Below are 144179 nucleotides of genomic sequence, written 5' to 3'. Positions count from 1 at the left end.
ACTTTTTGCTGACAATTCTCTTCTCATCTCCCAGACCCCTATGGGTCTTCAAATCCTTGTTGATATATTTAAATCATTTTGTACAGACTATGGGTTGGAGTTAAATGTCAGTAAAACTAAATTAATGGGGTCTAATCCCGGACCTTGTAGGAGACACACCTCTAATTTGGATGGGATCTCCTTAAGCAAGGTTAGTTCAATAGACTACCTGGGTGTGAGGATATCAAGCAAATTACACTGGGAGGACCAGATCAGCAAAAGCACGGGGCTCCTTCAGCATAGAGTGGCGGTGATCCTGTGCTTTCACAAAAGTTCAGTATCAAAAGGTGTATTTCAAGCTATCAAAATCTATTTGGCAAAGGCGCAAGGAGCGGTCGCCTATGGTGCTTAGATATGAGGGTTCTCTAACAGCAAAAGATTGTGGGTGAAAACAATTTTGCCAGAGCCCTAATTGCGTGCCCTCGTAGCACACCCCTGACCCCAATATTTCTGGACCTAGGGTTCAATCGTATAGTTGATTTGATAGCTTTAAGACCTTTACTCTTTTGGATAAGGATTTGGACTGGTCCCGAACTTGGCATATACAGGGACTCCCTCCTTGATCTATTAAAGAGACCGAATGTGGTTACCATCCCATGGTTTAGACATGTGTTCAATTGGTTTCGCATTTTGGGTCAGGGAAGTTTCTGGGAGAATCCACAAAAGTTGGAAAATCCCCCAAAATTACCCAGAAAACAGCTTATTGGTTCCACGTAAGGAATGATTCCATCTGTTGTAAATCATACGGCCAGCTGACCAATCTATTCATTGATTTTAAGTGGTACCCCCAATATGAACCTTATTTAGACATATTACCAGATTTATTGGGTAAAGGCCTGTACGCTTGTTTTCTTTTTGGGAGCTTACCGCTGATGTCTTTGACAAGTTGTTGGGGATTAAATCCTTTCTCTTATTTATGTCCAGAATGCCGTGGTAGTCCAGAAACTGTTGAACACTTTGGGGGTCATTCCAACCCTGGCGGTCGGTGATAAAGCAGCGGCCAACCCGCCAACAGGCAGGCGGTCAAAAAAATGGAATTCTGACCCTGGCGGGAACCGCCAACACAGGCCGCCACTTTAACACTCCGACCGCCACGGCGGGACAGACAAACAACGCGGCGGTCACCGCCAACAGGCAGGCGGCAGACAATGTACCGCCCACCCTATCACAACTCACCAATCCGCCACCTTTTCCGGGGCGGGAGCCCCGCCGATAAAAACACGGCGGAAACAGACTACGAACGGGAAAAGCGCTCACCTCTACACACTCCACGAGGAAGGAGGACAGCATGGAACTCGAATTAAACATCCTACCAGCTATTGTCTACCTGCTCATCTACCAGGAGTACGAACGCCGGCACAGACGACAACGGTGAGTACTGCACCTACGACACAGGGGAGGGGGGAGGAGGAAAGCTTACGGGCACACACATACGCCATACACCCACCCCCCCACCCCAAATACCTACACCCCAATGCAGAGCAACAAGTCAGAGTGACACCCCCCAAACCCACCGGAATAATGCAAAGACACAATTAAAATGATCTATAAAATATATGTATAAATAGCTCCATTGAAGTTATGGGAAATATGCAATATGAAAGATACAAAATAAGGAATGAACATAGTTAAAAATATATACATAGGCAATAAGTCCTGCCCATTCTGTCAAAGTTCCATAGTCCGTGGGACAATGTGCACAAACACATGGGCAAAGCCCACACAGGAGACCAGATACCATTGGAGAGAACACTGCTGGGGCATCAGATGATAAAACTACAGGCACCTCAGGGGGAAGGGAAGGGGGGGCACCTCATCCACATGAGTCCACGACGCCAGATCCACGAGGGGCCTCCATGCCCACTGTCCCATCCTGGGGAGTGCAAAGCCACAGTCTCACAAGTCTCTTCAGTGGGTGGCTTGCCCACTGTGCCATCCTGGGGAGTGCAAAGCCACAGGCTCTCAAGTCTCTACAGTGGGTGGCTTGCCCACTGTTCCATCCTGGGAAGTGCCAAGCCACAGTCCATCAGATGGATTACCGACTCCACTGTTAATGGAGGAGGCATGGTGCCCAGAGTGCTTCGTGAAGCCCTGCTCGACACAGAACCGGCACTGTCAATGGGCCAGCGGTGCTTTAGACGGCGTTGCCCAGCAGAGCGGTGCTTGAGATGAAGGGCCCAGCGGAGCGGTGCTTGAGACGGCGGTGGCCAGCGGAGCGGTGCCTGAGATGAAGGGCCCAGCGGAGCGGTGCTTGACAGGAAGGGCCCAGCGGAGCGGTGCTTGAGATGAAGGGCCCAGCGGAGCAGTGCTTGAGACGGCGGTGGCCAGCGGAGCGGTGCTTGAGATGAAGGGCCCAGCGGAGCAGTGCTTGACAGGAAGGGCCCAGCGGAGCGGTGCTTGAGATGAAGGGCCCAGCGGAGCGGTGCTTGAGACGGCGGTGGCCAGCGGAGCGGTGCCTGAGATGAAGGGCCCAGCGGAGCGTTGCTTGAGATGAAGGGCCCAGCGGAGCGGTGCTTGACAGGAAGGGCACAGCGGAGCGGTGCTTGACAGGAAGGGCCCAGCGGAGCGGTGCTTGATAGGAAGGGCCCAGTGGAGCGGTGCTTGACAGGAAGGGCCCAGCGGAGCGGTGCTTGACAGGAAGGGCCCAGCGGAGCGGTGCTTGAAACGGCGGTGCCCAGCGGAGCGGTGCTTGAGATGAAGGGCCCAGCGGAGCGGTGCTTGACAGGAAGGGCCCAGCGGAGCGGTGCTTGAGATGAAGGGCCCAGCGGAGCGGTGCTTGACAGGAAGGGCCCAGCGGAGCGGTGCTTGACAGGAAGGGCCCAGCGGAGCAGTGCTTGACAGGAAGGGCCCAGCGGAGCGGTGCTTGAGACGGCGGTGCCCAGCGGAGCGGTGCTTGAGATGAAGGGCCCAGCGGAGCGGTGCTTGAGATGAAGGGCCCAGCGGAGCGGTGCTTGAAAGGAAGGGCCCAGCGGAGCGGTGCTTGAGATGAAGGGCCCAGCGGAGCGGTGCTTGACAGGAAGGGCCCAGCGGAGCGGTGCTTGACAGGAAGGGCCCAGCGGAGCGGTGCTTGACAGGAAGGGCACAGCGGAGCGGTTCTTGTCACGGCGGGCCCTGTTCAGCGGTGCTTCTCACGGCGGGGCCCTGTTCAGCGGTTCTTGTCACGGCGGGGCCCTGTTCAGCGGTGCTTCTCACTGCGGGGCCCTGTTCAGCGGTGCTTCTCACGGCGGGACCCTGTTCAGCGGTTCTTGTCACGGCGGGGCCCTGTTCAGCGGTGCTTCTCACGGCGGGGCCCTGTTCAGCGGTTCTTGTCACGGCGGGGCCCTGTTCAGCGATGCTTCTCACGGCGGGGCCCTGTTCAGCTGTGCTTGTCCTGAGTTTCTAGGGAGCCAGACCTGGCCAAGACTTCCCGCTCAGTCGCCATCTGAACTTGCGGTCGCGGGGCCCTCCTGTGATGGAGTCGTGGGCCCATGGGTGTCGTCTGTCACAACCGGAATGGGGCTGGTGGGGCCCTCCTGGGCAGCTCGCCTGCTGCCTGACTTCTCCGGCCTGCTGCCCTTGCCCTCCTTTGCAGAAGCTCTGTTGCCCTTGCCTCCCTTTGATGATGTGGCAGGTGACGGGGCAAGGCTACTGTCCTTGGTGGCAGCCGTCTCAGGCTTGTCGCGCCGGCCCTTAGTTTTTTTTGTCCTCTTTCCAGGGGGTGGGCTGGCTGTCCCCTTGCTGCTGGCCGATGTTCCTGCCCTAGGAGCTGGTGGACTCCAATAGCCCTGCACTATGGTCATAGTAGATGCAGGGCTGGTGGTGGCTGCGGTGCTTTTTTGACTCTTACCAGATGGAGGGGGTGGGTCAGTGATTGGAACGAGCTCAAGGTTGGAAAGGAAAAGCACTTTGGAAGGACAGGGACGGGTAGGTGTAGTGTGTAAGGGAGTGGAGGAAGAGGATGTGGTTGTAGGAGAGTCAAGTGTGCTGTCTTTGGGTGCAGGTGCTTGTGACGGAGGCTGTCGTGAGGTGGATGGCTGTTGGGTGGGTGGCTGCTTGCGTTTGTGTGGTTTGGAAGAGGGGGTGACAGACACACTGGGAGAGGACACAGGGGACGTGTAAATGACAGTGGGGGTGGTGACTGCACGTGTGCGGACTGTAATGGAGGGTGTGCTGGTGATGGAAGTACTGGCTGATGGTGGTGTGCATGCAGGTGTGAGTGGAGACGTCACAGGGAGGGAGGAGGGAGATGAGGAGGTGGGGGACACAGAGGTGGTAGTGACTGTTGGCATGTCTGCATCTGGATGTTGCTTGGGTGAATGCTTGTGGGATCTGTGGTGCTTATGTCTGGATGAGCTGCCCTTGGGTGTAGAGGTGTGTGCAGGCTGGTCTGATGGTGTGGATGGGATAGGCAGAGGAACAGGAGACTGGGACTGGGTGGAGGGAGTCAGAAGAGGGAGGCTGGAGACAGGGACAATGGCTGCCATCAGTGCTGAGGCCAGAGCGTTGAACGACCGCTGATGGGCAGCCTGACCCGAATGAATGCCCTCCAGGTATGCATTGCTCCGATGCACCTCCCTTTCTACACCCTGGATGGCATTCAAAAGGGTAGACTGCCCAACAATGATGGTCCTGAGGAGGTCAATGACCTCCTCACTGAGGGCAGCAGGGGTAACTGGGGCAGGGCCTGAGGTGCCTGGGGCGAAGGAGATGCCCGCCTTCCTGGGCGAGAGGGCACGGAGCGAAGGCTGAGGGGCTGCTGGGAAGGCGGGGCTGCTGCGCTGGGTGGCGGCTGTACCTGTTGTGGCGGTGGGCACGGATGTTGCCGCCACCGCAAGGGAGCTCCCTTCCAAGGACGTGTCGGTGTCGCTGACGTCTCCACGGGTCCCCGTTTTGGTGCTCCACTTGCCCTCCGTCTCACTGGTGTACTCGGAGTCTGTTGCATGGCCCTCCGGGGCCATGTGAGATGCAGCTCCCTCGTGCGCCGATGCCACTTCTCCTCCGCCTGATGATGCTAATGCACACATGAACAGGAAGACAAAGAAAATGGGGGGGGGGAGAAATGAAGACAGGTTGAGTGCATGCATTGGCAACACCGTTGTCGGAGAGGACAGACACAGAAGCCCCCTGCACTTGGCCGTGCAATCGGGGTACACTACTCAGTTATTGTGACTAGGCCTACAGGTCTATGGACGACAAATGCACACATGGGTGAGGCCGGACCATGGATAGCTGTACTTGGCACCCTACAGAGGTGGGGGGCAGGGGCACAGGGCCATGCCTAACGGAGGGGCCTAGCCTTCAGAATGCGCCCTGGCCTAGAGATAGCCACAGCCCTCCTCCCCCACCCAGACACCTTCACTGCGCGCAAAGATAGCAGAATGTGTTGATACTCACCCCCTTGTGTCTGCTGTGATGTCCTCACGCGCCCATCCAAATCGGCGTAGGCCACCGCCAGGATCCGGGACATCAGGGAGGTCAATTGGCGGCTGGCACTCCTCCTACGTTGGGAGGCCATCCCCAGCAGAGACTCAGCGGTCTTTCTGGTCCCGCGGCGGATGTCCTCCCACCTCTTTCGGCAGTGGGTGCCCCGTCTGTTGTGGACCCCAAGGGCCCGGACGTCCTTGGCGATGGCACGCCAAATGTCGATCTTCTGATGGGCGCTGACCTATGTGACATGTACAGGGTGGGAAAGGAAATCTCATCACTTTTCTGCCTGGTCAATGTGAGTGACCCCCCCCTCCCCAACCTTGCCATGTGGCACATGCTCTCATCTTTCGTGCGTTGCACTCCTCATTCGCTCCCCTCCCCACCATCTTACATACACCCCACTCAACACAGGCATAGCCCATTCAACGTGCACCCTGTGTACTAACCTGTTGGTCTGGAGGACCGTAGAGTAGCGCATACTGGGGGAGGACACCATCAACAAGTTTCTCCAATTCTTCGGAAGTGAAGGCAGGGGCCCTTTCCCCAGTCGCAGCAGGCATTGTATCTCCCAGACTGAGGTCACAGCAGCACTTGCAGTATCGGTCCTCTCCTGTGGATGATCAGGTCTCGAGTGATTCATCAGATAGAAAATGGCGGTCACGCCTGCGGCGGTGCGTACCGCGGCGGTGCGTACCGCGACCGCAGGCGCCCATCCTCATTGGCTACTGAAACCCATAGGCTGCAATGTTAACCAATGCGGCTTAGCACCGCGGTCTTCGACCGCCTACCGCCACGGTGTGCCACACCAGCGCATTGACCTCACATCCCACTGTCACACTTCACAGGTCAGGCAGCCGCCATTTCAAGGGCCCACATGGCATAATTTGTACTGCGTCACACAGGCCTAGGCCTTGCATTGCCACTCATACAAGCCTTTCAATGCATAGCAATTCGTGTGCTGTGCAAGCTGTGTGAATGAACCTGTGGGTTGCTTGACTCTGTGCTCCATGTTTTCCTTCCTAGGCACCGTCCGCTGGGACTTGCGAGGAGAAGGATGAATCCTCCTGTGTACCGACCGCTGGTGGACCTGTCGACAGTGGAAGAACGACATATCATACTTACATACAGGCTTGACAGAGCAACTATACATGAACTGTGTGCCCAGCTGGAGCCAGACCTGATGTCCCCCATCCGCCAACCCACAGGGATTCCCCCTCTGGTGCAGGTTCTGTCAGTACTTCATTTTTTGGCAAGTGGGTCTTTTCAGACAACAGTGGCCATATCATCTGGGATGTCTCAGCCTATGTTTTCTAAGGTTTTGTCCAGAGTGTTGTCTGCCCTGATGAAATACATGCGGCGCTACATTATTTTCCCTGAGGTGGGCGATTTGGCTACAGTGAAGGGTGATTTCTATGCCCTTGGACATATCCCCAACATCATTGGTGCCATTGATGGGACCCATGTGGCTTTGGTTCCACCCAAAGAAAGTGAGCAGGTGTACAGAAACAGAAAAAGTTATCATTCGATGAATGTCCAGGTGGTCTGTTTGGCTGACCAGTACATCTCCCATGTAAATGCCAAGTTCCCTGGGTCAGTGCATGACGCGTATGTCATGCGAAATAGCAGCATCCCTTATGTGATGGAACAGCTACAGAGACACCGTGTGTGGCTAATTGGTGACTCTGGTTACCCCAACCTGTCGTGGCGACTGACCCCAGTGAGGAATCCCCGGACCAGGGCAGAGGAACGGTACAATGAGGCCCATGGGCGAACTAGGAGGATCATAGAAAGGACCTTCGGGGTCCTGAAGGCCAGGTTTAGGTGCCTGCATATGACAGGGGGATCCCTAATGTACTCACCAAAGAAGGTGTGCCATATCATCGTGGCCTGCTGTATGCTTCACAATCTTGCTTTGCGACGCCAGGTGCCTTTTCTGCAGGAGGATGGTCCAGATGGTGGTGTTGTAGCAGCTGTGGAGCCTGTGGAGAGTGAAGAGGAGGAAGACGACGGGGACAACACGGACAACAGGGATACAGTCATACAACAATATTTTCAGTAGCACACAGGTAAGAATCACCCACGCCATTTTACATTTACTTAAGGCCTCATGCGTCTCCACTGTCTGTGTTTCCCCCCAGTTCCTGTTAACTGATTTGTGACTTCCCTTCCCTTTTCAGAGCTGTATGACCCACTGCGTGACTTCTGCTTTGTTTGCCCATGGAGTAAAGCTTATTGAAATTGGTATGTTGTCATCACAAAGTAACTGGACATTATTGCACCATTATTTGTAATACATTTGTTAAGAATACAAGCAGACTCCTGTTATTTTAAGTGCAATAAGTGATTTATAAGTGCTACATATAGGAGGGCCATACAACAGACTCCGAGTACACCAGTGAGATGGAGGGCGAGTGGAGCTCCAAAACGGGGACCCGTGGAGACGTCAGCGACACCGACACGTCCTCGGAGGGAGCTCCCTTGCGGTGGCGGCAACATCCGTGCCCACCGCCACAACAGGTACAGCCGCCACCCAGCGCTATAAGTGCTACATATAGGTACATGATTGTAAAACGGTGATGGGTGGGGTGGAGTAATGTTCATGGCAGAGTCCAGTTCTCAGTCGCACAGGTACATTGTCCATATGCCTGTGGAAGGATGGAGCAGGGGCAGTTAAAGGTTGGACAGGGTGACAATGTGGGACAGTGGGATGACATCAGCGGGTATCTTAGGCTGGCGAGGGTCTTGCAATCCTACTCTGTCTTCTTGTGAGATCTCAGGTTCCGCTTGCGGGGTGGTTCTTCTTCTGCAGGAGGTGGGGTTCTGGTGGCCTGTTGTTGTGTGGGGGCCTCCTGTCCACTTGCGCTGGCGGAGGTGGTAGGCTGTTCCTGGCCTGGGCTAGTGACAGGGGCCCTTTGGGGTGCCACATGGTCCCGCAATGTGGTGACTATCTGGTTGAGGGCCACGACGATGGTCCCCATTGCGGAACCGATGTTCCTCAGTTCCTCTCTGAACCCCATGTACCGTTCCTCCTGCAGTGCCTGGATCTCCTGGAACCTGGCCAGTACCGTCGCCATCGTCTCCTGGGAGTGGTGGTAAGCTCCCATGATGGAGGAGAGGGCCTCTTGTAGAGTCGGTTCCCTGGGCCTGTCTCCCCCTGTCGCACAGCAGCCCTCCCAGTTCCCCTGTGTTCCTGGGCCATTGTCCCCTGGACGGTGTGCCCACTACCACTGCCCCAGGTCCCTGTTGTTGTTGGGGTGGTGGGTCAACCTGGGTGCCCTGTAGTGGTGGACACACCGCTGATTGACGTGTCCTGGAGACAGAGGCATGGGCCCGCTGGGTGGGAGCTGTGCTGGTGTTCCCAGAGGGGGTTGGGTCTGGTGTAGCCTGTGGCTGTCTGTGGGGAACCGACTGTCCAGAGGTCCCCAATGGGCCGGGCTGGTCATCTGGGTCCAGGGAGACAGAGCTGCTGTCATCGCTGGGGGCCTCTTCTGGGGGTGGGATGGACATCTCTGTACCCTCTGTGGCGGTGTGGTGGCGTTCGGGTCCTGCAGGGGTATAAAGGTATGGTTATTGCTTCTGTGTGTGGCAGTTCGTGTGATGGGTGGGTGTCCGTGTACCCAAGTGCAGGCATTCCCTTGTGGGGGCTTTTGTGAGGGTGGCTTGTGGGGGTGATGTGTGTGTGCAGTGGGCATGCTTTGGTGATGGGTGTCCATGCTTTGTGGTCGCATGCAGGGCTTTGTGTTGGGATGGGTGGGTTGTGATGGTGAGCCATTTGCAAGGAGTTGGTGTGATGGGGGTGGGGGTGAGGGTGGGGGTATGATTTTGCATGCAGGTGGGGTGGGGGTGGGAAGCAGTAGTGAAGATTTGACTTACCAGAGTCCATTCCTCCGCCTACTCCTGCGAGGCCCTCAGGATGCAGGATGTGCAAGACTTCCTCCTCCCGTGATGTAAATTCTGGGGGAGTAGGTGGGGGTCCGCCGCCAGTCTTCTGCACCGCAATGTTGTGCCTTGATACCATGGAACGCACCTTCCCCCGTAGGTCGTTCCAGCGCTTCCTTATGTCATCCCGATTGCGTGGATGCTGTCCCACCGCGTTGACCCTGTCCACTATCCTTTGCCATAGCTCCATCTTCCTGGCAATTGTGGTGTGCTGCACCTGTGCCCCGAAGAGCTGGGGCTCTACGCGGACTATTTCCTCCACCATGACCCTGAGTTCTGCGTCAGTGAACCTGGGGTGTCTTTGGGGTGCCATGGGGTGGTGTGGATGAGGTGTGGGGTGGCGTTTGTGGTGATGAGTGTGGTGCGTGTGGTGGTGTGTGGTGTTTGGTGCGTGGATTCTGTGTGGGTGATGGTGTTGTGTGCCTCTGTGTTGTGGGATTGTCTATTCTGTGCTCTCTCTCTAGCCTTCATCAATCATTTCGGGTCGTAGGGGTTTGTGGGTGATGTGGGTGTGTGTTTTATATTGTGTTGGGTGTGCGGAGTGGTGTTAGTATGTGTATCAGGTGTGTGTGTTTCAAACTGACCAATGTGGCTGAGTTTTCTATGTGTGTGTGTATTTGGAGCGCGGCGGTGTGTTCCGCCAATGGAATAACGCGTTTGAAAGACCGCCGTGTGAATTTGTGGGTCGGAATGGTATGGGCGTATTTCTGTTGGCGTGACGGTGGAGGTTTGGTCATCGCCATTTTTTCGCTGACCTTTGGTGTGGCGGACTTTTGTGGATGTCGGGTTTTTGGCGGTTTGCAAGTTGCGGGTCAGAATGACCGAGGTGGTTTACCGTGCCCGCGGCGTTGTTATGGCGGTCTTCTGACCGGCGGTAAGCGCCTTTTACCGCCGAGGTCAGAATGACCCCCTTTATGTTTTTTTGCCCTGCCTATTACACTCCTCAGTCAAAATGGATTCACAGAAATTGTCGAGAGCTGGGCTTGAATCAATGTTGTATAGCTATAAGGGTTTTAAAAAGTGATATCTCTAATTATCTAATCTTCACAGTTGGTAAGTTTCTTGTGGCAGCATGTCATATACGCAGTCGCTTTTTAAATAACTCTTCCTGATGAAATATTAGGTAGATAAGTATTTTAGAGTTAAGAAGTTTAAGGTTGTATTTATTAGTTTTATGTATTTAGATCTTGTACAGGTTTTTAAATTCTTAATTTAAATTGTACTGTGATGCTTTGATGGTTATTTGACCGAATAAAGCTTGTTTGATTGATTGATTGAATTTTTGGTTTTGTTTATTTTTTGTTTTTATGTGTGGGGAGCAAACCCTTAGGCAAGGGTCGCTCCCCAGGTGGGCCATATTATTTTTAGGCCATTTCTGCCCCCCCGGAGGCAGATCGGCCTAATATAATTAGGCCGATCTGCCCCCGGGGGGAAGAAACCACTATGCACCAGGGATTTTTTTTTTTTATCATGCTGACACAGAATGGGAACGGCCCCTTGGGCAAAGGGTCGCTCCCTAGGGGCCCATATTATTTTTAGGCCATTTCTGCCCCCAAAGGGGAAGAAAACCCCTAGACACCAGGGATACATTTTATTTTTATTTTTTTTATATGGGGGGAGCGACCCCTTAGGCAAGGGTCGCTCCCCAGGGAGCCAAATTATTTTAAGGAGGCCATTTCTGCCCGGGGGGGGGGCAGAAAACCCCTGGAAAGTTTTTTTTTGTTTATTTATTTATTTATATGTGGGGAGCGACACCTTAGGCAAGGGTCGTACCCAAGGGCGGCAAATTATTTTTAGGCCATTTCTGCTCCCCTGGGGGCACATCTGCCTAATATGATTAGGCCGATCTGCACTCGGAGGGCAGAAACCACTAGACACCATGGAATTTTCAATGTTTTTATACTTACGCATAAGGGCCGCTCCCCAGGAGGGACAAAAACTTTTTAGACCATTTCAGCCCCCTGGAGCAGATAACCCCTAGACACCAGTTATAATTTTTTTTGTTTTTATTTTTTATTTTTTATATATGGGGAGTGACCCCTTAGGCAAGGGTCGCTCCCCGGGGGGCAAAATTATTTTGAGGCCATTTCTGCCCCGCCCCAGGGGCCTAATACAATGAGGCCGATCTGCCCCCAGGGGGGCAGAAACCTCTAGACACCAGGGATATATATTTGTTTATTTACTTTATGTTTTTATGTATGGGGCGCTCCCCTGGGTGGTTAATTGTATTTAGGCCATTTCTGCCCCCTTGGGGGCAGATCAGCCTATTTTTGTTGGGCAAATCTGTCCCCAAGGGGGGACAGAAACCACTAGACACCAGGGATTGGTTTGTGTGTATGTGTTTGTTTTGTGTGGGGGGCAAGAGTCACTCCCCATGGGGTCACCTTACTGTTGGCCATATCTGCCCCCCTTGGGGGCAGATCGGCCTATGTTTGGAAGACCCACCTCCCCCCAGAGGGGCAGACACCCCACCAGAGATCAGAGAAGATTTATTTTTCAAAATACTAAGGTGGGGGTATGGCCATACACCCATCCCAAATAAATAGGGCCAAAGTTGTTCTGCCGACCAGTGGGCAGATTGGGCAATTACCCCCGATCCACACCCGGGTGGGGGGGTAGAAAGTCTACTAGATACCAGGGAATTTAAAAAAAGAAAAAATAGCACGGTGGTGGTTCCTAACCAGTATTGGCCTGCTTCTGCCTCATCCCAGGTCTCCCCCACGCATTAAAACATTTTATCCCACGGCAAGCAAGAGGACATTTGATTATTTTGGGTTTTGGTTTTACATTTGGGCCTTGAGAGCTTGGTAACTCCCAAAATCGTCCCACTTGGAATGGTGAGGGCTGCACCCACCACCACCACCATTTTCTTACCCACAATGCCCTGCAAACCTCCAACTTTGCTGGAAATCACACATTTTTCTCACCTTTTTGTGATGGAACCTTTCGGAATCTGCAGGAATCCACAAACTTCTTACCACCCCACATTGTCTCATCTATACCAATAAAAATTCTGCTGCACTTGTCGGCCTAAAAATGTTTTTTTTCAAACTGCCCTTTTGGACCCGCTTTGGTTTCCCCTCAATTTCGACAAGTTTTTGGCTCTTCCCTGTCACAGGCACTTGGCACACCTACACAAGTGAGGTATCATTTTTACCGGGAGACTGAGGGGAACGTTGAGTGGTAGGAAATTTGTCCTGGTGCGGTGATCCCAAACAGAAATGTGGGAAAAATGTGATTTATTTTAGCTAAAGTTGAGGTTTGCTGAGGATTCAGGGTAAGAAAACTTTGAGGGATCCACGCAAGTCACACCTCCCTGGACTCCCTTGGGTGTCTAGTTTTCAAAAATGTCTGGGTTTGGTAGGTTTCCCTAGATGGTTGCTAAGCTCAGGACCAAAAACGCAGGTGGCATCCCCCACAATTTATTTGATGATTTTGATATGTTCTGATAGTATTTTGGGGCATTTCCTGTTGCGAGCACTAGGCTTACCCACAGAAGTAAGGTACCATTTTTATCGGGAAACTTGGGTAAATGCTATGTGGAATGAGATTTGTGGCTCACCTCAGATTCCAGAACTTTCTGTCACTGAAATTTGAGGAAAAAGTGTTGTTTTGGCCAAATTTTGAGGTTTGCAAGGGATTCTGGGTAACAGAACCTGGTGAGATCCCCACAAGTCACCCCATCTTGGATTCCCCTAGGTGGCTAGTTTTAAAAAATGTGCAGGTTTGCTAGGTTTCCCTAGGTGCCGGCTGAGCCAGAGGCCAAAATCCACAGCTAGGCACTTTGCAAAAAACACCTCTGTTTTCTTTCTGAAAATGTGATGTGTCCACGTTGTGTTTTGGGGCATTTCCTGTCGTGGGCGCTAAGTCTACCCACACAAGTGAGGTACCATTTTTATCAGGAGACTTGGGGGAATGCTGGGTGGGAGGAAATTTGTGGCTCCTCTCATATTCTAGAACTTTCTGTCACCGAAATGTGAGGACAAATGTGTATTTTGGCCAAATTGTGAGGTTTGGCAAAGGATTCTGGGAAACAGAACTTGGTGAGAGCCCCACAAGTCACCCCATCTTTGATCCCCCTAGGTGTCTAGTTTTCAAAAATGTGCAGGTTTGGTAGGTTTCCCTAGGTGACAGCTGAGCTAGAGGCCAAAATATACAGCTAGGCACATTGCAAAAACACGTCAGATTTCAATGTAAAAATGTGATGTGTCCATGTTGCGTTTTCTGTCGCGAGCATTAAGTCTACCCACACAAGTGAGGTACCATTTTTATTGGTAGTCTTGGGGGAACACAGAATAGCAAAACAAGTGTTATTGCCCCTTGTCTTTCTTTACATTTTTTCCTTCATAATGTAAGACAGTGTGTAAAAAAGATGTCTATTTGAGAAAGACTCTGTAATTCACATGCTAGTATGGGTACCCCGGAATCCAGAGACGTGCAAATAACCACTGCTTCTCAACACATTATCTTGTGCCCATTTTGGAAATACAAAGGTTTTCTTGATACCTCTTTTTTCACTCTTTATATTCCAGCAAATGAAATGCTGTATACCTGGTATAGAATGAAAACCCATTGCAAGGTGCAGCTCATTTATTGGCTCTGGGCCCTAGGGTTCTTGATGAACCTATAAGCCCTAAGTATCTCCGCAACCAAAAGAGTCCAGCAGACAAAATGGTATATTGCTTTTAAAAATCTGACATCATAGGGAAATGTTACAGAGTAAAACGTGGAGAATAATGGCTGTTTTTTTTACCTCAATTTCAATATTTTTTCATTTCAGCTGTTATTTTCTGTAGGAAACACTTGTAGAATCTACACAAATTACCCCTTGCTGAAATCAAAATGTTGTCTACTTTTCAGAAATGTTTAGCCTTGTAGGATCCAGCATTGGTTTCATACCCATTTCTGTCACTAACTGGAAGGAGGCTGAAAGCACAAAAAATAGTATAAATGCGGTATGTCCCAGTAAAATGCCAAAACTGTGTTGAAAAATGGGTTTTCTGATTCAAGTCTGGTGTTCCTGAAAGCTGGTGATTGTAGCACTGAAAACCCTTTGTTAAGGCCACTTACAGGGAAAAAACCTCAAGCCGCCTTCTGGAGCCCTTTTTTCCTTTTTGTTTTAAAGAAATGAAAATTTGCGCTGTATTTTGGCTAATTTCTTGGTCTCCTTCAGGGGAACCCACAAAGTCTGGGTATCTTTAGAATCCCTAGGATGTTGGGAAGAAAGTACACAACTTTGGCATGGGTAGCTCATGTGGGCAAAAGGTTATGAGGGCCTAAGCGCAAACTGCCCCAAATAGCCAAAAAAAGGCCTGCCACCTGAGGGGGAAAAGGCCTTGAAGCGAAGGGGTTAAACAGTAAAGACACACATACTGATGATGAAAATATTGCATAAAAATATCTAAAATACAATATTGCAAACATAATTAAAATAATAAAATTTAGCAATTATCGCCTCCACATTAAGGGGGTCATTCCAACCCCGAAGACCGCGGAGGCCATTCTGACTTTCCCGCTGGGCCGGCGGGCGCCCGCCAAGGGAGCGCCCACCGGCCCAGCGGGAAAGGCCCTGCAACACAGAAGCCAGCTCCGAATGGAGCCGGCGGTGTTGCAGGGGTGCGACGGATGCAGTTGCACCGTCGCGATTTTCACTGTCTCCTATGCAGACAGTGAAAATCATGCTGGGGCCCTGTTAGGGGGCCCCTGCACTGCCCATGCCAGTGGCATGGGCAGTGCAGGGGCCCCCAGGGGCCCCACGACACCCGTTCCCGCCATCCTGTTCCTGGCGGTAAAAACCGCCAGAAACAGGCTGGCGGGAAGGGGGTTGGAATCCCCATGGCGACGCTGCATGCAGCGCCGCCATGGAGGATTCTCCCAGCCGGGGGAAATCCGGCAGGAAACCGCCGGACCCGGCTGGGCGACCGCAGCTTTACAGCCGCGGTCGAAATGCCAAATGAAGCACCGCCAGCCTGTTGGCGGTGCTTCCGACGACATCCACCCTGGCGGTCATAGACCGCCAGGGTTGGAATGAGGTCCTAAATGTAATGAAAACAAAAATATTGAACACCTGATAATTTTAAATAAACACACCGTGTTGCATTGCAAAGAAAACTCCAACAAATAATATATTACATAATAAACAAAAATACATATTTATATTTATGATAAATAGGGTAAAGAATAAGTTCAAACTAGTTTCAAACCTACCAAGTAAATTAAACTTAAAAGCGGGGAACACAAAACATTGCTTCTTCAATTAACAACCAGTATGAAAAGGCAATGAAAAAGCACAACAAATTGCTTCCTAAAAACTAATTATAGCAGGACATCAACGCTCGTCTTGACTGCAAAACTGCAAATGAAGACCGCACCATTTCAACGAACCACTAAAAGCTACAAACAAAGTGAGTTGAACAACCTATGAAAGCTAAGAAAATGAATACATAACTGAAAGAATTTTAAGATAATACATAAAAACAATTTTGCCACAAGTACTTTTCTCCAAGCTACAGGTGCACTCTCAACAAAAAGAAAAAAAAATGAAAAAGGAAAAGATAATAAAGACACAGACACCAAAGCACTTGGAATTAAAAAGGAACAATTCAAAAGTAAGTGTGGAAACCAAAGCAAAAAAGTAACAATATAAAATGTTCTACAGTAACAAACAAAATAAAACAAACTTGCCCCATCTAAATTTCAGCTTAATAAAATAAACCAACACAGCTAATCATTTTCCTCTCCACAGACTGCTGCCAAAGAAAATGGGGTCAAAAACAACACCAAACAGACCTTCAAAGCAAAGTTCTGCAAATAAATTGAAATTTAAAACAACATTCAGAATGTAAGTTAAATTGTGCACCTGCAATGTAAAAAGTTTCTTTTAAATGTATGTGTATTTCAATACAATAGTGTATATGCACTGTGTAAGGAGAACAGCACCAGTAAGAAAACACGTTGAAAAACACCAAATATGAGGCAAACGCACAGTATGGCAGGGCTACTGCTAAGAATGAAAGAAATATTTTAAGGGACTTATAAAAGGTCAGTTTGAGATCACAAGAGCCAATAGAAACAAGACGTAAACATAATATTACACCAAATGCTCCTGAATGAGCAACAGGTCATCTCTCTGGCATAACATATAATTAGAACTTGGGTTACTGGCAGAGAGAATGTAACTCTACTCAAGTGACAACCACAATCCTTGTCAGGATGAGGACACCAGTAAACCCTTTATTAACTTGTACTCAACCTTCAGAAAGCTTAGCACAGAGTAATCAGGCTTAACTCAGAGGCAATGTGTAAAATATTTATGCAGTGCTTCAAACAGTAAAAACGTGGAAACAAAGAACAAGAAAACTCCCATAGCATATTAGAAAAAATAGAATATTTTTTATAAATAAAGCAATACCAAAATTACAATACTCTAATCAGAGGAGCCAAAGTGATGGAATTTTAAATATATTTCAGTGAATATGCTCACCCTCTGGTAACTTGGTACAGAGCAGACAGGCTTAACTTAGAAGGTAATGTGTATAGTACTTGTGCAATAACTCATACAGTAACACAATGAAAACACCACAAAAATTACTCCACATCAGTTTTGAAACATATATATTTATCTGAATAAAATAGGACTAAAATGTGAAATATCCAATGTACAAAATTAAATTTTATGAATTTTGCAAGATTAAATCCTATTATAGCGCTTAGAAACACAATTGCTCCAACTAGTGCTATTACGACGTTGTGACGGAGATACTCCTAACAGTCTGATGCCACTTTCGGGGAAGTGCAGGCCGGTCACGGAGTCGCATGGACTCCAGGAACAGTGCCTTTAGTAAATGAGGAAACAAAGACATAGCATGGAGTCAGAGAGATGAGGCATCGCTGGGGCCGGTGTGGCATTGGTCCCTGGCTGTGGCCAGGGAGGTGAGGCATCAGTTCCTTACTGCTAAACGGGAAAGGTGAGGCATTAGTTCCATCCAGTTGCAGAGGAAGTGATGTGGAGTCGGTGGTGAGGCGTTGGTTTCTTCTGACCCGGTGGGGTCGATGTGTCCAGAAGGGCAAGACGCAATGTGTCGACTTTACAGTGTTGCAGTCACATCGAGGAACTTCAGCAGCATTGCTGCTATGTCGGACTTACGTTGCAGGCCACGGTCTTGGCAATCAGTGAGGAAGACGGAGCTGGAGCAGGCAGTGGAGTGGTGTCAAACGGCATCACCAGTTCTGAAGACGCTGAAGTCACTGGACTAGCTAGACACTAGTTGATGAAGTCTTTGTTGGCCCTGAGACTTCATAACAGAAGGCAAGATCAATCCATGCCCTTGTAGAGTACTTGTGGAGGAAGGCAGAGACCTTCCAGCAGAGTTAGGGTGCAGCAGGCAGCAGGGCAACAAGCAGGATAGCAGTACTTCTACAAAAGCAGTCCAGATGGGTTCTTTGGGCAGCTCAGCAGTCCATGTGACAGAGTCTAGTTGTAGATTAAGAAGTGTCTGATTTAGTGGGGTCCCGGACCCAGTATATATACCCCAAAGTGACTTTGAAGTGGCAGAAATTTCAAAGAGGGGTTTTAAAGTACACAAGTTCCCCTTTAAACCTAGCCCTGTCTGCCAGGAGCCCTGTGAGAGAATATCAGTCCTTTGTGTGAGGGCAGGCCACTGGCCTTTGAAGTGTAAGGGAGAGCCCTTCCACCCTTCCTGCTGTCAGGAGCACTTTCCTCAGGAGCAGTACCCTCCAATGCCCACCTTCTGGCAGCACCGACTCTGCGACTATATTAGTTATCAGAGGTTCAGAGTGACCGGATGAGGGGAAGGGATTTTGAGAAGGGTACTGCCGGGAGAGAGACCTGTGACAATAATAAAGACTATGGAATCAGATGTCATATATTAACTGGCTTGATATACTTTCAAAAGATATGACTGTATGAACCTACTCTCACCTGTTGCATTTAAGATGAATGAACCAGATCTGTAGTTTGATGGATTACTTTCCAAAACCAGGTAATTTAGGATTGTTGAGGGAGTTTGGTTTCTATTCTTATCTTCCCAAGAATATACAGACTTATAGTCATGTAACTTAAAAGTTCAGAAAACTATATTAAACTTTAAACAAATTATGCAGGATTTGTTAAAATAGCACTTAGGGGGTCATTCTGACCCCGGCGGGCGGCAGGAGCCGCCCGCCTGGAGGGAACCGCTAAATGACCGCACAGCGGTCAAAAGACCGCAGCGGCCATTCTGGCTTTCACGCTGGGCCGGCGGGCGACCGCCAGAAGGCCGCCCGCCGGCCCAGCGGGAAACCCCCCTCAACAATGAAGCCGGCTCAGAATGGAGCCGGCGGAGTTGTAGGGGTGCGACGGGTGCAGTGGCACCCGTAGCGATTTTCAGTGTCTGCAAAGCAGACACTGAAAATCTTCATGGGGCCCTGTTAGGGGGCCCCTGCACTGCCCATGCCAGTGGCATGGGCAGTGCAGGGGCCCCCAGGGGCCCCACGACACCCGTTCCCGCCATCCTGTTCCTGGCGGTAAAAACCGCCAGGAACAGGATGGCGGGAAGGGGGTCGGAATCCCCATGGCGGCGCTGCAAGCAGCGCCGCCATGGAGGATTCCCTGGGCCAGGGGTAAACCGGTGGGAAACCGCTGGTTGCCCTTTTCTGACCGCGGCTTTACCGCTGCGATCAGAATGGCCCAGGAAGCACCGCCAGCCTGTTGGCGGTGCTTCTGCGGTCGTTGGCCCTGGCGGTCGGTGAACGCCAGGGTCAGAATGACCCCCTTAGTCTTTTAAAATACCAGAAGACAAAAATCACCGAAAGAAGATTCACCAAAAATGAAAGTACTGGTTGCTTTCAAGCTTGTCCACACCTTGTAATTACACTCTTATTCTCTTTCTCCAAAATACATGAATGTTCTGTGATTCTCTGATTAAAGTCTTTCAGAACGCCTTTTTATCACATCTCAAAAATACTCTGTTTCTATAAATTAACTTTAACTTGATATTCTTTAAAAAATGCTCATTTATCATATCTAAGAAATATTCTGTTTCTATAAATTTACTTCAGCTTGATATTATTTAAAAAAGGCTCCTTCCTAAAAAGAAAATACTTTTATGACCTCTCAGAAATATTCAGTTTCTGTAAATTAACTTCCACTTAACATCCTTTCAAAAAGCTCTGTTATCACATCTCAGAATCTTTCAGTTCTATAAATTAACTTGGACTTGACATTTCTACTAGTTTTCACAAAATAAATTGAGTAAATTGTTCCTTCTGTTTTCACAAAACAATCTCTGTCTATAAGGAAGTACAGAGTTGTAACTCTCTATGCCTCTCACATAAATCACAAAGCTTTCATTGACAATTTCCAAAGAAGGCTTACCTGATTCAGGAGCTTATCAGTCATCACCAGCTGCCAAGGGAGAAGCTGAATCAGGAGCACAAGTCAGGCAGTTATGCTGGTATTTATAGATGGGCCTCACCTGATTACCTAATCACCACTGTATTCTAATTAAGTCAGCACATGGCACTTCTGCCAAGGAGAGGAAATACAGTTGATTACTAGCAGGTCAATGTGTGTGCTTCACAGGATGTCAATACAGGATATTTTTAAATGACTGGTCCTTTCTGGAATACTTACTCCCTCTTGTTTTGTATAGCAACATTTAGAAGTTAAGTTACCACACCCAGATTCTTCCAGTTACCACCACAGGCTGGGCTGATAATCATGACACCTGCCCAGAGAAACCCATCTGTATGCAGATTAATGCAGAACAATCAGAGTGTCTTGTGTTTATGGCTGTCTGGGGGGAATGTACAAGGGAAGCTGACAACCAGCACATACCAGACATGGATTGGGGACAGGTTGTAAGGCACAGGTGGCAGTAAGTGTGGAGAAATGCCTACTTTCTAAAAGTGGCATTCCTAAAATAACACCGCACAATCCAACTTCACAAGTATGTAGGCAAGTACTACCATTTCAACCATACCAAATATGACAAGCCTATTCCTCGCAGATCAGAAATTACCACTTACAAGTATATAAAGGGATCTATAATACTGGCCTATGAGAGGAGCAGGCTTCACTGTGGTGGAAAACGACTTTGGGAGTTTTTCACTATCAGGACATGTAAAACGTATAAGTATGTTTCCTGCCTTTTACTTATATAGCACCCTGCCTTACGTAGAGCTTAATTTAGGTATGACTTATATGGAAGAAGCAGGGAATTTAAGGCTTGGCAAGCAGTTTTAAATGCCAAGTTGAAGTAGCAGTGAAACTGCACACACAGGCCTAGCAATGGTAGACCTGAGACATGGTTAAGGTGCTACTTATGTGGGTAGCACAATCAGTGCTGCAGACACACTAGTAACGTTTAATTTATAGGCACTGGCAAATCTAGTGAACTTTACTAAGGACTTATATGTAAATTAAATATGCCAATTGAGTGAAAGACAATGTTGTCCTGGTTAAGTGAGAGAGCACAAGCACTTTAGTGCTGGTCAGCAGTGGTAAACAGTGCATATTCCTAAAACCAGCAAACATTAGATCAGAAAAATGGAGGGAGGCAGGCAAAACGTTGGGGGAAGACCACCCTAAGGCTGTCAAGTCTAACTCGTGTCCCCCCGAGCTGAAAGTGGGGAGAGTTACCCAACCTATTGGGAGCTCTCTCCACTAAGGTGGAAGAATCTGGAGAGACCATCAGAATTGGCATGGTCAGTCCCCAGGCAGCAATCCACCATAAAATCCATTCCTTGTGGTGAGATGGACCACCTCAAGAGTTTAGGATTTTCACCCCTCATCTGCATGAGCCTTCTAAGGGATCTGTGGTCTGTCTGAACCCGCAAGTGAGTCCCAAACAGGTATGATCTCAGCTTCTTCAGTGCCCAGACCACAGCAAATGCTTCTCTTTCAATGGCCCTCCACCTCTGTTCCCGTGGAAGTAACCTCCTGCTAATGAAGGCTACTGGTTGGTCTAGGCCCTCCTCATTCAGCTGTGCTAAGACTGCCCCATGCCATGCTCTGAACCATCTGTCTGCACAGTGAATTCTTTGGAGTAATCAGGGGCCCCGAGCACAGGTGCTGTGCACATTGCTTCCTTGAGAAAGTCAAGGGCTTTATGGCAAGCCTCTGTCCAGTTCACCAACCTAGGCTTCTTCTTAGACGTCAGCTCAGTTAAGGGTGCAAAATTGTCCCATATCCCTTACAAAATCTTCTGTAATAGCCAGTGAGGCCTAGAAAGGCTCACACTTCTGTTTCGGTCTTAGGTGGTTGCCAGGCCCTGATGGTTTCAATCTTGGTCTGGAGGAGCTGCACCTTGCCACCACCTACAAGGCATCCCAAATACACCACAGAACCCTGCCCAATCTGGCACTTGCAGTCCTTCATTGTCATGCCTGCCTGTTGCAGGGTCTGAAGCACCTCTTGGAGGTCATTTAGGTGTTCCTCCCAGCTGACACTGCAGACAGCAATGCCATCTCAGTATGTGTCACAGAAAGCCTCCTTGTCAACCAGGAGCCTGTTAACCACCGTTGGAAGCACCTCGCCAATAAGCTCATCAGCTCTGGGAATTAGGTGGGCTTCAGCCTTGGTGAAGGAATTGAGTCCTCCTTAGTCCATGCAGAACGGAAGTTCTGGTTTAGGGCTTAGTGGGGCAGCCTTTGGTACCAACAATACAGGGCTGGACCAGGGACGGGTAGAGTTTTCAGTCACACCTAAAGCCAGCATCTTGGAGACTTTTCCCTTGATGCTGGCTCTCACCCAGTCTGGCAATCTGCAATTTGTTTCCTTTACAGTGTCAATATCATGGACACAGAGGTGTGGGAGTCCAGCGGTGAGGGAGAACTGTGAGGTAAATTGTCCCAGCAACTGGCAACAGTCACCTTGCTGCTCTGGGGTCAGGGTGGCAGAGAGGTTGACACCCTCCACTGACCCCTTTACGGGGGGCTGTCTCCCATGTCAATATCATGGACACACAGGTGTGTGGGTCCAGGGGTGAGGGAGAACAGTGAGCTAAATTGTCCCAGGTCCAGGGGTGAGGGTGAACAGTGAGGTAAATTGTCCCAGCAACTGGTAACAGTCACCTTGCTGCTCGGTGGTCAGGTTGGCAGAGAGGTTGACACACTCCACTGACCCATTGTGTTCCATTGCAGTTAGGAGGTAAGGTAGAGGCTCGCACTCCTCCACACCCTCTCTGTCACAAGGAGCAGACTTACTTCAGACCTCTCAAGGTGAGGCTTCAGTCGGTTTATGTGGAGCCCTGTTAGGGGATTCCTATGGGTGTGGAGGTCAACCAGGTGAGTGTCCTCCCCTTATGCCACTTGATCTTGTAGCAGCCAGACCAGCAGTTCTGGAGAGCTATGGGTTCTACTGGCCTAATAACCTAAACTTTGTCACCAGTTTGAAACTCCAGCAGAGTGGCCTTCTGGTCATACCAGCATTTCATTACCTCTTGACTGGCCTCGAGGTTGCTCTTAGCCTTTTTCCAGAAGCAGTGTATCCGGTTTTGGAAGGCCAACATGTAGCTACCCACATTCTGATGGGGTTTCCTGAGAGCTTTCTGCCACTACTCCTTGACAATACTTAGAGGACCCATAACAGGGTAGCAATAGATGAGTTCAAAGGGTCTGAACCCTACCAATTTCTGTAGCACCTATCTGTAGGCAAAGAGAAGTCATGGCAAGAGGATGTCCCACTTATGCCTCATGGCCTCAGGTAGGCCTTCAATCATGCCCTTCAAGGTCTTGTTGAACTTTTCAACTAGACCATTGGATTGAGGTTGATAGGTGGTGCATTTGTAAGTTACACCACACGCATGCCACAAGGACTTCATGTATGCAGTCATGAAGTTAGTTCCTCTGTCGGACACATCCACAAGAGTAAAGATCCTCATCAAAGTTGTGGTCACCACAGGTGCAGTCACCATCCTCAGAGGGATTGCCTCTGGGTAGTGTGTTTCATGGTCCACCAAGACTAGGATGAATGTGTTGCCTAGGACTGTGTTGGGGTCCAATGAACCAATGATGTTGACAACGGTCTTATCTTGCCTAAATGTCCGACCAGGGGTATGTCATGAGCTAGACTCAGTAGGAGGACCCAGTAGTACCGACAGCCTTAGGCTCGCCATGTAGGAGATCATTCTCTCAGTAGATTAGGTGATACCCAGAGGCTTCACCTGCTGCATGGGCTGAGGGCTGTAGCCTCTAGCCGTCAAGAGTGGGACATTCTTTCTGCACTGTGCAGGATTCTTCCCTGGGGGGCCCACCTTCAACTTGCCAGCCAACAAGCTTAGGTAGATCACCTAGGATGGCAATGTCTTCCGTGATTGGCTCAGGGACTTCCTTCTCAGGGACCCTGTCAACCTGTGCCGTGGGAACTTCAAGGACCGGTATCCCACACCCTTTGCCCCTCTCATTGGCAACTGTCTGGGCCGTTCTTCCAGGCTCCAGATGCCCATGTCTTCATTCCACCGCAGCCATGGACCGTAAGGTCATACAGACCCACTCAAGCAATCCCAGCATCTCCAAGTGAGACCTGAGCTCCACCTCCCTGACGGTAGTGTGTTCCAGGTCATTGCCCAACAGAAAATCTACAGGCATGGCAGGCTTAGAGCTACTACCTTCTACCAGAGACCCCCTGGACTCAAAGGGAACCAGAGCCACCAGTAGATGTCTCTCACAATTGTCGGCGACTATGACTTGGCGGAATGTATTTGATGGGACCTGCTCTGCTGACACTAGCTGACACTTGACAATTGTCATGCTGGCTCCTGTGTTACGGTGAGCCTCTAGCCCTTGTCCATTAATAGTGACCCATTCCCTATACTTGGAAGTATTGGCAGGCATGTGTACTTTTGGTACCATATCTACATCCCCCAGGGACACTACAGTTACCTCTGTGTGTTCCTCAAAACTATCTGTGACTCTCTCCTCCCTGAGCACTACACTAGCCAAGCAAGGTGTCTGCCCAGCAGTGGGGGCTGTGCCCTCTTGGGACACTTGGAGTCACCCTTAGAGTGACGTTAGTTGGAGCACTCTGCACATTGGTGTGCAAACCTCCCTGTCATGAGATCAAAGAACCCTTTCTTCTTAGGATTAGACTTGGACTGGTTGTCACTACTCCCTTAGGAATTATTCTGGCAGCCTTTAGAGAATTCCTTATTTTTGATTCTCCCCCTCTTTCTTTCACCCTGCACTCAGCCATTCAGTGCCTTACTGAAGTAATCAATGAAATCTACCCAAGATTGGATGGGGAGCATGTTACTGTCCCTGAATCTTTGGCAATACTTCTCAGGGGTCAGTCCAAATTTGACAAACAAAATGGCTTTCATAGGAGTCTACTTAGTCTGATCCTCAACCTCTAGTTTAAAACGTATGTCCCTTCTAAGGGTTGACATATGTTTCCGCAGCCCCTCCAGTGCTCTTCAGGAATCTCATGTACTCTCAGTGCAACTTCATAAGCAGGAAAACACATATCAATGTAATCTCCCACCCCATAACTGGGCACCAAGTCATTGGGTACACAAACCTTCTTGTCTCCATTAGGTACTGTAGGTATGCTGCCTCCATCACTGCTGAAATCAGACTGCCTGGCCTTGAGTTCCAGCTCTTTTAGACTCAGTTCATGTGGAAATAAAAGTTTCTTCTGAGCTAAGGCTCTTTCAGTCTGAGCCTTTCTCTCCTCAGCCTCTATAGTTAATTTTGCCAACTGCAGCTGTAATTCTCTCCCCTCTCATTTCTCCTCTCTCCTCTAGGGGCAGGCTATAACTTGAGATACTGCTTCCTGGCCTCATATGGAACACAGATCGAGGGGTGTCCCATTCCACTGCTGCAGATAGCTCTCCAGAAGACCCATTTGCAGGCTCCTTCAACTCATCATTCTTTTGAGAGCGGGCCTCTGCCCAGGCCCTCAGCACCATTTGAAACTCCACCTTTTTGCTAGCTCCTCAGACAGGTACCCCAAACCCTTTGCAGAGCTCACAGCAACTGTCAGAGAACCCAAGACCCCCCCCCACTCAGAAACGTTTCAACTGGTTTTCCACTGGTTGACTGTATACTCCTCAAGTTTAGCCAACTCAGAATCCAAGGCTCCACTTGCAGAACCAGCCAGAAGCCTGATGTAGAGGATGTATCAAAATAATAAAGCAGGGCAAAAGTTTGAAAAAAATTGAAATGGTCTGTAAATGTGGTTCTGTCGTTCACACATAGCTACTGTATGGCCCTGCATAAACACAAGTCCTATCTCATCGCTGCTACCAATGATAGAAATTGGGTTTCTAGTTGGGAGAAGGATGCACCCTGTCCAAGTAGGGAACACAATCCTAGTCAGGGTACAACACAATACAACCTAAATTATCCTGTGCTCACCCTCTGGTAGCTTGGCATATTGCAGGCAGGCAATGTGTAAAATATTTGTGCAACAACTCATACAGTAACACAGTGAAAACACCACAAAAAGACTACACTGGGTTAGAAAAAGAGACAATATTTATCTGAGTAAAACAAGAGCAAAACAATAAAAATCCATCCAGTGGAAGTTGATTTATGAAATGTTAAAGATTAACCCCCATATTTATACTTGCTTTGCACCGAATTTGCGTAATTTTTTAATGCAAATCCGGTGCAAAGCTATCTCCAGATTTATACTTTAATGCTAGACCTGTCTAGCGCCAAAGTTTTGGAGTTAATGTCATTTTTTGCTTGCGGGAAACTACCTTGCATCAATGTGATGCAAGGTAGGGGTTCCTGTGTAAAAAATTACGATATGGCCATAGCAAAATATTTATCCTCTCGTGCTAAAATCATGCACGGGGGGAAGAGGGCCTTAAATAGTGCTGCTAAGCTTGCTTAGCATCATTATTTAACTCATGGGTCAAGGCAGGCGTTAGGGGAGCTGTGGGCCTAGTTACATGGTCAGAGACTGTGGAATGGGCCAACGGGGGCCCTTCCCTAGCCCCAGGGACACCTCCACCCACACCAGAGGGATGCCAGAGGATGGGGGGACCCCATCGCAGGTAAGTAAGGTAAGTACTTTTAATTTTTTCCCAAGTGCCATGGGGCGGCCTAACTTGGGCCCCCCTACATGGCACTGGGCCCAGTGGCCATGCCCGTAGGATATGTGTCCCCTGGGCATGGCCATTGGGGTGGTGGGCATGACTCTTGTCTTTACAAAGAAAGGAGTCATGTCCATGAGGGTTTTACATAAAGAAATGATGCTAGTCTGGTTAGAGGCATTTTTTATGCCTCTGCCCATACTAGCGTCATCCTTTGACGTACAACCTCCTGTTCCCCTTACGCCTCCCCCACCCAGCTATTGTCCTTTTTAATGATGCTAGCCTGGCCTTACCACCGGCTACTATCATTCCATAAATATGACTCCCGGCTGGCATCTTGGGATGGCGCTAGCCAGCGGGATACTTTTTCATGCAAAACTGCGCTCGCACAGTTTAGTGTGAAAAAGTATTAATATGCCCCTAAATGTGAAAACAGTATTTAGAATTCCCGAGTAGTCAAAAGGCTACTTGAGGTCATGAGGGACCAGTGCAAATCCAAAATCCAGGCCGACCACAATGGAGGGTAGGCCGACTACAAAACCCAAGCAGAGCTTACTGATACACTACCTTTGGTGGAGCAATGCGACGATGCTGAGGGCACGATGAATCCATATTTTCCACTCAGTCAGGTAACTGCATCATCGCCGGGCTCCATTGAGGTAAATACCATGTCTCGTCTTCGGGCTGCGCAGAGCGTCGTCCATGAGTCTCAAAGGCTGTAACTCCGCTGTAGACGGGCAGCTGCTTCATCATACACCTATTTTTCCTCCACACTAGAGGCAATGTGACAATTTATGTAGAACTCATCTGAGACCCAGAGCTCGGAAGAGGCACCTCGGGAAAGAGTGAGAATCAGAGAGAGCAGAGTCTAGCAGCCTCAGAAGAGTTGTGGGTAGTAGTTGATGTCCCTGAGACTGCAGGACTGCAGGAGAACTGAGGGCCAGCCAGCATGCCCCTGGAGATCACTCTGGTGGGAAGAGAGAGTCCTTCCAGCAGGGTCAGAGAGCAGCAAGCAGCAGGGCAACAAGCAGGAGAGAAGTCCTTTCAGGAAAGCAGGGCATTTGATTTGTTTGAGCCGTACAGCAGTCCATCTGCCAGAGGTTCAGTTCCAGACGTGTCTGATTTGATGGGGTCAGAGACCCAGTACTAAAACCACAAAATGCCTTTGAAGTGGGAGACACTTCAAAGAGTGGTTCTGAAGTGCACCAATTCCCTTTCAGCCAGTCTATCCATGGGGATCATTAGTCCTTTGTATGGGATCAGGTATCTACCCTTTGAAGTGGAAGTGTGAGCCCCTTTACCCTTCCTTCCCAGGAAGACCCATCAGTATGCAGATGAATGCAGATGCAGTTGAGTGTTCTGTGTTTATGGCTGCCTGGATGGAATGCACTAAAGGAGCTGTCACCCAGCACAGACCAGACTTGGACTGGATACAGACACATAGAGGAGTAAGAGCAGAGAAATGGCTACTTTCTAAAAGTGGCATTTCTAAAAATAGGAATGTTAAATCCGACTTTAACAGTAAAGATGATTTGTTATTACCATTCCAAAGATATTAGACATGATATAGCCACTTTCTGATCAGGAATCACAGCTTAAAAGTATATAAAGGAATTCCCAATGCTGGCCTATAAGAGGAGCAGACTTCTCAATAGTGAAAAACAACTTTGGGAGGTTTTCACTACTAGGACATGGAAAACTTAAAAGTGCATGCCGAGCCTTTTAAATATACTGCACCCTACCCTGTAGGTCACATAGGGCCTATCTTAGGGTTGACTTGTATGTAATAAAAAGGAAGTTTAAGGCTTAACAAAGGGTTTTTAAATGCCAAGTCAAGGGTGCAGTAAAACTGCATACACAGGGCTTGCAATGGTTAAGGGACTACTTAAGTGGGCGACACAATCAGTGCTACAGACCCACCAGTATCTGTTCATCTACAGGCACTAGGCACATATAGTTCACTTTAGTAGGGACTAGGTAAATTAAATATGCCAGTTGTGTAGTAGCCAATGTTACTATATTTAGAGGAGAGAGCACAAGCAGTTTTGCACTGGTCAGCAGTGGTAAAGTGCACAGAGTCCTAAAACCAGCAAAACATTAGATCAGAAAAAATGGGAGGAGGCAGGCAAAACATTGGGGAAAGACCACTGTAAGGTTGTCAGGTATAACAGTTATCAAACACAAAGGAGCACTTTCCTACACGACCCTCCCCAGGGGATCAACAACTTACCTACACCTTGGTGGTTCTCAGCATCTAAGTGGAAAAACCTGGAAAGACCCTCTTTATTGTCATGGCCAGTCCCTGATCTGTGTTCCACTGTAAAGTCCATACCATGTCAGGAAATGGACCACCTCAACAGTTTGGGGTTTTCCCCTCTCATCAGAATCAGCTGTCTGAGAGGTCTGTGGTAGATTTGAACATTGAAGTGAGTCCCAAACAAGTATCATCTCATAATCTTCAGGGACCAAACCACAGCAAAGCTTTTCCTGTCAATGGCACTCAAATGTTGCTCTCTAGGGAGAAGTTGCCTGCTGATATAGGCAACTAATTGATCCTGGCCCTCAACATTTGTTTCTGCTAACACTGCCCAAATCCCATGTTCAGAAATATCTGTCTGGACAATGAACTCCTTCTCATAGTCGGGTGCCTTGAGTACAGGTACTCAGCACATAGCCCTTTTCAGGGTATCAAAGGCCTTTTGACATCCTGCAGTCCATATGATCTTTTTAGGCTGCTTTCTATTGTTAATTTCAATTAAGTGGGTCATGATGGCCCCATAATTCTTCACAAACTATCCTTAATACCCAGTCAAGCCAAGGAAGAGCCTAACTTGAGTCTGGGTTTTGGGAAACTGCCCGTCCAGAATGGTCTGAATCTTGGGCTGGAGAAGTTGTACTTGGTCTCCACCTACAAGGTGTCCCAGGTACACAACAGAACCCCTACCTATCTGGCACTAACTAACTGGCCTTGATACCTGCCTGCTGCAGTGCCTGTAACACTTCTTTCAGATGGGCCAGGTGATTCTCAACAGGAGGAGCTAAAGACAGCAATGTCAACCAGGTATGCTGCACTAAAATCTTTCAGGCTTGAGAGAACTTGATATACCAACCTTTGGATGGTGTGGTAGGTGCGTTTTGTAAGCCAAAGGGTATCACAGTAAACTGCTAGTGACCACCTGTGGTGGATAATGCAGACCTCTCTTTTACTCCCTGGGTGAGTCCAATTTACCAGTAACCTAAGGTTAAGCCAAGAGTACTTAGGAATGTGGCTGCACCCAACTTATCAATCAGCTCATCTGCCCTAGTAATAGGATGAGTTTAGGAAAGTGACCCGTTATGTATGCTCACCCCCCATATTTGACCCCAATGCTGATGTGTATGACTCTGTTAGTGCACTGGAAGCCTGCTAACCAGGCCCCAGTGCCTATGCTCTGTCCCTAAATTGTTGTCAACATGGTGAATCACTGATTGGCAAGACATTATTCCCTTACAAGGCCCTAGTAGTTGGTACCCAGAGTACTCAGGGCATAGGTGGTAAATGGGTCCCCAGGGCTACAGCATGAATTTGTGCCACCCTAGGTGACCCTCCCAAATTGCTCATGGCAGGACGGCCATTGTAGACTGCCAGAGTGGTGCAAACTGCTCAAGTTTGACTGTGCCCTCACCAATAGTGGGAGAGTCCCATATATTGCCTTATATATATGTATGTCAGACATAACTAAGGAAGGCCTCTGCTACCCAGGAGGCAGAGTTCATTATATTTAAGGTGTAGGCATATAAGCACAAGCAGCTATGTTTCTATACTGTCCCTTCTATTAAGGTACACTATAAGTGTCCGTCGTTCCATAGGATAACATGGGACTTAAGCCCCGACAGACCAGGGCTGCTAGCTCCAGAATGGTACTGCCTAGATATGCCAGGTTTGGTGTCAAACAACTTGCTTTCTCTCCCCCAACATGAATCTGGTGTCGAGAGACAGTTGGAATGCACCCAGGTGTCACATTAGAGGTTGCCTACCTGTTTGCCATCCTTCTATGTGCTCTAGCTGAGTAGTCCATGCTTTGTTTCATGCTTGCTGCCACCAATATAGCTTTATGACTTCCTGCCAGAGAGCCTGGATGCTGCCAGGAGTCAAGAACAAAGGCTGAGGCAGGACAGAGGTCACACCTTCCACCCGCCAGCTGGGATAGTCAATAGAGTCATCAGGGTGGTGAGCTTCAAATGCTTCACAACCCCCTGATAGCCATCTGTGCTGTCCCCCAGCAAGAAAACAGCCCTCTTTCTGCCCCCATGTACATTTGCTCATGGACAGATGAGACGTTAGGTATGCAGATCTGTGCACACCCCAGTAGGTGGACCACACCTCTAGGGTGAGCAGCCTGGTCTGAACACTAAATTATGATTTCTGTCATCTTAGGAGTGCAAGCAGCGCCGCCATGGAGGATTCCCTGGGCCAGGGGTAAACCGGTGGGAAACCGCTGGTTGCCCTTTTCTGACCGCGGCTTTACCGCTGTGGTCAGAATGGCCCAGGAAGCACCACCAGCCTGTTGGCGGTGCTTCCGCGGTCGTTGGCCCTGGCGGTCGGTGAACGCCAGGGTCAGAATGACCCCCTTAGTCTTTTAAAATACCAGAAGACAAAAATCAGCAAAAGAAGATTCACCAAAAATGAAAGTACTGGTTGCTTTCAAGCTTGTCCACACCTTGTAATTACACTCTTATTCTCCTTCTCCAAAATACATGAATGTTCTGTGATTCTCTGATTAAAGTCTTTCAGAACGCCTTTTTATCACATCTCAAAAATACTCTGTTTCTATAAATTAACTTCAACTTGATATTCTTAAAAAAATGCTCATTTATCATATCTAAGAAATATTCTGTTTCTATGAATTTACTTCAGCTTGATATTATTTAAAAAAGGCTCCTTCCTAAAAAGAAAATACTTTTATGACCTCTCAGAAATATTCAGTTTCTGTAAATTAACTTCCACTTAACATCCTTTCAAAAAGCTCTGTTATCACATCTCAGAATCTTTCAGTTCTATAAATTAACTTCGACTTGACATTTCTACTAGTTTTCACAAAATAAAATGAGTAAATTGTTCCTTCTGTTTTCACAAAACAATCTCTGTCTATAAGGAAGTACAGAGTTGTAACTCTCTATGCCTCTCACATAAATCACAAAGCTTTCATTGACAATTTCCAAAGAAGGCTTACCTGATTCAGGAGCGTATCAGTCATCACCAGCTGCCAAGGGAGAAGCTGAATCAGGAGCTCAAGTCAGGCAGTTATTCTGGTATTTATAGATGGGCCTCACCTGATTACCTAATCACCACTGTATTCTAATTAAGTCAGCACATGGCACTTCTGCCAAGGAGAGGAAATACAGTTGATTACTAGCAGGTCAATGTGTGTGCTTCACAGGATGTCAATACAGGATATTTTTAAATGACTGGTCCTTTCTGGAATACTTACTCCCTCTTGTTTTGTATAGCAACATTTAGAAGTTAAGTTACCACACCCAGATTCTTCCAGTTACCACCACAGGCTGGGCTGATAATCATGACACCTGCCCAGAGAAACCCATCTGTAGGCAGATTAATGCAGAAAAATCTGAGTGTCTTGTGTTTATGGCTGTCTGGGGGGAATGTACAAGGGAAGCTGACAACCAGCACATACCAGACATGGATTGGGGACAGGTTGTAAGGCACAGGTGGCAGTAAGTGTGGAGAAATGCCTACTTTCTAAAAGTGGCATTCCTAAAATAACACCGCACAATCCAACTTCACAAGTATGTAGGCAAGTACTACCATTTCAACCATACCAAATATGACAAGCCTATTCCTCGCAGATCAGAAATTACCACTTACAAGTATATAAAGGGATCTATAATACTGGCCTATGAGAGGAGCAGGCTTCACTGTAGTGGAAAACGACTTTGGGAGTTTTTCACTATCAGGACATGTAAAACGTATAAGTATGTTTCCTGCCTTTTACTTATATAGCACCCTGCCTTACCTAGAGCTTAATTTAGGTATGACTTATATGGAAGAAGCAGGGAATTTAAGGCTTGGCAAGCAGTTTTAAATGCCAAGTAGAAGTAGCAGTGAAACTGCACACACAGGCCTAGCAATGGTAGACCTGAGACATGGTTAAGGTGCTACTTATGTGGGTAGCACAATCAGTGCTGCAGACACACTAGTAACGTTTAATTTATAGGCACTGGCAAATCTAGTGAACTTTACTAAGGACTTATATGTAAATTAAATATGCCAATTGGGTGAAAGACAATGTTGTCCTGGTTAAGTGAGAGAGCACAAGCACTTTAGTGCTGGTCAGCAGTGGTAAACAGTGCATATTCCTAAAACCAGCAAACATTAGATCAGAAAAATGGAGGGAAGCAGGCAAAACGTTGGGGGAAGACCACCCTAAGGCTGTCAAGTCTAACTCGTGTCCCCCCGAGCTGAAAGGGGGGAGAGTTACCCAACCTATTGGGAGCTCTCTCCACTAAGGTGGAAGAATCTGGAGAGACCATCAGAATTGGCATGGTCAGTCCCCAGGCAGCAATCCACCATAAAATCCATTCCTTGTGGTGAGATGGACCACCTCAAGAGTTTAGGATTTTCACCCCTCATCTGCATGAGCCTTCTAAGGGATCTGTGGTCTGTCTGAACCCGCAAGTGAGTCCCAAACAGGTATGATCTCAGCTTCTCCAGTGCCCAGACCACAGCAAATGCTTCTCTTTCAATGGCCCTCCACCTCTGTTCCCGTGGAAGTAACCTCCTGCTAATGAAGGCTACTGGTTGGTCTAGGCCCTCCTCATTCAGCTGTGCTAAGACTGCCCCATGCCATGCTCTGAACCATCTGTCTGCACAGTGAATTCTTTGGAGTAATCAGGGGCTCCGAACACAGGTGCTGTGCACATTGCTTCCTTGAGAAAGTCAAGGGCTTTATGGCAAGCCTCTGTCCAGTTCACCAACCTAGGCTTCTTCTAGACGTCAGCTCAGTTAAGGGTGCAAAATTGTCCCATATACCTTAACAAAGCTTCTGTAATAGCCAGTGAGGCCTAGAAAGGCTCACACTTCTGTTTGGGTCTTAGGTGGTTGCCAGGCCCTGATGGTTTCAATCTTGGTCTGGAGGGGCTGCACCTTGCCACCACCTACAAGGCATCCCAAATACACCACAGAACCCTGCCCAATCTGGCACTTGCAGTCCTTCATTGTCATGCCTGCCTGTTGCAGGGTCTGAAGCACCTCTTGGATGTCATTTAGGTGTTCCTCCCAGCTGACACTGCAGACAGCAATGCCATCTAAGTATGTGGCACAGAAAGCCTCCTTGTCAACCAGGAGCCTGTTAACCACCGTTGGAAGCACCTCGCCAATGAGCTCATCAGCTCTGGGAATTAGGTGGGCTTCAGCCTTGGTGAAGGAATTGAGTCCTCTGTTGTCCATGCAGAACGGAAGTTCTGGTTTAGGGCTTGGTGGGGCAGCCTTTGGTACCAACAATACAGGGCTGGACCAGGGACGGGTAGAGTTTTCAGTCACACCTAAAGCCAGCATCTTGGAGACTTTTCCCTTGATGCTGGCTCTCACCCAGTCTGACAATCTGCAATTTGTTTCCTTTACAGTGTCAATATCATGGACACAGAGGTGTGGGAGTCCAGCGGTGAGGGAGAACAGTGAGCTAAATTGTCCCAGGTCCAGGGGTGAGGGTGAACAGTGAGGTAAATTGTCCCAGCAACTGGTAACAGTCACCTTGCTGCTCTGTGATCAGGTTGGCAGAGAGGTTGACACACTCCACTGACCCATTGTGTTCCATTGCAGTTAGGAGGTCAGGTAGAGGCTCGCACTCCTCCACACCCCATCTGTCACAAGGAGCAGACTTACTTCGGACCTCTCAAGGTGAGGCTTCAGTCGGTTTATGTGGAGCCCTGTTAGGGGATTCCTATGGGTGTGGAGGTCAACCAGGTGAGTGTCCTCCCCTTATGCCACTTGATCTTGTAGCAGCCAGACCAGCAGTTCTGGAGAGCTATGGGTTCTACTGGCCTAATAACCTAAACTTTGTCACCAGTTTGAAACTCCAGCAGAGTGGCCTTCTGGTCATATCAGCATTTCATTACCTCTTGACTGGCCTCGAGGTTGCTCTTAGCCTTTTTCCAGAAGCAGTGTATCCGGTTTTGGAAGGCCAACATGTAGCTACCCACATTCTGATGGGGTTTCCTGAGAGCTTTCTGCCACTACTCCTTGACAATACTTAGAGGACCCATAACAGGGTAGCAATAGATGAGTTCAAAGGGACTGAACCCTACCAATTTCTGTAGCACCTATCTGTAGGCAAAGAGAAGTCATGGCAAGAGGATGTCCCACTTATGCCTCATGGCCTCAGGTAGGCCTTCAATCATGCCCTTCAAGGTCTTGTTGAACTTTTCAACTAGACCATTGGATTGAGGTTGATAGGTGGTGCATTTGTAAGTTACACCACACGCATGCCACAAGGACTTCATGTATGCAGTCATGAAGTTAGTTCCTCTGTCGGACACATCCACAAGAGTAAAGATCCTTATCAAAGTTGTGGTCACCACAGGTGCAGTCACCATCCTCAGAGGGATTGCCTCTGGGTAGTGTGTTTCATGGTCCACCAAGACTAGGATGAATGTGTTGCCTAGGACTGTGTTGGGGTCCAATGAACCAATGATGTTGACAACGGTCTTATCTTGCCTAAATGTCCGACCAGGGGTATGTCATGAGCTAGACCCAGTAGGAGGGCCCAGTAGTACCCACAGCCTTAGGCTCGCCATGTAGGAGATCATTCTCTCAGTAGATTAGGTGATACCCAGAGGCTTCACCTGCTGCATGGGCTGAGGGCTGTAGCCTCTAGCCGTCAAGAGTGGGACATTCTTTCTGCACTGTGCAGGATTCTTCCCTGGGGGGCCCACCTTCAACTTGCCAGCCAACAAGCTTAGGTAGATCACCTAGGATGGCAATGTCTTCCGTGATTGGCTCAGGGACTTCCTTCTCAGGGACCCTGTCAACCTCTGCCGTGGGAACTTCAATGACCGGTATCCCACACCCTTTGCCCCTCTCATTGGCCACTGTCTGGGCCGTTCTTCCAGGCTCCAGATGCCCATGTCTCCATTCCACCGTAGCCATGGACCGTAAGGTCATACAGACCCACTCAAGCAATCCCAGCATCTCCAAGTGAGACCTGAGCTCCACCTCCCTGACGGTAGTGTGTTCCAGGTCATTGCCCAACAGAAAATCTACAGGCATGGCAGGCTTAGAGCTACTACCTTCTACCAGAGACCCCTTGGACTCAAAGGGAACCAGAGCCACCAGTAGATGTCTCTCACAATTGTCGGCGACTATGACTTGGCGGAATGTATTCGATGGGACCTGCTCTGCTGACACTAGCTGACACTTGACAATTGTCATGCTGGCTCCTGTGTTACGGTGAGCCTCTACCCCTTGTCCATTAATAGTGACCCATTCCCTATACTTGGAAGTATTGGCAGGCATGTGTACTTTTGGTACCATATCTACATCCGCCAGGGACACTACAGTTACCTCTGTGTGTTCCTCAAAACTATCTGTCACTCTCTCCTCCCTGAGCACTACACTAGCCAAGCAAGGTGTCTGCCCAGCAGTGGGGGCTGTGCCCTCTTGGGACACTTGGAGTCACCCTTAGAGTGACGATAGTTGGAGCACTCTGCACATTGGAGTGCAAACCTCCCTGTCATGAGATCAAAGAACCCTTTCTTCTTAGGATTAGACTTGGACTGGTTGTCACTACTCCCTTAGTAATTATTCTGGCAGCCTTTAGAGAGTTCCTTATTTTTGATTCTCCCCCTCTTTCTTTCACCCTGCACTCAGCCATTCAGTGCCTTACTGAAGTAATCAATGAAATCTACCCAAGATTGGATGGGGAGCATGTTACTGTCCCTGAATCTTAGGCAATACTTCTCAAGGGTCAGTCCAAATTTGACAAACAAAATGGCTTTCATAGGAGTCTACTTAGTCTGATCCTCAACCTCTAGTTTAAGACGTATGTCCCTTCTAAGGGTTGACATATGTTTCCGCAGCCCCTCCAGTGCTCTTCAGGAATCTCATGTACTCTCAGTGCAACTTCATAAGCAGGAAAACACATATCAATGTAATCTCCCACCCCATAACTGGGCACCAAGTCATTGGGTACACAAACCTTCTTGTCTCCATTAGGTACTGTAGGTATGCTGCCTCCATCACTGCTGAAATCAGACTGCCTGGCCTTGAGTTCCAGCTCTTTTAGACTCAGTTCATGTGGAAATAAAAGTTTCTTCTGAGCTAAGGCTCTTTCAGTCTAAGCCTTTCTCTCCTCAGCCTCTATAGTTAATTTTGCCAACTGCAGCTGTAATTCTCTCCCCTCTCATCTCTCCTCTCTCCTCTAGGGGCAGGCTATAACTTGAGATACTGCTTCCTGGCCTCATATGGAACACAGATCGAGGGGTGTCCCATTCCACTGCTGCAGATAGCTCCCCAGAAGACCCATTTGCAGGCTCCTTCAACTCATCATTCTTTTGAGAGTGGGCCTCTGCCCAGGCCCTCAGCACCATTTGAAACTCCACCTTTTTGCTAGCTCCTCAGACAGGTACCCCAAACCCTTTGCAGAGCTCACAGCAACTGTCAGAGAACCCAAGACACCCCCCCTCTCAGAAACTTTTCAACTGGTTTTCCACTGGTTGACTGTATACTCCTCAAGTTTAGCCAACTCAGAATCCAAGGCTCCACTTGCAGAACCAGCCAGAAGCCTGATGTAGAGGATGTATCAAAATAATAAAGCAGGGCAAAAGTTTGAAAAAAATTGAAATGGTCTGTAAATGTGGTTCTGTAGTTCACACATAGCTACTGTATGGCCCTGCATAAACACAAGTCCTATCTCATCGCTGCTACCAATGATAGAAATTGGGTTTCTAGTTGGGAGAAGGATGCACCCTGTCCAAGTAGGGAACACAGTCCTAGTCAGGGTACAACACAATACAACCTAAGTTATCCTGTGCTCACCCTCTGGTAGCTTGGCATATTGCAGGCAGGCAATGTGTAAAATATTTGTGCAACAACTCATACAGTAACACAGTGAAAACACGACAAAAAGACTACACTGGGTTAGAAAATATTTATCTGAGTAAAACAAGAGCAAAACAATAAAAATCCATCCAGTGGAAGTTGATATATGAAATTTTAAAGATTAACCCCCATATTTATACTTGCTTTGCACCGAATTTGCGTAATTTTTTAATGCAAATCCGGTGCAAAGCTATCTCCAGATTTATACTTTAATGCTAGACCTGTCTAGCGCCAAAGTTTTGGAGTTAATGTCATTTTTTGCTTGCGGGAAACTACCTTGCATCAATGTGATGCAAGGTAGGGGTTCCTGTGTAAAAAATGACGATATGGCCATAGCAAAATATTTATCCTCTCATGCTAAAATCATGCACGGGGGAAGAGGGCCTTAAATAGTGCTGCTAAGCTTGCTTAGCATCATTATTTAACTCATGGGTCAGGGCAGGCGTTAGGGGAGCTGTGAGCCTAGTTACATGGTCAGAGACCGTGGAATGGGCCAACGGGGGCCCTTCCCTAGCCCCAGGGACACCTCCACTCACACCAGAGGGATGCCAGAGGATGGGGGGACCCCATCGCAGGTAAGTAAGGTAAGTACTTTTAATTTTTTCCCAAGTGCCATGGGGCGGCCTAAGTTGGGCCCCCCTACATGGCACTGGGCCCAATGGCCATGCCGGTAGGATATGTGTCCCCTGGGCATGGCCATTGGGGTGGTGGGCATGACTCTTGTCTTTACAAAGAAAGGAGTCATGTCCATGAGGGTTTTACATAAAGAAATGATGCTAGTCTGCTTAGAGGCATTTTTTATGCCTCTGCCCATACTAGCGTCATCCTTTGACGTACAACCTCCTGTTCCCCTTACGCCTCCCCCACCCAGCTAGTGTCCTTTTTTATGATGCTAGCCTGGCCTTACCACCGGCTACTATCATTCCATAAATATGACTCCCGGCTGGCATCTTGCAATGGCGCTAGCCAGCGGGATACTTTTTCATGCAAAACTGCGCTCGCACAGTTTAGTGTAAAAAAGTATTAATATGCCCCTAAATGTGAAAACAGTATTTAGAATTCCCGAGTAGTCAAAAGGTTACTTGAGGTCATGAGGGACCAGTGCAAATCCAAAATCCAGGCCGACCACAATGGAGGGTAGGCCGACTACAAAACCCAAGCAGAGCTTACTGATACACTACCTTTGGTGGAGCGATGCGACGATGCTGAGGGCACGATGAATCCATATTTTCCACTCAGTCAGGTAACTGCATCATCGCCGGGCTCCATTGAGGTAAATACCATGTCTCGTCTTCGGGTTGCGCAGAGCGTCGTCCATGAGTCTCAAAGGCTGTAACTCCGCTGTAGACGGGCAGCTGCTTCATCATACACCTATTTTTCCTCCACACTAGAGGCAATGTGACAATTTATGTAGAACTCATCTGAGGCCCAGAGCTCGGAAGAGGCACCTCGGGAAAGGGTGAGAATCACAGAGAGCAGAGTCTAGCAGCCTCAGAAGAGTTGTGGGTAGTAGTTGATGTCCCTGAGACTGCAGGACTGCAGGAGAACTGAGGGCCAGCCAGCATGCCCCTGGAGATCACTCTGGTGGGAAGAGAGAGTCCTTCCAGCAGGGTCAGAGAGCAGCAAGCAGCAGGGCAACAAGCAGGAGAGAAGTCCTTTCAGGAAAGCAGGGCATTTGATTTGTTTGAGCAGTACAGCAGTCCATCTGCCAGAGGTTCAGTTCCAGACGTGTCTGATTTGATGGGGTCAGAGACCCAGTACTAAAACCACAAAATGCCATTGAAGTGGGAGAAACTTCAAAGAGTGGTTCTGAAGTGCACCAATTCCCTTTCAGCCAGGCTATCCATGGGGATCATTAGTCCTTTGTATGGGATCAGGTATCTACCCTTTGAAGTGGAAGTGTGAGCCCCTTTACCCTTCCTTCCCAGGAAGACCCATCAGTATGCAGATGAATGCAGATGCAGTTGAGTGTTCTGTGTTTATGGCTGCCTGGATGGAATGCACTAAAGGAACTGTCACCCAGCACAGACCAGACTTGGACTGGATACCGACACATAGAGGAGTAAGAGCAGAGAAATGGCTACTTTCTAAAAGTGGCATTTCTAAAAATAGGAATGTTAAATCCGACTTTAACAGTAAAGATGATTTGTTATTACCATTCCAAAGATATTAAACATGATATAGCCACTTTCTGATCAGGAATCACAGCTTAAAAGTATATAAGGGAATTCCCAATGCTGGCCTATAAGAGGAGCAGACTTCTCAATAGTGAAAAACAACTTTGGGAGGTTTTCACTACTAGGACATGGAAAACTTAAAAGTGCATGCCAAGCCTTTTAAATATACTGCACCCTACCCTGTAGGTCACATAGGGCCTATCTTAGAGTTGACTTGTATGTAATAAAAAGGAAGTTTAAGGCTTAACAAAGGGTTTTTAAATGCCAAGTCAAGGGTGCAGTAAAACTGCATACACAGGGCTTGCAATGGTTAAGGGACTACTTAAGTGGGAAACACAATCAGTGCTACAGACCCACCAGTATCTGTTCATCTACAGGCACTAGGCACATATAGTTCACTTTAGTAGGGACTAGGTAAATTAAATATGCCAGTTGTGTAGTAGCCAATGTTACTATATTTAGAGGAGAGAGCACAAGCAGTTTTGCACTGGTCAGCAGTGGTAAAGTGCACAGAGTCCTAAAACCAGCAAAACATTAGATCAGAAAAAATGGGGGGAGGCAGGCAAAACATTGGGGAAAGACCACTGTAAGGTTGTCAGGTATAACAGTTATCAAACACAAAGGAGCACTTTCCTACATGACCCTCCACAGGGGATCAACAACGTACCTACACCTTGGTGGTTCTCAGCATCTAAGTGGAAAAACCTGGAAAGACCCTCTTTATTGTCATGGCCAGTCCCTGATCTGTGTTCCACTGTAAAGTCCATACCATGTCAGGAAATGGACCACCTCAACAGTTTGGGGTTTTCCCCTTTCATCTGAATCAGCTGTCTGAGAGGTCTGTGGTCGATTTGAACATTGAAGTGAGTCCCAAACAAGTATCATCTCATAATCTTCAGGGACCAAACCACAGCAAAGCTTTGCCTGTCAATGGCACTCAAATGTTGCTCTCTAGGGAGAAGTTGCCTGCTGATATAGGCAACTAATTGATCCTGGCGCTCAACATTTGTTTCTGCTAACACTGCCCAAATCCCATGTCCAGAAATATCTGTCTGGACAATGAACTCCTTCTAATAGTCAGGTGCCTTGAGTACAGGTACTCAGCACATAGCCCTTTTCAGGGTATCAAAGGCCTTTTGACATCCTGCAGTCCATATGATCTTTTTAGGCTGCTTTCTATTGTTAATTTCAATTAAGTGGGTCATGATGGCCCCATAATTCTTCACAAACTATCCTTAATACCCAGTCAAGCCAAGGAAGAGCCTAACTTGAGTCTGGGTTTTGGGAAACTGCCCGTCCAGAATGGTCTGAATCTTGGGCTTTAAAAGTTGTACTTGGTCTCCACCTACAAGGTGTCCCAGGTACACAACAGAACCCCTACCTATCTGGCACTAACTAACTGGCCTTGATACCTGCCTGCTGCAGTGCCTGTAACACTTCTTTCAGATGGGCCAGGTGATCCTCCCAGGAGGAGCTAAAGACAGCAATGTCAACCAGGTATGCTGCACTAAAATCTTTCAGGCTTGAGAGAACTTGATATACCAACCTTTGGATGGTGTGGTAGGTGCGTTTTGTAAGCCAAAGGGTATCACAGTAAACTGCTAGTGACCACCTGTGGTGGATAATGCAGACCTCTCTTTTGCTCCCTGGGTGAGTCCAATTTACCAGTAACCTAAGGTTAAACCAAGAGTACTTAGGAATGTGGCTGCACCCAACTTATCAATCAGCTCATCTGCCCTAGTAATAGGATGAGTATAGGAAAGTGACCCATTATGAATGCTCACCCCCCATATTTGACCCCAATGCTGATGTGTATGACTCTGTTAATGCACTGGAAGCCTGCTAACCAGGCCCCAGTGCCTATGCTCTGTCCCTAAATTGTTGTCAACATGGTGAATCACTGATTGGCAAGACATTACTCCCTTACAAGGCCCTAGTAGATGGTACCCAGAGTACTCAGGGCATAGGTGGTAAATGGGTCCCCAGGGCTACAGCATGAATTTGTGCCACCCTAGGTGACCCTCCCAAATTGCTCATGGCAGGACGGCCATTGTAGACTGCCAGAGTGGTGCAAACTGCTCAAGTTTGACTGTGCCCTCACCATGAGTGGGAGAGTCCCATATATTGCCTTATATATATTTATGTCAGACATAACTAAGGAAGGCCTCTGCTACCCAGGAGGCAGAGTTCATTATATTTAAGGTGTAGGCATATAGCACAAGCAGCTATGTTTCTATACTGTCCCTTCTATTAAGGTACACTATAAGTGTCCGTCGTTCCATAGGATAACATGGGACTTAAGCCCCGACAGACCAGGGCTGCTAGCTCCAGAATGGTACTGCCTAGATATGCCAGGTTTGGTGTCAAACAACTTGCTTTCTCTCCCCCAACATGAATCTGGTGTCGAGAGACAGTTGGAATGCACCCAGGTGTCACATTAGAGGTTGCCTACCTGTTTGCCATCCTTCTATGTGCTCTGGCTGAGTAGTCCATGCTTTGTTGCATGCTTGCTGCCACCAATATAGCTTTATGACTTCCTGCCAGAGAGCCTGGATGCTGCCAGGAGTCAAAAACAAAGGCTGAGGCAGGACAGAGGTCACACCTCCCACCCGCCAGCTGGGATAGTCAATAGAGTCATCAGGGTGGTGAGCTTCAAATGCTTCACAACCCCCTGATAGCCATCTGTGCTGTCCCCCAGCAAGAAAACAGCCCTCTTTCTGCCCCCATGTACATTTGCTCATGGACAGATGAGACGTTAGGTATGCAGATCTGTGCACACCCCAGTAGGTGGACCACACCTCTAGGGTGAGCAGCCTGGTCTGAACACTAAATTATGATTTCTGTCATCTTAGGAGTGGCAGAATAGAGGATTCTGGGTAGCTTAAGGTGACTTGTCCCACTGAATGTGGTCACCTTAGGGGTGTATTAGCTGTAGGAGCTAGCTGCCCATTGGCACCTAGTCTCCACACCCCTTAGTCCCCTAAATCCAGGATTTAAGAGACACCCTTGACACCAGAATCCCAGATCTGATTGACCAACTTCAAAGAAGGGCCAAGTGGAGCTGTGCATCACCAAAAACCGGACTCGTTCCACTGCACCAAGGCATAACAGGGATACTCTGTCCCTGAGGCAACAGACTGGGAACTGCAGGATCAACCCTTGTCCTTGGCTGAAACTTAATACTCCCAACCAGATAGACCCTACGAAAGCCAGACACACCTTCAGTCTACATTGTACTAGTAGCACTAGTCCGCTGTAAACTGCTGGTAAACACATCCACAGATTCTGAACCTTCACTGGTTATCGGGCCCGCTGTGGCATCATTGAAAGCTAAGTGGTCCAGTGTCTTCTGGGAGTTGTAGTACAGCCTGCCTTCCAAGTTTCAGGCTGCTACGTTGCTCCCTCTTTATGGACTTCTGCACCCTTGCCACTGCCATGGCTTTTTGGTTGCCAGTCTAGAAACTAAACCCCACACTCGACGCTGCAGGCCACAATGTGCAACCAGCATCTGACATCTGCAACACAGCCCCAGCTGAGATTTTGCATCTTGTCTGCATCGTCATGTAAGCGGTAAAATCAGCACCAGTGTGAGTCCCATTCAGCACTACGGATAGCAAGGAAAATCCTGTACCTTGACACCTGGACCATGAAGAAGTGGACTGATTGCTGAGGCGTAGTTCTAGGACCCAAACAACCTTAAACTTTCAAGAGTTTCCTGCAGCACAACCTCAAAAGTGGTTGTGTATCACCAGTGGCTCCCTGCTACTGACTCCAATGCAAGTCCCATTCAACACCATGGACATCCATGACAACTATGCACCTGAATGCCATGGGCCAGGTAAAACTGCAATTACTGTTGTGATCTGATCCTAAGGGCTGCACAACCTTAACCCCAAAAGGGTTCCAGGCAACTCGCTTTCTACGTGTATTTTTATCAACCAGTGACATTTCACCCATAGACTGCAATGCAATGTTTAATCACCAGTTGTTAGAAATGGGGTCTATGGTTGGCAGTCAATTTGCACTCTCTCCAATCAGGGACCCTCACTCTAATCAGGGTAAGGGAGCTACACTCCTAAGACAAATCCTACTCTCCCTCTTGGTAGCGTTGCACAAGCAGTCAGGCTTATGTGTGAAGTATTTGTACCAACACACACAGTGACGGAAACACTACAAAAGGGACACAACACAAGTTTAGAAAAATGGCCGATATTTATCTAAATCAAACAAGACCAAAACGAAAAAAATCAAACATACACAAGCAAAGTTATGGATTTTTTATTTTAAAAGAGTCTTACTCTATGGAAATTAATGGAAGCCACACGGGCGAGCGTGCATCGAAAAAGTAAGCGATGTGTCAATTCTTGACTCGCTAGTGAGGCTCTGTGTTGTTTCTTCTCCAGTAGGGTAGGCGATGCATCATTTTTCTCTCTCGCAGAAGAGCGATGTGTCGATTTCCGGATGGGCAGCCTCGGACCTGCGAAGGTTCATGGTGATTTTGACTATCAGCCACGATGGGTGCAAAATCCAGGTGAAAAGTGGTGAAGCTGCGTGGGTGTTGTGTCAATTTTGGAAGCCGCAAGCGGTGTTGCATCAATTTTCCAGCCACAATACAGGTGGCGCGTTGATGTTTCAGCAGCGAAGCAGGTACTGCATCAATTTTTCTCCCGCTCAGCTCCTGTGTGTGGATTTCAGTCTTGCTTTCACCAGCTTCTCCTCTCAAGGGCGCTGGGACTGGATTGGGCACCACTTGCAGGGTAGGAGTCTCTGCAAGAGAGTCCAGGTGGTGGAAGAGGATGTCTTTGATGGCCCTGAAACTTCAGAACAGGGAGAAAGCTCAGTCCAAGCCCTTGGAGACATTTCACAAGCAGGAAAACACAACAAAGTCCAGTCTTTGTCCTCTCTAAGGTAAAACCAGAAAATGTAGGCCAAGTCAGCTCTTCTCCTTGGCAGAGGTTCATCTTGATCCAGAAGTAATCTAAATCTCTGGGGATTTGGGTCCACTACTTATACCCATGTAGCCTTTGAAGTAGGCAAACTTCAAAGGAAAGTCTCTGTTGTTGACACGTTCCTGCCTTCCCCAGGCCTGGCCTCAGACACACACCAGGAGGTTGAAGACTGCATTTTGTTAGGACAGACACAGCCCTTTCAGGTGTAAGTGTCAGCTCCTCCCTCTCCACTCTAGCCCCAGAGACTCATCAGGATATGCAGGCTACACCCCATCTCCCTTTGTGTCACTGTATAAAGGGAATTCACAAACAGTCCAATTGTCAGTCTGACCCAGACTTGGATTCCAGAGGCAGGCAGAGGCACAGAATGGTTAAGCAAGAAAATGCCCTCTTTCTAAAAGTGGCATTTTCAAACTGACAATCTAAAACCCTAAGGTGTATTTTTAAATTGTGAGATCAGAGACCCCGAACTCCATATCTCTATCTGCTCCCAATGGGGAACTCCACTTAAAAGATATATAAAGGCAGTCCTCATGTTATCCTACGAGAATGATGGGCCTTGCAACAGAAGAAACTGAATTTGGCAGTATTTCACTGTCAAGACATGTAAAACACATCAGTACATGCCCTACCTTTAACATGCACTGCACCCTGCCCATTGGGCTATCTCGGGCCTACCTTAAGGGTGCCTTACAAAAAGGGAAGGTTTGGGTCTTGTAAGTGGGAACACTTGCCAGGTCGAATTGGCAAGTTGAAACTGCACATGCAGACACTGCAGTGGCAGGTCTGAGCCATGTTTATAGGGCTACTCATGTGGGTGGCACAATCAGTGCTGCAGGCCCACTAGTAGCATTTGATCTACAGGCCCTGGGCACCTCTAGTGCACTTTACTAGAGACTTAATAGTAAATCAAATATGCCAATCAGGGCTAACCAATCATAAGCGCAATTTGCACAGGAAGCACTTGCACTTTATGTAGGAGGCTGGCCTGATTTGTAGTGGGTACTTTGAGTACTTACAACTTATACTAGGTCCAGTTGTCCCTTATTAGTGAAGTAGTAGTGTTCTAGCAGCTTAGGCTGTTAGAGGCAGCTATAGCAGAGCAGCTTAGGTTGAACTAGGAGACACGCAAAGCTCAGGCAATATCACTTATAGTTACACAGTACTTATACACAAGTAAAGACAACACTCAGTGTTACCAAAAATAAAGGTATTTATTTGGGTGACACAGTCCCCAAAACATCTTAGAGGCAATACTCCTTCTGGAGGTAAGTATTAGACACAATATATGCATTAGAGACCAAAATAAGGCAAGTAATCAGACATAGGATAGTGCAAACAATAGGAAATGCTATAGAATGAAATGGGAGAAAATAGATCTAGAGGCAACACAAACCATATACTAAGAAAGTGGAATTTGAATCACAAATTCCCCCTAGATAAGTGTAGTGTGTGCAAAATCGCTGGGAGAGTAAGAATGCAGTAAAGGTAAGTTAATTACCCCACCCCAGAGCCCAGAAAAGCAGAAGTAAAGTACTACAAGTGTTCTTAGGACACACTACACCCCATGATATGGATTATTGCAGTAACCAACCAAGTCTGCAAACAACAACTGCTGGATTCCTGGACCTGAAGACCTGCAACATAAGGGGACGAAGTCCAGAAGTCGACAGAAGTTCCAGGAAGGACAGGAGCCCCTGCCAACCCAGAAAAGGGCGAGAAAGAAGAGTCCCCGGTTGGACGAAGACTACAGGAATGCACCCTAGGAAGATGCCAGCAGGTTCCTGCATGATGCAAAAGATGTCCCACGACGTGAAGATGGATGCAGACATGATTTTGTGTTGGAAGTCGCCAACATGCCTTGGTTACGACAAATGTGCATTTTGCATCAAAATGGCACTGGCTGGACCCACGAGGGACCTGGGGGCCTTAACGCTGTGTGAGGAGGAGGAGGGGACTCTCAGCACTTTAGAGAGCCCTCAGGAGGCCAGGCAGCACTCACAGGAGTCCCAGGACATGGGGCCAAAGGAGGTGCAAAACACGGTCGGTGCAGCACTGCAAAGAAGGGTCCAATGCCGCCAGAGGTCAACTCAGCGAGTTGAGCATCACAGGATAGATTTCTGGGGACCTGGGCCAGGCTGTGCACAAAGGAATTTAGAAAATAGTGCACAGAGGCCTCAGGAGGTGGAGAAGACACTGTACACAGGGGCACTCTCGCTCTCAAAGTAGGCAAGGTCTTACCTCTTCCAAATTGCATCAGCAGGACCTCAGGACAGTCTGTATTGATAGGGTCCACCATCTTTGTTTCTAGGAGCATGCTCGTCGATGTGAGAGGAGTCCAGGCATACCGGTCATCGACTTGGAAGGTGCCTGCGTGAGCAGAGGAGTGGCTCCATCCCCCGCGGGAGATTTCTTCGGTCCTTCTGGTGAGAGATGAAGACAGGGAGTCCTCAGAGCGTGCACACGTTGGAAACTGTTGCAGTTGCTGACTGGAGCTGAAGTTGCAGAAGAAAAGAATCCCTTGTGGATACTTTGTTGCTGTTACAGCGGTTCCTGGAGCAGACTGCGGTTGATCCGAGGTCAGGGGATGAAGTAGTAGTTGCAGAGGATTCCTGCTGGAAACTTGCAAGTAGAGTCTGAAGAGAAACCACAAAAGAGACCTTAAATAGCCCTGAGAGGGGGTGGGCTACCTTATCAGGTAAGGACCTATCAGGAGGGGTCTCTGACGTCACCTGCTGGCACTGGCCACTCAGAGCCCTCCCGAGTGCCCCCACACCTTGCAAAGCAAGATGGCTGAAGTCAGGGACACTCTGGAGGAGCTCTGGGCACCCCCCCTACGGTGGTGATGGACATGGGAGTGGTCACTCCCCTTTCCTTTGTCCAGTTTAGCCCCAGAGCAGAGGACAAGGGGTTCCTGAACTGGTATAGACTGGCTTATGCAAGGAGGGCACCATCTGTGCCCTTCAAGGCATTTCCAGGGGCTGGGAGAGGCTACGCCTCCCCAGCCGGTAACACCTATTTCCAAACGGAGAGGGTGTAACACCCTGCTCTCAGAGCAAATGCTTTGTCCTGCTGCCTTCCTGGGACAGAGCTACTCAGACCCCAGGAGGGCAGACCCCTGTCTGTGAGGTGGCAGCAGCTGTAGTTGCAGTGCAAGCCTCAGAGAGCTGGTTTGGCAGTACTGAGGGTCCATAGGGAAGCCCCAGGGATGCATAGAATTGGCTCCCCAATGCAAGATTTGGAAGGGGGGACAATTCCATGATCTTAGATGACTTACATGGACATATACGGAATTACCATTGTGAAGCTACATATAGATATTGACTTATATGTAGTGCATGCGTGTAATGGTGTCCCCGCACTCACAAAGTCCCGGGAAATGGCCATGAACTATGTGGGGGCACCTTCGCTAGTGCAGGGGTGCCCTCACACTTAGTAACTTTGCACCAAACCTTCAGCATGTGAAGGTTAGACATATAGGTGACTTATAAGTTACTTCAGTGCAGGGAAAATGGCTGTGAAATAACTTGTACCTTATTTCATGCAGGCAAGTGGCAGTCCTGTGAAAGGTAACTCCAATTTCCTGGGTACCTAGGTATAATATACTAGGGACTTATAAGGGGGGTCCAGTGTGCCAATTGAAATTGGTAAATGAGGTCACTAGCCTACAGTGACAAATTTAAAAGCAGAGAGAGCATACGCACTGAGATTCTGACACAGTTAAGAACTATACAGACACACATTAGACCATAAACTATGAGCACTGGGGTCCTGACCAGCAGGATCCAAGTGAGACAGGCAAAATCATACTGACATACAGGTAAAAATGGGGGTAACATGCCAAGAAAGATGGTACTTTCCTACACTTTAGCACATGTCAGCAGTGATAAAGTGCCCGGAGAACCAAAAGCCAGCAAAAACAAAGTCCAGCACACAGTCACAACATAGGAAGCAGAGGCGAAACGAGAGGGAAGACTACGCCAAGGATTATAGGTCTAACACCAGTTCTGCTGTAATTTAATATATTGCTTCTCAAATCTATAACATAACTCTGGTTAAATTTGCCCAATGCTGTTGGTGTCTAAATTTACATAAAAATAATCTCAGTTTTTATGAATTGGTGTCATATTTCTTTTGAGTCATCTCAATTACTTATTGTTCATGTTGGTGCTCTGACTTCTCTTTGCCATACTACTAGGACTGAACTAAGGATTTACTAGTGTGTATCCATGGATGATCTTTGGGGTGTTGTGAGAGTATTACATGGACTAAGCCCTACAACATGTAATACGCAACTCTCCTACTTTTCATCATACATGAATTTTGCATGAGCAATCCACTAAGTTGACTTTAGCATTCGAAAATTATTTTTGTAATTTCTTTTTCAATCTTTCTAATGGGTTTGTAAGGGCTCTGTGCAGACCCTCATTCCACTAGACCTTCATAAGGCTTAGTAAGTTATGAAACGTTTTAAACAGTTTTTCTACATTTTTAATAAATTCCCAATGGCTAAGTGAAAAGACACAGTGGATGCTGATAAAAGTCTTAACCTATCCATCCTTCTAGCCTTGTGCAAAGCAAGAGGCATTTGCTATAGAGCAACAGACAAAATGGAGGATCTTGAGAGGGCTCTCAGCCTCTATGAACATGGTAGAAAAGAGAAGGAGGACACTTGCTCAGAGAATGACCCTGTAGCGGTCGAGGAAAATGCCCTAGCCTGAGCATGAAGGGAAAGAGGTAAAGACGAAGGGGGTTATTATGACCGTGGCGGAAGGCGGAGAAGCGGCGGTAAGACTGCCAACAGGCTGGCGGTCTTTTTTTTAGTATTATGACCTTGGCGGTTACCGCCATGGTCATCCGCAGCTTCGCCGTTCCGCCCGCCGGGCTGGAGGCCTGGGTCTCCAGCCCGGCGGCCGTCACAATACCGCTGCTTGTATTTTGACCAGGCTTACCGCCGTGGATTTCCTGCGGTAGGAACCGCCATAAGCACTGTCAGTGCCAGGGAATTCCTTCCCTGGCACTGATAGGGGTCTCCGCCACCCCCACCCCCACCCCACCCCCACCCCGATTCCCTCACCTACACCCCCCACCACCCCTGCCACCCCCAAAGGTGGCAGGGCCCCCCTCCCCACCCCGACCCCCAACATCACATAACTCACACACACACACGACATGCACGCAGGCACCACCAACACACACACGCACACACACCGACATACATGCTTACATCCACACACTCAGTCTGAAACGCACACCCATATACAAACATACACACACACATCCATACAGACAGACATACACGCACTCATTCCCACAACACGCAACACCCCCGCAAGCATACACGCACTCACACACCCCCTCTACATACACAGACGCCCACCCCCATGCACCCACACAACACACAACACCCCCGTCCCCTAACGGACGATCGACATAACTTTTCCATCGATCCTCCGGGAGGGGACTGGAGCCATGGGGGCTGCTCCGCCGACGCCACACCGCCAACAGAACACCACTGCGCCGAATCACAGGACGTGATTCGCTGGGCGGTGTTTTGTTGGCGTGGCGGTGGAGGTGGAGCAACCTCCACTTCCCCGCCGCCCACCAGTATGGCTGTTGGTGGCACTCCATCCGAAAAAGGACGGAGAGCAGCCAATAGTCATAATACGCCGAGCGGCAAACCGCCACTACTGGCGGTCTTCCGCACGGCAGTCCCTCGGCGGTCTTGTTAAAAGACCGCGGAGGTTGTAATGACCACCCAAGACTCTCCCGCCTTTTCAAGACTGCCTTCACCATTGGGAAGTGACAGAAGTCACTCTAGCACCCCCACCCCATTAATACATTGGTAGGACTCCTAGTGGAAGAGTCGGATTCAATCTCCCTGGAGGAGAAAAAACTTAAGGAGCGGCGAATAGCTCTAGAAGAAATGAAGGCTATGTTGGGTCCTTAGGCCCAAAGGTGGCGACAGCAATCACCATAACTGGGAGAAGGAGGAATCCTTTGGTCCAAAATCCCCAAAGGGATTGTCCCTGAGTACAGGGATAGAGATGATGCTGAAAAATGGGTTGCAGCCTTTGAGGGGGCTTGCAGAATGAGGAAGGTATCATATTAAAACTGGGGCTCTCTACTTTGGAAGTTGTTCTCAGTAAAGGGCAGAGATACTTCTGACCTTTAATGAGGAGGTAGTGTTATCATTATGTGGAGGAGACCTTCACAGAAGGATCTGGACTCACTACAGTAAAATCCAACACTAATTTATAAAAGTAGAGCTTATTTTTATCCCAATTTATACATCAAAATGCACAGAATTGCATCAGTAACATCAAAAGTATACATTTTGGGAAAAGCAAAATTAAATAACAGCAAAAATAGGCATTTAAACGTAACATTAAAGTCAATGTAGAAAAAACGCTAGTGACAAACAACAACTTCATGGTGGAGTTGCATGGAACCCTTTCAGGGTTATGGTGTTGTGGATCCTAGGACCAGGCAACAATAGTCAATTCAGTATTACCGGGCCCATGGCGTCTGAGTGCAGAGTTATCCTGTGTGTCCAGGACTCTGGCTAGTGCAGATATTTCTGCTTACATGACATTGCAGAACAAAAGATGCAGGGACTTGGTTGCCGATGTCAGGTGCAGGCTGCACAGTGTGCTCTGCAGTTGCAGCGTCAAGTGTGGGGGTCAGTTACCGGGCTGACAACCAACAATCCTTGGCAGTGGTAAAGGTGAAGAAAAGCTTTGGGAAATTTGTGGATCCCAGGGAAGTGTCATATCTGCTTGAAATTTCGGGCAGGTGGGACTACAACTCCCTGAAGACACTGGATCACCTGAATTCGGGCAATGCCACAGAGGACCCGATGGGCTGTGAAGCTTCAGAACCTGCAAGTATTTTTACCTGCAGTTTTCTGGGGACTAGTGCCATTAGTCCAGGGGAGACTGAGGGTATTTCTGACCTCCACAGGTGTCCCTCTTGTTGGGAGTGCCAAGTTTAGCCAAGGACATGGGGTCATATGAGCAGTTTCCAGTCTGTTTTCTCAGGGTTAGAGTATTGCTCTTTTCCTTTGTTCCAGTGGGCAACGTTGGGTTGTCAGTGACACAGGGATCCTCTTGGTCCTTATTCAAAGTCTGTTGTTCAGATCTGAGGTTCTGGTGTCAGGGGAGTCCCTTTATCCTTGATTTATCAAAGTTAGGAGTTTAGTGGCCAATGGCAGCTAGCTTCTGAAGCTAATCTGCCTCTGATGTGACAACATCCAGTGGAGTGGGTCACCTTTTACTGCCCCTCTATTCTGCCACTCCAACGATGGCAGAAATCAAAATTTAGTGCACAGCCAAAGCTGCACACCCTAAAGGTATGGTCAGCCTCTCTGTAGCAGTGGAAGGGCTATGTCCTCCTCTGGGTGACAGCACCGATGCCTATCGTGGCAGTGGAGCCTTTGTATCTCACTGCCCGAAGTGCCAATTCACTAGCTGGGCTGATGGGTGGGCGGTGTGACCTTTTTCATACCGCAGCCTTTGTTTCTTACTCCTTGGAGTGTTAATACCAACTGGCAGGAGGTCAGAATCCTGCCTTGGTGGTAGCAGGTACAGGAAAGTGTGTGCTGACCAGCCACAGCACAAAGAGGTTGGGGCAAACAAGTGGGTACCACTAAGGTGCCACCTGGGTACCTGTCATCCTTCTCCTGACACCAGATTCATGTCAGGGGAGAGAAGGCATGTTGTTTGTCACTAAACTCAACATATCTACACAGTACCATAATGAAACTAGAAACCTCTGTCTGCCTAAGTGCAAGTCCAATGTAATCCTATGGGCTGGAAATCACTTATAGTATTCTTTAATGGAAAGGACAATATAGAGATATTAAAGCTCATCATACAAGCCTATACCTTAAATATAATGCATCCTGCCTCATGGTCTGCAGAGGCCTAACTTAGGTGTGTCTGACATATATGAAAGGCAGTGCATGGGACTGTGCCACAGATGGTGAGCACACAATCGAGATCAAGCCGTTTGCACTGCTCCTGCAGTCTGCAATGGCAGACATGCTATCAGTATTTTTGGGTCAATGAGGATGGCACAAACTCATGCTGCAGTCCTGGGGTCCCCTTTACCACATATGCCCTGGTACCATAGGTATCATTTACCTGGGACTCATAAGGGGATAAAGTCTGATCAGTATGAATGGAATTATGAATTTTTAAAGTCTTAGTGAAAAAGCTCAAACCAATTTAGAAAAGCAGAGATATTGAATTTCACATTTTTAGGTAAGTGTAGTCCCTAAAAGCACAACGATATACTTGCAGCCATCTTGTCATGCTAGACCATGGTAATGCCACAAGTTGAGGCCAACCACAATGGAGCATGGACTGAAAACAGGGACCAGGCTAGTCCTGCTGAAAAAATGTTACGTTCTCAAAGTCTGGCACAGAAAATCTAGTTTGCAGTGGAGGAGGCCATGAAGAGCAGGGAGTGTGTTGCAGATGATTGAAGCTGTAGCATGAAGAGCAGGCTGGTTAGTGCAGGCTGCTGTCACTGTAGCACGAAGAGCCGGTTGAGCTTCCTGAACTGTCTTTGCTGCTGCTTCACGTTGGTAGTCACCCCAGGCTGATATTTCTGTAGCACAGAGTAAGGATCTTGTGTGTCTGGTCATCGCTGTCAGTCACTGTAGTGCGAATAGCCAGATTCACTGTAGCTCACACTGGCGTTCGTCATGGGCAGCAGAGCTTTGAAGTATACAAGCCTATTGTAGTTGTGAACAGTTAGAATCTTCAGGATTTCTCTGTTTCTTGCAGAGGAGTGTGCTCTGATGCCAGCAAAGAGACACGTCTTGAAGATCACAGACTCTCTCTAGCAGAGGCCATTTGGGCTCTGGCATATCTAGTTGCAGGGCCAGGCATGTCCAGTTATAGGCCACGGCAGGTCCAGGTGCAGCAGGACAGCTGGACAGTTAAAGGGACCCTCTGGAGCTTGTTGTATCCCTGTAGGTTGTAACAGGAGGCCAGCCAACTGTTCCATGGAGTCTAGCCTGGGGTAGCCTGGGATGAAGAGCGCATGTACAGTCTTTCTTCTCAGAGAGCAGAGCAGGGCTCAAGCAGCAGGGCAGATCTCTGGGGAACAAGGCAGACCTCGACCTCAAGCAGTAGGGCAGTCTTCTGGGAGTAGCAGGGCAGTCCTTTGGGAAAAATGGCAGCCCTCAATCAGCAATGCAATCCTCTAGGGAAATAGGCAGTCCTTCTTCTGGAGCATTGACAGGTCCAGTAGTGTACTGAAGAGAGGTTCAGAGGGTCTGCTACTGATGTGAGCCTTTGAAATGGGGGAATTACCTATACTATTACCACATCTGGTTTGAAAGGTTCTTCCTTTCCCCAGTCAATGTTGCAAGACATCTAGGGTGACATGTTCCCTGGTGTGGGCTGGAGAAAAGCCCTTTGAAGTGTAGTTGGGTCAGGGTCCAGCTCTACTCACAGCCATCCCGGCAGGATGGGCCATCCTGGTCACACTTAAGCCATTTTTATGTCACTGGCCGAATGACACAAACCCCAAAAGCATCACCATTTACAGTCATTTGACCTGAGATACTGGCAGAAAGCTCAAACGGTTAGGATGAAATAAAGCCATCTTTCCATAACTAGCATTTTCAGAATTGTGACTTAAAATCAGACTTTACCACTAAAGAGGCTTTCAAATTACAATTTGTTTGAGTCTAAACAGCATATTTCTATTTGCTCCTAATCCAAAGTTATCACATATTTAATATACAAAATATAATAAGGTAACTTAGAGTTCGGCAATAAAAGAGATAAGCCTTTTAGTAATGAAAATCGACATTAAGAATTCTTAAATACCAGGATATAGAAATACTTTCTAAATACAATGCATCCTGCCTTATGAGCCTTTTGGGCCTAGATTGGGGATGCCTTTTATGTAATAAAAAGATAGGTTTAGGACTGGCAATAGGTTTATTTTGCCAGATCTAAATTGGAGTTGCACTACAGGCAGTCATAGCTGGCCTGAGACAAGGCTACATTAGTAGGTGGTACAATGAGTGCTGTAGGTGCATTAGTAGCATTTCATTTCCAGGCCCTGGGTATGGGGATACCACTTTACTATGGAATTACCAGCAAATTAAATTGACAATTCAGTGTTAGCCAATTCTCCTATATTTGAAGGAGAGAGCACAAATATTTTACAACTGGTTAGCAGTAGCAGAATGCCTAGAGTCTCAATGGCCAACAAAAACTAATTCAGCAAAACAGGAGCTGTGATGGCAAAAAACTTGGGAGAATACCACGCCAAAGATGTTAGGTTTAACAGGACATATTACAACCTAACTATACCCTGCAATTTAGAGGTGCTACTCCCACTTTAACCAGAGTATATGGAGGCACCTCTAACAAAACCACCATAAGCGTGGAATGTGTGACAGACCTACAATTTGCACATGAAGTGTAAAACCTAAAGGCTTTAGCATACCTCCTTGTAACAGACATCACTAAATATTGTGAAATTCAGTTCCCCTATTACCAATAATAGAAAACCAAAATAGCTCCACTAATGGATATTTTTGAGGATACTTGTCTTGCTCGTCAGCACCAATTAGGCCACAGACACCAACCCAAGTACGACATCCCATGAGGGATAGTCTGTGATGAAGCCATGTCCGAAAATGCAAAGATAAATGATACAGTGAAAAGGCGGTAAGCATGGAAGAATCTATAACCTAAGTCAATCCAAGATTTTCCCAAAAAACTAAGCTTCTGCATGAACTCCTAACATACACAGTAAAACTCCACACTAACAGCCATTGCCTACCATATCTGACGTAATATCAAGAACTCTACTTTAACAAAAATACACTACATTACAACACAAACCTGCCTAAAACACAAACACTCAGGGGCATATTTATACTCTGTTTGCACAGAATTTGCGTCGTTTTTTTCGACGCAAATTCGATGCAAAACTAACTCCATATTTATACTTTGGCGTTAGATGCGTCTAGCGCGTCTCGCGCCAAAGTTCATGGAGTTAGCGTCATTTTTTTGCGTGAACACCTTCCTTGCGTTAATGATATGCAAGGTAGGCGTTCCCGTCTTAAAAAATGACTCCGATGCTATTGCGTCGGATTTATACTCCCGGTCAAAAATGACGCCCGGGAGTGGGCGGGTCTAAAAAACCCGCATTTGAGCATGATTTTAGCGCCTGGGTCAGGGCAGGCGTTAAGGGACCTGTGGTCTCAGAATGAGCCCAGAGGTGCCCTCCCCTGCCCCCAGGGACACCCCCTGCCACCCTTGCCCACCACAGGAGGACACCCAAGGATGGAGGGACCCACCCCACAGACATTAAGGTAAGTCCAGGTAAGTATTTTTTTTTTTTTTGTGGCATAGGGGGGCCTGATTTGTGCCCCCCTACATGCCACTATGCCCAATGACCATGCCCAGGGGACAGAAGTCCCCTGGGCATGGCCATTGGGCAAGGGGGCATGACTCCTGTCTTTGCTAAGACAGGAGTCATTTCAATGGGGGATGGGCGTCGTAAAAAAATGGCGCAAATCGGGTTGTGGCGATTTTTTTGCCTCAGCCTGACTTGCACCATTTCTGGACGCCCATACGCCATTTTCCCCCTACGCCGGCGCTGCCTGGTGTAAGTCGTTTTTTTTAACGCACACCAGACAGCGCCGGCGGCTAACGCCGGCTAACGTCATTCAATAAATACGGCGCCCGCATGGCGCTTCAGAATGGCGTTAGCCGGCACTAATTTTTTTGACGCAAAACTGCGTTGGCGCAGTTTTGCGTCAAAAAGTATAAATATGGGCCTCAGTAATTCACAAAGATCCTCTTCGGTCGTGGCAGACTCTCATCAATGACAAACTGCAGTGTAGTGATTCAGCCACAACTACAAAGCCTCTGCCACGACTGTGGAGGCTGCTTGTGAATCGAGCCCTCATACGTTACAAATATTTATATCTAAACATTATTTTGAGATTAAAAAAAACAAAAAAAACTATTAGAATAAAAATTTATTAAAACACAATATCTGAGATTGATAATTACATTTTGCTATACTGGATATACAAAAATATTTAATTACACACCATTTGTGTTAAGAATTTACCTCGGATGTAAAGTTTGCTGTAAAGATTTAACAAGAACAGAGGTAAACAGTCACTTTTTGTTCATGATGCTTGTGTTTAATTGTGATAGCGTGCCTAAAAGTGACTCGAATACATTTTTAATTGAATATAGTGAAAATATTGCTAATTAGCTTTTTTGTAATTACGTATAATTTAATATAATTACTTAAAGTACATCAAATTACACAAATTTCATGCACTTCTAAGAGAGACAATAGATATAGAAACATAACATGTGAAAAAATAACATTTTCCACACAATTACATAAGAAATAAAATAAGATAACATAATATCATGACTAAAGACATGGTCAGTAAAATGACAATCTTAAAAATACAATCCCCTCAAAAAATATGGTAAAAGCTGAAAAACGGTGAAAACAAATCATTTAAAAACAGAGCATTCAGCCAATTTACAATAATTTATAGAAACGATTCAAAAACAAAAAAACATGTCAGGAAAACCAAAAAGTGAAGGAAAAAATAAAGAACCTAAGGCCCAAATTTAAGAAAAGTGGCACTGCATTATATGCAACACCACTTTTCTTGTGCCCATCAGCGCCGCTCTAACGCCACCATATGTGTGCCGTATTAAACATACAGCACACCATGGAGCAGATTAGGGACAATAGTGTCATTGTTTTTGACGCTTCTGCAGTACATTGCATGATTAGCGCCAAAATGTTGGTGCTAATACTGCAAGGAACGCATGCTCTGTGCAGGCGTTAAAAATAGCCTCTAAAAATGACGCAGTGAAACCTCATAGATTCCACTGCACCATTTGTGTGGTGCCCCTAACAGAGGTACGCCCCCCTTGCATACAGTATGCCTGATGCAGGCATAATGTGGCGCAAAGAGCTACAAAGTAGTATGCATTGAGCCACTTTCTAAATCTGGTGCAGCGAATTTGGCCACGTTGAGCCACATTAGCATCATAAAAATTGATGCTAATGCAGCCCAAGAGAGGCGCTAGGGCCTCTTCTATTTGGGCCTAATTTTGTTTAGAAAAATAATCACCTTTTTTCTTGAGTAAAAAAATTAAATATATCCAGGGTAAAAATAAACTCTGATGTTCAAAAAAAGAAAACCAGCAACACAAAAACCACATAAAGACACCCAAAAACACTTGGGCCCAGATTTATACTTTTTGATGCAAAACTGCAAAAATGAAGTTTTGCGTCAAAAAGTATAGCGCCGGCTTGCGCCATTACTGAGCGACAGCTGGGCACCAAATTCATGGAATGGTGCAAGCCGGCACAGAGGGTGGGCTAATGTCATGAAATATGACATTAGCCGGGTTGCAGTGGCGGTATGTTTTGCACCAAAAAATGAAGTCAGGCTGGTTAGAGTAAAAAAAGATTACTCTAACCAGCTTAGCATATTTTCTTGACACAAAGCCATCCATACCACATGACTCCTGTCTTAGAAAAGACAGGAGTCATGCCCATTGCCCCAATGGCCAGCACAGGGGACAAGGGCCCCCTGGGTATGGCCATTGCACCCAGTGCCATGTAGGGAGGGGGGCATTTTAGGGCTCCCACTGGCACTTTACAAATTAAAAAAAATTACTTACCTATACTTACCTGGGTTCCTCCGGTGTGGGTGGGGGTGTTCCTGGGGCTTGTGGAGGGAACCTGTGGGTTCTTTCCATGGTGTTTCACCATGGAAATGGGTCCACAGGTCCCCTGACGCCTGCCTTGACACAGGCGTTAAATAATGGCACTAAGCAGGCTTAGCGCCATTATTTAGGCCTGCCTTCATCCCGTGCACCCTTTTTGCACAGGAGGATAAATAAGACACTATGGCCTTAGAGTCATTTTTTTAACGGGAATGCCTATCTTACACCTCATTGATGCAAGGTAGATTCATGCATCCAAAAAATGACTTTAATTTCAATTTGTTGGTGGTAGACTTGTCTAGTGTCAAAATATAAATATGGAGTGAAGTTTGCGCTGAATTAGCGTGAACAAATTATGCCAATTCAGTGCAAACAGAGAATAAATCTGGGCCTTACTGTGCTAGAACAAACCAAGGCACTTTAAAAAACAGTAAAATCATTTTTAAACACATGGGACACGCATACAACATAAATTGAACATTATACCTCACAAGAAGGACTTCCCAATACCATAATCTAACACATATTACACCAAATTAAAATCATGAAAACATCAAATAACAGGTGTTAGCTTAAGTGTAAAGGCCTCCCAGTACTTCTAAATTCTTATACAATATGATTGAAATAGTTACACCTAACTCGAGATCAGCAATGGGAAACTGTGACTTCAAGCTGCCGAAAAGTCTGTAATGACAAAAACACCTACAAAACCAGAGCTGGAAACAATGGTGGAAAATTGTGAATAAAAAGATAACTTGCATCCCATAGAAATCACGTGGAAAAAAATGCACTTCATTTAATAAGGGTTACGATACATGAAATAACGCAAACATTAAAAACAAGTCCCTCTATTTATAAAATGTACACATTTATTTTATCTAAAAACATATATACAAATTACTGATAAAAATATGTAAAGAATGTTTCAGTATTTTTCAATAAATCAATCTTTAGAAATATAGGGGGTGATTCTAACCCTGGCGGTCGGTGATAAAGCGGCGGCCAACCCGCCAACAGGCCGGCGGTCCAAAAAATGGAATTCTGACCCTGGCGGGAACCGCCAACACAGGCCGCCACATTAACACTCCGACCGCCACGGCGGGACCGACAAACAGCGCGGCAGTCACCGCCAACAGACAGGCGGCAGACAATGTACCGCCCACACTATTATGACTGGCCAATCCGCCACCTTTTCCGGGGCGGGAGCACCGCCGATAAAAACACGGCGGAAACAGACTACGAACGGGAAAACGCGCACCTCTACGCACTCCACGAGGAAGGAGGACAGCATGGAACCCGAATTAAACATCCTACCTGCTCTCGTCTACCTGCTCATCTACCACGAGTACGAACGCCGGCGCAGACGACAACGGTGAGTACTGCACCTACGACACAGGGGAGGGGGGAGGACGAAAGGTTACGTGCACACACATACGCGATACACCCACCCCCCCAAACCATGTACACACCAATGCAGAGCAACAAGTCACAGTGACACCACCCAAACCCCCGTAAAAAAAGCAAGGACATAATTAAATTGTGACTCGAAATTTATGGGAAATAAAAACCACTGATAAGTCACGGTCAAATAGCAATAACAATTCAAAAATAACAATTCAATATCCAGTGCATACGATAAACCGAGGAAATAAGTCCTGCACATCTAACGATATTCCAAGTGTCCGTGGGCCAAAGTGTATCAACACAAGGGCAAAGCCCACACAGGAGACCTGAGTCCTTTGGAGAGAACACTGCAGGGGCATCTGATGAAAAAACTACAGGCACCTCAGGGGGAAGGGGGGGGCACCACAGCCACATGAGTCCACGACGCCAGATCCACGAAGGGGCCACCATGCCCACTGTTCCATCCTGGGGAGTGCAAAGCCACAGTCTCTCAAGTCTCTACAGTGGGTGGCTTGCCCACTCGGCCATCCTGGGGAGTGCAAAGCCACAGTCTCTCAAGTCTCTACAGTGGGTGGCTTGCCCACTCGGCCATCCTGGGGAGTGCAAAGCCACAGTCTCTCAAGTCTCTACAGTGGGTGGCTTGCCCACTCGGCCATCCTGGGGAGTGCAAAGCCACAGTCTCTCAAGTCTCTACAGTGGGTGGCTTGCCCACTCTGCCATCCTGGGGAGTGCAAAGCCACAGTCCATCAGGTGGATAACAGTCTCCACCGGTCAAGGAGGAGGCATGGTGGGCACAGTGAACCGTGAACAGTAGCTCGAGACAGATCCGGCACTGTCATTGCTCCAGTGGTGCTTGAGACGGCGGGGCCCAGCGGAGCGGTGCTTGACAGGAAGGGCCCAGCAGAGCGGTGCTTGAGACGGCGGGGCCCAGCGGAGCGGTGCTTGACAGGAAGGGCCCAGTGGAGCGGTGCTTGAAAGGAAGGGCCCAGCGGAGCGGTGCTTGAGATGAAGGGCCCAGCGGAGCGGTGCTTGAGACGGCGGGGCCCAGCGGAGCGGTGCTTGATATGAAGGGCACAGCGGAGCGGTGCTTGAGACGGCGGGGCCCAGCGGAGCGGTGCTTGACAGGAAGGGCCCAGCGGAGCGGTGCTTGAGATGAAGGGCCCAGCGGAGCGGTGCTTGAGACGGCGGGGCCCAGCGGAGCGGTGCTTGACAGGAAGGGCCCAGCGGAGCGGTGCTTGAGATGAAGGGCCCAGCGGAGCGGTGCTTGAGACGGCGGGGCCCAGCGGAGCGGTGCTTGACAGGAAGGGCCCAGCGGAGCGGTGCTTGAGACGGCGGGGCCCAGCGGAGCGGTGCTTGACAGGAAGGGCCCAGCGGAGCGGTGCTTGAGACGGCGGGGCCCGGCGGGGCCCAGCGGAGCGGTGCTTGACAGGAAGGGCCCAGCGGAGCGGTGCATGAGACGGCGGGGGCCAGCGGAGCGGTGCTTGAGATGAAGGGCCCAGCGGAGCGGTGCTTGAGACGGCGGGGCCCAGCGGAGCGGTGCTTGACAGGAAGGGCCCAGCGGTGCTTGACAGGAAGGGCCCAGCGGAGCAGTTCAGAGATGGCGGTGCCCAGCGAAGTGGTGCTTGAGACGGCGGGGCCCTGTTCAGCGGTGCTCTTCTGCACGGCGGGGCCCTGTTCAGCGGTGCTCTTCTCCACGGCGGGGCCCTGTTCAGCGGTGCTCTTCTCCACGGCAGGGCCCTGTTCAGCGGTGCTCTTCTGCACGGCGGGGCCCTGTTCAGCGGTGGTCTTCTCCACGGCGGGGCCCTGTTCAGCGGTGCTCTTCTGCACGGCGGGGCCCTGTTCAGCGGTGCTCTTCTGCACGGCGGGCCCTGTTCAGCGGTGCTCTTCTCCACGGCGGGGCCCTGTTCAGCGGTGCTCTTCTCCATGGCGGGGCCCTGTTCAGCAGGGCTCTTCTGCACGGCGGGGCCCTGTTCAGCGGTGCTCTTCTCCACGGCGGGCCCTGTTCAGCGGTGCTCTTCTGCACGGTGGGGCCCTGTTCAGCGGTCCTCTTCTCCACGGCGGGGCCCTGTTCAGCAGTGCTCTTCTCCATGGCGGGCCCTGTTCAGCGGTGCTCTTCTCCACGGCGGGGCCCTGTTCAGCGGTGCTCGTCCAGAAGGTCAAGGGAGCCAGACCTGGCCTGGACTCCCTGCTCAGTCGCCCTCCGACCGTGCTGTTGCTGGACCCTTCGGTGATGTAGTCCTGGGCCCTTTGGTGTTCTTCCTAACACCCAGGATGGGGCTTGTGGGCCCCTCCTGCTCCGCGCTCCTGCTGGCTGACTTTTCCGCCCTGCTGCCCTTTCGCTCCTTAGATGGGGCTCTCGGGCCCTTGCCTCCCCTAGATGTTGTGGCTGGTGAAGTGGGCGAACTTTGCTCCTTGGGGGCAGCCGTGTCAGTCCTCTCACGGCGGCCCTTTAGCTTCCTGGTCTTCTTGCCTGGTGGGGGGCTGGCTGTCCCCTTGCTGCTGATTGAAGTGTCACTGCTGGCAAAGGGTGGGCTCCAGAACCCATGCACCACAGTGACACTCGAAGCTGGGCTGGTGGTGGCTGAGGTGCTCTTGGGACTCTTTGCAGATGGAGGGGGTGGGTCAGTGGAGGGAAAGAGGTCAAGATTAGCAAGGAAAACTTTCTTAGGACCAAGGTAAAAGGTAGGAGAAGTGGTGATGGAAGTGGAGGAAGAGGATGTGGTTGTAGGAGAGTCAGGTGTGCTGTCTTTGGGTGCAGGTGCTTGTGCTGGAGGCTGTCGTGAGGTGGATGGCTGTTGGGTGGGTGTCTGCCTGCGTTTGTGTGTCTTGGAAGAGGGGGTGACAGACACAGTGGGAGAGGACACAGGGGACGTGTAAATGGTAGTGGGGGTGGTGACTGCACGTGTGCGGACTGGACTGGAGGGTGTGCTGGTGATGGAAGCACTGGCTGATGGTGGTGTGCATGCAGGTGTGAGTGTAGACGTCACAGGGAGGGAGGAGGGAGACGAGGAGGAGGGGGACACCTAGGTGGTAGTGACTGTTGGAATGTCTGCATCTGGGAGTTGCTTGCGTGAATGCTTGTGGGTTCTGTGGTGCTTGTGTCTGGATGAGCTGCCCTTGGGTGTTGAGGTGTGTGCAGGCTGGTCTGATGGTGTGGATGGGATAGGCTGAGGAACAGGAGACAGAGACAGGCTGGAGGCAGTCAGAAGAGGGAGGCTGGAAACAGGGACAATGGCTGCCGTCAGTGCTGAGGCCAGAGCATTGAACGATCGTTGATGGGCAGCCTGACCCGAATGAATGCCCTCCAGGTAGGCATTGCTCCGATGCACCTCCCTTTCTACCCCCTGGATGGCATTCAAAAGGGTAGTCTGCCCAACAATGATGGTCCTCAGGAGGTCAATGACCTCCTCACTGAGGGCAGCAAGGGTAACAGGGGCAGGGGCTGAGGTGCCTGGGGCGAAGGAGACGCCCGCCTTCCTGGGCGAGCGGGCACGTAGCGTAGGCTGAGGGGCTGCTGGGAGCGCGGGGCTGGTGCGCTGGGTGGCGGCTGTACCTGTAGAGGCGGGGGGCCCGGATGTTGCCGCCACCGCTAGGGAGCTCCCATCCGAGGACGTGTCGCTGTCGCTGGTGTCACCACTGGTCCCCGTTGTGGTGCTCCCCTCGCCCTCCGGATCACTGGTGCCCTCGGTGTCTGTTCCTGGTCCCACCGGGGCCTTGTGACTTGCAGCTCCCTCGTGCTCCGATGCCAATTCTCCTCCGCCTGATGATGCTAATGCACACATACACAAGAAGATGAAGAAGAAGGGTGGGGGGAGAAAAACGAAGACCAGGTTGAGTGCATGCAATGTCAACACCGTTGGCGGAGAGTACAGACACAGGAGCCTCATGCACTAAGCAGCGCATTCGGGGTACACTACTCAGTACTTCTGACTAGGACAACAGGTCTAGAGACGACAAAGGCGCACATGTGTGATGCTGGACCATCGATAGCTGTACTTGTCACCCTACAGAGGTGGGGGCCGGGAGCACAGGGCCATGCCCAAAGGAGAGGACTACACTACAGAAAGCGCCCTGGCCTAATGTCACCCACAACCCTCGTCCCCCACCCAGACGCCTCCACTGCGCAAAGAGATAGCAGAATGTGCTGATACTCACCCCCTTGTGTCTGCTGTGATGTCCTCAAGCGCCCATCCAAATCAGGGTAGGCCACCGCCAGGATCCGGGACATCAGGGTGGTCAGGGTACGACTGGCACCCCTCCTAGGTTGGGTGGCCATCCCCAGCAGTGACTCGGCGGTCTTCCTGGTCCCGCGGCGGATGTCCTCCCACCTCTTGCGGCAGTGGGTGCCCCGTCTGACGTGGACCCCCAGGGCCCGGACTTCCTTGGCGATGGCACGCCAAATGTCCACTTTCTGATGGCCGCTGACCTATTTGACATGTACAGGGTGGGAAGGAAAAATCATCATTTTTCTGCATGTTAGATGCGATTGGCCCCCCCTCCCCAACCTTGCCATATGGCACATGCTCTCGTCTGTCGTGCGTTGCACTCCTCATTCGCACCCCACCCCACCCCACCAACTTACATCCACCCCACTTCACACAGGCATAGCCCATTCAATGTGCACCCAGTGTACTTACCTGTTGGTCTGGAGGACCGTAGAGTAACGCATACTGGGGGAGGACCCCATCCACAAGTTTCTCCAACTCCTCAGACGTGAAGGCAGGGGCCCTTTCCCCAGTCGCAGCAGCCATTGTCACTTCCAGACCGAGGTCACAGCAGCACTTGCAGTATAGGTCCTCTCCTGTGGATGATCAGTGCGTACCGCGACCGCCGGCGCACCTCGTCATTGGCTCCTTAAACCCATAGGCCTCAATGTTAGCCAATGCGGCTTCGTATAGCGGTCTTCGACCGCCTTCCGCCACGTTGCGCCACGCCAGCGCATTGACCTCACATCCCATTGTCCCACTTCACAGGTCAGGCAGCCGCCATTTCAAGGGCCCACATGGCATAATTTGTACTGCGTCACACAGGCCTAGGCCTTGCATTGCCACACATACACGCCTTTCAATACATAATCGTGTGCTATGCATGCAGTGGTGAACGGACCTGTGATTTGCTTGACTCTGTGCGCCATGTTGTCCTTCCTAGGCACCGTCCGCTGGGACTTGCGAGGAGAAGGATGAATCCTCGCGTGTACCGACCGCTGGTGGACCTGTCGACAATGGAAGAACGCCACATCATACTACGATACTACGATACCGACTTGACCGAGCCACTATACATGAACTGTGTGCCCAGCTGGAGCCAGCCCTGATGTCCCCCATCCACCAACCCACAGGAATTCCCCCTCTAGTGCAGGTTCTGTCAGTCCTCCATTTTTTGGCAAGTGGCTCATTCCAGACAACAGTGGCCATGTCATCTGGAATGTCTCAGCCTATGTTTTCAAAAATCTTGTCTAGAGTGTTGTCTGCCCTGACGAAACACATGCGGCGCTACATTGTATTCCCTGAGGAGGTTGATTTGGCCACTGTGAAGGGTGATTTTTATGCCCTTGGACATATCCCCAACATAATTGGTGCCATTGATGGGACCCATGTGGCTTTAGTACCCCCAAAAGACGATGAGCAGGTGTACAGAAACAGGAAAAGTTACCATTCGATGAACGTCCAGGTGGTCTGTTTGGCTGACCAGTACATCTCCCATGTGAATGCCATGTTCCCTGGGTCAGTGCATGACGCGTATGTGATGCGAAATAGCAGCATCCCTTATGTGATGGAACAGCTACAGAGACAACGTGTGTGGCTAATTGGTGACTCTGGTTACCCCAACCTGCCTTGGCTATTGACCCCAGTGAGGAATCCCCGGACCAGGGCAGAGGAACGGTACAATGAGGCCCATGGGCGAACTAGGAGGATCATTGAAAGAACCTTTGGCCTCCTGAAGGCCAGGTTTAGGTGCCTGCATATGACAGGGGGATCCCTGATGTACTCACCAAAGAAGGTGTGCCAGATCATCGTGGCCTGCTGTATGCTTCACAATCTGGCATTGCGACGTCAGGTGCCCTTCCTGCAGGAGGATGGTCCAGATGGTGGTGTTGAAGCAGCTGTGGAGCCTGCGGAGAGTGAAGAGGAGGAAGACGAAGAGGACGACCCAGACAACAGGGACAGAGTTATCCAACAGTATTTTCAGTAGCACACAGGTAGGAATCACCCACGCCATTTAACATTTACTGAAAGCCCCCTGCATCTTTACTTTGTGTATTTCCCCCCAGTTCTTTTAAACTGATGTTTGATTTTCCCTTCCCTTTTCAGCGCTGTATGACCCACTGCGTGACTTCTGCTTGGTTAGCCCATGGACTAATGCTTATTGACATCGGTATGTTGTCCACACATAAATAACAGAACATTATTGATAAGTAATGTGTTATACATTTGTAAATAATACAGGCTGACTCCAGAATGATTTCTGTGCAATGAGTGATTTATTTTTAGTGCTATATATTGGTACATGATATTAAAACGGTGATGGGTGAGGGTGGAGTTATGTCCATGGCAGAGTCCAGTTCTCGGTCGCACAGGTGCATTGTCCATATGCCTGTGGAAGGATGGAGCAGGGGCAGTTCAAGGTTGGACAGGGTGACACTGTGGGACAGTGGAATGACATCCGGGGGGATATTAGGCTGGCGGGGGGCTTGGCATCCTACTCTGTCTTCCTTTGAGATCTCAGGTTCCTCTTGCGGGGTGGTTGTTCTTCAGCAGGAGGTGGGGTTCTGGTGGCCCGTCGTTCTGTGGGGGCCTCCTGACCACTAGCGCCGGCGGAGGTGGTAGGCTGTTCCTGACTAGTGACAGGGGCCCTTTGCGGTGCCACATGGTCCCGCAATGTGGTTTCTATCCGGTTGAGGCCCTGGACTATGGTCCCCATAGCGGTAGCGATGTTCCTGAGTTCATTGCTGAACCCCATGTACCGTTCCTCCTGCTGTGCCTGGATCTCGGTAAACCTGGCCAGTACCATCGCCATCGTCTCCTGGGAGTGATGATATGCTCCCATGATGGTGGTGAGGGCCTCTTGGAGAGTCGGTTGCCTGGGCCTGTCCTCCCCCCCCTGTCGCACAGCAGCCCTCCCAGTTGCCCTGTTTCCCCGGGCCTCTGTCCCCTGGACGGTGTGCCCACTACCACTGCCCCCAGGTCCCTGTTGTTGTTGGGGTGTTGGGTCAGCCTGGGTGCCCTGTAGTGGCGGACACACCGCTGATTGACGCGTCCGCGAGACAGAGGCATGGGCCCGCTGGGTGGGAGCTGTGCTGGTGTTCCCAGAGGGGTTTGGGTCTGCTGTGGCCTGTGTCTGTGTGTGGGGAACCGACTGTCCAGAGGTCCCCGATGGTCCGGGCTGGTCGTCAGGTTCTAGGTCGACAGAGCTGCTGTCCTCGCTGGGGGCCTGTTCTGGGGGTGGGATGGACAAATCTGGACCCTCCGTGGCGGTGTGTTGGCGTTCGGGCCCTGCAGGGGTAAAGGAGTATGGTTATTGTTTCTGTGTGTGCCATGGCGTGCATTTTGAGTGCCCTTGTCCCCCAGTGCTGGCATTCCCTTGTGGGAGGTGTTGTGAGGGTTTTGGGGGGGGGGTGTGTGGGTATGTGCAATGGTCATGCTTTGGTGGTGGCTGTCTATGGTTTGTGTTGGCATTCAGGGGTTGGTGTTGTTTAGGGTGGGTTGTGCTGGTGAGACATTGGCAGGGAGGTTGTGTGCTGGGGGGTTGAGATTGGGGGTGAGGGGGGAGGGTTGGCATGCTGGTCGTTGGGGGGTGAAGTAGTTGAGATTCGACTTACCAGAGTCCATTCCTCTGTGTACTCCAGCGAGGCCATCAGGATGCAGGATGTTTACCACCTCTTGCTCCCATGCTGTGAATTGGGGTGGAGTGGGTGGGGGTCCGCCGCCAGTCTTCTGCACAGCGATGTTGTGCCTGGAGATCATCGAGCGCACCTTCCCCCGTAGGTCGTTCCTTCGCTTTCTGATATCTTCCCGATTTCTGGGATGCTGTCCCACAGCGTTGACCCTGTCTACGATCCTTTGCCATAGCTCAGCCTTCCTTGCTATGGTGGTGTGCTGCACCTGTGTGCCGAAGAGCTGGGGCTCAACCCTCATGATTCCCTCCACCATGACCCGGAGTTCTTGGTCCGAAAACCTTGGGTGTCTTTGGGGTGCCATGGGGTGGTGTGGATGAGGTGTGGGGTGGTGTTTGTGGTGATGTGCGTGGTGATATGTGGTGATGTGTGCGTGGATGTGGTGTGGGTGATGAAGTTGGGTTCCTGTGTGTGTTGGGGTTTTCTATTGCTGTGCTCGCTCTCTCTATCTCTATCTCTCTCGCTCTCGCCTTCGCTCCGATTTCCAACTAGTGGGGGTTTGTGGGTGATGTGGGTGTGTGTTTTATAGTTGATTGGATGTGTGGGAGTGTTGTTTGTATGTGTCTCAGGTGTGCGTATTTCAAAATGTCCAATGTGGCTGTGTTTTGGAGCTGTGTGTGTATTTTGAGCGCGGCGGTGTGTACCACCAATGGAATACCGCGGTTGAAAGACCGCCGCGTGGATTCGTGGGTCAGAATGGCATGGGTGTGTTTGTGTTGGCGTGACGGTGGAGGTTTGGTCATCTCCAGTTTTCCGCGGCCCGCGGATGTGGCGGCCTTCCTTGGATGTCGGATTTTTGGCGGTTTCACAGTTGGTGGTCAGAATGACCGTGGCGGTTTACCGCGGCCGCGGCGGTAGAATGGCGGACTTCTGACCGGCGGTAAGGGCCTTTTACCGCCGAGGTCAGAATGACCCCCATAAATATTGAAAAAGATTGATGTTTGTTAAAAATTACTTTAATACATGTTGAAAAAGTGTATTATTACAAATAAAACTGTACGTACACTATAACTATATCATACATGTAATTACAATTACTTTTGAATCACTAAATAATTACCATATGTTGGGAAGTGGATTATTGGTGAGGGCAGGTAAGAACTTACACTTATCAATAGGCCACTAACTTCCATGTAGGTCCAGTTAGGTCTCAATAAATTAAACCCAGCTCAATCCTTGGTAGTTGGCAACGAGCGACAAGGCGTAACTTAGGAGACTAGTGTGTAAAAAGTATTTAAAAATCACAAAACAGTAAATAAGTAAAACACAAAACACAATAAAAGGGGAACCGGTGATATGAATTTTAAAGAATTAGTATTTTTTAGTGCACAGAAATTAATAGCGCCAAACTCTTCACCTGGTCGCACCTCGACCGGGGCAAAGTCAAAGTTTAAGGGCGACCGCGACTGATCCCTGCTCGGCTACAGCAAGCGGGAGGCCTCGGTCAAAGGTTTAGCTTCGGACTTAGTCGTTTTCTTGAAGATTTTCTTCAGCGGGACAAAGTCACAAGTCTGATAGTCCTCCCTCAACCCTCGGTGAAGATTTCTACACTAGGACCTGGTCGATTTTTAGAGATGAAAATCCTTCGACTGGGCCGAACCTGAATTTTGATCCGACTTCCCTAGAGCCCTCTTCGGATACACTGCTCAGGAGGTCCCAGTCATCTTTCTATGTTTGGACCTAGTCACTTTTTCAGAGATTTTCTTCAGCGGGATGAACCTGCAAGTCAGGCCGGGTTGTGGTTGAGGCAAGCCGGCTAGTGTTGCTATGGTGGGTCGGTCCGTCTATGGAGCTTTTTCCAAAATGTTCTCCAATCTGCTCCAAACTTCTGGATCTTCTTTAAGGTTCTTTTGGAGTCCAAAGCTCACCCCCCGGTTCCAGAAACTCTGAGTTGCTCCTTGAGGGGGCAGACTACAACTCCCAGAGGAAACATAGAGTCCCTCCTTGAACCAGTTGAAGCCAGGCAAAATCCTTCTTGTGGTGAAGCCCAAGTGTGCAGCTGGTGCAGTCCTTCAGAGTGCAGTGTCCAGGTGCAGGTCGGGGGTCCAGCAGGGCAGTCCTTCTTCTCCTGATGTTCTTCCTTGTAGGGATCTGGTAGGGATCTGAGGTGTGGGTGCAGCTCTTCTATATTTATCCTTTCCCCTGGGTGAAAAACAGGGGGATCGTGGTTCTCCAATCAGATGCAGGGTCCTTCCCCCTGTGAGATCACTTCCTGGGAAGTGTGGCAAAAATCAATCCCAGGGAGAAACATTCTTCAGAAATCCACCATCTGATCTTTGGAGATTACATCAGGCTGAGCCTACCCGAGGGTGTGGCTAAAGATCCTAAACACACCTCTCTCCTAATCTAATCAAGAGGGCACCTAATATTCTGGGGTTGGAGGATGTGAGGGAAGTGCTGGGTTGCTCCAAATGTCCTTCCCTGTCTTTGAAGACAAGTTTGGCAGTCCTCTCCCCTTCTTTCTTCACTATCTGCCGAGGTAGTTCTCCTCCCCCAACACATCCTTTGTGTTCAGCCCAGGCCACTTCACACCTCATCAAGTAAGCCTGGCCAGGCTGCAAGAGGCTGGCCAATCAGAGAAGGGCACTGCAGAGCTGAAGTTGGCAACTTTTTAGGTAGAGTTTAAAACTCTTTACCTGAACTAGTTATATGACATCCAACAATTGTAAGTTGTGGGATTTATTATAACAGATAATTTGATACCAAACTCAATGTATCCAACACTTAAGGGGACCTTGTTGATTATATAAAGTCTCCCCATTTTTTAGCCTGTGGATGCCATTCACGACAGTGAGGGAAAAATGAATTTGGCTGTTTTACCTCACCAGGGCTTATAAAACTATTTTTTATCATTTCCCTGCTTATAGTTACATGCAACCAACCCTAGGGACATATAGGGCACACCTTAGGGGTGACGTATTTGTAAAAATAAGGTAGTTTAAGACTTTGGAAGTACTTTTAATTCTAAAGTTGATTTTGCATTTCACTTTTATTCAAAAGCAGCCAGCAAGGCAGGCCTGCTTTTAAAATGACCCTGGGTGCCTCAGCAATGCACCTATGGGTGCACCACCTATGTTGGAGTCCCTAAACCTACATTACCTACCACATACTATGGACTTATATGTAGGTTGACATAGGCAATTTTAATTAGCCTCACTTGCATGCTTATTTTATACAGAGCACAGGCCCTGGTACTGGTTAGCAGTACCCAGGGCACCATCAGAGTCAGGAAAACACAAGCCCTATTTTCTCACACCATATATAACACTGCAAACTTTACCACATTGGGGAAACTGTTGGACTTGAGGGGTTCACATCGATTATTCCCACTCCACACTTCACCACAGTGGTAAATATGTTGTAATCGGAAGGGAGATCATCACTGCTAGTCCTCTTCCAAATGTAACCACATTGATGAAAGGGTAGGACTTTCAGAAGTTCAGATTTACTATTCCCACTTCAAACTTAACAACTTTGAGGAAAGTGCTGGACTATGGGTAGTTCAGATTTACAATGCCCACTACAAACTGAACAAATACCACATTGGATGAATTGTTGTGCATTAGGTAGTTTCATGCTAGGTGTTAGAAAGTCGATTATTAGTAGGGCAGGTAGGTACCTGCACTTGGTAATAGCCACAATCTCAAATAAGGTCCAGTCAAGGTATCAATAAATGAATCCTTGCTGAACCCTTGGTAGCTTGGCCCATGAGCAGTTAGGTTTAATTTAGGAGACAGCTGTGTAAAGCATTTAATATCAATAAACCAGTAAATAGATAAAACACTGCAAACAATAACAATCTAACACCAATATGGAAGCATAAGAAATATTTTTATTTTTTAAAATGACACCAAAACAACAAAAATCCAATACAGGAAACTGGAGATATGAATTTTTATAGATTAATTGTAAAAATGTGATTTCTAGTGCCTAAGAGCAAAAAGCCTCAACTGCGGACATTCAGTTGCGATGACCTTGGCAAAGTGAAACGTTTGAGGCAACCCCTAAGGAGCCCAAGGAACTGATTTGGAGTTTGGCGCAATGGGTTACTCTGTCACAAACATGACGGATATCCCGGCAGCCACATTACAATCCCATAATCGCCTACGGAGAGCGTAATAAAGCTGGTGGGATATTTGCCACATTTGTGACGGAGTAACCCATCCATCAAACTATAATTCAGGACCCTAGTGGGATACACTGAGCAGCAGGCCTCGGTCAAAATGTTACCTTCAGATTTAGGGCCTGATTAAGATCTTGTCAGTAAAGGTCCCGCCATCTATTTTCCATTTGATTTCCCATCTGTCACCTCATCAGAGTGCCTATTCAATTTAGATGTTGACAGTCTCCCATGGACGAATGTAGGCAGATGAACCGCAGTCACCACCATGAATCTTCACCTGTATTAATGGCACCAAAAGTGAAAATGGCTGATTACAGGACCCCCATCTACTGTTACTTCTGAGCCAATCATGGTGTGGCTTCCAGCTGACTTAACTGTGGTGTCCAAACCATCAGACCTGCATTGGCAGATGTGGAAGAATAAAAGGACAAAACTTACCTTTTTCAAGTTTTCTGATCATGCAAGTCCTACCATTGCTTCTGCTCCGGGACCAAGAAAAAAACAACCCTGTTGTTGCTGGAAAAAAGGAAAGTAACTATATTACATATCATCCTCAGAATTGTCGGTGTACATTAGCATAGTATTCTTGAATGTTTAAAAAAATATTTGCAAGCAATAGTACATGCAAGTGTGTGCAATAATTTACCCTAAACTACCATAAGCTTTACATAAACAGGATTCCTAAATTGAGCGACATAAACCCAGTATAAAGTAGCAATTGCACCACACAATGGTACAACTGAGTGTACACAAAATGTACAACCAATGTTAGCTTAAAGCTCCAAATGTGTCAGAGATGTATGAAGGTCACATGTCCCCTAGGTATGCGTAATTTCTGTCAAACGTTAGATGTGTTTTAACTCTAAAGTGCCATTTTCCCTGTATAATGCAAATGTGTATATTTGTAACACAGCATGTTGAAATAAGCACACTTGCTTTCTCCAGGCCAAATACAAACACATGTACAAGTTTGGTGTAAGTGCCAAGCAACATTATGAATGCTTGCACCAAAAGTAACATGTCCATCACAAATGTACAGCAAAAATGTATGCATTATGAAAATTATCTCAAAAAGAAAACCTGTGCTTGTCATTGTCAAAAATGAGGGTATGTTCATGACTCACAGAGAAATACCATTATCAGCAAACAGTTAGTAACAGTTGCAAAGATAATGCTAGGATAAAGGTATTTGAAAGAACATATGTTTTTATAGAAAACTGAGAAAATCTTTTCAAAATACATATTTAATCAAATAAATGTTTTAAATGGTTGCATAATTTTAAATAGTCCCAAACCTGGGTTCCATGCCCAGTGCTTGCTTTCTATTTTCACTGCCAAATACAACTCCGTTAGGAGGGGGCATCTATTGGGAAGAGAGCAGGCACATCAAAGATCTTTTTTGGGGTGGGTTCCTTGGGTTTGAGAGTGGGGGGCTTAGTTTTGGGAGGGGTGGGTTGGGGTTTGGTAGGGTTGGGATCGGGTGTGGGAGTAGTGGGTTTAGGTTTGGGAGGTATGGTTTGGGTTGTGAAAAGGGATCAGGTACAGGACTAATAAAATGACTTCCATTGGAATATAGGCACAGTTGTTGACAGGGAGTTGGGTTTGGGTAGAGGTAGTGGCATTGGGTGATGTGCTTGTGTCTGTTGGTGGTGCTGTTGCCTATGTGTCTGGTGTATGTGGTGTAAGTTTTGGTTTGTATTTCTTTCTGGGTGCATGTTGCTCAGGTGAGTGTGGGCATTTGTGTACAGAGTGTGTAATTTTAATGTATGTGTGTGTGGATGGGTGTGCTGTGGAGTTGCTGTGTATGGTTGTGGTGCCTGCGGGTGTCACATGCATGTGTATGTGGTGGTGGTTGTGCATGCTTGTGTGGCAGTGAGAGTGGTGTCTGTGGGTGTGCTGTCTGCAAGCATTGAGGCGGTGGTTGTGTATGTTTCTATGGTGGTGAGTGTGGTGTCTGTGGATGTGGTGGTTCTGCATGTGAGTGTTGTTTTAGGTGTGGTATCTGTGGGTGTGGTGGTGATGACTGTGCATGTGGGTGTGGTGATAGATGTGATGTCTGTGGGCATGCTTGGGGAAGTGGTGGTGGTGGTGGGTGTGGTGCCTGTATGTTTGTGTGTGTGAGTGTGCTTTAGATAGGGCTTGGAAAAGGCATTTGGGATGGAGAAGGGGTGGGAGTTGGGGCACAAGGTTGAGATAGGTGGCAGGTTGTTGTCCGTGAGGAGGCCAGACCTCTATAGGCCAGACATGGCACTCTGTAAGCTAGCATTTGTGTCATCTGGCCACTAAGCTCCTGGATGGCATTCAATAGTGCAGTCTGGCCTACAGAGATAGTCTTCAAGAATTCAATAGCCTCCTTACTGAGAGCAGCCCAGGAGACAGGGGCAGGTGCCTGCAGCGAAGGTGATGCCACCCTTTTAGGGGGGCAGGTAGGGCCAACTGGGGGGAACAAGTGGGAGGGTAGAGATGGGAACATAGGTGGCGGACAACAATGCAGGTGGTAACGTCAAAGCAGGGTCTGCCATTACTAGGGACTGCTCTTTCCTAGATGATGATATATCGCTGGTGGCTTCCGTGCCAGTCTCATCACCCTTCGTGCCACTGTGCCCCTCGGTATTAGTGGTGTCTGCACAACAACCACAGTGGCCAGCTTCTTCCCTTCCTATTTGGTGAATGTCACCTTTGCCTTGCCCAGATGATGCTTAAAACACAGCTACAACAGTTTGAGTGTATCTGTATAAATAGAACTCAAAATGAACTTTGCTCACAAAACATTTGCTAAGTCTCCACAATTAACCAGCTTCAAGGTTTTCAAACTAGGCTTCTTTATCATCAGTATCTCAGGCATGCAGGGAAGAATTTCACAAACCAACTGCTCATAGTCAAAAAATTCCCCATGGTAGCTCCTATATCATAAATGCCCTTGTCTCTAATCCATTTTTATTTTGCTGCATCAACTGTTTCACACCTCTTATTGCTAGGGTTTTGTTGTTAAAAATGCTGAACTTATATCCCCAAAACTCACAGTAACCAAAATACATCTCTACAGTGTGTCTTTAAGGTCAAATAATCTGCATCATGTACATTTACCAAAAGTTACATAGTTATCAATGTGTGTCCAGAAATAAGTTGTACCAAAATGGCTATGAACTAAAAGCCTGTTTTTGTCGTCTAACCATTTCACAATGGTAACACTTACTTCAGTGAGTAAAATATATTCCAGTTGTACAACATATCATGTAGAATCTCTACTGAACTAGCTTAGAAATGTATTGCACACTATGTACATACCTGTGCTTTTGAAGATATTTTCCAAAATATGTTTGGGGTGAATTGACAAATGGCTTTGACAGCATAAGTACATATATAGGCCTTGATACATTTCTAACCCACCTCAGTACAGACCAAAAACAGGTACACATTTCCCAAATTGTCACATTTTGTTCCTGATATCAAATTGTGTTTCAAGATGGGATACTCCAACATCTATGTGATGTAAGCTTCCATCTACAAATGTCCCTTTAAGTATCACATTTCTCACTGTCATTGATTTCGCATCTGAACATAACTAAGGACACTAAAATGTTGTTAGGGGTACATGTAACTCTGTCACCAATGTGAACACATTTTTGTCTGCTGCAATCAATACAGTTTGGGTTTAAAATCATGTTGGTTGTTATAGACTGGCTAATATATACATTTGTGAAGGACTAAGGCTCCATGCCAATCTGGTACTGTCCACGTAAATTGACTTGAATCTTGCTGTGAAAACATATTGCTAACATGTTACAGATAAGGAATGATGTCATTGTAAACGTTTTCAGTCTTTTGGACCAGTTGTTCATTATTATTTTTTCATCGTACCAACTTACAAATCTAAAGTCTGAAACATCAAATGTATCATAAGTGCTTAGTATGCCATGTCACCAGTAACATGGCCTACATTGCCTGTTCACATTTGTGATAGAGCATCACACCTGACCCAATCCTCAAAAGGAGCATGTTTTGTTCAAATGTCCTTTATAGTATAGAAAAAAGTACTTATTTTTTCACATGAAGCCCTGTGTCTACTCAAAACAGTAATTGGTTTGTGATGGGGTATCTAGTGGCAACCTTTAGCACAAATCAATACACCAAACACAGTCTGAAACACTTTCACCTCCAGAACTCCTTGGGTGTGTTGGATGTGTCAACCGTCTTGTTGATGCCATACAACATTGCTGTAAATAAAACGGTACCGCAACAAGAATAGCTACAAACAATAACTCAACCCCTTGATGCTGCTTCTGGCCCCTCAGCTGCCCATCTAGCTCTGGGTAGGCCACCAAAAGGATGCAGGACATTAGGGGGGTTCAGGGTACGGTGCACACACTTGCCTTGCTGGGAGTGCTGGCTGAGTAGAACTTCGGCTGACTTTCTGGTCCAGCATTGTATGTCTTCCCACCTCTTCCTGTAAAGCAGACTGCTCCGCTTATGGACCCCAGGGTCCACACCTTCATGGCCATGGCCTTCCAGATGTCTCACTTTTGATGGGGCGTTGACCTGTGTGAATGAGAAAAAATAACAACAAAAGAGGCTTTGTGTGATTTTGTGTCTGTAAAAGGATTACAATAAAAAACATTAGCATTCGTTTAATTTCTTCTTCCTCTATTATAGCTGCCATTTTGGAAAAAAGCAAAAGGGTTTCTATGAGGAGTTATCTTCTGTCTCTATAAGACTACTTGACACCAAAGTGAAGCATATAGGTCTCATTGTTCCTTAAATATTCCATCATCACTGCAACACATCCACCATTTTTAAAAATGTCGTCCAGAAAAATTTAGACCAAATCAGCAATGTCTCTCCAATCTAAATTTCTTATCTAATGACCCAAAAACACAAATAAAAAATAAAAATCTCTGGACAATAATTTTTTTCTGGAGGTATATCAGGGGACAAGGATTTAAATGGGCATTCTTTTTGCTTTCCTCATCTGTGTAGTACTTCTGGGAATTCTCTGGCTCAAAGCCTTGCCAGGGCTCAGGAAGTGGCCAAATGTTGCTGCCCTAGCACCATGGGTCACTATATAGGTGAAAGAAGTGGGTTATTTGCCTCCTCCACTGCTGGCCTCGACTGGTCACCTCGATCCAGTTTTCACATGCCTAGTGGTGTGAACCCTGAGCGATATCCTTGACACTCACAGCAGATCTTTATATTGTGGAGTAGTTCACCCTAAGACGTGCAAGCTGAAACCCTTTTAAAATCCTGTTAAGAAACAGAAAACCCTTGCTCTCTGGGATTTATGGGAGTGTAAGGTCAAATTCAACATACGAACAACACATCCTCTTGTGCATAAGGAACAGTGGAGAGAGCTTGAGGGAAGAGACAAGTATAACAGGAACGTATATATCAAGCACAAGCTAGCACTAAAACTAATGAATATTGTTAGAAATGGGGTCTTTGGTTGACAGTCAGGTTACCCCCTGTTCAAGCAAGGACCCTCACACTAGTCAGAGTAAAAGAGAATCACCCTCAGCTAACCCCTGCTTACCCCCTTGGTAGCTTGGCAGAGCAGTAGGCTTAACCTCAGAGTGCTAGGTGTAAAGTATTTGTACCAACACACACAGTAACTTAATGAAAACACTACAAAATGACACAACACCAGTTTGGAAACATAGGAAATATTTATCTAAACAAAACAAGACCAAAACGACAAAAATCCAACATACACAAGTCAAGTTATGAATTTTTAAAGATTAAACTCAAAAATAGCGCTTAGAAACAAAAAAATGCTTCGATGAGATGTTAACACGGCGTCGTGACGGAGTCGTTCCCAACAAGCCGACACCAGCAGCGTGGGACACAGAGTCGTGCAGACCCCCAAGTACAGTACCTTTGGTGAAGAGTGAAAACAAGCCGATGCGGGAAGTCGGGATGGCGGCGTTTTTGCGAAACATTGAGTCCACGCACTTCGAGCGGCGTCGGTCATGACGTGGTGCGGCAACTTCCACGGAGTCGCAGACTTCAGCGGGGCTGCTGCGCCGTCGGTCCTGCGAAGAGCGTGGCGTTGCAGCGAAGATCACGGCGTCGGGTGCAGGCGGCGCTACCGGATTCAGCAGCGTCGTCGGTCCGGAGTCCTCGGAAGTCGATTTCCTTGGATTTCCACCAGCTTTCCTTTCAAGGGCCCAGGGACTGGATGGGCACCACTTGTCGGGCAGGAGTCTCTCCAGAGACTCCAGGTGCTGGCAGAGAGAAGTCTTTGCTGTCTCTGAGACTTCAAACAACAATAGGCAAGCTCTAACTCAAGCCCTTGGAGATTTCTTCACAAGATGGAAGGCACACAAAGTCCAGTCTTTGAAGCAGCACTGCAGGAAAGCTCCACAAAGCACAGTCACAGGCAGAACAGCACTTCTTTCTCAGCTATCAGCTCTTCTCCAGGCAGAGGTTCCTCTTGGTTCCAGAAGAGTTTCTAAAATTCTGTAGATTTGGGTGCCCTTCTTATACCCATTTTAGTCTTTGAAGTCACCTTTCTTCAAAGGGGACTCACACCTACTTGTGAATTCCTGTCTTGCCCAGGCAAGGCCTCAGACACACACCAGAGGGTTGGAGCCTGCATTGTCAGAGGCAGGCACAGTCGTTTCAGATGAGAGTGACCACTCCACCCCTCCCTCCTAGCAGAGATGGCTAACCAGGAAATGCAGGTAACACCCCAGCTCCCTTTGTGTTACTGTCTAGTGCGAGGTGAAAAACAACCCAACTGTCAAACTGACCCAGACAGGGAATCCACAAACAAGGCAGAGCCACAGAATGGTTTAAGCAAGAAAATGCTCACTTTCTAAAAGTGGCATTTTCAAACGCACAATCTTAAAATCAACTTTACTAAAAGATGTATTTTTAAATTGTGAGTTCAGGGACCCCAAACTCCACATGTCCATCTACTCTCTAAGGGAATCTACACTTTAATCATATTTAAAGGTAGCCCCCATGTTATCCTATGAGAGAGACAGGCCTTGCAACAGTGAAAAACGAAGTTGACAGTATTTCACTGTCAGGACATATAAACCACATTACTGTATGTCCTACCTTATCCATACACTGCACCCTGCCCTTGGGGCTACCTAGGGCCTACCTTAGGGGTGCCTTACATGTAAGAAAATGGAAAATGGAAGGTTTAGGCCTGGCAAGTGGGTTCACTTGCCAAGTCGAATTTGCAGTGTAAAAATACACACACAGACACTGCAGTGGCAGGTCTGAGACATGATTACAGGGTTACTTGTGTGGGTGGCACAACCAGTGCTGCAGGCCCACTAGTAACATTTGATTTACAGGCCCTGGGCACCTCTAGTGCACTTTACTAGGGACTTAACAGTAAAACAAAGATGCCAATCATGGAGAACCAATTACGTACATATTTTAAACAGGAGCACTTGCACCTAGTGCATGGTTAAGATAGGACATATAGTAATGTGTTTTATATGTCCTGACAGTGACATAATGCTAAATTCATTTTTCACTGTTGCAAGGCCTGTCCCTCTCATAGATTAACATGGGGGCTACCTTTAAATACGATTAAAGTGTAGATTCCCTTTGGGAGCGGATAGACATGTGGAGTTTGGGGTCTCTGAGCTCTTAATTTAAAAATACATCTTTTAGTGAAGTTGATGTTGAGATTGTGTGTTTGAAAATGCCACTTTTAGAAAGTGAGCATTTTCTTGCTTATACCATTTCTGTGACTCTGCCTGTTTGTGGATTCCCTGTCTGGGTCAGTTGGGCTGGTTGCACCTCACACTAGACAGTGACATAAAGGGAGCTGGGGTGTAGTCTGCATTTCCTGATGAGCCATCTTTGCTAGGAGGGAGAGGAGGAGTAGACACCTGAAAGGGTTGTGCCTGCCCTCACTCAGTGCAGTCTCCAAACCCCTGGTGAGTGTCTGAGGCCTGGCCTGGGCAAGGTAGGATTTCACATCCAAGAGAGACTTTGCTTTGAAGTAGGCCTACTTCAAAGGAGAAATTAGAAATAAGAATGGCACCCAAAAGCACAGACTTTAGAACACTTCTGGAAACCAAGAGGAACCTCTGCCTGGAGAAAAGCTGAAGAGCTGAGGAAGAAGAGCTGCTCTGCCTGTGACTGTGCTTTGTGGCGCTATCCTGCAGTTGTTGCTTCGGCCAGAGTAAGGGCAAACACTGGACTTTGTGTGCCTTCCATCTTGTGAAGATCTCCAAGGGCTTGATTTAGAGCTTGCCTCCTGTTGTATGAAGTCTCAGGGACAGCAAAGACTTTTCTCTGCCAGCACCTGGAGTCTCTGGAGAGACTCCTACTCTGCCCTGTGGTGCCCATCCAGTTCCTGGGACCCTGAAAGGAGAAGTTGGCAGCCTAAGAGGAAGAAATCCACTCACAGAATGCCGTGCGGGGAAAATATCAACGCAACTCTGATCTGCGTCTGGGAAATTGACGCGCCGCCGGCTTTAAGGCTGAAAATCTACGCTCGCCTGTAATGCAGCCAAAGAATCGATGCACAGAGCTGGAGAAACGACGCACAGTATCACTGACGAAGGCTGGTGAGATCGCAACCCGCGCTGCGTGGTTTTCAGATCATCATGCAGCTGGAATTCCGACGCAAGCACCACCGGGTGTATAAAAACAACGCAAGGCCTGCCCGGACCCGAGAGTGCTGACCGGATAGACGCATCGCTCTGCTGTGGAGAGAAGAAACAACAGACCCGACCCGACGAAAGGAGAAATAACGCAAGGTCTCGCTCGTGAGTGAAATCAACGCATCGCAAGCCCTTTTTGACACACACTCGCCTGTGCTGGGTTATTTTTGACACACCCAAGGTACATTTTCACACTAACAGTGTTAGTGTGTGTTTAAAACTACATGAAGTCTCTTTTTGCTTTTTAATTGATAACTTGACTTGTGTATGGTGGATTTTTGTCATTTTGGTCTTGTTTTGTTTAGATAACTATTCTCAATTTTACTGAACCTGTTTTGTGTCATTTTGTAGTGTTTTCATTAAGTTACTGTGTGCGTTGGTACAAATACTTTACACTTAGCACTCTGAAGTTAAGCCTACTGCTCGTGCCAAGGTGGGACCATGGGGGTAAGCAGGGGTTAGCTGAGGGGGATGAACCACATCTGAATCGCCATCACTTCTATTCCCATTCCACTCTCCAGATCATACCAGAGGTTGAACAATATATTTGCCATCATCAGTTAGCAAAATTCTTTGTAAAGGGTGTCGTGAAGGTGCACCTGGTCCAAATGATCTGCTGCAGGCAATCTTCAGAGAAGACACACAGCTAAGTGGTAACACCCTAAAAAGTTTGCGGAATCTATTTTAAATCCAATTTACAAGGCAGGGGATAGGGCAAATACTTTGCATCTCAGCTGCTAGAGGATTTAATGGCAAGGTCCAGCAATAATAATATCATCTCACAGAACCAAACTGGCTTTAGAAAAAGAGTGGGTATGAGTACAAATATACTTATTACTGCCATATGGTCACACCACTGCAAACAGAACAAAACCAAATTACATCTTGGTTTGATTGATTTCAAAGCAGCCTTTGAAAGCTTACATTTGCGATTGTCATGGCACAAATTGGAAAAATGGGGAGTTCCATACACCCTGCTACGGGCAATTCACATACTATATTCAGACAAATAATAAACGGACATAGTACAAGATTGTCCAGAAAGATACCAATGCATCAAGGCATAAAACAGGGTTGCCTGTTGGTGCCCCACCTTTTCAATCACATCATTGTAGATTTACGCCTGTCTTGGACCAGGAAACTAACCTTCTTCCCCAATTGTGTTCCTTCATCTTACCCACTTATCATATGCAGATGACATCTTGCTATTCTGTCGAACAAAAGTGGATCTACAAAAATAGTTGAATGTCTTCGCTTGCTATGCCAAAAATAATTATCCTGAGGTAAATGTGGCAGAAACTAAAACTATGTCACTCAGAACTTCTCACTGCCTCACTCGCAAATTTCGAATAAAAGTTATACAGCTTGAATCTGTAACTAATTGCAAAACTCTGGACCTATACTTTGACTCAAGAGGAACATTTAAGGAACAAAAACAACACGTCAAGTTGAAGGGGACTCACCTAATCCACACCTTTATGGTTTTAGCAAAAAAACGAAAAAGGCCATCATTTCAGCCATGCTTATCAGTTATAGCCACTAAGATATTTCCAGCAATCACTTATGCAATTATAGTGATGAGAGAAAAAGTGGATAAAATACAGAGCAACGCCTTTAGGTAAGTGATCAACTTACCACAAAATGCATCCCCAGCTGAAATCTGTCTAGAACTCGGGCTCATCAAACAAGATCTAGTTAGTAGAGCCGCAGCAATAAAAAACTGGTATGTGATCAGCCACGCTCAAGACTCTTTAAATGAAGCTTTATGATCTGCTATTCAAAACAACAGACAATCGGAATACCTGTGTTCCTCTATTAACTCACTGAGTCTTACAGACCTAGCGCCATTGATGCTTTCAAAAGGGGAGCCAATAAAGCTACAAAACTGATATTCTCGCTAGAGGATAAAAGCAAGTTTAACTCCAGTTTTCATGCATTGATGCTTAAGGATAACGATATTCTCTCATCTACTTCATGTATGTCAATTCCATTCTCGGTTCGCATTAAGCGTATCTTCTTGCTTTAACGAATTGGTAAGATACCAGCCTTGGCAACCAAACCAGCATGGAAACACGCTGGTCCAACACTGTGCAGGCACTGCAGCGACAAAGTAGAGGACCTCATTCACTTGATCTACATTTTTCCAGGTCTGCAGATGTTGCGGCTACAGTAGTTAAAGATCAGTTTCAATGCCAGAAATATTCAAATTGGGAGAGAAGCCATAATTACCCCAGTGACCCACAATTAATTTGCAAATTTGTTACTTTTCTGTAAATAGTTTTTCATGAAGAACTTGGTGTCAGATAAGTTCACCATTGTAACAATGGTAGAATGAAGGGGGACTCAATCATGGTAGGCATGAAATTAAGCCATTGATTATCGGCCACCATATAGATTATTAATGTATTCCTACTATACCAAAAGTGAGTGCAAGATGTACCTTGATTGTGTGAGGGATCTATTTTAGTTGCTTGGGTATAGGAGTTTAGCTTAGCTTCGGCTTGCAGGCCTGTGCCCATTTATTTAGATATACATGGTCTGTTTTCTTATTCATTCCTATTCATTTTTAGCTGTACTTTCAGTTCTTGCATTTGATAAGAAATGTTTCATTTTATAATCAGTTGCATTCCGTGAAAGCATCATTATCAGTAATGTACTTCTTAGAATGTCATCATGTCCCTTTGTTTCACATTAGACAAGAACAGAATGTGAACATATCAGGCATTTTTGTTATGGTATTGCTGATCCAAGTTTGCGCACACAATCTACCACCTAGGCACATACCCATGTCAGGATGTCTGCACAGATGGTTTTAATGTCACTCTCTCATACTTAAAAAATTTGAATGTAAAGTCTCCATGGTTAGTTTTCAGTGTACTGTTTGCATGTCTTTTAGAGTCTATGGGCTTTCCAAAACCAGAACTCAGGCATTCAGATTACTCCCAACATACCACTATCATAAATTGAGTGGGGTCACTGATTCCCGTTACTCTATGCCCATTGACTAATTATATTATGTATCCACTAAAGTCCATTAGTAAGCCTATTGATGCATGCTCTGTGTGGTAAAAACTATGTCACTTAGAATGTCTATTGATGCATGCACTGTGTGGGGTCACTGGCACCTATTAGCTGGTTCATTCATTGATGGATTTTGTTGCATCTGTTATTGGCCCTATTGATATGTCCATGTGTGAGTCCACTAAAACCCTTAACCAGGCTCATTCATGACTGCATTCTGTGCAAGCACTGAGGCATTTTGCAAACCTAATTAATGAACGCAGTGTGTGGGGCCCTGTTATGTGACCTATTGGTGCATGAATTTTGTGGTGCTACTGACTCCAATTTCTAAGTCATTACTTCATTCTCTGTGAGTGGCCACAGACACGTCTTATTGAACCGTTGATGCATGAGTATGCCCATTGATGCATTAGGCCTAGTAATTACAACGTCTGTCATCGCAGGCCTTCAATTAAACAACACACACCTAAAATATGCAATGACGTTTGATTATTCCAGTGCCTGTTACATTATGAATCTGACATCTGGTGAATATTCTCTGTTTTGCCATTTGCCAGGCCACTCTGTCCATTACAGCCAGTTACTCTCTAGCCTCTAACCAGTGTCTTAAACCAGTTTTCCATGACAATGAAGATTTTATGATAATCAGGATTACGTAAAACTTAATTTCTGCATTGAAGATGTGCAACCACATAAACATTACATATCTTTACCACCCTTTAAAATTTCACGTAAAAGTGTTTATTGGAGAGTTTTGTGCAAAATCGTATCTAAGTTCATACAAGAAAATCTGTGCATGTGCTTAGCATGCTGGATGGTGCCTGCTTTTGGAATACTTGTAAGTTACTCCCTTCTGAGAATGAAGAAACACATATTTGTCATTAATTCATGTCACACAAGGTTGTTGTTGTTATTCCAGATGTGGTCCTAAGTGCAGTTTACTGGAGAGAAGTAGTTTCAGATTTTCAGTAAAAGTGGAATTTATGCCCCCCAACAAATGCCCTGCTTTTCCTATTTTGTGCAGTGAGTCTCTGTTATCAGGCCTGGGTGCGATTTGGATGGTCAGAAGACCTGCTTTATGCATTTTCCCTATGCACCTTCTCCCAGGGGTGCTGGGCACAAATTGAAAGGAGAAAGATATTGATAGCTTCATTCTGTTATCATTGACGACTATTCCCATCATGGATACAGATGCGGTTGATCCTTCAGTAACCTTTCCAAAATCTCCTTCACCTCTATGTCTCCTGGCTCATTTTACTAGTCATTGAGTTATCTTTACTTCATATCATAGAGCTTTAGAAGAAGGGCTACTAGAAGAGTAAATATCAATCTCTTTTGATTCTTCCTGAAAGGCCTCCACAATGTTAAGTTACGTAAGGCAGAGGTCTATGTTTGACAACCTCCAAGGTCATTTAAAACATTTACGACTGTGAGGGAAATTTAGAGTTTGGTGGACAGTGTACTGCATCAAAAATACAACTGGGTTCCCTGTCTACCAAACCTATGGTCTGCTCTCCTCATTTCAAGATGGTCCGACAGTCACCCTTCCATCAACGGAGCCCCAGTTAGGCTTTGTTAGCAGATGGCTACCTGTGACAGCCCAGTGTAGTAGGGGGCATTAGTGTGAAGCCATACTATCCCCTACTCTATTTAAAGGAGACTGGTGTTTTTATGTCTGTCGCAGAATGAAATAAAATAATGACCTGCACACCCTGAGAACAAAACCTCAGGTTGTGGGGGTCATTCATTTTTTTGTATTTCAATAAAAAAGGAGAGGTTTTAAAAAAAAAGTTAAATGTTTGATGGACAGCTATCAAACCAACAGCAGCCATTCGCTGAACCTTTTGTACCCTGAAGAGAACTACTATGACAGCAGTTCCTTTCAATATACAGAGATGACCACTGGACTGGCAGTAATCTCAAATAGGCCAATCTATAATCCGTCAGGGTGGTGGACCTTAAGTCCTCCACCACCCTGACGGATGGTAGACCATTTTCAAGGGTCTCAATCAATCCCTTATTTTTTGACAGATATTTATCATAAAGTTTAGCGTCTTTCTCCTTGAATATACAGTGGTGGTTATTAATTGGTTAAGTGTGTCCTGGGGCTCTTTAAATGAAATAGTTCCTTTGACTAGTTATTTGATTTATATGTTTGTATTACTTACAACCAGTAGCCCATTCACCACTTGCAATGTAGGATTTCAGGTTTTTGTTCGCCATTACCTCAGCTAGAAAGTTGGGAGAGTTGAACAGCAGAGGCATTATTCCAAACATGTCCTCATGTTTTCTCCAAGAGATAGTTCTTCCTGCTATGTTTTCTGAAGCACAGGAATCTCTTATGTGATTCATCCTAAATGTCAATAAGGCCCTTCGTTTTAATTTATAGCAGATGGATGAGGTCAGCAGGAAGGCAAACATATCAATCAGTGTGGGGACAATCTGCAAAGATTTCATCCAAAGCAGCACAGAAAGCAACACTGCTTTGCTGCACTGCATGAAAGAGAGAGAGAGAGAGCAGAACTGTACTATATCTACTAAAATCTGGCAGTGTTTTCCTCTCCCTGCACGGACATGTTTTAGGCTGTCTCGCCCCAAGCCAAAGACTTGCATCATGATGCTTAATGCAATAGTATGTGCATGATATCTAGGATAGGTTTTATACTGGAATGTGGACAAAATAGTATGCTTTAACATAGTTTAACCTCTTCCGTGCGTGCGTCGGCCACTGGCTGACACCTACACTACCTCCCTGATGAGGGTCATGACCAGTGGCCGACACCAGGTAGGGAGTTAAAAAATCCTCCGATGCGTCTCATTGGAGGAATTTTTTTTATAAAAAAAAAAACAGGAGACCCAGAAGATCTTCCGTGTCATCATCCACCTCCACACCCACCACTTTTTTACGTCAGCACGCCGCAAGGCACACTGATGTCACTATCTGTTTTCCCCACCGGAGCAGGAAGCCGCCTTGCAGCCGCATCCTGCTCCACTAGGGAAAACAGGCCCATACGGGCCTTCCCGAAAATGGACAGCCCCCTCCCCCCCCGGGCCAATATTTTTTTACAAGGTAGGTTTATCCCTGGGGGGGCACAATCGTGCCCAAACGTGCCCCCACATGAACAGGGCAACTCCCTGTGGGGGAAATCATTTTTTTAACAGCTGTTTGGTTTCCCTGGGGTCCACTATGGCCCCTAAGGAAACCATACAGCTGTTAAAAAAAATATAGATCTAGATATACATAAATAGATCTATCTTTAGATATATATATTTGTCTAAATATAGATATATCTATCTACATAACAGTCTACTTTTGCAGGTATCACACACACACTCACCAGCAATTTTGTGACTGTCCACGTAGGCTAGTGTTTTAGATTGACAGTTTAGCCAGTAGCAGAGATGGTATCTCATTGGATGTTCTAACTCGGGTTACAGAGGACAGCTCTGAAGTAGGATCAGACACTGAGACAGCAGATAAGAAGACAGCATCTGAGGATAGGACAATGACGCAGACTCTGGAAGTGATCTTTCAGTTGGAGGACTCCTCTTTCAGTGATTATGAGGAAGGTGATGAAGACAATCCTGCTGTCCCTTCACAAGTACAGTCTTTGCAGCAGGACAATAGTGGGTTTTCCCAACCTAGAGAGCAGGTGAATGTGGTGGCAAGCACAGAGAGAGTGCTCTCTTGGGAGCTCCCCACTTTAGGTCAACCTCAAATTCCACCACCCAAATCGTATTATGGAGACATTAAAATTATCTATCACAAAACAATCTGGTTCTGTAAGGCAGGCACCTGCGTTTTTGGTCCTGAGCACGGCAGCCATATAGAGAAGCCTACCAAACCCAGACATTTATGGAAACTAGACACCTGGGGGAGTCCACAGAGGTGTCACTTGTGTGGATTCCTCAAAGTTTTCTTACCCAGAATACCCTGCAAAGCTGAAATGTTGAATAAAAATGTTATTATTCTTGCATTTCTGTCACACAAACTACAGGAATATGCTGTGATCCACAAAATTCCTACCACTCAGTGTTTCTACACCTGTCTTGATAAAAACACTACACCACTTGAGTGCCTGTACCTAGTGCCTGCGTCAGGAATAGATCACCCTAGGGTCAACAGTTGCCCTCATGTAGTGGCCAACATTGACTGTTGTGTGATCTATTCCTGACACGGGCACTAGGCCTACCCACACAAGTGAGGTACCATTTTTATCAGGAGCCTTGGGGAAATGCTAAGTGGAAGGAAATGTGTGGCTCCTCTCAGATTCCTTTCTATCACTGAAATGTGAGGAAAAAGTGTTTTTTAGCCAAATTTTGAGGTTGAAAAGGATTTTGGGTAACAGAACCTGGTGAGAGCCCCACAAGTCACCCCATTTAGAATTTTCCTAGATGTCTAGTTTTAAAAAATATATAGATCTGCTAGGTTTCCCTAGGTGCCGGCTGAGTTAGAGGCCAAAGACCACAGCTAGGCACTTTGCAAAAAACAGGTTTGTTTTCTTTGGGAAAATGTGATGTGTCCATGTTGTGTTTTGGGGCATTTCCTGTTGCGGGCACTAGGACTACCAACACAAGTGAGGTACCATTTGAATCAGGAGACTTGGGGGAAAGCTGGGTGGAAGGAACTTTGTGGCTCCTTTCAGATTCTAGAACTTTGCAGCACCGAAATCTGAGGAAAAAGATTTTTTTTTGCCAAATTTTGAGGTTTGCAAAGGATTCTGGGTAACATAACCTGGTGAAAGCCCCACAACTCACCCCATTCTGAATCTCCTAGGTGTCTAATTTCCAAAAGTATATAGGTTTGCCAGGTTTCCCTTGGTTTGTCTAAGCTAGAAGCCAACATCCACAGCTAGGCACTTTGCCAAAAAACACGTCCGTTTTCATTGGAAAAATGTGGTTTCCATGTTGTTTTTTTGGGCATTTCCTGTCGCAGACACTAGGCCTACCCACGCAAGTGAGGTACCATTTTATCAGAAGACTAGAGGTAACACAGAATAGCACAACAAGTGTCATTGCCCCTTCTCTTTCTCTACATTTTTTCCTTCCAAATGTAAGACAGTGTGTAAAAAGGAAGTCTATTTGAGAAATGCCCTGTAAATCACATGCTAGTATGGGAACCCCAGAATTCAGAGATGTGCAAACAACCACTGCTTCTCAACACCTTATCTTGTGCCCATACTGGAAATACAAAGATTTCCTTGCTATCTATTTTTCAGTCTTTATATTTCACCAAATGAATTGCTGTATACCCGGTATGCAATGACAACCCATTCCAAGGTGCAGCTCATTTATTGGTTCTGGGTACCTAGGGTTCTTGATGAACCTACAAACCCTATATATCCCCACAATCAGAAGAGTCCAGCTGACATAACTGTATATAGCTTTAATAAATCTGCCATAGCTGGAAAAAGTTATAGAAGAAAACATGGCCGGTAATTACTCTTTTCTTACCTCAATTTCAATATATTTGTATTTTTTACTGTTACTTTGCAGGAAAACCTTGAAGGATACACACAAATGACCCCTGGCTAAATTCAGAATTTTGTTTACTTTTCAGAAATGTTTAGCTGTCTGGGATCCAGCATTGGTTTCACACCCATTTCTGTCACTAAACTGGAAGGAGGTGAACGCACAAAAATAGTAAAAATGGGGCATGTCCCAGTAAAATTGTGTTGAAAAATGTGGTTCTCAGATTCAAGTCTGCCTGTTCTTAAAGCTGGAAAGATGGTGGTTTTAGCACTGTAAACACATTGTTGATGCTATTTTCAGGGGAAAAAACACATGCTTTCTTCAGTGGCCCTTTTTTCAAATTTTTCTGAAAAAAACTCTGGGTATCTTTAGAATCTCGAGGATGTGGGGAAAAAGGACACAGATTGGGCATGGATAGCTTTTGTGAACAAAAAGTTATGAAGGCCTAAGCTCGAACTATCCCAAAAAGCCAAAAAGGGCTCAGCACTGGCAGGGGGGCAGGGGTGAATGCCCGGAAGCTAAGGGGTGAACACTTTTGTAACTTTGTATGTATGCTCGCCAGTATAGTGCAAAGGTAGAATATTTTTGAGAAAAGAAAATGTTTCTCAAGTGTTTAGTGTGGAGAAGTGTGGCACAATGGTTAGAGCAGCAGACCCTGATGTCAGAGATCTGGCCCAGGACTGGGGTTCGATTCCCTTGGACCATATAATTCTTGTCTTGGTGCTTAATCTAATTAATGGGTCTAACTCTGGACAATAGCTTGCTTAATCTCCACAATGTCCCAGACAGCGCTTGAATGCCTGGCTTCACCCTGGGGGAGTTGCCCAGGAGTGGGTGCCTCACAGGGGAAAGCCAGAAGGTGTTCGACTGCAGTATGCGTACAGCGCCTTGAGACCCTAACAGGTGAGTAGTGAGCTATACAAGTGTGAAATTTACTTGCCTTCTTGAGGAGGCATACATTTTTGGTTCAAATTCCTGTTTATCAATGTTAGTAAATAGGGATTTGCATCATAACCATGGGCCGCTGCATGAGAATACCATGTACTACCCATTGTCCGTCCCATTAATGTGAAGTAGAGGAAAGTACAACAAAGCACTATGGGCCAGATTTAACAAAAACTGATGGTGCTGCACCAATTTTGGCAGCATCACACACTGTCATTTTCAAAACGCAGGGATGTGCCATAGCTAAACGAATATGGGGCACCCCTGTGTTTCCCCCTGCAATGGTGCTGTATTTGCTGCCCTGTGCTAATGCAGCAACCCTTGCACCATTGTGCAAGGATGGCTGCGTTGAGGGGGAGATTGTTTTTGTGCCAGAAGAAACACCTTTCTGCACAAAAACAAAATTAAATGTCGATTTGCTCTTTCTATGTGTGCTGCAGAATGCAGAATGCAGCACACATAGAAAGGACAAAAAACAAGGAGAAATTAAAGCATTTCTCCTCGTTGCACCCTGCTAATGCTACCCCAGGGTGGGGTTAGATTTTGGCGCTGCTTCAGGTTTATGAAAACTCGTAAATCTGGGACAGCGTCAGAATACAATAGACGCCCCTTCCACGCAAAGTGCTGAGTGTAAAGGGGCCATATTTACAAGGTGGCATTAAGTCACAAAAAGTGGCTTAACGCCACCTTGTAAATACAGTGCAGTGCAGAGTGCCACCAAAGCGTCACTAAACGTGACGCTCCAGTGATGCTAGGGGGCTCTTAAATATGACTCTATGTTGTTTTGCTTTGGGACAACATGACACTACAAAACATGTTTTGCACTGGAAAGAATATCCCAAAATCAGCACTTTGCCTCTCGTTTGTGCAATTTTTCTAATTCAAGCCTGAAGTGAAGTGTTGAGAAATGTTGCCCACAATGCCCAATGTTACTGATATTTGCTTTGCGTGCAGTCTCTATATATAATGCTATATATAACACTATTTGAACACCACTCTACAGTCATGCTACGCTCTGAATAATGCTGACTCTGAAATGACTTTTTATAACTGTAACTTATTGAAAAGTCCGTTTGTGTTGATGGAGCAGGAGCAGATAGAGACAGAGAAATGATATATTATTTGCTATTGGAACACTCCTTGATGTAATCAAGAAAAGAGCCACAGAACTTTCAAGTGCTAATTGTCACTGTGACTAATTCAGATAATCCACCTAAATGTTATGCCAGCGCTCCTCTGATGATAAAACATGTTTACCTTAGATTGATTGTAATAAGTATTATGCAGTAAACATGCTTCCCGTGTTTATGTTGAGCTTATCAAATCAAATCATTATAAATATCACACAGTGAGCTAGCTCGCTATGACATTACTACTGGATCATGAAATATTTCGCAGCAGTACCATAATTAAATTAAATCAATGTATTACATCGCTTATAATATCATGTCGAATCGCAGTGACATTGCAATTTATTTTATTTCAGAAGCAATTATCTCTTTCTATTCTCACTAGTGATGTAATCCCTCTTAGCTCTATGACTGTTCTGTTGTGCATTAGCATCACTTATCTCCAAAATTATCACAGGGTTTTAAGAATGCCTGTGTTCATATGCTGTCTAATCTCTTAATTGCCTTTGTGTTTTATTCACATCTGACCATGTTTTCAAATTCATGTTAAGTTTCTCCTATAATGTCAGTTTTTAAGGCCCCCTGGTCGGCACAGTGTTAAAAATAAATTTTCGTTCAAAATAAATTCGATGTCTAGATTTCTAATACAGTGTTAGTACTTTTTCTCAGAATGTCCTCCATATATGGTCAATGAACATTCTGATCGAATTGACCGAACAATTGCTCACCTGTGTCAAAGGTAGATGAGAGGTATTGCAATAGTACGAGTCAGGAGTCTTCTTCATTTGTGCACTAGTGTTTCTTTCTTTAGGAGTGGTAGGATTTGGCCTGTCTTGAAAAAACCTGGCAAGATACCTTGAGCGAGTGAGGTATTGACAGTGGTGAGCATGGGAAAGAGAGCCTCCCAGAAAGAGCTCTGATATAGGACAAGCATAAGAAATCAATTTCATAAGACATGACTTTGAGGGAGATGAGTATTTTGGCAAGATCTATGAGATGTAGGTCTTGGAAGGATGATGGTTGTCGGATTCTAAGAGAAGGGGTGGGCATAAGAGATGAAACTGGCTTGATGTTGTTAAAGTGCAGTTCGATTTTCTGTATTTTGAGCTGAAGAAGAGGTTGATAACATTGGAGTTTTTTGTGAAGTGATAAACGGGAGGGTTGTCAGGGGGCTGACGCAGTGCTTAATTGTGTTGATAATGCTTCTGCTTCCATTGGTATCTTGATGGTGCTGATATAGTACTTTTAGCTGATGTGACGATGGGAGGGCACTGATGCACGGAGAGATTATAGTTTCATGTGGTCACCTGGAATGCTGTTTTTATTCCATTTACCTCCTGCCTTCGGATTATTCATTTATTGTCAGCAAGGTCTTCACAGTACCAGGGTTCTGCAGACTGTGGTGTGCACCTGTATGTTTTAATTGGGGCATGAATCTTCACATTGTTTTACAAAAATTCTGTCAAGTTGTTTAGAAGAGAGTTGGAGTTGAACATGAAGTTGATACCATGAGAGATTAATTGAAGCATTAGGTTGTCTCTGGAGAAGTCTTTAAAGAACTGAGGATTTGGTCTTTTCCTAAGGGCTGACCTTGGTTTGGTGGAAGGATGCTGTGCAGGTATATAGGGATGGATAAGCGGTCTGTCCACTTTAAGATATGAGATGACTTGGATTGGATTGCTGGTGATGTTAAAAAGACAAATGTCAGACCTGGCATCCTTAGGGTGGTCTCATCCCAGACTTTTTACCTTTCACCTCCTGTTTTTGCTGTATCTTATGTGTAGGCCTTAGGACTCTAAACACCTTACCAGTGCTATCCAGTGCTAATGTGCATGTGCCTCTCCACTAAACCCATTAAGTAGCCCTGAAAACAGGTCTCAGGCCAGCCACTGTAGGGTCTGTGTGTGCAGTTTCTCTGTCACTTTGACTTGGCATTTTAATTCATATAACTCACCCCTAGGTAGCCCATAGGAATGTATGTAGAAGGCAGGATATGTACTTGGTAGTTTTACATGCCCTAGTAATGAAAAACTCCCAAAGTTGTTTTTCATTGTTGTGAAGCCTACTCCTTTCATAGGCTAACATTGGGAATTCCTTAATTTACTTGGAAGCCGTACTCCTGATCAGAAAGGAGTTGCGATAACATGTTTCATATCATTGGAATGGCAATGATAAATCCTCTTTACTGGTGAAGTCAGATTTATTATTACTATTTTAGAAATGGTACTTTTAGAACATGGGCATTTCTCTGCCCTCAGTGCTCTGTGTACCTAACAGCCTGTCTCCATTACACGTCTAGACTGGGCTGGGTGATAGCTACATTTGTGCATTCCCTCCAGACAGCCTCAACACAGGAAACTCAACAGCATCTTCATTCATCTGAAAACTGAGGGGTCTTCCTGAGCAGAGAGGGTGGAAAGGGCTCATACTAACAATTCAAAGGATAGTGGCCTGGACCCCACACAAAGGATGATTAACCCCAAATCAGTTTGGAGCCAGGGCTGGGATGAAAGGGGGACCTGTTCACTTCAAGGAGCTCCTACTTCAAAGGTAATTTGGGGTATACGTTCTGGTTCTGACCCCCTGAAATCATTACACCACTGGACTTGGGAAGAACTCTGACAGAGTAAAGACTGCTGTGCTGTAAGGATTGCCACTCTGCCTGAACTAACTGTTCTGAGGCACTGATTCTCTACTTTGCTAAGCTGTCCTGCTGCCTGCTGAGGACAAGGACTGGGCCCTTCTTGTTGATCAGAGTGACTCCAAGTGCTTGCTGGCGTGCACCTTGTTCTTCTGCAGTCCCAGGGACATCAAAGAGTGCCTGCAACTCTCCTGGTGCTGATGGACTCTGCCGTCTGTGAGTCCAACTCTTGCCTGAGGTGCCCCCTCCAGTCCTGGGCTGAGCCATTGGTTCGGGAATCGATTTCTACAAAACCCAGTGCATTGCCTCGAGTGAAGGAGAAATTCCAAAGCATTTCTCCCGCAACACAGACACAGAGGATGAGAGAGGATTCACAACCTGCATGGTTTGTCGACGACGCATCCCATTCACTTCAAGGGAGTATGACGCCAATGGGAGACCTGACTCTGAGGATCGGAACCGAAGCATCGTGCCCTCAATGTTGATGCTTTGCTCCATCTAAGGTACTGTTTTAGTGGACCCTGCATGGGTTCCGAATCCGGACTACACTCTATCTTTGGATTTCCATACCTGTCCCTCGCGACCTCAAGTAACCTTTTGACTGCTTGTGACTTCTAAGCACTAGTTTATATTTAATCTTTAAAACTTTGTGTCTCGATTTCTACTGATTGGATTTATGTCATTTTTGTCTTGTTTTACTCAGATAAATATTCTCTATTTTCCTAAACTGACGTGGAGTCCTTTTTTTGGTGTTTTCATTGTGTTACTGTGTGTGTGTTTAGCACAAATACTTTACACGTTGCTTCCTAAGTTAAACCTGTCTGCTCTGTGCCAAGCTACCAGAGGGTGAGCACAGGTTAATTTGAAGTGTGTATCGGACGTACCCTGATTAGAAGTAGTGGTTTCTACTTGTACAGGGTGCATACTCTGACAACCAGAAATTCCAGTTCTAGCAACAAGGTTGAGAATGTGGCTTTTGGAATGTGTTGATTTTGTGGCATGCTGCAAGAGAAGGTGTCACCTGTGTTTATTGCACACACTTGTGTTGTTTAGGAATTTGAAATCATCCAAGAGATTGGTGCTGTCATGTTCGATGGGCACGGTGGCAATGAAATCTGAGAATTCATCAATGAAATAGTATTCTACCTGGAAGGCCTGTGTTTGAGATGGAAGTTAGCGATTTGTGCTGTAGATAATGGAAATACCATGTCAGCAGCTCATTGGAGTCTTGAGTGTTACTTGAATGCCTGAGCACAGGACCAGGAGAACTTATGGATGGCAACAAGATATCTTCCTTTCATATATGCGGAGTCAATTGATGCTGTAGCGTTTGGGAAGAAGGAGGTCTGTTTCCATGATAAAGAGGGAGACAAGCTTGTGCTAGGTGAAACAGCTGGCGATGTCTGGTGCATGGAGTACTACAGAGCGAGTGTTAATGAGCATGAGTTGATATGCTTACCTGACAGTTATTGGGATGTGTACAAGATTGGGTCTATTTGTTGTGCAATTGTTCTGTGTGACATTTTTGTCATCTCAGTCTGGGTTTGGGGATTGGCAGTATAGGGTGCAATGTGAGACACATGATTATATCTTACTAAATATGTTTTAGTGATACAGGGGTTCTGGCCCAAGGCTCATCCTGGCTCATTCTGACCCCAAGACAGGCAGTTACCTTATATGTGTTCGCCCTCTCCTTGGAACACTTGGGTGATTGAATGTGCTGAATATTAGACAGAAGTATGGAGAAGGGAGGATGTGATGTCACTTCCTATGCAGATGGATGATGAGAAATCCAGTAATGTCAGTTCTAGTGCAGACAGATGATGGGAACTTCCTAAGTAGATGGATTATGGGAAATAAAGTCATTTCCCTGGCTTGTTCTATGGAAGAAGGTTTTGGCTTCAGACCAGTAAAGTCACTTCCTGTTCAGATGGATAATGGAAATACATTGATGCCACATCCTGTGCAGAAGGATGAAGGGAAATCCTGTGCAGGTAAAGAACTCCTCTTGTCCTCTTGCCTGGCTTTATCTTTTAAAGATGGCTTTGGCAGTAATATCAATTTATATGCAGGTGATATATGGAAACCCATTGATTTGACCTGGTGTGGAATTCATGAAGACCTTTTGCTTGGCTTCCTCTTTGGATGGATTTGGCAGAAGATCATTGGTGTAGCTTCCTGTGCAGATGGGTGATGGGACATCCAATCATGTCACTTCCTGAGCAAATGGATGATGGAATTCCGGTGATGTTAAATGATGAAATGTCATATTGTAGAAGGTGCCACACAACCAAGTGTGTCCTTGGGTGCAAGTAGTAGGCACAAATGCTTGGTGCAAACCCACAGCACTTTCTGTATAATGGATCCTGGTGGCTATTGTGCAGTTTGAATTACTCACAAAGCATTTTTTGGGCTTCAGGAGTGTGGTAGAACTTGATATCAGGACTGGCTAATCCCCACCCCTTTATTTTCTTTAAAATAAACTATCTTGTAATTTAATGGGATTGTTGCTCTCCCCCCCCTCACACACCCTGGAAGGGCAGATTTGGGGCAAATCCTAGTAAATCTTGTAATCTATACCGTAGGAATTTAGGGGTGTGATTGTGACCAGAAGCCAGAATGGGCCATACCCCATACTATTCTTTTTTTTTTGTTGTAAATTATTCCACCGCTAATTGGTTCTACCAGACTTTCTGCCCCTGCCCCCATTGGGCATAAATTCAATAATCTGTCCCATGAGGGCAAGAAGTAAATTTTGTCACTAGGGGTGAACGATGTGGCCTGCTGTCAGGAAGGCGCATCCCATTTCTTTTCAAATGATTGTAGGAGGCTGGCCTGGCTTATAGTGGGTACCATGTGGTACTTACACCTTGTGCCAGGTCCAGTTATCCCTTATTAGTAGATTAGAAGTGTTCTAGGAGCTTAGGCTGATAGAGGTAGCTATAGCAGAGCAGCTTAGGCTGAACTAGGAGACATGTAAAGCTCCTACAATACCACGTACATCATATAGCACTATATCATAAGAAAACACAATATTCAGAGTTACTAAAAATAAAGGCACTTTGCTTTAGTGACAATATGCTAAAAGTATCTCAGAGGATATACTCCCTTAGGAGGTAAGTAATATACACGAAATATACACACACAAACCAAATCAGGTAAGTAAACAGTTAGAAAAGTAGTGCAAACACTGTGGAACACCATAGAATGCAATAGGAGACAATAGTCCTAGGGGCAACACAAATCATATACTCCAAAAGTGGAATGCGAACCACAAATGGACCCCAGGCCTAGTGTAGTGTGTAGAGGGTCGTTGGGGGTGTAAGAAAACACTAAGGGTGTCCAAGATACCCCACCACAAGACCCTGAAAAGTAGGAGTAAAGTTACCCTACTACCCCAGAAAAACAGTAGAGTTGAGATAGGGGATTCTGCAAAGACAACAACTGACTGCAAAGCACTGAAGACGGATTCCTGGACAAAAGGGTTACTTCTGGGTGGAAGAAGCCAAAGATTCTAAAACAACGGAAGGTGCCAAGAACTTCTCCTTTGGTCTGAAGATGTGGTACGGCGTGCAGGAGGACGCAGAGTTGTTTCCACGCAGAAAGACCGCAAACAAACCTTGCTAGCTGCAAGAGTCACAGTTGAAGGTTATGGGTGCTGCCAGGTTCCAGGAAGGACCAAACAGTCTCCCCTTAGAGGAGGAGACAGAGGGGGTGCTCAGCAATAGAGAGAGCCCATGCAGAGGCAGGAAGCATCTGCAGAAGCACCTGAAGAGGCATTCAGAAGATCTGAGCATGGCAGTCATCTCAGCACAACAAAAGAGGGTCCCACGAAGTAGGAGTCCAACTCAGCGAGGTGGGCAATGCAGGACGGAGAGTGCTGGGGACCTGGGCTAGGCTGTGCACAAAGGAAGTTTTGCAAAAGTGCACAGAAGCTCTAGCAGCTGCAGTTCACGCAGTACACAGGATTACTGTCTGGCGTGGGAAGGCAAGGACTTACCTCCACCAAATTTGGACAGAAGGGCCACTGGACTGTCGGGGACACTGAGATCCAGATCCTGTGTTGCAGGGACCACGTTCGTCAAGATGAGAGGGGACCCAGAGGACTGGTGGTGCAGAAGTTTGGTGCCTGCGTTAGCAGGGGGAAGATTCTGTCGACCCACGGGAGATTTCTTCTTGGCTTCCAGTACAGGGTGAAGGTAGACATCCCTCAGAGCATGCACCACCAGGAAACAGTCGAGAAACCTGGCAGGATGAGGCACTACAATGTTGCTAGTAGTCTTCTTGCTACTTTGTTGCGGTTTTGCAGGTGTCCTGGAGCAGTCAGCGGTCAATCCTTGGCAGAAGTCAAAGAGAGAAGTGCAGAGGAACTCTGATGAGCTCTTACATTCGTTATCTGATGAGGAACCCACAGGAGGGACCCTAAATAGCCCTCAGAGGAGGATTGGCTACAGAGAAAGGTAAGCACCTATCGGGGGGGGACTCTGACATCACCTGCTGGCACTGGCCACTCAGAAGTGTCCATTGTGCCCTCACACCTCTGCATCCAAGATGGCAGAGGTCTGGGACACACTGGAGGAGCTCTGGGCACCTCCCCTTGGGAGGTGCTGGTAAGCGGAGTGGTCACTCCCCTCTCCTTTGTCCAGTTTCTCACCAGAGCAGGGCTGGGGGGATCCCTGAACCGGTTCTAGACTGGCTTATGCAAGGAGGGCACCATCTGTGCCCTTCAAAGCATTTCCAGAGGCCAGGAGAGGCTACTCCTCTCAGCCCCTTAACATCTATTTCCAAAGGGACAGGGTGTAACACCCTCTCTCATGGGAAATCCTTTTTTCTGCCTTCCTGGGACTGGTCTGCCCAGGCCCCAGGGGGGCAGAAACCTGTCTGAGGATTGGCAGCTGCGGTAGCTGCAGAGAAAACCCCAGAGAGTCAGTTTGGCAGTACCCGGGCTCTATGCTGGAGCCCCGGGGATGCATGGAATTGTAACCCAATACCAGAACGGTATTGGAGTGACAGTTCCATGATCCTAGACATGTTACATGGCCATGTTCGGAGTTACCATTGTGACGCTACATACAGGTATTGACCTATATTTTGTGCACGCGTGTAATGGTGTCCCCGCACTCACAAAGTCCTGGGAAATTGCCCTGAACAATGTGGGGGCACGTTGGCTAGTGCCAGGGTGCCCTCACACTAAGTAACTTTGCACCTAACCCTCACTAAGTGAGGGTTAGACATATAGGTGACTTACAAGTTACTTAAGTGCAGTGTAAAATGGCTGTGAAATAACGTGGACGTTATTTCACCCAGGCTGCAGTGGCAGTCCTGTGTAAGAATTGTCTGAGCTCCCTATGGGTGGCAAAAGAAATGCTGCAGCCCATAGGGATCTCCTGGAACCCCAATACCCTGCGTACCTAGGTACCATTACTAGGGAATTATAAGGGTGTTCCAGTGTGCCAATTAGAAATGGTCAAATTAGTCACTAGCATGCAGTGACAATTTTAAAAGCAGAGAGAGCATAAACACTGAGGTTTTGGTTAGCAGAGCCTCAGTGGTACAGTTAGGCACCACACAGGGAATATATACAGGGCACACTTTATGAGTACTGGGGTCCTGGCTAACAGGATCCCAGTGACACAGGCAAAAACAAACATACATACAAGTAAGAATGGGGGTAACATGCCAGGCAAGATGGTACTTTCCTACAATGATCAAACCATGTTAGCTAGTGGGCGTTTTTCTCCCTTGGGAGGACAGTTTGGTGTGAACCCCCAATTTACTCCTCTTGTAGGGCAGAAACATTGTTGGGTGCCTTGGTGGGCAAGGAGAGAGCTTGCCCACCATTCAAACCCCTTGTAGTCTAGTGGATGAATCCCTGCTCTGTGATTGTCCTCTTGCTATGATCTCAGAGCATGGATTCACTAGGCAGAAGTATTCTTGTGAGTAGAGCTTGTGCAGGTGATCTGTGCACCTAAATCCTGAAAACAATGAACATCAGTGCCTATGGTTCATCAAGCATTACACAGAAGAGGCCCAGTTTATCAGCAGAGGTTCCTGAGGTTTTGATCAAACCATTGGCTTTATTCACATAATAAAAGTTGGTGCTCCCAGGACTAACAAATATTGAAATTGCTTTACCTCCCACTTCTAACAAGATGACCCTTCATCTTCCTATTAGTAAAACATTAAAACCTTGCTCTTTGAATAATTTGATTAATTTGAAGTTGATGTTTAGTAGAAGCCCTCTTTAGTTACAGAGCCAGGATGGTCCTTTGAGCAATAGGTATGCTTCATAAGTGTTGTTAACTTAAAATAACATAGTGATCACATCAACACTCCTCACCCACTGATCATCATTCTCCAACAAAAGGCTGAAACCTACTGGGGAAGGCATTTCCCCAGCAACTGCAGGGATGTGAGGTTCAGGTCTTCCTCATTGAAAAGGTAATGTGGAAGTAATCATCACACCCCCTGCGCTTATGGGGTTAATCCTATTACTTCCTTACTGCTTATCTCCTATGTAGTCCCACAGTGTTAATACTGAGTGCTTATGTTACTGCCGATCCTGTTATTCCCTGCCCAGGGTCAACGTTTTTAAGACAAGCTTCTTTAGTGTCTGAAGAAGCAGCTTATAATTAGGAAAGTGTATATTCTTAAGGAAGATAAAGCACAGTGTGCCTTCTAGTTGTGTTGCCTACCATATATGTACCATGAAGGAAATGATTAGGCTTTAACCCAATTAAATAATTTTCCCCGCCAGTGCTGAGCCCTTTTTTTAGCTATTTGGGGTACTTCATGTGTAGGGCTCCATAACATTTTATCAACATAATATATCCTGCCAAATATATGCTCTTTTTTCCAACATCCTGGAAATCCTAAAGGAATCCAGGGTTTGATGATTCCCTTGGAGGGGACGGAAGAAAAATAGCCAAATATAGCAACAGTTTGAGTTTTTGGAGGAAGATAGTAAAATAGTGCTTCAGGTAAGAGTGTCTAGTTTTTCCCAAAAATGGCAACAATGAACTGTTTATGTGCTAAAGTCAACATCTTCCCAGCTTTCTACAATTTTGGCATTTTTCATAGAGGTAGCTTACTTATCCTATTTATTTTGTGCTCTCAGCGTACTTCCAGTTTGTGGTCGAAACCAGTGTGAAACCCATGGGTGATCCAGGAAAAGCTATACATGTCTAGAAAGTAGATACAAATCCAGATTCAGCAAGTGGTCATATGTGTAGATATCTCAAGGTTTTCCCAAAGAAAATATCTGTTGAAATAAAGAAATATCAAAAATGTGTAGGAAAAAACAGCCAATTTTCGGAACGTTTTCATCTGTAACTTCTGTTCACAATGCCAATTTACAAAACAATTATACCATTACATCTGCTAGACCTTTATGGATGCAGGGAAATATAGGGTTTGTAGGATCTACAAGCACTGAAGTTAACCAGAGCCAATAAATGAGCTGCACTGTACAATGGTTTTTCATTGTATACCGAGAATAGACCAATTCAAATGGTGAAATATGTTGTGTGAAAAATGGGTATCAAGGAAAGCTCTCTATTTCTGAAATGAGCACAAAATAGGTGCAGTGTTTTTATCGGCACAAGTGTGGTAACACTTGGTGGTAAGGATTTTGTGGCTTCCTGCGTTTTCCTTAAGTTTCCATTACAGAAATGTAAAAATAATGCATGATTTCAGTTAAACTTTGTGGTTTGGACAGTGTTGTAGGTAAGAAAAACTCATGGAAGTCCATGCCAGGCACACTACTCTGGAATCCTCTGGTTGTCTAGTTTTCAAAAATGTCTGCAGTTGGTAGGTTTCCATGAATGGCGGTTGAGCATGGAAGTAAATCCAAAAACGACCCCCATTGTTGATCTCTCCACGTACCTCTCTAGGGCTTTTTATGTCATGGTCTCTGTGCAAAACCCACACAAGTGGGATTCCGTCCTTATCAGGAGATGTGTGAAAACTCACAGATTCCAGAAGTTTTCCTCACACTCTCCTGGCCCATTTGTAAAAACAACAACCAAAATAAATCAATTATCCTCCTGTTTGCCATGAGGATGGGATTCTTCAGTTTGCAGTGGAGCAGAAAGACTGATGCTTTAGGAGGGAGGGTGGGGTCTTACATCAGGATTGGCCAGACCCACCACAATATTTTATTTTTAAAAAGTATTCCTGTTACACAGTGGGCTTTCGCCCCCTCCAGGGCAAATTGGTGGAAATTCTCCTCTGTGACCCGGGAGCAAAAATACTGGTTTATTCTTTTTTTCCAACACCCACACCACTTTCCTTTGCCCCAAAGGAAAAGTCCCTGGTTCCAGGTGGACTTTTATCCCCACCTGGGGGGCAGATTTGGAGCAAGCTCCCCAATTGGGACAGCCCTATCTACGGCCGGGGGGAAGAAAGATACTATTGCCCCTTCTGGGGTGGGAATATGTCTAGATGGTAGGGTGTTCCACCCCTTTGTTTGTTTTGGTACTGTTTTGAAGTACCTCTTGCTTAGTGGGCTTTCTACCTCCCCACCGGGAATAGATTGGGGTTGACTACCCCTATCTACTCCACCAGGGGAAAGTCTAAAAGGGGTAAAAGGTGGGGGAAAGTATGGGCCTCTTCCCCGGGGGTCATCTCCACCCAAAACAAATACTCCAGTATGTGTTTGCACTCCCTGGTGTCTAGTGAGCTTTCTACCTGCTTTCAGAGCAGATATGGGGTAATTATTCCATCTGCCCTCTAGGGGGTAGAAAGACTGCCAGCATATCGCTTATCGCTTAATGCCTGGTGTCTAGTGGGATTAATGCCCTCCAACCCGAGGGGGAAAATAAAGGGTAATCACCCTCATCTGCTCCCCGGGGGCATAAATATTGCCAATATTTTTTCTTGGGTGTGGGGACATGGTTATGCCCACAATGGTGTTGCCTCAACCCCTTTATTGTTTTTTTATTAACCCTGATGTCCAGTGTGCTTTTTGCACGCTGGGGGCAGATCAGGGGTAATCACCTTCTTCTGGCCCATGTGGATGAGAATATTTTCAATATATTTTCTTGGGGATGAAGGCAAGGTCATGCCTATAATAGATAGCCCACTCCTATTTGATGTATTGTGGGCCTTCTATCACACCGGGTGGCAGATTGTGGGTAATTAGCCCCATCGGCCCCCCGGGGTGGGCAGAATGACTGTTCCCATCAAATATGCTGGAGGAGCACCAGTCCTTCCTTAAGGGGCAGCTCCCCTCATCCCTGATGTCTACTGGATGAATACCTGGTTGGGGATCACTCTTCTGTGGCAATCCCCAACCAGGGAACCACTGTGGAGAGATATCATTGGAAAGGGAAGATTCTTCGCTTTCCAACGATACCCCTTCCAACCCAATCAGTACTTAGGGGTTGAAATAGGCCCCCCAGCACTGTTGCATTGAAAGTAAAACAAGCCAATCTGCTCATTTTACTTTCACTTAAGTGTAATAACTTCAGTGTGCCATGCACTATGATTATCATTACACTACCAAAAAAGACTGGCTGCTTGTGAAGCTATTGGACTTCTCTCGTGCTCTGCAACAGAGGGGCCTTTATGTCCCTCCCAGGGGTTGGCTAATGGCCGACAAACACCCTGGGGAAATACAGCGGGTGTTGGCCATTGGCAGGCACCCACTCTTATCGGGTTAAAAACATAACAAGAGACTCAACCTCAAATTGCAAGAACCCTAGGCTAGGAGCTTTGGCTACCCTCCACTTCTGACTATTTACCTGCTTTCTAATCAGGGTGACAATGGCCCTCCAGGTCATTAAAAACACTGTTTCCAATCCAAGACATTCTTGTGATAGCCTAATGCATACTATGTAATACTGTAATCTTGTTTTGTTTCAATTTCACTTATTAAAATAACACATATGAAAACAATTATTTGTAGGCAAAATGTTCTAGGATAGAGACTGTGGCCCTCATTCTAAGATTGGTGGGTGGCGGTTGCCGCCCGCCAAGCGGGAACCGCCAATTGGCCGCTCCGCGGTCAAAAGACCGCGGGGGCCATTCAGACTTTCCCGCTGGGCCGGCGGGTGCCCGCCAAGGGAGCGCCCGCCGGCCCAGCGGGAAAGGGCCTGCAACACAGAAGCCGGCTCCGAATGGAGCCGGCGGTGTTGCAGGTGTGTGACGGGTGCAGTTGCACCCGTCGCGCTTTTCACTGTCTGCTAAGCAGACAGTGAAAAGCATACTGGGGCCCTGTTAGGGGGCCCCTGCACTGCCCATGCCAGTGGCATGGGCAGTGCAGGGGCCCCCAGGGGCCCCATGACACCCGTTCCCACCATCCTGTTCCTGGCGGTAAAAACCGCCAGAAACAGGGTGGCGGGAAGGGGGTCGGAATCCCCATGGCGGCGCTGCTTGCAGCGCCGCCATGGAGGATTAGCCCAGCCGGGGCGAATCCAGCGGGAAACCGCCGGACCCGGTTTTCCGACCGCTGCTTTACCGCCGCGGTCGGAATGGGCAATGAAGCACCGCCAGCCTGTTGGCGGTGCTTCCGTTGCCCGCGGTTTGACCGCCAGGGTCGGAATGAGGGCCTGTGTCCTTAATGACCCGGAGTGAGGTGACCACCTTGTCTCTAATGCAAATTATGCAACTGTTAACCTTAATTTCCCCAAAAATGTATCTAACCTCTAAAGGCTACCCAGCAGTATATCAGACGTTATTGTGGATGTAAGACATGCATATGTTTATAAATATTAATCTAGAAATCAAATGCATTTCTTTCTGTTTATCTCTTAGTAAATCAAGAGTGCATTCCCCATGTGCAAGAGGTGTATTTTGCACTTATGCCCAACATCTGACTTCATTGTTTGTGCTCTGTAAATTTACCTGTGATCACCTCAAGGTGTTACTTTTCTAATATACCATTAGCCCTAGTCTGTCTTACGTATTACAGTTCTTACTCTTTGAGTTTGATTCTCACTTTGATTTACTGCAGAGAAAGGTGTCTTCTCTTTTCTGCTCTGTGCTCACAGAGGCCCTAAAAGGGAATCCCAACCCATTTAGTTCCCTCATTCCTCTTTCCTTATGGAGGAAGGCCACTTTGTTCCGCATGGTATCTGAAGGCATGTGGGTATTTTTGTTTCTATTCAGTGTGGCTTCAGTTCCTTCGAAGCTGTATGACTTAACTTTATCCAGTACAGGACACGTTTTATGTACTAGTTGTCTTTTTGTCTTAAAGCTGCCCTGCTCGAGAATGTGCAGGTTTCATCTTTCTCCTTTCTCTTCACTCTCAGGCATACACCTGGATCAGAATTGAGCATTGCTTTGGCTAATGATAGGTGCATATTGGGTCCCTGAGAAGGTCTGTGCTCTATTCAGGATAGCAAGGGACTGAGATCAGGCTGGCCTGGGATTAGGAGTTTGTAGCCACTCTTTGTAGTCATGTAGTTGCTCCTCATTCTTCGGGCCCTCAACTAAATTCTTTGTGCTGGTTGGTTGCAAAGGGGTGTTAAAAATCATGTGTCTCTGTGGTTCTAATGAACTCTGAGCAATTGTGTTCAGAAGTCTTTCTTATCTGGTTTCTTTGCTCTGCAGTGTGGTTGGCTTTAGTAGAGATCCCTTGTGTCTAGGTTCCCATCCTTCTCTTCTTCCTCTATTTCTAAAGGTTCACACTTTAATGATCTTAATTTCTTTGGTAGTACCTCTATTTTTACAACTCAAATTACCTTAATTTGGTATATTGCTACACTTTACTTGCATACCTTTGACCAGTTTGTTCTGGAACTCAGGAACAATTCTGGCATGGTGCAGAACAAATTGGTAGATTCTCTAATGCATAGGCACATTGAAAGTGAAAGGACATCTGTTTCTGGGTCAGCAATTTATTTCAGTGCCTGCACACCATCAGCTATGTCACCCAGTCATCATGCCTACTGTCTTCCACATCTAATTTAGGTTTAGTGGCCAGGAGCAGATGAGGAACATTTGTTTTGATTTTTTTACAGTGAAATGTTTGCAAACTGTAGGTACATTGGGTGTGCATTTATGTCTATTTATATTTGTAGGAATTGTAGTTGCAAGATGATGTAATCCTACACCTTACTTTTACATCCCCTCTTATTTCTTTGTCTTCAATACCTGTTTTAAGGGATTCCAACGAGTGCAGGTATAGTAAGGTTGAATATTACTTGGTGACACCACAATGTAGTCTGGAAAGAGGAAAGGAAATGCCCTTTAACGTTGGCCCTGTAAGATGGAAAATCCTGCCCCAGCGAGTTTGGGTGGATTTTTAAATGGCCAAATCTACGCTCTCCCTGATTCGTAGAGGGTTGCTGCCTAAGTGTCAAGACTTGGACATGCAAGTTGGAGCTCCCATACAACTCAGATAAAATCCTCTGTGATCTGGGCCTGTCTGGACCCTGCTTAGGTGCTTCCACAATGTGATGCTGAGTGCTTCCCCTTTCCTTAAGACTAGGAGAAAGCCTGCAGGCCTTGCTTAGGCGTTCATGTTGCCCTGGAGCTGACATTGGCTGCATGGAAGCCTCCAGTCAACATGGTGCCCAGATATATGGGAACAGAACTTACTAAACCTTCCACAAGAAACAGTGAAGGGCTGCATCAAGAATCACCTGTTTTTATTTTGAAAGCATAAGCCTCCTTTGTTGTTGAATTTCAGCACCCAGTACCTTTACATGCCAGTAGGATCAGGAAGCCTGAGTGCTCCAATCTCGTTGTTCTTGTGGGTTAGACTGCAGTGAGTCCCCTTCATTACCTTAGTCGGACCCAGCAATCCATGGCGCCACTGACATTAATCTCTAGGGTCTAAAGTTCATGAAATATCAAGAGGAGATATGGCCTGACTAGACTGGAACTGTTCACCTTGGAACATGAGAAAGCATGCTGAAATTGTGGCCTGGACTCTACAACCTGTGATTCTGAGAAAACCCTTTATTGCCAATGGCTTGACAGAAATGTATAACATTGTCCAGTTCTGATATAAAGCACTCTAACATCGTTGGGCGAAGTTCTGCAAAAATAATAACCTGATTAAAGGACCAACAAATACCAATAATCTGGGGAAAAGGTTGTATCTTCCCAGTTGCTTTATTTCAATTTTACGGTGCTCCAAGTCAGTGCAACTTTTATTTTTTTCCTATGGATGCACTGTTTTTTCACTGCGGTCTCTATGTTTCACTTTTTAAAGTTTGCCATCATTATGATCGCAAACAGTAGGGTTGTTGAACCAGTAATGAAATAACCAGGTTTTTGCAGAAGAACTGCAGTTCTCTATTTTAAAGGGCATTGTCCACAGTTAAGTACTAATAACAAAAGTTACTTTGGGGGTCATTCCAACCCTGGCGGTCGGTGTTAAAGCGGCGGCCAAACCGCCAACAGGCAGGTGGTAAAAAAAATGGAATTCTGACCCTGGCGGGAACCGCCAACAGAGACCGCCACTTTAACACTCCGACCGCCACGGCGGGACACACAAACAGCGCGGCGGTCACCGCCAACAGACAGGCGGGAGACAATGTACCGCCCACCCTATCACAACTCACCAATCCGCCACCTTTTCCGGGGCGGGAGCCCCGCCGATAAAAACACAGCGGAAACAGACATTACGAACGGAAAACGCTCTCCTCTACACACTCCACGAGAAAGGAGGACACCATGGAACCAGAACTACACATCCTACCAGCTATTGTCTTCCTGCTCCTCTACCAGGAGCACGAACGCCGGCGCAGAAGACAACGGTGAGTACTGCACCTACGACACAGGGGAGGGGGGAGGCAAACAAATTACGGGGACACACATACGCGACACACCCAACCTCACCCTCACCCGCAACTACATACACATCAATGCAGAGCAACAACTCAGAGTGACACCCCCAAACCCCCCGGAAGAATGCAAAGACAAAATAAAATGATTATGAAATTCAAATATATTGTACGGCTAAGTAAAAAAAGAATTCGAACATCTATAACTATATAAACATATGTAAATTGTCTTGTCCAAATTGGGTTTCAGCCATTGTACGTGGGCCAATGGGCCTAAACACATGGGCAAAGCCCACACAGGAGACCCGAATCCATTGGAGAGAACACTGCAGGGGCATCAGATAGCAAAACTACAGGCACCTCAGGGGGAAGGAAAGGGGGGGCACCTCAGCCACATGAGTCCACGACGCCAGATCCACGAGGGGCCTCCATGGCCACTGTCCCATCCTGGGGAGTGCAAAGCCACAGTCTCTCAAGTCTCACAAGTGGGTGGGTTGCCCACTGTTACATCCTGGGGAGTGCAAAGCCACAGTCTCTCAAGTCTCTACAGTGGGTGGGTTGCCCACTGTGCCATCCTGGGGAGTGCAAAGCCACAGTCTCTCATGTCTCTACAGTGGGTGGCTTGCCCTCTGTGCCATACTGGGGAGTGCAAAGCCAAAGTCTCTCAAGTCTCTACAGTGGGTAGGTTGCCCACTGTGCCATCCTGGGGAGTGCAAAGCCACAGTCTCTCAAGTCTCTACAGTGGGTGGGTTGCCCACTGTGCCATCCTGGGGAGTGCAAAGCCACAGTCTCTCAAGTCTCTACAGTGGGTGGCTTGCCCACTGTTACATCCTGGGGAGTGCAAAGCTACAGTCTCTCAAGTGGATTACAGACTCCACTGGTACTGGAGGAGGCATGGTGCCCAGAGTGCATCGTGCAGCCCTGGCCGACGCAGATCCGGGCCTGCCCCTTCTGCCAATGGGCCAGCGGTGCTTGAGATGAAGGGCCCAGCGGAGCGGTGCAGAGACGGCGGTGCCCAGTGGAGCGGTGCTTGAGATGAAGGGCCCAGCGGAGCGGTGCTTGAGATGAAGGGCCCAGCAGAGCGGTGCAGAGACGGCGGTGCCCAGCGGAGCGGTGCTTGAGATGAAGGGCCCAGCGGAGCGGGGCTTGAGATGAAGGGCCCAGCGGAGCGGTGCTTGAGATGAAGGGCCCAGCGGAGCGGTGCAGAGACGGCGGTGCCCAGTGGAGCGGTGCTTGAGATGAAGGGCCCAGCGGAGCGGTGCTTGAGATGAAGGGCCCAGCGGAGCGGTGCAGAGACGGCGGTGCCCAGCGGAGCGGTGCTTGAGATGAAGGGCCCAGCGGAGCGGTGCTTGAGATGAAGGGCCCAGCGGAGCGGTGCTTGAGATGAAGGGCCCAGCGGAGCGGTGCATGAGATGAAGGGCCCAGCGGAGCGGTGCTTGAGATTAAGGGTCCAGCGGAGCGGTGCTTGAGACGGCTGTGCCCTGTTCAGCGGTTCTTGACTTGAAGGGCCATGTTCACCGGTTCTTGAGACGGCGGTGCCCTGTTCACCGGTTCTTGAGACGGCGGTGCCCTGTTCAGCGGTTCTTGAGACGGCGGTGCCCTGTTTAGCGGTTCTTGACTTGAAGGGCCCTGTTCAGCGGTTCTTGACTTGAAGGGCCCTGTTCAGCGGTGCTTGACTTGAAGGGCCCTGTTCAGCGGTGCTTGACTTGAAGGGCCCAGTTCAGCGGTTCTTGACTTGAAGGGCCCTGTTCAGCGGTGCTTGAGTTGAAGGCCCCTGTTCAGCGGTTCTTGAGACGGCGGTGCCCTGTTCAGCGGTTCTTGACTTGAAGGGCCATGTTCACCGGTTCTTGAGACGGCGGTGCCCTGTTCAGCGGTTCTTGACTTGAAGGGCCCTGTTCAGCGGTTCTTGACTTGAAGGGCCCTGTTCAGCGGTTCTTGACTTGAAGGGCCCTGTTCAGCGGTTCTTGACTTGAAGGGCCCTGTTCAGCGGTGCTTGACTTGAAGGGCCCTGTTCAGCGGTTCTTGACATGTGTCTCCAGGGCACCAGATCCGGCCATTATATGGAGTTCACTTGCCACCCGACATGTGGCTGCGGGCCCTTCATGCACATCTGTCTTCTCGCTTGCGGGGCCCTCCTGTGCTGGTGTCCCGGGCCCGTGGGTGTCCTCCTTCACCCCTGGAATGGGGCTGGTGGGGCCCTCCTGGGCAGCTCACCTGCTGCTGGACTTGTCGGACGTGCTGCCCTTGCCATCCTTTCCTGCTCCTCTGTGGCCCTTGCCTCCCTTTGTCGATGTGCCAGGTGGCACCCCACTTCCTGACGGTGCCAGGGTAGTGCCTTTGGAGGTTGCCATCTCTGGCCTCTCGCGCCGGGCCTTGCCTTTCTTTGATTTTTTCCCAGGGGGTGGGCTGGCTGTCCCTTTACTGCTTGCCGAAGTAGCTGCCCTTGAAGGTGGTGGACTCCAATATCCTTGGACTATGGTCCTTGTAGGTCCAGGGGTTGTGGTGGCTGAGGTGCTGATTGGACTCTTACGAGATGGAGGGGGTGGGTCAGGTGATGGAAAGAGGTTAATTTTGGACAGGAAAAACTTTTTAGGAGCAGTGAGAAGGGTAGGTGTAGTGGGTATGGGAGTGGAGGAAGAGGATGTGGTTGTAGGAGAGTCAAGTCTGGTGTCTTTGGGTGCAGGTGCTTGTGCTGGAGGCTGTCGTGAGGTGGATGGCTGTTGGGTGGGTGGCTGCCTGCGTTTGTGTGGTTTGGAAGAGGGGGTGACAGACACACTGGGAGAGGACACAGGGGACGTGTAAATGGCAGTGGGGGTGGTGACTGAACGTGTGCGGAGTGTTCTGGTGGGTGTGCTGGTGATGGACGTAGTGGCTGAAGATGTTGTGCATGCAAGTGTGAGTGGAGACGTCACAGGGAGGGAGGAGGGAGATGAGGAGGAGGGGGACACAGAGGAGGCAGTGGCTGTTGGCATGTCTGCATGTGGCTGTTGCTTGTGTGAATGCTTGAGTGATGTGTGGTGCTTATGTCTGGATGAGCTTCCCTTGGGTGTTGAGGTGTTTGCAGGCTGGTCTGTAGGTGTGTCTGGGATAGGCAGAGAAACAGGGGAGTGGGACTGGGTTGAGGAAGTTGGAGGAGGGAGGCAGGAGACAGGGACAATGGCTGCCGTCAGTGCTGAGGCCAGAGCGTTGAACGATCGTTGATGGGCAGCCTGACCCGAATGAATGCCCTCCAGGTATGCATTGCTCCGGTGCACCTCCCTTTCTACACCCTGGATGGCACTCAAAAGGGTAGACTGCCCAACAATGAGTGTCCTGAGGAGGTCAATGACCTCCTCACTGAGGGCAGCAGGGGTAACTGGGGCAGGGCCTGAGGTGCCTGGGGCGAAGGAGACGCCCACCTGCCTGTGTGAGCGGGCACGGGGCGAATGCTGAGGGCTGCTTGGAGGGCGGAGCTGGTGCGCTGGGTGGCGGATGTTGCCGCCACCACAAGGGAGCTCCCTTCCGAGGACGTCTCTGTGTCGCTGGTGTCTCCACGTGTCCCCGTTGTGGAGCTCCCCTCGCCCTCCGTCTCACTGGTGAACTCCGACTCGGTTGCATGGCCCTCCAGGGCCATGTGAGATGCAGCTCCCTCGTGCTCCGATGCCACTTCTCCTCCGCTTGATGATGCTAATGCACACATGAACAGGAAGACCAACAAAAAAGGGGGGGGTGGAAAATAAAGACATGTTGAGTGCATGCATTGGCGACACAGTTGGCGGAGAGGATAGACACAGAAGTCCCCTGCACTACACCGCGCACTTGGGGTACACTACTCAATCTGAGGGACATGGCCTACAAGCCTATGGACGACAACTCCACACATAGGTGACACAGGGCCATGAATAGCTGTACTTGGCACCTTACAGAGGTGGGGGGCGGGGGCACAGGGTCATGCCTTACGGAGGGGACTAGCCTACAGAAATCGCCCTGGCCTAGGGATACCCACAGCCCTCCTCCCCCACCCAGACACCACCACTGCGCGCTAAGATAGCTGAATGTGCTTGTACTCACCCCCTTGTGTCTGCTGTGTTGTCCTCACGCGCCCATCCAAATCGGGGTAGGCCACCTCCAGGATCCGGGACATCAGGGGGGTCAATTGACGAGTGGCACCCCTCCTACGTTGGGAGGCCATCCCCAGCAGAGCCTCTGCGGTCTTCCTGCTCCCGCGGCGGATGTCCTCCCACCTCTTGCGGCAGTGGGTGCCCCGTCTGTTGTGGACCCCCAGGGTCCGGACGTCCTTGGCGATGGCACGCCAAATGTCGATTTTCTGATGGGCGCTGACCTATGTGACATGTACAGGGGGAGAAAATAGAATAACATCATTTTCTGTATGCTCGATGTGAGTGGCCCCCCATCCCCACCCTTGCCATGTGGCACATGCTCTCATCTGTCGTTTGATGCATGCCTCATTCGCTCCCCTCCCCACCATCGTTCATTCACCCCACTCAACCCAGGCATTGGCCACAAAGCATGGTCCCAGTGTACTTACCTGTTGGTCTAGAGGACCGTAGAGTAGCGCATACTGGGGGAGGACCCCATCCACGAGTTTCTCCAATTCTTCAGAAGTGAAGGCAGGGGCCCTTTCCCCAGTCGCAGCAGCCATTGTCTCTTCCAGACCAAGGTCACAGCAGCACTTGCAGTATAGGTCCTCTCCTGTGGATGATCAGGTCTTGAGTGATTAAGCAGATAGAAAATGGCGGTCACGCCCGCGGCGGTGCGTACCGCGGCGGTGAGTACCGCGACCGCCGGCGCACATCCTCATTGGCTCCTGAAACCCATAGGGTTCAATGTTAACCAATGCAGCTTTGCACTGCGGTCTTCGACCGCCTACCGCCACGGTGTGCCACGCCAGCGCATTGACCTCACATCCCATTGTCGCACTTCACAGGTCAGGCATCCGCCATTTCAAGGGCCCACATGGCTTAATTTCTACTGTGTCACACATGCCTAGGCCTTGCATCGACACTCATACAAGCTATTCACTGCATAGAGAATCGTGTACTGTGCAAGCTGTGGGAACGTACCTGTGGGTTGATTGACTCTGTGCTCGCTGTTGTCCTTCCTAGGCACCGTCTGCTGGGACTTGCGAGGAGATGGAGGAATCTTCCCGTATACAGACCGCTGGTGGACCTGTCAACAATGGAAGAAAGACATGTCATATTGACATACAGGCTTGACCGAGCCACTATACAGGAACTGTGTGCCCAGCTGGAGCCAGACCTGATGTCACCCATCCGCCAACCCACAGGGATCCCCCCTCTAGTGCATGTTCTGTCAGTACTCAATTTTTTGGCAAGTGGGTCATTTCAATCAACAGTGGCCATGTCATCAGGGATGTCTCAGCCTATGTTTTCAAAGGTGTTGTCCAGAGTGTTGTCTGCCCTGATGAAATACATGCGGAGCTAAATTGTTTTCCCTGAGGTGGGCGATTTGGCTACAGTGAAGGCTGATTTCTATGCCCTTGGACATATTCCCAACATCATTGGTGCCATTGATGGGACACATGTGGCTTTGGTACCCCCCCAGCAGGAGTGAACAGGTGTACAGGAACAGAAAAAGTTATCATTCGATGAATGTCCAGGTGGTCTGTTTGGCTGACCAGTACATCTCCCATGTAAATGCCAAGTTCCCTGGGTCAGTGCATGACGCGTACATCATGCGAAATAGCAGCATCCCTTCTGTGATGGGTCAACTCCAGAGGCACCGTGTGTGGCTATTAGGGGACTCTGGTTACCCCAACCTGTCATGGCTACTGACCCCAGTGAGGAATCCCAGGACCAGGGCAGAGGAACGCTACAATGAGGCCCATGGGCGGACTAGGAGGGTGATCGAACGCACCTTCGGCCTCCTGAAGGCCAGGTTTAGGTGCCTGCATATGACAGGTGGGTCCCAAATGTACTCACCAAAGAAGGTGTGCCAGAACATCGTGGCCTGCTGTATGCTTCACAACCTGGCTTTGCGACGCCAGGTGCCTTTCCTGCAGGAGGATGGTCCAGATGGTGGTGTTGTGGCAGCTGTGGAGCCTGTGGAGAGTGAAGAGGAGGAAGACGACGAGGACGACACAGACAACAGGGACACAGTGATACAGCAGTATTTTCAATGACACACAGGTAAGAATCAACACCGGCATTTTACATTTACTTACAGTCTCCTGCCTCTCTACTGTCTGAGTTTCCCCCCAGTGTATGTTAACTGAGTTGTGACTTTCCCTTCCAATTTCAGAGATGTGGGCCCCACTCCGTGACCTCTGCTTTGTTTGACCATGGACTACAGCTGTGTGACAGTGGTATGTTGTCATCACAATATAACTAGACATTTTGGCACGTTTATGTCTAATACATTTGTTCAAAATACAGGCAGACTCCAGATTATTTTTGTGCAATAAGTGTTTTTATTAAAGTGCTCAATTTAGGGACATGGTTGAAAATCGGGGATGGGTGATGGTGGAGGAATGTCCATGGCAGAGTCCAGATTTTCAGTCTCACAGGTGCATTGTCCATATGCCTGTGGAAGGATGGAGCAGGGGCAATTTAAGGTTGGACAGGGTGACTATGTGGGACAGTGGGATGACATCAGGAGGTATCCTTTCCTGGCGGGGGTCTTGGCATCCTACTCTGTCTTCTTCCTAGATCTCAGGCCCCGCTTGCGGGGTGGTTCTCCCTCTGCAGGGGGTGGGGTTCTGGTGGCCTGTTGTTCTTGTGTGGGGGCCTCCTGTCCACTAGCGCCGGCGGAGGTGATAGCCTGTTCTTGGTCCATGCTAGTGACAGGGGCCCTTTGTGGTGCCACATGGTCCCGCAATGTGGTGACAATCTGGTTGAGAGCCACGACGATGGTCCCCATTGCGGAAGTAATGTTTCTGAGTTCTTCCCTGAACCTCAGAAACTGTTCCTCCTGCAGTACCTGGATCTCCTGGAACCTGGCCAGTACCGTTGCCATCATCTCCTGGGAGTGGTGGTATGCTCCCATGATGGAGGTGAGGGCCTCGTGGAGAGTGGGTTCCCTGGGCCTGTCCCCCCCCTGTCGCACAGCAGCCCTCCCAGTTCCCCTGTGTTCCTGGGCCTCCATCCCCTGGACCGTGTGCCCACTACCACTGCCCCCAGGTCCCTGTTGTTGTTGGGGTGGTGGGTTAACCTGGGTGCCCTGTAGTGGTGGACACACCGCTGATTGACGTGTCCTGGAGACAGAGGCATGGGCCCGCTGGGGGGGAGCTGTGCTGGTGTTCCCAGAGGGGGGTAGGTCTGCTGTAGCCTGTGGCTGTGTGAGGGAAACCGACTGTCCTGAGGCCCCCAATGGGCCGGGCTGGTCATCTGGGTCCAGGGAGACAGAGCTGCTGTCATCACTGTGGGCCTCTTCTGGGGGTGGGATGGACATATCTGGACCCTCCTGGGCGGTGTGGTGGCGTTCGGGTCCTGCAGGGGTATAAGAGTATGGTTATTGCTTCTGTGTGTGCCATATCGTGCAATGGGTGGGTGCCCGTGTACCCCAGTGCTGGCATTCCCTTGTGGGGGCTGTTGTGACGGTGGCTTGTGGGGGAGATGGGTATGTGCAGTGGGCATGCTTTGGTGATGGGTGTCCATGCTTTGTGGACGCATGCAGGGCTAGGTGTTGGGATGGGTGGGTTGTGATGGTGAGACATTTGCAAGGAGTAGGTGTGATGGGGTGGGGGTGAGGGTGGGGGTTTGAGTTGGCATGCAGGTGGGGTGGGGGGATGAAGTAGTGAAGATGGAACTTACCAGAGTCCATTCCTTCAGCTACTCCTGCGAGGCCCTCAGGATGCAGGATGTTCAAGACTTGCTCCTCCCATGCTGTAAATTCTGGGGGAGTAAGTGGGGGTCCGCCGCCAGTCTTCTGCACCGCGATGTTGTGCCTTGATACCATGGAACGCACCTTCCCCCGTAGGTCGTTCCACCGCTTCCTGATGTCGTCCCGATTTCGTGGATGCTGTCCCACAGCGTTGACCCTGTCCACTATTCTTTGCCATAGCTCCATCTTCCTGGCAATGGTGGTGTGCTGCACCTGTGTCCCGAAGAGCTGGGGCTCTACCCAAACTATTTCCTCCACCATGACCCTGAGTTCAGCGTCTGAAAACCTAGGGTGTCTTTGGGGTGCCATGGGGTGGTGTTAATGAGGTGTGGGGTGGTGTATGTGTTGATGAGTGTGGTGAGTGTGGTGGTGTGTGGTGTTTTGTGCGTGGATATTGTGTGGGTGATGGTGTAGTGTGCCTCTGTGTGATGGTGTTCTCTATTCTGTGCTGTCTCTCTCTGGGCTTCGTCTCTGATTTGTGGTCGTAGGGGTTTGTGGGTGATGTGGGTGTGTGTTTTATAGTGTATTGGGTGTGTGGGAGTATTGTGTGTATGTGTATCAGGTGTGTGTATTTCAAATTGTCCAATGTGGTTGTGTTTTATAAAGGTGTGTGTATTTTGAGCGCGGCGGTGTGTACGGCCAATGGAATACCGCGGTTGAAAGACCGCCGCGTGGATTCGTGGGTCGGAATTGCATGGGCGTATTTCTGTTGGCGTGACGGTGGAGGTTTGGTCATCGCCAGTTTTTCGCTGGCCGTTGGTGTGGTGGACTTTTGTGGATGTCGGGTTTTTGGCGGTTTGCCAGTTGCGGGTCAGAATGACCGTGGTGGTTTACCGCGGCGGTGTTATGGCGGTCTTCTGACCGGCGGTAAGCGCCTTTTACCGCCGAGGTTGGAATGACCCCCTTTGTTTTTTAACATGATCTGCATTACTGTTTTATGGTAACTGAATTGTGGTTCTAATCTTAGTCTGTTTTTTATTAGTACTTTGTTTTGCATGATGGTCTATTGATCGTGAACAGTACATACTTTGATCTGTGCACTTTTGGCCTTTGTTTTTTCTATGACCATTGTTAGAAACGGGGGGTCTGGTTGGCTAGAGTATGCTCCTAAGCCAGGCAGAACGCACCCACTCTATTGAGGGAGAGGGAGATACACACCCAAGATAACCGATGATAACACCTGCTCACCCCCTTGGTAGCTTGGCACAATCAGTCAGGCCTACCCCAGCGGCAATGTGTAAAGCATTTGCACAACACACACAGCACACGTGAGACACCAAGGAAACATAACACAGAGTTATATACAAATAAACTGTATTGTACACAACATCACTAGACCAAACACAACATGTCAGAAAGGCCCTGTGACGGTGACTCTGATCACAAGTTAGTGCCGGCTGGCACCCAGGGGGCACTCTCCTTAGTGCATCTTGCCCAGGAGGCACAGCTAGGAGTGTGCTTGCTCCAGGCTTCTTTTCCTTGTGCCCGGGGGCACAAAACACAGCACGCTCCAGATGCACGGGTTGTGGCAGAGATTTTCTCTGGCAACACAACTGGGGAGCTCAGGACACACTCTCTTCTTCAGTCACACACAGCACTCCCCAAGGTGCTATGAAATTGGGAAATCAGCGCTCTCCAGGCACTAAGGCAGTAAAAACAAAGCACTCCTCATGTGCTTCAACAGTTCAAAGGTTGCAGAGAGCAGGGGCCACAGCACCCAGCCTCTGGGAAAACAAGGATGGAGCACAGGACGGCAGGGCCCAGCAACAAGCCAGCACAAAGGGGATGCAGACAGTGGCAGTTCATCCACGTGACCCAGCAGGTCACCAGTCAGCACAGCAGCAGCAGTCCAAGGCGGTTCCTGGTGAGTCCCTCCAGCACCATTCTGCGTCCAGTTCTAAGTATGTTTCAGTTAAGTACTAACAACAAAAGTTACTCCTTTTCATGTGGAAAACCCCCTATACTTATACTCAGTTTTGCAAAGCACTACCTAAGAGGGGGAGAAGAGTTTGTAACCAGTTACAACTGGTTCTAGGAGTGTCCCCTCTCTCCTTCAGCACAGACTCCAGACATTAGTTCAGGTAAACAAGCCCTTTGTGTGATGCAAGGGTGAAGCCTTTACAAATTCAAGTGATCCCTACCTCCCCTTCTCTCATCCCAGGAAGACCATTCAAAATGCATATGAACCTCTATGACACCTTGACCCTCCCTGTGTACAGGCTGTCCGAAAAGTGTTCACAAAGCCCAACTGTCACTCTGCCCAGATGTGGATTGGAGTCAAGCTGCAAAACACCAGAGTCATAAGCACAGAAAATGCTCACTTTCTTGAAGTGGCAATTCTGTAATGATAATACAAAATCCACCTACAGCAGTAAGCAGCATTTCTCACTACCATTACAACCATGTCAAACATGCCTATGCTACCCCTCATAAATTAAACAATACCCCATAGACATAGGCAGGGCATTTCCAATGAGAAGGCAGCACTCATAGCAGTGAGAAACCAAATAGGCTATTTGTCTCTACCAGGACAAGCCACGCAGCCAGGCACATGTCCTGCCTTCTACATACATAGCACCCTGCCTATAGGGCTAGAAAGGGCCTTCCTTAGGGGTGACTTACATGTAGTAAAAGGGGAGTTCTGGGCCTGGCAAGTAAATGTGGATGCCAGGTCCCTGTAGCAGCAAACTATGCATGCAGGCCCTGTGCTAGCAGGCCTGAGGCAGGTTTGAAGGGCTACGTCTGTGGGTGGGGCAAGCAGTTCTGCAGGCCCACTAGTAGAATTTAACTGACAGGCCCTGGATTTAGAGATACCACTGTACGAGGGACTTACAGGTAAATTAAATGTGTTAATTAGGTATAAGCCAATCATACCAACTTTTAGAAGGCAGTGCACCTGCACTTTAGCACTGTTCACAGTGATAAAGTGGTCAGAGTCCTAGAGCCAACAAGAGGTCAGAAAAAATAGGAGGAAGGAGGCAAAAAGTCTGGGGATGAACCCGCAAAAGGGCCAGGTCCAACAACCATATTTAAGTTTTTAAAAATGGTATTGCATTGTTGTATCTTTGCAAAGATGCACAGCCCTGTCTGTACATTAACATCTTTATTTCTGCTGTGATAATTGTTTGTACTTTTCATTGACACATCCCCACATCACCCTGAGCAAAGCCTTAATGGCTTATCCAGCACTCTCACCTTTGATATTGATTGCTTGTCTCTGAAATTGCAGCAATATTCGAAAAAACAAGACATATGGCAAAGGCAATTTAGGCTAATCCATGTGGGTATAACAATGACCTCAAAAGTAATATCCTAAAATGAACAACAAGTGGCACTGAATTCCACAATTGGGCAGGATTAGCTTAGCGGCCCTTGAGACTTCTTTTTGTGAACAAATTTCTTAGTCAGCAGGTTGTCTAGAAGATTTGTACTTGCCAGGTCTATATTTGTGAAGAAAATTGCCTTAGATATTTTTAAAAAGATTCATCACACACAATATGATGTACAGGACCTCATCTATAACACTCTGCTCTTTTTGCAATGTCATTGCTTGTCTTAGCTGCCAAGTTCTGAAACTGAAATAATTTACATTCAAACTGATCCTCTTAATAGTACATTTTACCATTCCTCTCAACATATGGATGCTCTGAAAAATTACTGAATTCAGTTTTTATTGCCTTTAACCAAGCCGATTTACTAATTATCACGGCAACTACATCTATAATGATTGATATGCTGCTGCACTGGTGCTGGTAAAGTATGCTTTGTGCTGTACAGCCTTGCAGAAGTGAATGCTTGTATTCACAGCTCAAAAACTTAGGACCATATTAATACTTTTGGATGCAAAAACTGCGGAAATGCAGTTTTGCGTCAAAAAGTTTAGCGCAGGCTTGTGTCATTCCAGAGTGCCAGCCGGGCATCAGATTTATGGAATGCTGCAAGCCGGTGCAAAGGGTGGGCTCGTGTAAAAAAAAAGATGTTAGCCGGGTGGGGATGGCGGTATGGGAGAACGGGTTTTGCATTCAAAAATGATGTTAGGCTGGTTAGAGGTAAGAAAAATGCCTCTGACCAGCCTAGCATCATTTTCTGATGCAAAACCATCTATACCACATGACTCTTGTCTTAGAAAAGACAACAGTCATGCACACCACCCCAATGGCCAGCACAGGGGACCAGTGTCCCCTAAGCATGGCCATTGCACCCTGTGGCATGCAGGGGGCCTCAAGTTGGGCCCCCACTGTCACTTTAGTTAAAAAATGATTTACTTATAATTACCCTACTTACCTAGGATGGGGTTCCCCATCCTCCAGTGTCCCTCTAGTGTGGGTGGGGGTGTTCCTGGGGCTTGAGGAGGGCACCTGTGGACCCATTCCATGGTGTTCCAGGTCCCCTGACGCCTGGTGTGACCCAGGCGATAAATAATGGTGCAAAGCAAGCTATTGGATTTCTTCTAGGGTAATAGTTATAAAGTAGACTTTTTAATTAAAAAGGAAGTTCAATTAATAAATAATGATGTGTTTTAGACAGGACTTAGAAACATTACAAGTGTTTTATAAAGCACCGTATAATCAATTGTTGATTAATATTTTTTAATTTGTAGCGCTGAAATAAGCGCAACGAATCTGTATTTCGTATTACCTTTTCACCAAGTCAGTAGTGATTTCAGAATGAGCAATAATCCAACAAACAAAAACATTAACTCAGTAGTCAGACTGCAGCGGATGCCATACACGGAACACTGTGTACAGCATTAGGCATAATAATCATTAAAGGAACAACATTGAAGATGCTGATCTTAAGATGGGAAACACGCATGTTAAAAAAGCCACAGTTAAGTAGATGTAGCCATGTCTCACATTCCTGTTTCCCCCACCTTCCATTGAGGGTTCATGGGATGCTTTGGTCTCATTCTGGGTGGAAGGATGCACACATATTGTCAAAAGCAGTAGTGTGAGACTATTGCAGCTTATTTCTGCCTATGATGGTCTCTGAGCATTTTAGGATTTCGAGGTAAAAGAGTATTCTGCCCACACTAATGACTTAGTCGACCGCTTTCCCTCTTTATGATTTGACTACAGTATGTCACTCTTTTTCTCAGCCTATTTTTACACCTCTCTTGTCCAAAACACATGAGAAGGTGCATGCCAGAAGTCTGTGCCATTCCAGTTTGTTCTTTGATTATCAATAGAATTCGGTCAATTAATCTAGGCTCTTTCCATTTTTCAGTCGGAGTCTAAGGCTAAGGCATAGAAAGGAACTCTGAGATGCCAATTGCCTTGTTTACCAGTAAGCTTTTATAATACATCAGTCATCTCGTTTTAAAATCTGATGAGAGGAAGCCAGCCCCAGAATGTGTGTAATACGAATGCTCGTGTTTCTGAGTATCTCAGACGTCTGTCCGAGGATTTTGAATACATTCTTTGTAGCTTGTGAAAAGTAAAATTATATTTTAATCTAAAATATATGACAAGATGGAAACTTGTGGAAACATTGAAACATAAAGGGAAAGCAAACAGCAAAGCAAGAAGGAACCTTGGTAATAAAAACATGTGTGTGCAATTTTGCTCTGCTTGCATTCGGTAAACATGTTCTCAGAGTTGAAGAGGACAAAAACACAAACACATCAGCATATGCCATTTAGGATTAAGAAACTAAGGGCAAAATTTAAGAAAAGTGACACTGCATCATATGCTGGGCCACTTTTCCTGCGCCACTTAGCACCCCCCCTAACGCCACCATGTGTGCGCCATATTTAACATATGGTGCACCATGGTGGTAGTTAGGGAACTAGCGTCAGAAGTTTTGATGCTAGTTTAGTGCTTTGCAGGATTAGCATAAAAAATGTGGATGCTAATCCTGCAAAGCACCCAGAGGCCCATTGAAAATAATGGGAGCCTCATTTTAACGTAAAACAAAAAGGATTACACACGGTTCCACCTCATATAGTAGGTTTCTTTCAAAAAAAGGGGGGGAGGGTGGTGGTCCAGTCATTAACTGAGAACCAAAATGTTTCGAAGCAAGGGCCCTCACTCACCATCCGGTGACATGCTTCATCATAGGGCCAGCTCCTCGTTAGGCCGGCGCTGCAATGCCTGACGGGCCCCACAGGGGGGCTCTTTGCCGGAGATCTTTTAAGAATTGTGAAACCCGGTCAAGAAAGGGAATGGATTGGTAAATATGAGATTAAAAATGCCTAGAGGTGTTCACTAAAAATGTTTTTAATTCTCGTACTACAACCTCTGACAAGATTAAAAACCGAACACGGGGAGTTCGTGGGATGATGTCCACACCCCCCATATAAGTGTAGGTAGGTATAATAATAGTTGATGAGTCTCTTGGAAAGATACAATAGTATACAAGAGGCGGAGCACACAGGATCCCCTGTGTCACTCTCTGTAGATGGTCAACATGTTTCTCGCTTTCTAACAGTCAAATTAACTTATGCGATTCATCAGGACCTTATAGCATACCTAATCCGTTAGTTGGTGGAGAATTTCCAAACCCCGGGTTTGAAGTGCTGGCGTAGGTGTACCGGCAGCAGCGGATCCACAGACTAATCAGAATGGATCTCTGTAGCCTTGACTCCTCCGATGTGGCCCTACCATGAATTTTTGGAGGGTCTTTGACTTTTACATATGTGGAAATTCTCCACCAACTAACGGATTAGGTATGCTATAAGGTCCTGATGAATCGCATAAGTTAATTTGACTGTTAGAAAGCGAGAAACATGTTGACCATCTACAGAGAGTGACACAGGGGATCCTGTGTGCTCCGCCTCTTGTATACTATTGTATCTTTCCAAGAGACTCATCAACTATTGTTATACCTACCTACACTTATATGGGGGGTGTGGACATCATCCCACGAACTCCCCGTGTTCGGTTTTTAATCTTGTCAGAGGTTGTAGTACGAGAATTAAAAACATTTTTAGTGAACACCTCTAGGCATTTTTAATCTCCTATTTACCAATCCATTCCCTTTCTTGACCGGCTTTCACAATTCTTAAAAGATCTCCGGCAAAGAGCCCCCCTGTGGGGCCCGTCAGGCATTGCAGCGCCGGCCTGACGAGGAGCTGGCCCTATGATGAAGCATGTCACCGGATGGTGAGTGAGGGCCCTTGCTTCGAAACATTTTGGTTCTCAGTTAATGACTGGACCACCACCCTCCCCCCCTTTTTTTGAAAGAAACCTACTATATGAGGTGGAACCGTGTGTAATCCTTTTTGTTTTACGGTATTGGGAACCTTACACACGGGACCAGGAGTCATTCTCCGAATTTCCCATTATTCTTTTGCCCCTCTTGTGTTGTTTTCTCGAGCCTTATTTTAACGCCTGCTCTGTACAGGTGTTAAAAATGCAGAAAAAAATTACACAAAGTAATCTTTTAGATTTCTTTGTGCCATTTATTCGGCCACCCTAATGGGGGAATGCCCCCATTGCATACAAAATGCCTTGCACAAGGGTTACAAAGCAGCGCAATGTATGCATTGTGCAACTTTGTAAATATGTTGAATGGAAAAAGGCTTAAACATGCCCCTAAGAATGCATGTATTGAAAAATGAAAGACACATGAAAGGTGCATGACATTGCAATTTCTTTTAAGTTTCACTAAATAATACCTAACAATTTGATACATCACTGAAGTGACAATCTGCTACAGAACGTTAAAAACATCAGGGCACTTTTAAGGTGACCAGAACTCTGCAAGTATTGTTTTGGCTGGCCCTTACCAAAAAAAGTAATGCATAATGGAATAATATGTTTCCTCTTAAGTTGTGAACCTTACTTATAAAAGTAAAATTGAACAAAAAGTGAAATACACAAGAGAATAAAGGGACTGATTCACAAAGATACACTTACACTTTTGTGTAAATGTACTTTTTTTGGCATCCTCAAACTGAGGGGCGTATTTACAAGACAGTGGACAGCAATCCTGATGCGTCACTTTCCTTGTGTCGCCCTGCGCCCCTCAAACAACACCATGTGTGCACCCTATTTACAACATGGTTGTTAGAAATTAGGTCTCTGGTTGGCAATCAGTTTGCACTCTGTCCAAGCACGGACCCTCACTCTAGTCAGGGCAAGGGAGATACTCACTTAAGATAACCCCTGCTCACCCCCTTGGTTGCTTTGCACAAGCAGTCAGGCTTATCGCAAAGGCAATCTGTAAAGCATTTGTACCAAAACACACAATTAATACAGTGAAAACACTACAAAATCACAGAATCTTACTCCATAGAAAACAATGGAAGCATTGTTGTTACACAAAGTACTGGTTTGTGTAAAAAGTAAAGCTACACGGGTGAGCGTGCATTGGAAAAGTGAGCGATGCGTCGATTCCTTACTCTCAAGTGAGGCTTTTTCTTCTCTGGTCAGGTAGGCAATGCACTGTTTTTCTCTTGCGCAAGACAGTTATGCATCAATTTCCAGACGGACACCTCGGGTCTGGGCAGGTTCACGTCAATTTTGACACCCAGCAATGTTGCATGTGAATCCGACCACACGCGGATGAGAATCCATGCTGCATGGGGTTGCGTTGATTTCAGCAGCTGCAAGCAGGTGTTGCGTCATTCTCCAACCTCAGTGCAGGTGATGCGTTGATTTCCCAGCAGCAATGAAGTGGTGCATCGATTTCAGATGCAATGCACGTGGCACGGCGTTTTTACAGACGTGTGGCAGATGGTGTGTCAAAATATTCCTCGCACGGCTCCTGTGCGTGGATTCCCACCTTGTTTTCACCAGCTTCACCTTCCAAGGGCCCAGGGACTGAATAGGGCACCACCTGTCAGCTGGCAGAGGAAGTCTTTGATGTCCCTGAGACTTCAAATCAAGAGGCAAGCTCAGTCCAAGCCCTTAGAGACACTTCAGAAGCAGGAATATATCACACAGTCCAGTCTTTGTCCTCTTTCAGGAAGAAGCAGCAACTGCAGGCCAACCCAGCAAAGCACAGTCACAGGCAAAGGGGCAGTACTCCTCCTCCAGCTATTTGGCTCTTTTCCATTGCAGATGATTTTCTTGGTTCCAGAAGTAATCTAAAAATCTGGGGTTTTTAGTCCACTACTTACACCCCTTTCTGCCTTTGAAGTTGGCAAACTTCAAAGGAAAGTCTCTGTTGTTCACAAGATTCTTCCTTGCCCAGGTATGGCTCCAGATTCACAACAGGGGGTTGGAGACTGCACTGTGTGAAGGCAGGCATAGCCCATTCAGGTGTAAGATTCAGCTTCTCCCTCCAATCCAGCCCAAGTGACCCATCAGGTGTGCAGGCTACACCCCAGCTCCCTTTGTGTCACTGTCTAGTAGAGATTCAAATACAGCCCAGCTGTCAGTTTGGCCCAGAAAGGGAATCCACAAGCAGGCAGAGTCACAGAATTGTTTAAGCAAGAAAATGGCCACTTTCTAAATGTGGCAAACTGATCATTAAAAAGAGAACTCTATCAAAAGATGTATTTTTAAAATATGAGTTCACAGACTCCAAACTCCACACCTCTACTCCCAAAGGGAAGCTACACTTAAAAAAAATATTTAAATGCAGCCCGCATCCAACAATGAAAACCGAATGTGGCTGTATTTCACTGTCAAGACAGGTAAAACACAACAGTACATGTCCTACCTTTTACATACACTGTACCCTGCCCATGGGGCTACCTAGGGCCTACCTGAGGGGTGCCTTACATGTACAAAAAGGGAAGGTTTGGGCCTTGCAAGTAGGTATACTTGCATGGTTAAATTAGTAGTGTAAGAATGCACACACAGACAATTCAGGGCAGGTCTGACACATGTTTACAGGGCTATTCATGTGGGTTGCACAACCAGTGCTGCAGGCTCACTAATAGAATTTGATTTACAGGCCCTGGGCACCTTGAGTGCCATTTACTAGGGACTTACTAGTAAATCAAATATGCCAATCAGGGATAACCCAGTCACCAATACCATTTACACAGGCAGCATATGCACTTTAGCACTAGTTAGCAGTTGTAAAGTGCCCAGAGTCCAAAAGCCAACAGCAACAGGTCAGACAAAATAGGAGGACAGAGGCAAAACGTTTGGGGATGACCCTGCAAAAAGTGGCACATCCAATATAGGTGCACCATGACACATGTTAGGACAATAACGTAAAAAATGTTGATGTTATTGTGGTGTTTTGCCTGATTAGCATAAAAAATGATGGCGCTAATCCTGCACGGTCAAGGGATGCCCACTGAAAACAATGGCAGCATCACTTTAACTCCTGCCTCAGGCAGGTGTTAAAAATGATGCTAATAATGGGGCAGTGAAAGCTTGTAAATTTCACTGCACCATTTTTATGGGCCTGCCTGCAGGGAATTGCCCTCCTTGCATACATTGTGCCTGGCGCAGGCATACTGTGGTGCAAGGAGTTACAAAGTAGTGCAGTGCTTGCATTGCGCCACGTTGTAAATATGGCCCTGAGAAATGCCGTCCTTCACTCCACATTAGCACACAAAAATATGACGCTAGTATGGCGCAAATTGTCACATATGTCCCTGTGATTTATTAATAACTTTACAACTGCAGAGACTCCACAGTCAGGATGGCAAACTCAGCACATAAAAAGATAGGCCTGTTCACCTTTGGGAATCAGGCCCTCCGCTTTCTTACTATTAAGGAATCCATCGTCCTGTGCATGAACTGAAGAAAAAAATGGACTTCAAAATTGTAGGACACTGTCATTTACTTTGAAAGCTATAATGTGAAAGCATTCAGGTTTGAGAAAATATAGCATAAACAGGTAAATAATAGTAATATATGCAGCATTCTGCACTTACAAGCAGCCAGACAATGGTCTTCTCAGTTGAAAGATGTTTTTCACGAAGTGTCATGTACACTATTAGCTTTTATTGCAGTCTTTGTGAGAAAATGTACTAATGTGTAAAAAGACTTCAGGGGCAAATGTGATGACATAAAAGAATGTCTACAATTGCATGAAGTGCCATGTGCTAGAATACATATACAACATTGAGAATAAATAAAAAGCTAGGCAAAACGTGTTAACTTAAATTCTTCACAGTTGAAAGAAGAGAAGCAGTAAACCAGTCTGTTACCCCTTACAAACAGCCCCAGATTTAAGAGGGACTACCGCCTCCTTGCACCACATTAGCTTCATTTCATATTTTTATGTTAATGTGGTCCAAGGAGGCCAAAATCACTGCATCAGATTTTCAAACTGGAGCAATGCATGCATTGCACCACTTTGTAACCCCTTGCACCACATTTTGCCTGCACCAGGCATAATGTATGCAAGGGGGGCTTCCCCTATTAGGGGGCTGAAAATGGTGCGAAGAAATCTAAAACATTTCTTTGAGCCATCTTTTGCAGCATTTTTAACGCCTGCTCAGCGCAGGTGTTAACAGGGGGCACACCATTGTTTCTAAGGGCCTCTACGTACTGTTCAGGTTTAGCTCCAAAATTTGGACGCTATTTCCCTGTGCCATGCAGCATGGTGTGCTGTAATTTAAATACGGCGCACACATGGTGGCAGTAGACGGGTGCTAAGGGGCGCAAGAAACGTAGCGCTGCACTGGGTGCCACACCACTTTTCATAAATCTGCCCAACAGTGTTTTAGGTACAGATATATAAATGTTAGTGTGTGAGATTTAAATATGATAACCAAATCAATGAAATGTGATAGGTAGGTTAAGCATAGCAATATAGTTATGTTGAAGAAGCCCAATTAACGTGTTAAAGGGTTTTTGTGTTAGTAAAATAGAGATTAGCAGTGGGTAATAGTAACATCTGTTCTCCATTGCGCTTACAAAAAGGAGGAGAAATGCTTCATGAAGCATACTGTATAATATGTGTTTTTATTTGGAGGGGTGGTGAAAAAATATATAAAAGTCTTCAGAACAAAATCATAGGAGTCATAAATGTAAAATATAGCAGGTTTATATGTGAAAGGATATGTGGCTAACACAGTGGGGAAAGTAGGTAAATATTGCATATTCATTAAATAGAACAATATACGTATGCTAATGAATTCGAAAGAATATATCTCAGCAGATCGCTTTCAAACAAATGCAATCCTATAAACCAGTTTCTCAAAAAGGTAACACATGCAGTAAATAGAAGGTGAGTAAAGGACTTTAGATCTTAGGCGCCCTATTGCAGTGAATGAATGCCCGTGATTCCATATTAGAATAGTATTAGTGCAACGTCTGAACATTAACAAGTTTTTCTAATGGCGCTCTAGAGTCCATATTGTCTATTTGCATGCTTACTCAGTTTTTGTTTTTTTAATTCAAGTAGCCACATACCGAGAAAATACTGTTGTGAACAATACTAAAGTACAGAGAAGAAAACGGGCCCAGAAAAGCAAACTGAGTCAATTTTTGCAAGATTGCAGACTGCAAGAAAAGCAAAGATTTGTACTAGTGAAATACAGTAGTAACATTTATTTTTTACCACACTTCAAAAGATTACACGGTTATATAAACCACTAAGTTAAAAATAGAATATTAACATTAGTGGTAATATGGGTAGTAAAAGGAAAAGACACTGATGATGAGCAAAATTAGAGGAATGGGCAGAATAAAAAGAACATGCAATAATTATAACAGCTGGTAATGGATACCTGTACAGGTCTTGACTTTAAATGTGTGGTAATCCTGTCAGCCTTAGGTTGATCTTCCCTCAAACTTTTTGCCTGCTTGCCTCCATTTTGTCTGGATTTTTGCCCTGTTCACATTGGGACTCTGTGCACTTTACTATTGCTAACCAGTGCTAAAGTGCATGTGCTCACTCCCCTAAACATGGTTTGTTTGGCATATACCTGATTGGTATATTTAATTCAGTTGTAAGTCCCTTGTAGTGCGATATAACATATATCCAGGGCCTGTAAATTAACTTGTCAACTTGGCATTTAAAACCCCTTTCCAAGCCTTAAACTTCCCTTTTATTACATATAAGTCAACCCTAAGTTAGGCCCTAAGTAGCTCATAGGGCAGGGTGCTGTGTAATTAAAAGTTGGGACAAGTAGTTTTTAGTTTTACATTTTCTAGTAGTGAAAAACTCCCAAATTTGTTTTCTCAATACTGAAAGGTCTACCCTTCCCATAGGGTATCATTGGGGATTGCCTATTAAAATGAATGGGTAGTAATTCCTAAACCAGAGATGGTAGACATGTTTGGTACCTATGAACTTGTAATGATAAACTCTCTCTAATGGTAAACTCGGATTTATCATCACAAGTTTGAAAATTCCACTTTTAAAATGTTGGTATTTTCCTGCTCTTAGCCCTCTCTGTATGTAACCTGCCTTAGGTCAAACGACTGGGTAAAACTGACATTTGGGTCTTTGAATTCACCCCAGAGAGTCATACAATAGGGGAATTAGCAGAGCCTGATTGGGCCATTAACTGACTTGATAGGGGGGGACGGTGCTAACCTTAGCCCAACTTGCAATGAAATAGGCTGGGCATTGCCACCACACAATAGTCTTAACAACCCTGTATTGTCAGGGTAGCCAGCCAGGGCAGGAGAGGCAGGACATGGCTGCAACTTCAGAGAACCCTTCTGGAAACCTCCCCCAACTTCTAGGAGCAGGGCACCAGGCTATAAAAAGAGCACTTTTAGACCTGCTCCTCAGTTTACTACTGGACCTGTGGAAGGACTCTCAGAGGACGTCCTGCTGTTGTGTCCTATTGTGCACTCTGCCAGACTGCTGCTGTACCTGGAAGGACTGCTTTACTGCCTGGAGCCTATTGGGACCTTCAGAGACTAGCGCTGCTGCAGAGCCCTGCAACACCATTTACAGCCAGGACTCCAGAAGTGACTCCAAGGGGTAGTTCAGCTGGTCTCCTGTTTTGAGTCACAGGGACATAACAGGCTCCCACCATCTTAACCCGCCCCCTAGACCCAGCCTGAACGGGTCTTGCTCCCTTAAGAGGTCTCCTTACAGTCCTGTGCCCTTTGTTGTTGTGCAAAAGGTGCCCAGGTGGCCATTTTCTAAAACTGAGGACTTGCTTTTGTGAACCGTAAAATTAAAAAATCTGAACTCTGGTTCTACCAACTGGATTTTCATGGTTTTGGTGTCAAATTATGCATTACAATCCTCTCTATCTTTTCAAATTGGTATAAGATTGTTATTGTGTTCTGTTTTCACTATGTTGCTGTTTGTGTAATGCATAAATACTAACACGTTGCTTCTAAGTTCAGCCTGACTTCTTTTTGTGCCTAGCTACCCAAAGTTCAGCACAGGTTAATCTAGTAACTTTTTGTGGTTCACCTTGCAAGGGATTGTGGCTGTTGCTTGACTAGGGTTCACACCCTAGTCAACCAACAACCTCATTTCTCACATTGGTGTTGAGCGGTGTGGATCAGGACTTTTATTTTTGCACTACCCTCCAGTGATTGGTGTTACACAAAAATCCCAGATAAATAATTTAGTATCAGGACTGACTTTTTACATTCTCCAGAGTCGCCATTGGCTGTTTTTGTTTTTTTCTAAATTTAACTGACCCTCCCTTCCTCTGCTACCATGATCAATGTTGAGAGCCTCAACAAGGCTAAGCCCCAGACGCTCTGCAAGGAAAGGGGACTAAACATGGAAAGAAGTCTTCCAAGGTGGACCTACAGATAGCCCTCTGGGCCTATGAGGAGGTCAAGAGACTTAAAACAACAACAAAGGAGGACGATCAAGAAGGGCCCTGGGACTGGATGAGGAAAAGTACTAAGGCCCCCAGGAGAACCAAGGACTTCAGGAGGGAGATCCCTGCCCCCAGGAGGAGAAACAGGATACCTGGGATGGGGCAGGGAGAAGTGTATCTTCCAGTGGCCTGTCTCAATTAGAACTAGAGGACAGGAGGGAGGAGAGGAAGCTCAAGCTGGAACTGGCCCAAGCTGAGCCTGAAGGAGCTGGCATTAAAACCAACCAAGCAGAGTCCAGCAGCAATGGTGGCAGCGAATCAGCAGTGTTTACTATAGAGGTGAGAGTCCACATTCCTGGTGCCTAGTTACGGGGTTTTGGATGATATAGATAAGTGGCTTTCAGCCTTTGATGTATCAATCAGGGGCCATAAGGTTCCGGAGGAGCACAGGGAGGTTGCTTGTGGAAATATATACCTCCAGAAGTCGAGGACTACACTAGGTATACCCCCATGAAGGCCATTCATCTTTCTAACTTTGGACAGACAGAGGTTCAGGGACAGACACAACCTTCCTAGCCAGACTTGGGTGGACCTTCTGGATTATGCTAGAAAGGCATTGAAGGGCTGGGTGATGGGTAGCAAGGTAAATGCCTTCAATGGGCATTACAACCTGATTCTGAGGGAGCATATGCTCAAAAGTTGTTTTATTGAGCTACGCCAACACTTAGTAGACAACAAGCTGACTGCCCCCAGGAAGGTTGCTGAGGAGGTGGACATCTGGGCCAGCACCAGAGTCTCCAAAAAGGTACCTGGGGGAACTCTTAAATGGGAGTCAGGGTTCCCACCAGAAGAAAGACGGGGGGATAAAAAGAAGGAGTCCTCTCAAGGCCTCCAAAACAGTTCTCAAGCGAAAAGGTTCCTATCCGAATTTGGCTACCACAAGAAAGGCCTTTGAAGTAAAAACAAATCTGACTCCAAGTGCCATGAGTGTTATGAGTAAGGGCACTACAAGAGTGACCCTAAGTGCCCCTAGAGGGCACAGCCTCCCACTGGAGGTAAACTCCCAGGGTTGGCAAGTGTAGTGCTTGGGGAGGAGATGGCCCCAGTTAGTAGAGGGGAAGTCAGTGAGCTTACCCTAGTGTCCCAGGGTGATGAAGAGGTGGTGCCCAATGCCCACATGCCTTCCAATACTACAAAGTACATGCAGTGGGTCACCGGCAATGGGCAGTTGGCGGAGGCTCTGAAGGACACAGGAGCCAGCATGACTATAGTAAGGTGTCATCTGGTGTCCTCTGAGCATGTCATTCCTAATGCATTTCACCAGGATGTAGTATCAGACAACCGAGAGAACCATTACCCTGAAGCTCTAGTTCCCTTTCAATGTGTGTGTGTGTGGGGGGGGGGGGGTTTGGTCTTCTGAAAGGTGCTGTGAGCCCTGCCATGCATGTAAACTATCTACTAGGAAATGACTTGGAGCACACTGCCTGGAAGTAAGGGGAGCTCAGGTACTACCTGTGAATGTTGGGGTTGACTGAGTGGGTGTTTGTTATCACCAGGTCCATGCCTGCCCAGAAAGGGAGTCAAAAGGTTCTGGAGCCTGGAAATATGGCCAAGATAACTGGCAGAAGTTGGAAGGGCAGGGGGTATGGGAACCTGTCCCCTGTTTGTCTGTCAGTGGAGGTGGATGGGATGCCAGAGGAGGCCATCCCAGAACTCACTGAAGAGGACATTGCCTCTTTTGGTAACCTGCCTGAGCTTACTGGTTGGCAAGCAGAAGGGAGACCCACTAGGGAGGAGCTCTGTCAAGCACAGAAAGAGTGCCCAACCCTGGAGGGCCTGAGGTGGCAAGCTGAAGCCCAGACATCTGGTGAACCATCAGGAGATCATTGCATTTTTAGGGAGAATTACCTCCTGTACATTGAATCCAAGGCACCTTTGCATGGTGAAACAAGATCCCTAGTTGTTCCCTAATGCAAAAAGGGCTTTTCTATTAAAATTAGCCCATGAGATTCTCCTGGCAGGCCATCTTGGGCAGGACAAGACTTTTGCCAGGCTTGCCTTCAACTTTAACGGTTCCAGGATGAAGATGTCCTCCGAAGCATTCTGCAGGACTTATGTGACCTGCCAGGCCAGTGAGAAGTCAGGGAAGAAGCTATAAGATCCCCTACAACCTTTACCTGCTGTTGGCACACCCTTAGAAAGGGTGAGCAATGTTATCATTGGGCCCCTGGATCCCAATACAAACTCTGGCAACTGGTTCAGGCTTGTCTTGGTGGACCACGCTGCAAGATGTCCAGAGGTCATTCCTCTGAGAATTGTTACTGCCCCTGCAGTAGAAAGGGCCCTAATGGGAATTTTCACCAGATAGGTTTACCCAAACAAGTGGTGTCTGACTGGGGCACCAACTGTATATCAGCTTATATGCAATCTATGTGAAAGGAGTGTGGAGTTACCTATAAGTTCTCCACGCCCTATCATTGACAACCCAATGGGCTTGTTGAGAGATTCAACAAGACTCTGAAGGACAATATTGGGGGCCTGCCTTACCCCCTGAGGTGGAAGTGGGATGTCCTCTTGCCCTACCTGCTCTTTGCTTACAGGGAGGTACCACAGAAGGGGGTTGGATTCAGCCCTTTTGAACTTCTGTACGGTCACACTAAAAAGGGGCCTTTCAGTCTGATTAAAAAGGGTTGGGAGCAAGCACCAAATAAACCTCCCCGGGATGTGGTTAGGTACATGCTAACTCTCTGGAACCAATAGGCAAATTCTGGAAGAAGCCAGGGGGTGATGAAGCAGTGGAACTACCAGAAGGCTTCCTCTGTGGAATTCCAGCCTGGACAGAAAGTGTGGATGAAGGAGTCAGTGGAGCCAAGGGCCTTCCAAGACCGTTGGACTGGGCGCTATGAGATAGCTTAGAGAAAAGGGGATGCCACCTACCTGGTGGACCTCAAAACCCACAGCCACCCCATAAGTGTCCTTCACATCAACCGTCTTAAACCCGACTATGAGTTGATTGAGGTCACCATGCTGTTGGTGACAGATGATGAGGAGAAGAGTGAGACTCTCCCTGACATCCTGTCATCAAAAGAGCAAGATGGGTCCTTGGAAGGTGTGAACCTTTCCCCTATCCTAACCCCAGAGCAACAGAGAGACTGTCACCAGTTATTGAGACTGTTTTCCTCTCTGTTTTCACTCACTCCTGGGATTGCACACCTGTGTACCCATTATATTGATACAGGAGACAGTTCCCCTGTCGTCAAAAACAAAATGTACAGGCTGTCTGACAAAGTGAGGGCCAGTATCAAAGAGGAAGTCTTCAAGATATTGGAGTTGGGGGCGATTGAGCCCTCCAGTATTCCCTGGCCAAGCTGTGTAGTGCTAGTACCAAAAGCTACTCCACCGGGTGCTGCCCCAAAACTCAGGTTCTGCGAGGAATACAGGAGGCTCAACTCAGTGACCAAGACTGATGCTCACCCCATACCTAGAGCTGATGAGCTCATTGATATGTTAGGGGCTGCCAGGTTCCTGAGCACTTTCAATTCAACCTCAGGCTACTTGCAGATTGCTGTAAATGGAAGGGCTAAGGAGAGATCAGTTTTTTCCACTTCAGAGGGCCACTATCAATTTAAAGTGACACCCTTTGGATTAAAGAATGCCCTTTACACCTTCCAGAGGCTGGTAAACTGAGTACTGTCTGGAATGGAGGCCTTCAGAGCTGCCAACGTAGATGATATAGCTGTCTTTAGTAGCAGCTGAACGTATCACCTATTCCACCTCCAGGAAGTGCTTCAGGCCCTGCAGGATGCAGGCCTGACTATCAAGGCCTGTAAGTGCAAGACAGGGCTGGGGCCAGTGGTGTGCTTAGGAAACCTGGTGGGTGGGGGTATGGTGCAGCCCCTCTAGGTCAAAATAGAGATCATTCTGGCCTGGGAGCCCCCAGAAATAGAGGTGAGGGCCTTCTTGGGTCTCACAAGTTATTACAGGAGGTTTGTCAAGTTGTATGGCACCATTGTTACCCCCTTGACTGAGCTGACTTCAAAGAAGCAGCCTAGAAAGATGATCTACACAGAGGCCTGCATGAAAGACTTTGACTTCCTAAAGCAGGCCATGTGCACAGCCCCTGTTTCCAAACCCCCTGACTTTTCAAAATAATTTCTAGTCCAGACAGTATTGTTTCAGAGCATGGTATAGGTGTAGTAGTTTCACATCTTAATGAATAGGGCCTAGACCAACCTGTAGCCTTTAACACTAGAGGCTATTTCCCAGGGAACAGAGGTGGAGTGCTACTGAGAGAGAAGCCTTTGCTGTGGTCTGGGCACTGAAGAAGCTGAGACCATACCTGTCTGGGACTGACTTCAAGGTTCAGATCGAACAAAGGCCCCTCATGTGGCTAATGCAAATGAGTGGTGGGAATCCAAAATTGCTGAGCTGGTTTATGTCCCCACAGGGAATGGACTTCATGGTGGAACTAAGACTTTGATCAGATCATACCAATGCTGATGGTCTATCCAGGTTATTCTGCCTTAGTGATGAGAACTACCAGGAGGTTGGGTAGAGATCCCCACTTTCTGCTGGGGAAGACATGTTTTAGACCTGTCAGCCTTTTGCCTGCTTGCCTCAATTTTATCTAGATTTCTGCTCTGTTGGCCTTCGGACTATGTGCACTTTGCCACTGCTAACCAGTGCTAAAGTGCATGTGCTCACTCCCCTAAAAATGGTTTGATTGGCATATTTAATTTACATGTAAGGCCTTTGTAGAGTGGTGTGCTCTACACCCAGGGTCTCTAAATTAAATTCTACCAGTGGGCCTGCAGCACTTGCTGTGCTACCCACTTGCGTGGCACCTTAAAACCTGCCATGGCAGCCTGAAGGCAGTGTCCCACTACCATGTTGACTTGACATTTAAAACCCATTGCAAAACCTTAAACTCAATTTTTAGGGTCAAGCGAACGCAAGCGCTCTGGACCATGTTGTAATCTCTAAGTGGGCTTCTAACCACACCTATGTCACGCCAGTCACTTTATTTCGTTTGTGGGCTTGCCTTTGAAAAATTGATTGATTCCATTTGTGGAAGGCATGCAGGCATCATACCTTTTCCAGTGTTTAGGCCTCCTCAAGCGCACTGGTAAACTACTGAAAACATATGAGGCTCTGTGTTTTCAGCTGGTTTCTGGACTACTTTATCTTTTCATTTCCTGCACAGCACAATCTTGCTGGGCAGAAGTCGAGCGCTTTGTATGACATCGACCCTGTTACAGGGATGTTTGCACTTTTTCTGGTTACATGGATAATTGTACTTTTGCCGGTAACATGGATAATTGCACTTTTGCCAATAAGTTTCACGGCAAGCAAACTTCTGTTTCCTTTTCTGTGTCTGCTTCACGCACACGGTGACCATCGGCTCACATATGTGAAACTGTTTTACTTTTCATTATTAATTTATGTGGCAAGAAAAGTCCGGTTCAGAGTTTACAACGCTAATAGCTCTAATGCGAGCAAATGCGAGACCCGTTGTATTGCAAATGCTTGTTATTCCATATGTCACCCCTAAGGCAAGCCCTAAGTAGCCTATACAGCAGGGGCTGTGTAATTAAAAGGTAGGACACATACCTTAAAGTTTTACATGTTCTAGTACTGAAAAATTCCAAAGTTTGTTTTCTCACTACTGAGAGGCCTATCCCTCCCATAGGGTAACATAGGGGAATCCTTATTCAAATTAATCAGCAGTAATTCCAAAAAACAGAGGTGATAGATATGTCATGTTTGGTACCTGTGGACTTGTAATAATAATCCCTCTTTAATTATAAAGTTGGATTTATCATCACAAGTTTGAAAATGCCACTTTCACCCCAGTCATACAATAGAGGGATTAGCAGAGCCTGAATGGGCCATTAACTGACTTTGTGGGGGGTAGAGCTAAGCACAGCCCCACTTGCAACTGAGAAGGCAGGGCTCTGCCACCACTCAATAGGCTTAATGACCCTGTATTGTCAGTGCAACCAGCTAGGAGCTAGGGCAGAAGGGGTAGGAAATGGCTGGAACTCTAGAGAACCCTCCTGGAAACTTCTCCCAACTTCTAGGAACAGGGCACCAGGGTATGAAAGAGAGCTCTCAGACCTGCTCTTCAGTTCTCTATTGGACCTGTGGAAGGACTCTCAGAGGTCGACCTGCTGCTGTGGCCTGCTGTGCTCTCTGCCAGACTGCTGCTTTAAATGGAAGAACTGCTTTGATGCTTGAAGCCTGCTTGGGACCTTCAGAGACCAGCCGTGCTGCAGAGCGCTGCATCTCCACCTACACCCAAGACTCCAAAAGTGACTTCAAGGGCTAGTTCTGCTGGTCTCCTTTTTTGAGCCACATGAACATACAAGGCTCCCACCATCCTAAACGTGCACCTGGACCCAGCCTGAGTGAGTCTTTCGCCCCCAAGAGGCCTCCCTCCACTCCTGGACCCCGTGGCTGGGGTGCTAAAGGTTCACAGGTGGCCATTTTCTAAAACTGAGGACTTGCTATTTTGAACCTTAAAATGTAAAAAAATCAGACCTTTGGTTTTACTATTTGGATTTTCATGGTTTTGGTGTCCTATAATTTATTAAAATGTTCTTTGTTTGTCTGAATTGGATTGGGAATTTTATTGTGTTGTGTTTTCACTGTGTTGCTGCTTGTGTACTGCATAAATACTAACACATTGCCTCTAATTTTAGCCCAACTGCTTTTTGTGCCTACCTATACAGGGTTAAGCAGAGATTAATCTAGTGACTTTTTGTGGTTCACCCTGCAAGGGATTGTGGCTGTTGCTTGAGCAGGGTTCACACCCCAGTCGACTAACAGCCCAATTTCTCACAATGTTTTAGTAAAGATACTGGAAGTAACATTTACAAAGAAACATCATAGCATCTCCTAGCCCTGAAATGTTTTACAGATGTTGTCTTGTCACACTATTGCACCAATGTCAGTATGAACAGTAACGGTATGAAGAAAGAGCAAATCATAATGCATTTTAAATATGCAGTTAGCTGCCACAAAACTAAAGAGAAATGTCTTTAAAGAGCCATACCCTTTGACAAAAGAGGGTGAGTAAATCTGTGAAACAATTGATTTTAAAATAACTGTTTTTAACACATATAACTTGTCTGAGTCACTCAACAATTTTCAAAATCAAACTAATCCATGTCCATTCCTCACTCTGCTGTACAAAGGGCAAAACATGATATAAAGTAAATGCCAAAGAAGAAGCCCGTATGAATTAATCATCTCATTCATAAGAAAACTCCCATGGTGCGGTAAGAATTCATTTTGCATTTTTGAAAAACAAAATCCTGCTTTGGGAGTTTGTTTTTGAAAATATGTAAGACTTTGGAAAAATTTGAAGCCATCTGCCAAACAACACTGACAGGATCTGCCATGATGGCGGTTCATTCAATTGTATAGAGATGTCTGCGCCCCCAGCGGACACCTCTTTGTTTTTAGAGACAGGATGTCCACTAGGAAGACAGAGTAAAGAATTCTGTGTCCATGATGGACATTAAACTATCCTCCAAACTCTAAATTAGGCCCATAGCTCGCTGGCATTTGTTTTGAAGCAATGATAGCATATTATTTGTAATAATTGAATAAGTGAGCAATAATTTTATTGCTTAATTACTCAAAATAGTCAAAAAAAAGTATTGCAAAAGAACACAAAAGTGAAGCAAAGATGAAGTCAAAAGTGGTGTATGTGTAAAATATGCGAAAAATCATCATCTTCTACCAATGTATAAAACAAAAACAGCATGCATGCCATCAATACAAATTATTCACTAACAATAAAATATTGATAAAAATGGACTAGTATCAAGAACTACCATTTTGCAACATTAACAAGAAATCCTTAAAAGAAGAAAAAAAGCAAGATTAAAACCCGTAATCATAGTACATGTCCTCATTTTGAGTCATCTACGTGATCAATGTGCATGTGTTTTACCTAATAATTTAAACCCAGCAAGGAGGCTAAAATATCCAGTGCAAGTCTTAATAAAGTTGGACTTCGCATAAAATGAAAGATATATGAATATTGGGCATCTGATTATTGAGCCTCTATTTTCAAGCGGTGGTACCCCCCCCCACCAGGCACTGACCCATGCTGATCCCTTGCTTCCTGGAGGGCCCTGCCAGCTTCAGTAAAAAAAATGACCAACGCAGTCAAGTTCCATAGGGACTACTGCTGTAAACACACACTTCAAGGCCTCTTTACATGTTCTCAACCCATGTTTCAGAAATAAAGTCTTTAATAATAAGCATTTCTGTGAAGCAAGTCCCAAACAGCAGTGTACAAGATGGATATCTGATTCTGTGCCAGAGTTGCACAAGTTACATGGTTTCTGAAAGACATGTGGGGACTTCCATGTCAGAAGACCTGCATCTCCAGTATGCTTCGGAAAGCAAGAGCACCTAATGCTGCTTTCAGGAATGATTGGCAGCTGTTGTCCGAATGTGACTTTGAAAGACCATCTGCTCCACTAATATTCATGATACAAGCAATGTCACTTCCCCTTGAGGCCCGCCCCCCATGCTCTTTCAAGATCATCTTTAGCAGGGCCATCGTTATGAGGGGGTCTTGCAAATAAGTTGGAACTAGATCAAAAAAATTCTCTGCACTCTTTAAATACTTTGCCCAGTTGCTAGAATTGTCTGTGAAAATTACTTCAGAGGCCAGCGCAGACTGGCGGTATTACCCTGCAAACCCAGTGATAGAAATTGATTACATCCTTTTTATATTCTATCTGTATCCTCAGCAAGTCAAACTCCAGACATATCACTGTGTGCCTAGTGGGTCTTGGAATCTGAAATATTTTCATATAAGCTTTTAGATGGCAATTCTCACGTAGCGTGGTGAGCCTGCATGGGTATGCAAGATGGTCATTAGTAATTTATAGTAATTTGGCCTTAATGACTTTCCTGATTTCCTCTGCAGTTGGAGATTTAAGTCGGTGATAGAGTTTGGACAGAGCATAGATAATTCTCTCAGTTTTCTCTGACAGCGATGCTGCCTGATGTAAGGATTTGCCAGAGACTGATACCCAAACACCAAAGCAATGGAATTTAGTTTCTGTCCCTATCTTTAGCAAGACGATATTCCATTCTATCAGATATTTTTTTGGGTTGGCGGCCAAAGATCAGGACCTTAGTCTTAACCTGCATTTGTCCGCAAGTGTTTTTTAGATTATAACAGTGCAATATATCCAAGCCCTTTTTCAGCCCCATGCAAGTCTGGGCGATCAGAACCAGGTCCTTAGCATACTGAGTTATAGGGATCATTGTTTGACCCCGTTTATGGGGGAATGTGTTCCCTTTAAGCACTTCCTACCCCAGGTCAGTGGTGTAAAGACTGAAAATAGTGAGGGTGATGGTGCAGCCTTGTTTTAAACCTCTGTTGGTGTGACTTTGTTGGAAGCATTTGAGATGTCTTAATTCATACCCATGTGTCCGTATATAAAGCAGTTATGGATGCCAGGAGCTTTTTGGGTATCCCCCAGTCAGCTAGATTTTTCCAAAGGGTATTACGTTCAACTCCATCAAAAGCAGCACTGTAATCTATAAAGCAGGGAAAAATGGAGGGGACAAAATAATTTTGTGCCTTGGCGCCCTAGTACGAAAGAGCAAATACATTATCTATAGTGGGAGAGGTGGATCTGAACCCTGTCTGATACATGGGTATGATGTTATTTTCCATTATCCAGTTATCAAGCTCGTGTAAAAGAACATTTGCAAAACCCTTACTATCCACATCCAATAACGCTATCAGCCTATAATTTTTGTTGTTGAGTGATGTCCCCGTTTTATGGATTGGGTGCAGAATCCACTCCATCCAGGCCTCCGGAACCACAGACAAGCGTAGGCAATCATTCAATAGGATTGTCTTGGGTTCAACCCAAAAATCATCATCATAATTAAAGATGCTTCCCTGAAGGCCGTTTGGTCTGGGCGCCCCATCACGGAAGACAGGCCTGCCACATCCAGCGTACTAACCTAATCATACTTCTGATAGTTTTGAGATGTGATCCTTCATGGCTAATGATGTGATCTACCTTTAGTAGTCAGGGCAGCAGGAAGCCAATCCCAGTTCCGCAGGCCTTGATCACTGTGTTCTATTCTCACATCTGCATGTTGTAAGCCACCCATGTCTCTTGACAGTTGTATAGTAACTTTTTTGTCCATTGTCAAAGGGCTTATCACAAATGTGCCTCTCAGGGTGCTGAATGGTTCTTTATCTAAGTGTGGAAAATGTTTTCTCATTGATAAAACAAAGGGATATCTTTTTTTCCGGTTTACTAATTTATATACCCTAACTTATCAACAGATCAACGTCAATGTAGAATCTCTCTTGCTGATCCAAGAACAGACATTAAAATGTACCAAAATCAGTTCCTCAGAAGTAAGATTAGAAAGCAATAATGTATTATGCAATAGACATAGGATGTTTTGACCTGTTAAGGATATCCAGAGGGGTAAAAAATTAAAGGAGGCCTTTCAGATTTCTTCTGAGGCGCTATGTTGCCCAGGTTATTCCAGCTTAGTTTTCCATAATGCTGCTGCACATGGACAGGCCCATATGTACATGGGCACTCCAAATTACCTGATGACCAATGGGTTTGCCCTTGATTCAAATCTTGCATGTGTTCCGCCACCATGGCCTCCCTGGGAGGGGTTAACTCTTGCAAGAGTCCCTGTTCCTGCTGGCCCCAAATTTGGTCAAGAGATATGGGGAACTTGAGAAAAATTGCCTCCTCTATCACCTGACACTGAGCATTCTGTGAAGAGATAGCACATCTGGCAGGAATCGTCTCCTGTATGACTCAATGTTTTAAGTGGGCCAACTCCTTATGCCCTATATTCGGGAAGGCAGTAGCATAATTTATTTCATTTGTTTCAGTGTGGATCGTCAACACTAATGCGTCCCCACTGTGCCTTCTTGGTGCATGCAGCTCTACCCTATTTATCAAGGTATTTATCTGGTGGACCCCCATGCTTATTAATGCTGGGGCAGATGCTATCTCCACATTTTTCTGCTGTGGTGCTGATGACTTCCTCTTTAGAGAGAGAAACCCCCAGATTGCCTTTCACTACCTTCCTTCAGCCTTGGCATGTGCCATCTGAGCAGATGCTATCCCTACATCTTCCATCCGCTATCCCATTGATCCCATTGATCCCATTGTCTTCTTCATTAAAGAGGAACCCCCAGATCACCTTTCATTTCCTTTGGCCTTAGATTATACTGCCTGAGCGTACATAATTGTGTGGGCAGTATGTGCTGAAGTCGATGATGGCTGGGTGTCATGACCACATTCCTCATTACTATCAACGGGGGATTTTGGGCCATGTGAGCTGGCCTTCAGCCACAACGACTGATTGAGGGAAAGGGAAAGGTTTTCTATGGAAGATTGGGTAGGTCTTGAGTGCCACAGGGTTGCCCCCAGGAACCTTTATCTTTTGCCCATTAAGACTCAGTCTGTTCTTTCTTTTAATGATTTTAAGTGATTTCTTCAGCTTCTTCGTCTGGCATCTCATTAACTGTGTCTGTCCATTACTTTCTGCAGCCTTCCCACCTGACAGGTAGTTGGTGACTTCTGTTACTTGTCCATTTATGCAATCTTGCACAGCAACCTCACCGAAAAGAATCATCAGCATTAATTGTTTGTTAGTTTAGGGCAAGTTACTTAATGGAGTACCCCGCTCTCCTTCACTAGCATCTTTTAGAGTAACTATTTCCCTATTTCCTGTTGTTTCTGTGACCTTTGAATCCTCATGCTTCTTATCAGGCATCAGGCAGCACTGTTTCCCGTTCATTTCTTGAGTGGCTTTGCAATAACTGATAAGTGTTGCTAATACCGCAGGCAAAGTAGCTAACCTGGTTATCATTGCATTGTTTAGGCATCCCCGCCATATTTCCATCATTCCATTTGTTCAACCAATTGTCCAATTTCCCGGTGAGTGTGTCCAGCTTTCTGTCAATCGTGGGCTCACGTTGAGCCAGGATATTCGTTAATTCCAGGTGGATCTCTAATTTGTGTGACTGCCAGGTGAGGTTTTTAACTACAGCTAAGAGGGAGCCATTTATGGTATTTATAATACAGTCTGATTTGTCCTCTCCTGCTGCTGACCTACAAGGCGAGTGTTCCCTTGCAGTATCAGCATCGGGTGGCTCCCTCAACTCCTCTTCCCTGCTGTGGACCTCATTTCTGAGCTCTCGTAGTGGCAAACTGCCACGTAGTGGTACAGTGAACATGTCCCAGGGCCCATGCATTGAATCTGTCAAAGTGGTAGAGCAAGTCTGGCTGTTGCCAGGAGCTCCTTGTACATAGAAGTCCTCTAGTTGGAAGTGGGCCCGCTGATGTGTCACTGCTTCTACTAACAACTTTTGTTTACTTGATAGAGTGGCATGGCTGGCGACTGACGGCCAGCTGGCCGTTGTTGAGGAGCTCTCAATTACCTCTAGACCATTATCCATTTCTATTGGGCTAGTTGCTAGTTAATATGGCTACTTCTTCATTTTTCTGATGCCGTGTCTGCAAGCTGTAACAGTTCCACACCAGTTGAAGCATCCGGGCTGGAGCCTACAGCACTGCTTGGTGATCTTATCTCAAGTCTGGGCTCTGGTGAGGGTGCTATCAACAAAATTGATTGACCAGGCTCAGAAGTCAAAGGGGTAGACTGTGTGTCCTGGCCAGCCAGGAGTTTAGTGTCCTCTCCTGCCTCACCTCCTGCTCTCGTAAAGTAGTTGTGAAAAAAAGTTTTTTTGGTGTGCGTCAGGCCTGGACCGTGTAACCCCTTGAGGCCCATCTTGTTCTCCTTGCGGGGCTAAGGCCTCTGTGACTGTGGATACTCAACGTCAATCCCAATTACCATTTTCCTTGCCACTACGAGATCTCATGTTCCCCAATTCAGCCATGACCCTCCTCTCACCTTTGAATTGTCCAGCTTCGTCCTCATCTACTTTCCCAGTTTCTGCATTTGCCAATAGCAGTGCACTGTCAGCACACTTTGCACAAATGTAAGGCTGCTTTGCTGCTCATTTTAAAACAGTCCCTGTGTGCAGTGAAGATTCTTTGGTCCAGCTTCCATTTACCCTCTCTGTGCTTTTTGTGTCTTGGATAGTGATCTCAGGGATTTTAATGTTCTCAATGATCTTGGTTCACTTGATGAGGCTAGTGTATGAGCTATCGGAAGTCTGGGCACAAGCCTCTGCTCCTGAGAAGGCATATGCCCACCAGCAGCACTTGACCACAAAGAACGTTATGTGATATACCAGGCCAACTTCTCTCTTGGGTTATGTTTTCTGGGTAGCTTCCGAACAACACCATCATAACATTTGGTTCTTGGCACTTAATACTTGGCCCCCCTGGTGCACTGCCTCTCCCCCTTCCTTCAACTTCTTCAGATGCCTCAGGCCATGGGCGAAGGGGGCAAGGAGGGGGGCACGTGCACGCTGCAATCACAGGATTCCTCAAACATCCGAAAATCAGGAGTCACCACGAAGCAGTTACCTAGCTGATGATGGCAATGACACTCATTGCTGATATAGACAAGGACACTCACGAGGTCCACTCAGTTGACTGGAAGGGCTGTATCAATAAATACTCAGTAAAACATGTAATGTACTGTACTGGAAGCAAGTGCGTGGAACGGCCCGACTGCAAGAGTAAGACGCAGCAACCTAACGCTGGCCGCTTACACCCCTCCAGCAGGGACCGTGGCTCTGAGCCTCCTACCCTCCTGTTCGTACATCTTACTTGACGGCTTGGCTGCTTAACTTAACTGCTTGGCTGCTGGCTGCTACAGCAGCTCCAGTCCCGAGATCTCCTCAAAGCAACTGATGCACTTGATGCTGATGCTTCACCAGGCACTCTCCATGACACTCGAAGGTATGGAAGGTGTGAAAAGTATGGAACCAGTGTACCAGCTTCCCGGATGGGAGATGGGGGGCAAAAGGCGGGACACTATGTCTATTTGTAATAGACATAGGAGGGTTCAGGAAATAACCATTACAAACGAATAACATATTTTATGAAGCTCCCCATCATCAAAACGTTAACATGAGTGATAGTGTACTCTTTGAATACGTACATGAAGAAAAACCTGTAGAGGAATATGGAAACATAAATGAAAACAGCATAATAACCCTAAATAGAACACTGTTAAATAAAAAATTAAAGTGCTACAGTGTGACGCTAGTGTTAAGTAAAGATGTCCTTAAGAGTACCATAACTACTTAACTATCCTGCACATGAATTGAACAGACATGTGGGGCTCAAAGGCGGACCACACTGTAATTTGTTTTAGGTTTTAGATTGCTACAGTGCTTTGAAAC

The sequence above is a fragment of the Pleurodeles waltl genome, chromosome 9, assembly GCF_031143425.1.
Source record: "Pleurodeles waltl isolate 20211129_DDA chromosome 9, aPleWal1.hap1.20221129, whole genome shotgun sequence".
Taxonomy (NCBI): domain Eukaryota; kingdom Metazoa; phylum Chordata; class Amphibia; order Caudata; family Salamandridae; genus Pleurodeles; species Pleurodeles waltl.
The sequence above is the reverse complement of the archived record's forward strand: the minus strand, read 5'-3'. Positions refer to the sequence as shown.